At 43.7% G+C, this 144,179-nt stretch overlaps 1 protein-coding gene across 1 annotated transcript; it reads left to right on the top strand.

Moving 5' to 3' along the window:
* Nucleotides 1-52,414: 52,414 nt before the first annotated feature.
* On the top strand, nt 52,415-128,230 carry LOC147466164 (zinc finger CCCH domain-containing protein 17-like). The gene is made up of 9 exons (XM_086524505.1): nt 52,415-53,144; nt 53,290-53,385; nt 126,229-126,318; nt 126,410-126,511; nt 126,586-126,732; nt 126,819-126,938; nt 127,007-127,087; nt 127,334-127,431; nt 127,510-128,230. The coding sequence occupies exons 1-9, from the start codon at nt 52,719-52,721 to the stop codon at nt 127,634-127,636; spliced, it is 1,287 nt and encodes a 428-aa protein (XP_086380631.1). The 5' UTR covers nt 52,415-52,718; the 3' UTR covers nt 127,637-128,230.
* Nucleotides 128,231-144,179: the final 15,949 nt, after the last annotated feature.

Below are 144,179 nucleotides of genomic sequence, written 5' to 3'. Positions count from 1 at the left end.
ATCTGTCCTGAGAAAAAAGCCTTTGTGTTTTTTATTTGAGACATACTTGCACTTTGAACTAGCTGATGATCTCTTCTACAAAGTCATGGAGCTCAAACAGATTTCCATTTTGATAAGAAAATTTTGTGAATCTGAGCTAGAAATATGAGTTTTCTAGCTCAAGTTCTGAGCAAAATATTGACCTATTGTCAATCTGACCTAAACTGAGGAACCTACTTCTCTCTCTCTTTAAGCTTACAGAAAGTTCTTGTGGCATTCAGCCCCTTACCACCTTCATACATAAGCTCTATGTGCCAAGCTCACAATGCATCCATAGCCATGGAAGCTCTAAGATTCGATCCATTTTGCTGATGTGAAGGTTGCTGAAAAGAAGGAAATGATGGGAGAGGAGTAGCACCACAACCTTTGTCTTGATACCACTTGAGAGTGCACGATGCCTGCATGCATGGTGCAGGAAGGGGAAGAGGAGAGACACTCTGTGTATCAAGCTCTATCTGCTTATTCTTTGTATATAAAATAATAAGGTAGGTTAGTGCAGTTAGTGGGGGTTCGGAGACTGAACACCAGACGGCCTGGGACAAAGGCACATCCACCTTTAACCCCAACAAGGAACCCTGATACAAATTGAAAGTCAGAAAGAGGTCAAAGATTCAAGGAATCAAGAATTTTCTAGATCATATCCAACAAGGTAGAGGAAACCAAAGGTAAAAGGAAACTAAAGCTCTCTAAACTTGAGCACACCCAAGAGGAGAACCTTACCAGGTCAATCCACTTGACCAAGCTGGCTAAAGCCTAGAGAAGAACTACCAAAGGAGTAGCTCAACCAGGATGACAAAGAGGGAACCATGGAGTCATACAAAGGATTACCCCACTGCAAAGGACCAGTTGGAAAGAGCCCTAAGCCCATCCACCCTAAAGAAAGAAAAAAGAAGAAAACATATAGCTATGTCATGGAGCATGGTGCCAAAGTGCAAATGAAAGAAGCAGAGCAACATGAGAATATGTCATTGTCGACATGCCAAATGAATCTACTAAAGCTGTTTCAAAGAAGCCAAGTCTAGAAAATGAACAACAAAAAGCAGATGAAGGAGCAAAGTTTCCAACTTCAATGTCAAATGTTCAACAAATGCAAGATCAAGAGAAGAACAAGGATAAGAAAGAAGATTGATTGTCTCCTACGGCAATCAAATTCAGCATATGTGGAGAAATAGGACTCAAGATCACATGTTTAGTTGTGTAGATCCTTATGCAACAAAGAATCTAATGTCTTATTCAAGAAACCAACCTTACTCAAGTGTATTCCCTAGTTGTGCTAATTATCATATTGGGTATGCTAACTAGCTTACCCAGACCCTAAGCCAGTATAGAATATAAGGTTTGCAAACTAGCATACTATATGCTAACTAGCATGCCAATTATGCTAATTAGATCACAAAGCATAAAGCCAAACTATTGGCTCGCTAATGCTGCCATCTCCCCTCCCCCTGTGCGTGCACTTGCACACCCTCTCTCTCGCCATCGCTCTCTCCCCCCCCCCCCCCCCCCATCCTCCCCGTGATGCCCTGTCCTGCACCTTGCACCTCAACCCGCCCGCCCCTGCCTCGCGTTCCCGCTTGCATCCCCCCCCCCCCCTTCTTAGCTCGCAAGAGTTTGTCTTTTCAGCCTTCTGACGTTTCACATCACCTTCGTCTTTCTTGACTTAGCAGCAGACACAGAATGCCGGCTTCTATTCCACCTTAGAGGGACTCCACTAAAGCCCCCTCACCCAACATCGCGGAGCCGACCCTTCGACTTGCTCTTTCGCGAGAAGAGTAAGCGAGCTTCATGGCCGAAGTGGAGTGCTTGCAAGCCACTTTGGTTATCTGTAAGATCATTGGCACTCGAGCCAGGCGAGGCGAGGTTCAGGATTTACTACAAGCCTGTCTTCTCTTTGATGTGGGCAAGATCACTGATGTCCAGATCCTCAGGAGATGGTACTACCAAGTAGAGTTCAAGTTTGCAGATATGACAGCCAAGGTGATTTCAATGAGCCCACTCGACATCCGAGCAGCTCGAGCTTACTTCCGACATTGGCATTTTGACCTTACTACAAATGTACTCAAGGAGGAGGCAGACTTGTTGATTTCTGTATGTTTCCCAGGCCTGAGGCGAGAGTACCTCCCTCTCCTCCCCAGGATTGGTTCCATGTTCGAGAAAGTTCTAGAGTCTCCGTGCACTGCACCTTCAATTGTGACCAAGGCCGTAGGTTTACCTACTGTGCGAATTCTTGTTTGTGACACACAGTCCCTCCCCAAGGTGGTACTGCTACCTTGGGTGAGTGGGGGATGGATCAGATAGAGTGTTTGGAGTATTTGGGTCTCCCAAATTTTCCGCGAGGTGTTCTCTTGGTAGTGCTTTTGTTACGAACCGTGTGGCTCAAGAGGGACAGCCCCACCTGAGGCCGCCTTTTTTGGTGCAGACTTCTCCCTTTGCAGCAGTCCCTAGAGGTTTGACTAGCTTCGACATTCACATGCACTGGGACTTCTTCGACTATAGCTTCACTCGGTTTTTGGGTGACTCTGCTCCTGACCTGGAGGAGGCTAGCTTTCGAGTCCACGTCCTCTTTCTTGCAGCTAGAGGCATTGAGGTTCTGGACACAGTGGTGGGGTTCTCCTTTCTGTTGTGTGGTAGGGATCTCACAGAGTGGACCCAGCACATAGTCCTTGACTCTGCAGCATTCTATCTTTATGAGGACACCTGGCCTTCTCTCGTTCGGATCATAGAGTGGGAGGAGTGAATCTATCTTAGATCGCTCCTACACTAGTGACCACTTTTGTGACTTGGGTGGGTTAGTTTGCATTCTGTCTGGGACTTTCTTTTTTGGACCATGCACTAGTGATCCTCACAGTGGCAGATACACAGAGGAGGGGGAGCATGATGCTTCTCATCCTTGAGAGGGTATTTCTGGACTCTGTGCTCAGAGAGAGAGTAGTGTCTCTTTGGAAAGAGGGATTAGACTTGCAGGACTCTCCTGGTGAGAGAGTGGCCTTTGGACTTTCTCAGCTTAGTCGGCTATTTCTCACAGAGTCAGCCCGCTTGGCTGCAGCGAGAGAGGAGGAGGAGCATCTCCGACAAGGTGTTGCTTCCCTTCTGAGGATGCAAGAGAAACATCCAGATAGTCCTTGGTTGGAGGAGCAGCTATAGCAAGCTTTCCAGGAGCTTGCTAACACAGAGGAGAGGCGTCAGGAGTTTGCTTTTCATCAACAAGCATCTCAGTGGACCCATGTATATGACAGAGTGACAGGGGCTTTCTTTGAGACAGTGGGGCCCCGCGGCAAGCACATGCCAAGGTCAACCAGTTGAGGAGGCCTGACAGATCAATTGCTTCAGAGCTAGAGGATATGTGTGTTATTGCCACAAACTTTTAACATGACCTTCTATCAGTAGAGTCATGGTAGAGCCTCAATCAAAGCGTTAGGATGCATGTAGAGAGCAGGTGTGGGCACAGATGCCTTGTCTTGTGACTAAGGAGATGTGTTAGAGTCTTGAGCTACCTTTACAGCTAGAGGAGCTCCACATGGCCCTCATTGCACTTCCCCGCGGTAATTGTCCAGGTGAGGATGGTCTGACTCCCAGCTTTTTCTTAGAGTACTAGGACGTGCTTGGCTCATATCTTTGCAGTGCTTTTTAGTACATCCTACACACATGAGGGATGCTTGAAAGCATGAGTGAGGGCCTGATCTACCTTATTCCCAAGGAGGGTGGCTCCTTGGATGAGATTCGACAATGCCCATCACCATCCTAAACTCAGCCTGCAAAATTCTTACCAAAGCTCTAAGTTTGAGGATTTAGTCACTTCTTGAGAGCATCACACATGGGACACAGACATGTTTTGTCAAGGAGTGCAGTATCCTTGACAACATCTTTACTTTCTGGGAGGCGTCTACCCTCGTGCACCTTTGTGGTGAGGATTTGGTGATACTTCTTCTAGATTTTGAGAAGGCCTACAATAGAGTTGACTGGGACTTTTTGGAGGGCACTCTACGTAGGATGGGCTTTTTAGATGCCTAGATCAGAGGTGTGTGAGCTCTCTGCAGACGGGCACATAGTCAGGTACTTTTGTCAGGTGGTAGAGGTGATTGTTTCATGCTCACACGTTTGGTCAAACAGGGCTGCCCTCTTGCCCCCTTCCTCTTTCTTTTCTATGCTGAGGCCATGAGCAGGTTTTTGGTTTCACAGCAAGTTGGTCTACGTGGCTTAGCGCTCCCTATTCGGGAAGATGAGCTACTGGATGTTGAGTTTGCTGATGACTCAGCCTTGGAGGGCTAGGAGGCCAACCTTCACAGGTGTGAGCAGGCTCTTGAGACCTTTTGTTGTGCATCAGGCGCATTGTTCAACTGGAGAAAGACAGTGGCTTTCTTTGTTAGTACTGCTCCTATGCCTGATTGGGTGCCAGGTGAGGGTTTCAGATGGATTCCCCCAAGGACTGTAGTTTGGTACTTGGGTTGTTAGGTTGGCTTGGATTTGTCTCCGGAGCAGCAGATTGCTCCCCTCCTCCTATCCATCAATAGGAAGTTGTTACATTGGAGCTCTACACGATTTTCTTTGGCAGGGAGAGTTGTAGTGGCCAACCAGGTGTTGTTGGCTACTATGTGGTACATCACTTCTTGTTGGATCTTTTTGAGTTCCTGCATAGCCAGGTAGAGAGGCTGATTGGGAATTCCTTTGGTCAAGACGTGACACCCAGATAGCCCGGGCCAAAGTGGCCAGGCAGGTCATCACTCTTCCTTGTTCTTAGGGAGGGTTGGGGATCATCGACCCAGCACTCTAGAGTAGAGCCCTTCTTGGGAAGTTTGTTGTCAGAGGACTACTTCCAGGGGAGGAACCTTGGAAGGAGTTTTTCCTTCAGCGGCTTAGTGCTAGAGTGCCTCACGCTAGAGGCCCCTGGCGACCCTCGAATAGATGGATTTTGATAGAGATGTGCAGAGTTGGTCTGAGCAGGAGACTGGAGGACCGTTTTTCTGTGAGTCTGCTCCGTTCCTGGGTGTAGCTACGGAGAGGCTTGGAGCAGCATCAACCTACTTGCATGGAGGAGCACCAGAGACAGGCCTTGGTTTGGAACCCCATGGCTAGCATCAGAGAAGCCACTCGGTTGGTAGTAGGCCTCATGTTTCTTGGGGTCCCACGGTAGAGGGTCCAGCACGCACTTTAGGTGACTGACTACAATTTTCAGGATTGTGAGAGGAGCTTCACAGCATCAAGCTCCAGGTCTTGAGAGGGGTGCAGAGCATGTGTCAGGACATCACAGAGGTAGTACACCAGCTGAGTGGCTCACACCTCTTGAGTCAGCAGCACCCAAATGGATGGGAGTCTTCACACGACTGGAGGTTCTCATTGCACTACGGGCTTGCTCGGAGACAATCCCCTCCCTATTCTTTGAGCTACAGGGTGTGGGTCGTTTACATCATGTTTCAGTAGAGTTCCCAACGGGGGGAGAGTGTTGTTTTCAGAGGATCCGTATTGTGGGCATCTATGGGAGGACTCGTGTCATAGATCCTGACCCAGCAGCTCTTGAGACTGGCCACTAGAGGCTATGGGCTTGGGAGTGTTGTCCACTAGCACGAGTGCAGTGGGACCCTGGGTAGTGGTTTTGGAGGGACCCTTTCTCCTCAGTCGAGACCACCCAGGTGTCCCTTTCTTTTAGTAGACTTTGTCTGGGACATCACATACTGGCAGCACAGAGAGAGGCTCGTCCTGCTGCAGCACCTCATTGGTAGGAGGAGGGTCTCACATCTGAGTTGTTGTCAGCTTTTTGGGCAAGGTTGAGGGACTCAAGACACCCACGGCAAGTCGCTTTGTTCTAGTGGCTAGTTGTAAATCGGGCTACAACAGTTGGGAGATGGCTTGTACATAGTGGTCTCTCAGCAGCATGTGCAGCTTGCAACCATCCTGTGGAGAGTCAATGCCATTGTCTTTGGGATTGTCCTTTGGCACAGCAAGTTTGGCTTCGTGTCCTTCGGCTTATGCGAGCTCTTTCCACTGCATGACAGTACACTTGGGGGCATCTCCTTGATCCATTCTCATGGGCCCGACGCTTCATTTGAGTTGTCCTCCACCAACGAGATGATAGTGATGTAGGGAGGCCGACCTACACCCTAGCCTGCTACAGAGATTACTCCATAGGAGTGGTGCAGTGAGAGAGAGGAGTGTTGGGAGCTCATTTGTGGCCTGACACTCTTGTTCATTTGGCGGGCCTGCTGCTTTTGCATCTTTGAGGCTCACCCCGTACCACCAGCAAAGACTGTTTGGGATCTTTGGCTAGAGCTAGTCAACACTCTTAGAGGACAGTTCGAGAGACTCTAGGGCATCTCCATCCACATCGGGGAGCATAGAGAGGCTTTCCTTTGGCTCTGGCGCCCTGGGCCTTTCTTCACCATCGTTCAGGGTGTGATGAGATGGCACTACCGTCCACCTATGTGGCTTTTCCCTCCTCTCATCTTTGATTTAACCTCATTGTACATATGTTGTTTTTTTCATTGGGAGAGGCTCCCCCCTTATGATTGTTGTATCCCTCTCTAAAAGAGATGGTTGTAGCCCTATGGGCAGTTTCATAAACTAATAGAAGGATCTTTTTCTTCGGAAAAAAAATTATGCTAATTAGAATATTGGGTATGCTAACTATCATACTTTTTATGTTCGTATAATAGCATATTGTATGCTAACTACCATACCAAGTATGCTAATTAGCATACAATTAGCATATTGGGTACGTTAAATAGTAGGTATGCTAAATAGCATGCATGTTGTGCTAGTTAGCTTCCTCATACCCTAAGCAAGCACAAATTATAAGGTTTGCAAACTAGCATACCAAGTATGCGAATAAGAATACTCAGTATGACAAAGAAGCTATACAAATGGATGATAGCGTTAAGTGGGAGCAAGCTATGCAATCAAAATACAATTTGATTGTGGCTAATGAGACATGGGATTTGGATGAACTACCACAGGGAAAACATGCTTTACCTTCTTGCAAGTGGGTATATAAGAAGAAGTATACTTCAAAAGATCTCGAGCCTAGGTACAAGGCTCGTCTAGTCGCCAAGGGCTTCAAGCAGCAAAAAGGTGTGGATTTTGACAAGATTTTTACTCTAGTCAAGACGACTACACTTCGCACCGTGCTTGGCTTGGTTGTTATCAAAAACATGGAGCTTGTCCAAATGGACATGAAAACAGCATTTCTTCACAGGGATCTAGATGAAGATGTCTACATGAAACAGCCAGAGGGTTTTGTATGTGAAACTCCAAAGCCAACAAGGGCAGAATTGGTTTTTAGACTTAAAAAGGCACTCTATGGCCTCAAGCAAGGTTCAAGGCAATGGTACCAAAAGTTAGACAAATTCATGCAATCTCAGGGTTACATAAGGAGTCGAGAGGATCATTCCTTATACACAAGGAAGTTGAACGATGGTTCTTTAATCATCTTGATCTTGTCTGTAGATGATATGCTCATCACAGGGAAATAAATTGATGAGATCAATCAGTTGAAAGAGATGCTAAGCACTCAATTTTCCACAGAAGACTTGGGAAATGCCAATCACTTTCTTGGTATGCACATCAAGAGAGATAGGCAACGTGGAATTCTTGAATTGTCTCAAGAAAAGTACGTCCATAAGGTCTTGCAATGTTATTGAGTACCTCAATGCAAGCATACTTAAAACTTAGCAAGGAATATTCTCCCAAGACATATGTTGAGAAAGAGGAAATGGAAAAAGTGCCATATTCTTCAGCAGTTTTGGCAGTTTGATGTACGCTATGTTAGCCACAAGACCAGACATTGCACATGCAGTGGGAGTGGTTAATAGGTACATGTCAAACCCTAGCAAGAAACATTGGGAAGCAGTGAAGAAAATCCTTAGATATCAGAAGGCTACAACTAGCAAGTGTTTACGCTTGGAGAACAACGATGCATCTATTGTGAGTTACACGAATGTAGATAATGTGGGTTGCGTGGACAATAGAAGATCCACATTTGGCTATGTGTTCATGTTTGTTGGAGCGGCTATCTCTTGGAGATCATGTCTTTAAGACTGCATGTCTTCATCTATCATTGAGGCACAGTATGTTGCTATGCCTGACACCAATAAGGAAGCCACATGGTTAGCTCATCTAGTGGGAGATTTAGGCATTCACAAGGATCCATTACTGCATTGTGATAGTCAAAGTGCCATTGCTTTGGCAAAAAATCCAATGTTTCACTCAAAGTCAAAAAATATAGAGATCAGATACCATGTCATACAAGCTGTACTAGTTGGCAAGCACATTGAGCTTATCAAGGTTCACACTAATGACAACCCCGCATATGCTCTCATAAAGAGCCTAGCCTCGGAGCGGTTTACACACTGCATAGACCTTGTGGGTGTAGGATGAATCCTGATGGTGCTTGATCAACTTTGTATAGACTAACTATATTGATGCCACTATTGGCCACCCTGACCTTCAAGTGGGAGGTTGTTGGGGTGTAGGCCATGTGGACATGGGAACCACCCCATATTTACATTTTCTCTCTAATGAATATAGGGAGAGAAAGTGAGAGTTGACCTGAACTCTCACTTCCTACTCCACTAACCCAAGTATGTGTGTGTTCTCATCTTGTTCCCCCTTTCTCTCCTTCCGCCTTTTGCACTCACAACATGGGAACCTCAATCCCCACACATACCCAATATATCATACAACTACTATGCTCAGTATGTTAGTTAGCATACCCTGTATGCTAGTTACCATACCCAATATTCTAGTTAGCATACCTAGTATACATGCAAGCAGCCTTGTTAGCGCAGCAAATATGCTAGTTAATATGTGCAATATGCTAACTAGCGTACCTAGTATGCTATGTAGCATACTACTACTATGCTAACTATGCTAGTTAGTATACCCAATGTACCTGCAAGCATGCTTAGTTAGTAGACCTAATATGCTAGCTATTATGTGCAATATGCTAACTAGATTATCTAGTATGCTACGTAGGATCTTACTACTATGACTAGTGTGCTAATTAGCATACCCAGTATACCTTCAAGCATGCTTAGTTAGCACACCAAATATGTTAGTTAGTATGTGAAATATGCTAACGAGCATACCAAGTATGTTATGTAGCATACTACTATCTCTAGTATGCTAGTTAGCATACCTAGTATACTTACAAGCAACCTTAGTTATCACAAGAAATATGCTAGTTAGTATGTGCAATATGCTAACTAGCATACTCAGTATGCTATGTAACATACTAAAACTATGCTTGTTAGAATACCTTGTATTCCTGCAAGAAAGCTTAGCTAACTAACCAAATATGCTAGTTAGTATGTGCAATATGCTATCTAGCATACCCAGTATGCTATGTAGCTGCTAACTACTATACTCAATATGCTAATTAGAGTGCCTAATATTCATAGTTAGCATACCCAGTATACTTGCAAGCATGCTTAGTTAGCACTCCAAATATGCTAGTATGTGCAATATGTTTACCATACCCAGCATGCTATGTAGGATACTACTAATATGCTCAGTATGCTAGTTAGCATACCATGTGCTAGTTAACCTTACGATTTATGATTATCCTACCAGATCTTGGTGTGATTGGATGCCCTTGCACTGCAATCTTGCACAATCGTTTTGTTGGTATCCTCTGGTAGCAGGTGGAAGCCCTACATTCATTCCCAAGGGAGCATGCAGCTACAAAGCATAGAAGGTGGTAGCTATGTTCATAGGGTAGCTTGACCATTGCAAAGATTTCCTATACCTCAAGTGGCATACCACAGCTAGTACACTGGTCCTTCCCAGCATTGTCATGCACTTCTCTATCCGTCATGAATCTAGAAATAGCCATATTACATAGGGCAATGGGAAAAAAGGGGCCTTTTATCCTGGATTGCATATTCACGAGCATTTGCAGTTGACTTTCATAGGCCTTCACTTGGCTTCCTTGACCTCCACCTCAATCTACAAAACCAAGACAAAAAGAGCATGGTAAGTACATAGGTTAGTTGTGCACATGTATCAAACATCATTTGCAAGTACAAAAATTGTGGACACTTACTAGATGACAGGTTATGTCAATGTCACTATCAATGGGTGTCCTCATTTTGAGGAAACCCCAAATCATTGAGTGTCTCTTTAATTGTTTCTATTTTCACCTCGAGACTACTATGTGATAAAGTGTGCAAATCATTGCCAGTATCTCGTACCTTCTGTCTTATTGCTCGTGACAGCAAGACTGACCTTCACATTGTCTCTTGTAATACCCTTACAACTTCCAGCTATTGTAGTGCATTTTTGAGATCCTCTTTAACATTCTGCAGTTGTGTTCTCAGATGAAGGACAATAGCCTTCACGCATTGCAAATCCTCCAAGTCAAAACAGGAAAGGCTTTCAGCCTCCTGGTGAGTGCTGTGAGCCGAGAGGGTTGTGGCCTTGGCCAATTTTGCAATGCTCATACATACTTGGACCGAGTTTTCCTCGCACATATCAATAGATTCATCCTATTTTGAAACTTGATGTTGGGAATTGTACATCATCCACTTGTTCACATGGCCCTCATAGTAGCCCTTCTCTCAAAGATCCTGCAAATACTGCACAACAAACTCAGCCCAATTGAAGTTCATGGTTTGCAATCACACAGGGCAGGGCTGAATTCTTTATAACAAACCCCTTTGCAAACGTGGACTTTTTCTCCATGTTGGTTGGATCCTTTTGTTATACCTTATAGTGAAACTGCATCACATGCTCGTACATATCACTGTGAATGTAGCTGCATTTAATGTGGTATTCGCTGGGGTGCTTCGACTGTCTAAACACATTGAACCATTACTCATCACTCACCTCACCAATTTGGGATCCGAACCAGTCATGGATGGCCATAAGCAGCATTAAAATCGTCCCCTATGGTACAAAATTTCTCCTATAGTGGGATCTTCACCTTGGGAGCTTTCCATTGGACTGCACACATGTAATAGGAAAATTAGTAAAAACCAAAAGGTTACTTGATCAAGAGAGTAGAATCTGACAAAATACATTCCAACTACATATGTAATGCCCCTCTCTCACTCTTGCTATAAATGGAAAATCCATTGCTCATTGGGGAGCCAATGCCGGACTGCATGCTAGGGACACTGAAGAGAGGAACACACACATGGAAAAGGGAGCACAGAGAGAGAGAGAGAGAGAGAATAGCTAAGTTGCTCCTCTCTTTCCTGCATGCATGAACTGTGACATTGGTGCTCCCTGGGGTTCGGACAGCTTCACTCTTTTGTGAGGTGGAAGAGTAGTAGTAGATTTGACCGTGCTCTGTTTCCTGGTTGGTGGATGGTCAGATGAGTTGTTGGACGTCTTAGGTTGGTATTCCAAGCTCTTTGACTCTCTTGAAGTCTGTTGAGCAGAGACTGATGGTTACCTGGCAGAGCCCCCACATCTCTTGCATGTGGCCCCCACGCCCCACTTCCCTGCTTTCTTCATGACTATAGCTCGACAGTATAACATCCCCGACAAAACTCTTCGAGAATGTAAAATAATGAAAGTTTCACTAAATGTCCCACCACTCAACCTTTCATGATTGTGCCCCACTCAATCTAAACACACAATTTGTATACTCATTTTAAATATTGTTCTTATGGTTACAATACGTGTTTGTTGGCACATTCTAACTAGCACAAAAAGAGTAACCCGTTAACATGCTTATATCCACTGGCAATTATCAAGCAGATAGATTTAACACAGTAATTGCACATTGTATAATCACTTAGAGCCCAGTCTAGGTACCTATAAATATGACCCATTACTTCATTTTGGGGCTTTTATCTAAAGTTTTAACTTGAAGTCTATATATCTGATCTAATCTAACTACTCTGAGTCTCCAACTTGGCATAGCTGTCAAAACTGACAAACTCATTACAAGATGTTAGGCATGTGGTATGCAAGATGTGCACGTTTGTCGCACATGTCAATGCAAGGGACTTGCCGATACACTATGTGCAAGCCACAAATGGCTCCAAGCATGCAACTAGCCTAAACCAGTAAGCTCAAGGATGGCGATGGTGTGTCACTCACCGCTCTACGCTTGCTGTCGTGGAGGATTCCTCGCCACGAAGAAGAAGGAGTCGTCGCTGCGCCGCGCTCAACCACTTCACCGTTGTCGTGCCGTCGTCAAATGCTCTCTCTCTCTCTCTCTCTCTCTCTCTCTCTCTCTCTCTCTCTCTCTCTCTCTCTCTCTCTCTCTCTCATGCATGCACACACACACAAGGAGATGAAGAAGAAGAAGATGGAGATGGAGCAAGAGCACTCGTCAATTGCACAAATAAAAGAATAAGTGAATTTTAGGTTTAGTTGACTTTTATATGAGCAAGCCCCATTCACACTTGGGTGCTCATGCTTAGCCAACTAATCCCTTGAATGTCCAGTTAGAGTGCACCTCTCATCGGCGATCACTCTTACCCTTTTCCTATTGGACCGACAAGCTCGGTACCTGACTCTACCAAATAAATAATACGGCGTCAATGCAAGGGACTTGCCGATACATTGTGTGCGAGCCACAAATGGCTCCAAGCATGCAACTAGCCTAAACTAGTAAGCTCAAGGATGGAAATGGTGTGTCACTCACAGCTCTACGCTTGCTCTCGTGAAGGATTCCTCCCCGCGAAGAAGAAGGAGCCGCCGTTGCGCCACGCTCAACCGCTTCGCCGCCGCCGTGCCATCGTCGTCGATGCTTGATCACTCTCTCTCTCTCTCTCTCTCTCTCTCTCTCTCTCTCTCTCTCTCTCTCTCTCTCTCTCTCTCTCTCTCTCTCTCTCTCTCTCTCTCTCTCTCTCACGCATACACACACACACACAAGGAGATGAAGACGAAGAAGATGGAGATGGAACAAGAGTACTCTTCAATTGCACAAATGAGAGAATGAGTGAATTTTAGGTTTAGTTGACTTTTATATGAGCTCGGCCCATTCACACTTGGGCGCCCATGCTTAGCCAACTAATCCCTTGAATGTTCCACTTAGAGTGCGCCTCTCATCGGCTCTCATCGGCGATCACTCTTACCCTTTTCCTATTGGACCGACAAGCCCGGTACCTGACTCTACCAAATAAATAATATGGAATCCGTTGTAGGTGATACGAATGTGCGTGAGGGTTAACATGGCCCCCTTCCTGATGTAGATTCCGTCCTCGAAAGCTATTGAGTTGAAGCTCGTTTGTCGAGGTGGAAGAGCATTTGAGATGAATGTCCTTAGCCTTCTTCAATCACTGCAAAATCAAACAAGATTGGCACAGTAATTGCATTCTCATATACAATTAAAAATCATATACATTTGTAGATAGACAAATTGATTGGTAACAAAAATTTAAACCATTTGTCAGCAATAAACATTAAATTGTAATATAATCAAACGTATAAACAGTTGGGAAGGTAAAAAACTAAACAAGTTCGGGGTCGCTAATTTAACGATCGAAAGGCACTAAAGATCGACTATTAATACCATGGGTAAGCTTCTCAATTTTCTCTGGACAAGAAACACCTGTTTGTGTTGATAATCGAGCTTGATTTGAAGAGTGAACGACAGAAAGATCCCATGAAGGTCCAAATCCTAACAATAGCAACATGTTCCTATACACACTATGAAACATAAGAATACCTCTAGGAGACACATCAATGGAAAAAAAAACTTTGCTAATCACTAAATTATAAAACAGAAACACTCCTGTTGTACTAATCTTACATACCCTCCATCAGTCGAGTGATGAGGATCAAAGGTGTTTTATGACATACGTTTCTTTTCCAGTGTACCGGATGTGAATGTGTAGGTCTGGGTCAATGTTTTGACTTTTATTGTGCATACTCCTTTGCTAATTGCTCTTGCTCTTTATTATTTTTGTTTTTTGTGAGTATAAGGATTTCTATATACATTCCCTAAGATTGGGAGATTGAGAGGTCAGGGAAAGAAGGGTAAGAGGGAAATAATTCAATAGGCTGACGTGAATGAAGACTTCCCCCCTTCCTTGGGTAGGTCATACTGTTTGACATGTGCTCGTCACCCTTTGAAATCAATTGTTCCAGTTGGTAATAGGTGAGGATTTTTTTCAATAGTTTTCTACTACCTTAGGTGCCTCATCGAGTTGCAAAGGTGGTAAGGCACTCTCCCAGGATCGAACTTGACGTGGTTCATCATGTGATTCTTGAACACTAGGAGGTGTGGATTCCTTTGTAGCTTTATGGAGGTCCACTATTGTAGGTGGAGGTTGTGGAGAAGCTTTTACCTCTATGGATGCATTACATGAGGAGCTAGAAGCTTCATGGGACTCCCCCTTCCTGAGCTAGGTGGAACAAATCGTTCTTTCTTCGGTACCCAAACTAGCTCTGGAGCGGGTGTGTAGCATCCTATGATTTTTTTCTTTCCACGATCGTCAATTCGTTTTGGAGCTGCATAATTGGGCTCACATAGGTCAGGTGACAAGTAAGAACACAATCTACGTTTTGGCACCCAGATTTGATCATTTCATTGATAGTAGCCTTGGGCTTCCAATAGTCGTTTAGAAATCCAACGCAACCTTCCTTTACATTTCTCGGGTCGGGTGGACGTTTCTTACAAGGTTTCTGTTTTTTAGCATCAGCGATGGTCGCTACAGAAGCTTTAGGAACCCACTTGTATGTTTTCTTTGTTATATTAGGATGTGTCTTGTCAGAAGCTATATGCATTGCTTCTAGCATATTTAAGGGTACGAGTGGTGGCATTCCATCCCCCTCAGGTACTACCCAGGTCGTCCCCCTGTTTCCCCAAGTGTCTATGGTTGCTGCTAGGTGGACCCAATCCACATTGTCCGACTCAATCATCCAAGGTAGTACATCCATATAAGGAGAATCTTCCCCAACATCAGTGTCCGCTTTATGCGTGTAACAATACTGCAATGGGGCCTAGTGAACTGTGGTGTCAGATCTATGATCAATTATAAACCTGTTTCCTAGGGGATGTGCTCGAGTAGTTACAAGATCCACTCGAATGACAGAATCTTGGAAGTGCAGGTAGACATGGTTTTTAGACCAGTCATGCACCATTTTTGCTTCCCTATGAAAGGACGTCCTAAGATCATCTCAGATGCCATAGTGTGCTTGGAGAAATCCATAACAATGAAGGTAACTCTTATTTTATGTTTAAAGACCTTGATCTTGAGATCTTCTTGCATCCCAATAGGTTTAACAATAGACCCATTGGCCATCTTCACTACTATGGTTGTGGTCGCAAGGTGAGGTCTTCCCATAGTTTCCCAGCAATGTTTAGTCACAATGCTAACCCCAGCACCACCATCAAGGATTGCCTTCACAATTAGTCCCTTGGTAGTGATTGGTATGGTTGCATTGGATTCATTGCCCTCAAAGTATTGTCCCAACTTGCTAACAGGTATTTCTATAACAAGGTTCTCATCTAGGTTGGGTTGTGGATCTAAGTGTTCCTCCTCTATTGGCATCTCCCCAGCTCCATCCATTTGTGCAAATTGTGGTAGCCCAAACTTCAGTTTTTCATTGAGGAAAGCTCGAAGAGCTGAGACTAGCTCAGGGTCTTTATATAATTTGGACATGATGGTGGTTCTAACTTCTGAAGACATGAAATCCATCAATTTGGAAATGTTTAATGGCACCTTTTGGGCTTCAGTCCCTTGACGTGGGGAAGATGGGATCTCCATTTCTTTAATAGGATCAGGTAGTCCCTTTGTAAACATTCTTTCCATCAAGAAGTGAGTACGCCCACTTTCCCATGAATTTAAGTCACTTTCTTCTTGGATGACACTAGGTATGGCTAAGGGCCTATGGACTTGGTGAGGTTGTTGTTGCGTAGAAAACACGGTGTCTATAATCTGGATCTTCCTATGTGCTAGCTCTAAATCCTTTTGGGTATCTTCTACCAAACTCCTTAATTGCTTGACTCGCTCGATCTCCTTTGTAGGGTTTGGATAAGTTCCTATTTTCTTTTTTAATTCTGGCCATTGTTGCTCATGAAGATCTTCCTTGTTGGTTTCCATGGTTTCACCTGAATCAGAATCCTCTTCAACGTCGTTCATATATGCGGGGTTGTCACCAATCCCTATGTTGGTCTTCGAACTGGGGTCTGACTTCACTGCTTTTTGCAATCTCTTCCTTCGTGTTTTCTTATTTTTCAGAGATTGGGCAATTGATGCCATGTCTCTTTCCTCAAGAATATAATTTGTTTTTGGAGCATCGACCGTGTGAGTACATTTACTGGTACCACATGCGTACCTTGTGATGGCTCCTCGATAACCTCAATCAAGTTTAATGGCGTGATCTTCGGTGCATTTGGATTATTTGGACATTGGGCAATCAAATGATCTATGCCACATCAATTACACATGAGTATCGGCATTGTAGACGTGCTCGCTTGATTGGTTTACATTAGTGTGGCGTTCTTTTGTAGACTAATAGGACACTCGGCCACACAATGTGGACCTCCACACTCATAGCATTGAAGAGGTGGTCTGTTAGTAGTGTAATTGATATTTTGGCCTCTTGCAGCAAGAGCAGCTACTTGATAGGCAGGTTGACTTGTCCCCAATATTCCTCCATGTAATATTGTGAACTTTCTTCAAGCGCATCCATCCCATAGGCAATATTAGGATCTATATCTTCCTCACAGCCTTCCAAACAAGCAATAGATGACTCACAACCCACTAATTCACCGAAGTGATTCTCGGATGTGGTGGTTGCGGTCCTAGCACTGGAGGTGGTAAGGGTGTTGTTTGAACAACATTTTGGGCCATGGGAACCATGTGTTGTGTTGTTTGTTCAAGAGGTGGGGCCGGCATCAATGCAGGCACTCGAGGTGTGTCTGTCCATGCTAAGGTTGGTCTATTGGCCATCGCGCTTAAATACTATGCAATCCTTAGCTTGATGACCATACCTCCACAGGCATTGCAATTCCCATTGAATTTTACTATTAAAGTAGGGCATTCATTGGTACTATGCGGTCCATAGCATACTGAGCACCATTGTTGCTCCTTTCTTGGATACATATGATTGTTTTTTGGAGCACGATTGTCTCTAAGACTCTCTTGAATGGCCTTGGTGAGATCTGCTAAAGTCATCTCAGATATCTTTGGCTCCTTAGCAATAGGCTTTAGGGTCATTGGTTGATGCCCCGATGCTTGCGAGCTAGTGATTTAGGCTCAACAGACATTCTTTCTCCTTGAATCATTAAATTATCCTCCAATTGGATCGCATTGGTGGTGACTGCTTCCCAAGTGGTGATACCTCTAATGACTAGGCCATTGTAGATATCCTCATGTTGTAATCCCTAATGAATCTATCAAGAAATTTCTTATTATTGAACCGCTCATTTGGATTACAACGAGAATTCAGATGCTTCAAGCGACTAATAAAGTATCTCAACGACTCTCCTTCCTCTTGTTGGGCTTTCTGGAGCTGAGAGGCTACACCCCAAAGCACTCCCTCTCATATGTATTCTTTCAAGGACAGTCTCCTAAGAGTAGGGTAATTTGTTTTTTCTTCCACCCTTAGGGTTCTATACCAATCCCCAGCCTTTCCACTTAAGGTTAAGCTTAAAGCGTTACTCTTCTGCAAGTCATTGTGTTCTCCTAGAGAATCGCATATTTGTTCAAACACTTCGATATGTTTTCTCACATCCCCGTCTCCACTAAATTTTTCTGTGAGATTGGCTATTTGTATTGCCTTACTTCTAGGTTCTCTAGCAGGCTGTTACGCATATTCTCAGCAATATATCGACCGATAGCTTGAGCAAATGTTGCCAAGTCACCTAATTGAGCAGGCACCGTGGGTGAAGGCGCTCCAGAGACTACATGTGGAGTAGGTATTGGCATTGGGCTTGGCGCATAGGAAGCCCTTGGGTTCCACGTTTGGTACAGTGTTGTGCCATGTGGCAGCCCAAAGTTTATATGGGTGGCCCTGGGCATAGCAAACATCGGATGTGACATGCTAATGCTAGCCGGTATGGTCCCATGGAAATAAGAGCTTGGGTGTTGTGGTTGTGGAGCATAGGTTGTTGAAACAATGGGAGGGATAGGAACTACATGAGTACGAGGACCCATGGGTGTATACGATTGGTACACACTTGTAGGTTATGTTGCAGGCATTGAGCTACCATGTAGTGGTGCTTTACTAACAAATGAGGTCCATGGCGTCTTTCTTGGAATGCCCATCATTGGGGTAGGCATGGTATCCATGGCGTCATCAAGGGAAAGATGAGCTAGAATTGGAAAGGTAAAGCTATCACTAGTGGGCTCAGACTGCACTGAGACCCCTGGCGAAACAACATATGGAGGATCCATTGGACTTATCGAGGGAGTCTCCATTTGCGATAAGGCTGGTTTGTTTAGTCTTCCCTGTATCCAAGAATCTCATGAGACCCGTTGAAGGCATGTGGATCCCCTTGTTTTGTCTCTCTAGCTCAATGACTCTATGGATGACCTCACAAACTCTTTGTTGTTGATCCTCCACACTAGTAGCACCCGTTGTGGATTGTAGGACATCTAACCAACCCACGTGATAGGTGTGCCCTGTGTATAGTTCGGTTAGAGTCTTCCTTTGTAGTTCGTACTCCCAGTTCTCATTTAAGAACGCTCCATCTAGGCTTGAGGTGCTAGGGGTGTCCTTTGAGCTAGATGCAATGTTGCTCTCTATGGGTTGACCCTTAGTGGTCGCTAATTTAGGAGCACTTGATTGCTCTCCTAGCAAAGATACTGACATATGGGCTTTCTCTTTTAACTCTCTTCGTTGCTCCCCCTTGCATAAGCTCTCAATTTCCTTTTCCCTAGCCGCGATGATATATCACTCAACCTCTTGCACTTCGGCAAGGCTTCTACCATCAGGTGATATAACCTCGGAGGGAAAAAACTCTGAAGAGTCAGGGGGTGCAGTGAATGGAGTATTCACATGCACACTCTCTAAGAGCATAGGGTCTACGTTGGTCATGAATGGCGAATTTACTTCTCCGCCCCCCTCATTTACATCGTTAGCTCCATGTTCGAAGCGAGTGGCTCTACTAAAGGTTTTCTTCAAGCGGCTAAGCACGCTCGGCCCGGACCGTGGACCCATGGCATGCATGTCTTGGCTTGAGCTATCGGGATTAGGCATTGGGAAACCCTCCATGACGTCATAGTCAGAGGAAGAGTCACTAGCCGCTATGTTTGGGTCTTGGTTGTACTACCTTGGGTCCCCGCCGAGGGCCCGGAACCTAAGGTAGGTGGATATTGAGAACTCGCGTAAGTCGAAATTCTCTCTAGTTTCTCAGCCTCTAGCCCACGACCAGAGCATAGATGCATGTGCCTTTGGCACCCTACAAGCGTCGGCGAATAACCTCGAAGGTTAACCGCTTACTTTTTTAGGCATCCGTTTTCACTCGTTTTTTGATGTTTTTTAATGATCGGTTTTCTGATTAAAGTGTGTGATAGCTCGAAACGAGTGTATCACTCAGAGGGTCGTGGTGTGCTTTATAGCACAACGCATGTCACCTAAAGCTCCATTGGTCCTCAAAAAGGTCGATTTTAAGCTACATGCGAGGCTAAAATACGTAATTTTAAAGGGCGACTGAGGCTTGAGCTTGAGCGTGAGCTTGGGCTTGGGTCTGGGGGATATTCTCAATCCCGGTCCTACCTTTAAATTTATTTATTTTTAATTTATTTCTTTTTTGGGATAAGGTCGCTGCGGTTGCGTTGTGCGCGCGAGTACACACACACCTAACCTACCTACTTACAACTAATACAACTACTGTTGCACACTAACACACTACTACAATAACTCATTAGCTCTAACAGATCTACTTACTACTTACTGTACTTTACACAGAACTAGTATTATGGATCTACTACCTTAATCCTAACACCTTATCACAGAAAAATACAGTACCTTTCAATTCCTTATTAACAAAACAATACACAGCAGCAAAACAAACTCCTTCTCAACACACACACCTTCCTTCTCTACCTTTTCTACAATTGAAATTGCACCACAAAGAAGCACAGAGTGCCATTCAAGCTTAGTGTGTGGCATTTCCCCGGCAGCGGCGCCAAAAATGTGTGCGTCTGTCGCACATGTCAATGCAACGGACTTGCCGATACACTGTGTGTGAGCCACAAATGGCTCCAAGCATGCAACTAGCCTAAACTAGTAAGCTCAAGGATGGCGATCGTGTGTCACTCACCGCTCTACGCTTGTTGTCACGGAGGATTCCTCGCCGCGAAGAAGAAGGAGCTGTCGTTGCACCGCGCTCAATCGCTTCGGTGCCGCCGTGCCGTCATCGCAATGCTCTCTCTCTCTCTCTCTCTCTCTCTCTCTCTCTCTCTCTCTCTCTCTCTCTCTCTCTCTCTCTCTCTCTCTCTCTCTCTCTCACACACACACACACACACACACACACACACACGCGCGCGCATACACACACACAAGGAGATGAAGAAGAAGAAGATGGAGATGGAGCAAGAGCACTCTTCAATTGCACAAATGAGAGAACTAGTGAATTTTAGGTTTAGTTGACTTTTATATGAGCTCTCCCCATTCACACTTGGGCACCCATGCTTAGCCAACTAATCCCTTGAACGTTCCAGTTAGAGTGCACCTCTCATCGGCGATCACTCTTACCCTTTTCCTATTGGACCGACAAGCTCGGTACTTGACTCTACCAAATAAATAATACGGCATCCGTCGTAGGTGACAGGAATGTGCGTGAGGGTTAACACAAGATCACTTTGACCACGACTATCCACAAAGAAGGCACAAAGCAATTAAGTTAGGACTAGAGCAAGAATGTGGATGGGCCCAAAAGGTAAGTTGTTATGTGGCATATGATGTGCACAATGTGTGTAGATTCCCAAAATTCCCCGTGTTGATCTCACAAACATCTCTAAAGACTTCCTTTTTTGTCGCTCTTCATAGGAAGATTTGTTCTCGGTCAAAAGAAGATGATAAAGCTAGAATTTTAGATGGTGTTTTGGGCTCTCAAGATGAAATGGGAGACGCAAGTGCCTCTATGTTGTAATAATTTGGTGAATTTTTTTGTCTAAAACACTTATAATGTAGACCTTTATGGTTAAAAATAACAAACTATGCAAAATTTAAAGCAATCTGTGCATAATTGGTACAAGAGTATTTGTCAGAAATTTAGAAATTTGAAGTGTATTTTGGGTATTTCCACAAATTTCAAGGGTATGTTGATGATTTTCCCATGTATTAATTGTGGTGATAAGCTATGGTATATGGATGTGAGTGCATCAAATCATGTGACTAGCCATGATGAAGTCTTAGGGGCATGCAAACTAGTGCATCCTACTATGCATTCAGGGAATGTTACATTGACACATGGGAACGTGAAGTATCTAGATGATGTATTCCATGTGCCTAATATTCCATGTGTCTATTGGACAAGCGGTTTGAGCAAGGTTTGCCATTTGATTTCAGCTAGTATGGTTTATATGTAGAGAAATACAAGAAGAAGAGAAAGGCCCATTGCATAAGGAATGAAAGTGGACAAAACGATTACTCTTGATACGAATGTTCATGAGATTAATGTTGCCATGTTTGCGCAAGGTTTGGGAATTGATGCACCTATGGATATTTGGCATAATCGTATTGGGCATGTATGTGAATAGGCTTAAAACAATATAGTCAATAGCTTTTTATAGGGTTTTTAGTGTTTGTGGCTGAAATTCCAAATCTGACAATTGATCTTAAGGTAGGGATAAAAAAACATACAAGATTTTGTTTATTGTCAACAACACGTGTTCCTATGATGGTTTTGGCATGTTCAATAGGGACATAATTGCACAGGGCGTCTCGTGCAAATTTTGCATTGAGTGGTTGCTACAGTGCCTCATAGAACTTCTTAAGTTTGGCATGCTAATACTATTGCTTCTCTGTCTCTATAAGTTGTGGCATGGAGATAAGGCAGGGTGTGATTTGGCTTAGGACGGTGGAGATGTCAATGGTTGCTTTATTAGCTACCATAATCATGTGTAGCAAGAAGAGTGCTACAATGGCGTGTAGGGTGTTGCAGAAATAGGTGAGCAAGGTTGCAAAAGGTACTCTATGTGCACAATGATGGAGGATTTAGCGTGCTTGTAGAGGGCTAGAGAAAGAGTGCAAAACAATAGAATGGTAAAAGTTAGCTAAGCACAATGGAACAAGGTAATGTTACTGTTGCAATGAGAATGAGTAGAACGATAATGATAGTAAGTAATGGGCATGAAAAGATTTTATTGTATGTGCTCTTTTGCATGTTTTTTGAGGTTGATTAGACCATTGATGTGGCTCTCCCTCTGTGCCTTGATTTTGATGTTTATGTGGTACTTCCATTCTTTGTTGTGAGCATCCTTCCTCCTACTTTATGATGATTTGCTGCTCCATGTAATGATTGCATTTTTGCTACCTGGCATACTAATTGTGAGTTGGCACAATTTCCTACCACATATTGCACTGCCAATTCCATTTTCAAATTTGGCTTCTTGTATTTCATGTTCCCCTAGGCCAAGAGCACCGGATCTCCCTTTTGAACTCCCTTCTTGATGCCTTGAACAAGATGTTTCTTATCTTTGCTTTGCTTGACCTGTTGACACCAGAGTGCAAACTTCCTTACCTTTTCCTCTCAAGTCAAGAAATATAGCCTCTCTCTGACTGTGTGGGTGCATATTCAACAGTGGCCCTAAGACTTGGAAAATAGAGCTCAAATGGCACAATGTCTTCCTAGAGATAAACTAACTTGAATGGTGTTTGTTGTGTGGTGATCTTGAAAGTTGTCCTAACAAATAGGTATCCCAAGAAGTCCTTTCGTTTCGCACCATGGTGGTGAGAATATGCTTCAGGGTCTTGCTAGCATTCTCAATCTGACCATTGCTTCCATGACCATCAATGTTTAACCAAGAATTTGTTCATCAACAACTTCACCACCTCATTGATGAATTCTATGTCATATCAGTAACTAGTTCCAAAGGTTAGTCATACCTATGCTCATCTTCTCACAAAAGGTTTTAATCAAAAGGTATTCTACCAGATACTACCCCCATTTACGTATCACCACGATTTGAAATAGTGTGTCATTGTTTACATTCCTCAACAAATTTATGGACATTTGTCTGCAAGGATGGCCAATACACACCCAACCATTTGAGCCATTTAACATTCTAACTTTTGCAAAATGCAGACCTGTTATTGTCTTATGATCTTGGCTCAATAGAAGCTTTGTTCTTGAGGTTCTATACATAGTTGCAATAGTCAATCAGGACTCTTTCTATTGAATCTCCATGCTAAAAACTTGTACAAATTAGATTGCTCAATAATCCTAGAGTTCAAAGGATTGGAATCTTTGTATCAAATTGAACTATCGTCATGAGAGTCACAAGTTTTTAGACTACTTTGGTATCCTTTCCACATAGAAGAAATAGGCATTTGGTAGATCATCACCTAGCCAATGATGCTACACACATAAGTTGAGTTATGTGTGAGTCCACCAAATTGGCTCCAATAATGCCTACAAATGTACTCAGAATCAAAGAAATTGAAACTTGACTAAAATGAAAAACCAAGACTAGCATGCAATTGAAGCCCCTATTGGGGCCAATATCAATGTGCAAGCTCCAAATGTTAGCTCAATTACTAGAAATTTAGTGTGTAAGTTAGTCAAAATTAGGGATATAAGAGAGAGGTTAATAAGAAAGAAGAGTATATAAGCAAGGAATTAGGTCAAGCACACACACAAGGATCTACGGAGTCAAGCATGCATTGATCAAGCATAGAAGCAACTAGTATACACACTAACTAAACCATTCAATTCCATGCACACTACTATCGAAGCAAGTCACACATGAAAATGCTTATGGCAAGAGTGATTAAAGGGAAAAATTGTAAAGATTAACCATTGATTAGTGAATGAAATCAAGCTAATCACATGCACCCACAAACAACTATGTAAGTAGTGAAGAGAGGGTCGTAATTATTTGGCAAGCGATTTCTAGCAAGCATTTTTTGAAAAATTTTGAGTTTTACTTCTCTCTCCTCTTAAGCTTAACAACTCTCTCTAGAATGACATTCCGCATTTACTTTGAGTGTTTTGGATGAATGTGTATCACAAATGCTAGTACTACAAATAAAAAGTTTCCCTATACTAGATTTATATTATTTAGACCACGATCCTACTATATTTCATGCATGACAAAATGCCTTTAAACACACCTCTTTATATCTTTAATCGTCCCCATCTTCAACCTTTTTTATTGGAATTTATCCTTGATAAGGAACTTGGAGCCTAGTCCATAAGCTCAAGGTGAGCATCATGGTGTCAATTTTTATCCAAGAGGGAGGAATTGGGAAACGATTGGACATGGGGTTTGGGTATTAAGTGGTAAAAGAAAGTTGCACAAAGCTCCAAGGCTAATTATTATGCCAAATACAATATGAGGATACACTTCTATAAGTATAAATGTTCAGCCTTCAAAGGGCGAATTCTCAATCACCACATTTTCAAACTTAAAGGAAAATTTTATCTTGGGAAAATCTCCAAAACTTGTACCCCTAGAACTCTAAAAGTCTCAAGATTGAAGGCAAAGGAGATGCTATAATTGAGATTACCTAAATTAAGAATGTTCCTACTCAACTAAATTAAGAATGTTCTTACTATCAGCAAATGAATGGCAATTAAATAGAGAAGAACTAAATTAAGGATGTTACTACTCAACCAACCACAAAAAAGGAAGCTAAAGCTGAAACCCTACTATCATAAGGAAAGACAATCAAAGATATAACCCAAATAACATGATTCACCACAAAGCCAAAGATTGCTAAGGGTGAAGTAAATCAAGGAGAGATATACACATGAGCTTTTCAAAACTAGTAAGCCATACCTTCACAAAGGCCAAACATCAAGCTACAAACAGTGCAAAGATGCATATGAATGTTCAACATGAGTACAAGTTCCACGAACGCTTTAAAACGACTACAATTTATAGGAACCGTGCTTAACATTGCCAGATTCGATAGTCAAGTTCAAGATGATGTCACTTGGTATCTGGACATTGTTGGAAATACCTAGTATAGGTTCAACACTTGTGTTGAGTGTCACATATAAAAGCTAGTTTCCTGAGTGCACAAGAAGTACCCAACGCCTTTTTAGATCTTGACCACCAGTTGTTCAAAGAAGGGACTCAATGTCATGGCTACTAGAGACTTGCAAGAAGAGCTTGTTTTGGATAGGAACTAGATGTAGAAGCACTATGGTGGCCTTAAATATAAATTTAAGCAAGAATTACTAATGAAAGATGATCCTCTCAAGGAGAGAAAATGAGCTAATATCCTCTAGAGTTGGACAAAATTCAACCTCATTAGTGGACCTCCAATCTAAATATCCTTTACTAAGAGCTTAAAAGAGAAATAAAGCCAAGAAAGCATGTATTCGAAGCAATTATCTTCAGAAAGTGATCCAGCATCCAAAGGTAGCAAGACTAAACAAGCACATAGATTGCATGTCTATCCCTACATCCTACATGAGTAAGGCTACTATGAAGGTTAAAGACAATTAAAAGTACCAAAATTGGACATTACAACCTATATAATAATTCTAAGGGCCAACATGGGTAAAGCAAAGTCAACCTAAAAGAAGGGAGTAGCAAAAAAAGATATTTACCTTCTAGAACCTCACAACATGAAGCAAAAATGGATCCAAAAATGCCAGGAAACACATTAATACGGATTCATAAGTCTTCAAACAAAAAAAAGGCAAGGTTCAGTCAAGAGACATCGAGTAAGTCTAATATTCACACCAAAGGCTCCTATACAAAGGCCTCTTTGAAGAGTCAAGAAAATTGTGGATTATTCCAATTCTCACAAGGACAAGGCCATGAGACATGTGACTAAACCAAAGAAAATAAGAAGGTATGAAAAAGAAACCTCTCATACAAGTTTGGTCTTTCAACAACCCTCTCTTCAAGGATTCAAGCTTACAATTGAAGACATATTTGTGGTGAGCTCAATATTATAAGTAAAGTTGCTAGTTTGCAAAAAATACTCTTTGGTATAGTCTAAGTTGGGAAGTTGAGCCACTAATTGAGCAAAGATTTAGAGCAAATACAACCTTCATCACTGAATGGGGAGCATTCATGTATCTAGTAATGCCATTCAGATTGTGCAATGCTCTAGCTACGTTTCAATGCTTAATAATGGAGATTTCCAATGAGTTCCTACACAAGTGTCTGGCTATTTTAGAGAATGACTTTACAATCTTTTCAACAGAGGAAATGCATCTCCTATTTTTGGAAATGGACTTTGAGAGAGGCATGGAAAAGAGGATTGTCTATCTAGGCCAAGCTACCGTCTACTAAGTTTGGCATAGCTAGCTAAACCACATGAGCCAAAAGGGAATGAAAACATTAGCATGTTTTGGTTACTTGCTTGCCCTAAGTTATTCCAAATTTTTCTATGTGTAAGCATTGCATCTATGAAAACAAAGTGGAACACCTCATCACCATTCAATAGGAAGTGTTTGTAGCCACTAGAATTTGTTCATATAGTGATGATTGCAATCCAAGTCTTTAGAGAGAGCTTCTATTTTGTGACTTTCATATGTGATTTCAGTAGGAAGATGTGGGTTTATCCTTTGCATCTCATAGCATCAAGTCTTCTCTACTTTCCAAAAATTCTTAGCATTGATAGAGAATCAATCTAGCAACAATACCAAAAGCTTGAGCACTGATAATGTTGGAGAGCACGTCTCCAAAGAGTTTGAGAATTTATAAAGCAGGAGAGATATTAAGAGGTAGCTTACTACTCCTTACACATCCAATCAGAATGGAGTTCTAGAAAGGATGAATTGAATGATTAAGGCAATGATATGGATGCGCACCTCAACTATATGAAAATTGAGGAAATTGGGGATTTCCAACATTTAGCTCAGTCTAGGAAACCACATTCAAAACAAACAAAGAGGTGCTTTTGATCGCATGGATCTCAGAGCACGGTTAAGAGAAAAGATAGGGAGTCATCCATAACAAATCGGCTCCCTATCGCCCACAAGCAAATGGACAAGTTGAGCATACAAATAAAATTCTTAGCTTGGTATTGACTAAAGTGGTTAGTTCAGGACGGACTAATTGGGAAATGAATCTCCATGCCGCTCTATGGGCTTATTGAGTTTCATTCAAGACAGCTTTAAATGCTACACCCTTTAACTTTGTTTATGGTCTTGATGCCATACTGCTAATAGAATTTCTAGTGCCGACACTAAGGGTAGCTAAGGATCTTGAGTGGACTGGATATGAATTGTCAGAGAGGCTTGAAGATTTAGAAAAGCTTGCTGAGCAAAGGCTAACAGCTGTAGCTCACATCTATGCACAAAAGCGGAAACAATAACAGTTTTTTAATTCCCCTTCTAGTTACAAAAATCTTCAAAGCGGGCGACTTAGTTTTAGTCTATTCCCTTAAGCAACACATTCCCAAGTTTAAGAAAAAGGAGAACGGACCGCTTATCATTGAAGACGTATCTCCAAGTGGAGCAGCTAAGTTGTCCACCCTAGATGGTGAACCAATGGCTAATTGGATTAGTGGATGCCGTTTAAAGAAGTAAAATTTGCCACTAACCAATGAATTGCTAGAAAGGATGTATGCAGCAAAGCAAAGAAAGATGAAACGATAGCAGGTCATTGATGAAGCCCAAGAGGAAGCTCGGCTTCGAGTACTCAAAAGGAAAGCTGCTCACAAAAATCAACAAATACCTATTCCCATCAACACTCTGGAACTAGATGAACAACTATGGGAAGTACAAAAGGATGCAGTTGAAGGAGTACGAGCGGAAGTGCGACGGGAGAGAGAGTGCGAGAAGAAGAGCACGACGATATGGTGAACTCGCTCTACTGTAATGTGTAGAGCATAGTGAGTTCTTATTAGGTTTTTACAAAAAAATATGTGTACATACCTGGCGGCCGGCCCACTTACCTGGGCGACCACATTGAGCTTTATACCCCAACAACCTCCCACTTAAAGTCCAATGTGGTACTTTAAGTGTGAGAGAAGCTACTATACAAGCTAATATACAAGAGATGTAGAGAAGTGATGTACTACCCTACACCTAACTGCTTGCGAAAATTCGCAAGGCTCTCTGAGGGAAGTCCTTTTGTAAGTAGATCAGCATGATTTTCTATGGTGTGAACTTTGACAAGCTGAAGTTGCTTATCCTCGAGCATTTCCCTGATGAAATGATACTTCACATCCACATGCTTTGTCTTTGAGTGATAAACTGGATTGCAAGCCAATTGTATAGCACTTTGACTATCACAATATAATACAGGCATCTCTTCTTTGATTCACAAATCTGTTACTAGTCGATTAAGCCAAATTGATTCTTTGCATGCCTCTGATGCTGCAACATATTCAGCCTCTGTAGTAGACTGAGTAACACAATCTTGTAATCTAGAACGCTATGATACTGCTCCACCAGCCAATGTAAAGACATACCCTGACGTAGACCTTCGGTTGTCTAAGTCACCTGCATAATCTGAGTCTGTAAAACCCTTTACACTTAGCTCCTGACTCCCATAGCATATACGCATACTCTTTGTAGCTTTCAGGTATCTCAATATTCCTTTCACTGCCTCCCAATGTTTCTTGCCTGGGTTTGACATGTATCGACTTACTATTCCCACTGCAAATGCAATGTCTGGGCGAGTAGCAATCATTGCATACATCAAACTACCCACTGCAGACGCATATGGAATCTTATCCATTTCAGCCTGTTCTTCCTCAGACACAAGACAATCTTGTTTGCTAAGTTTCACATATGGTGGCAATGGAACACTCAGTGCCTTTCCCTTCTCCATATTGAAACATTGCAAAACCTTTTCAATATACTCTGTTTGAGATAACCAAATCAACTTCTTTGATCTGTCTCTCTCAATGCGCATACCAAGTATATGACTTGCCTCACCCATGTCTTTCATGTCAAACGATTTTGCCATCTTTGACTTCAAGCTGAAATTTCTTCCAAGTGCTTGCCAGCAATCAACATGTCATCCACATACAAAATAAGGATCAGCCAACTGCCATCCTTAGCCTTCTTTGTATATAGACAGTGATCGAACTCACTACGTTTGTAGCCTTGAGAAAGCATAAACTTGTGGAATTTATGGTACCATGCCCTCGGTGATTGTTTTAAGCCATAAAGACTCTTTAACAACTGGCATACCCAATCTTCCTTGCCTTTCTCAACAAACCCTTCTGGCTGCTGCATGTAAATTTCCACATCTAAATCACCATGCAAGAACGTTGTCTTGACATCCATTTGGTGCAACACCAAATCTAATATGGCAACCAGTGCAAGAAAGCATCTCAATGTAGTCATCTTGACCACCGGAGAGAAGACTTCATCAAAGTCAATGCCTTGTTCTTGCTTAAAGCCCTTGGCAACAAGCCTTGCTTTGTACTTTGGATGACTATCATGAGCGGTGATCTTATACTTGTAAACCCATTTACAGGGTAGAGCCTTTTTGCCTCGTGGTAATTTAACTAGCTTCCATGTCTGGTTTTTATGCAGAGCTGTCATCTCTGACTGCATGGCCAATTGCCAATTCCCGGAGTCCTTCATTTGCACTGCTTCCTTGTAACAAGAAGGCTCATTGCAATCAGTCAACATGACATAATTCATAGATGGAACAAACCTATCAGGAGGTTGCGTCACACGTCCAGATCTACGCACAATAGGTGGCTCAGGCTCAGCCACAACCTGTGGTTCCACTCTATTTTGTCCTTGCTCCTCTTGAGCCCTGACATTTTGTCTTGCACGTGCAGGTCCATCTTCTTGGAAGACAACTCTTCTAATCTCCTCAACCCTCTCTGGTTTAGAATGATATTTGGATTCATTAAAGTGAACATCATTGCTGCGGACAACCTTTCTGGATTCGGGATCCCAAAGTTTGTACCCCATCTCACCATAATTACCATAGCCTAGAAAGATGCACTTTCTACTCTTTGGCTCAAGTTTGTTCCTAAATTCCTTTGAAACGTGAGTATATGCCTCACAGCCAAAGACTCTGAGATGCTTGTATGAGGGCATTTTGCCTGACCATACCATCTCTGGCACTGAATCCTTCTACAAAACCTTGCTAGGAGATCTATTTACAAGATGAACAGCTGTTGATACAGCTTTAGCCCAAAACCCATTTGGTAGCTGTGCATTAGACAACATATTTCTGACCTTCTCTTGTATGGTCCTATTCATCCTCTCAGCAACACCATTTTGAGGAGGATTGTAAGGAGCAGTAAGTTCACGTTTTATACCTTTTGACTCACAAAAGTCCTGAAAGGCCTTTGAAACATACTCTCCACCATTGTCAGTGCTTAAGCATTTAAGCTTCTTGCCACTCTGATTCTCCACAAGTGTCACAAACGTTTTGAAAACACTAAACGCTTCATCCTTGTGCTTGAGAAAGTAAACCCATACTTTCCTCGAGTAATCATCTATAAATGTCATAAAGTAAGAAGCTCCCCCTAGAGATAGGTTAGGCATAGGTCCACACAAATCACTATGAACAAGTGCCAACTGTGTATCTCTTCTACTGCTTCTATGCTTATGTGGCTGCTGTGTTTGCTTACCATACAGACAATGTTCACAGAATTCAAAATCATTAAATGAAAAGCCAGGCAAATAACCAGAACGAGACAAGATTTCCATTCCCTTCTTGGACATATGTCCTAACCGGCTATGCCACAAAGAAACGCTCGGCTGCTCGGTTACATTGATTACATTTTTAGAGACATTTGATACATAAATCATGTAAAGTCCTCCAGACTTTACTCCATGTGCTACTATCATAGAACCCGTGGATATCTTCCACATGTTCTGTCCAAAAGTGGTGACGTAGCCAGCATCATCAAGTAAACCTGTGCTGATCAAGCTCTTTGTAATTGCGGGAACATGTCTCACATTCTTCAGCGTGAAAGAAGAGCCATTCTGAAACTTCAATTGAACATCTCCAACACCTAAGATCTCACATGTCTGCCCATTGCCTAGCCGAACATGATCTTTAGTGGTCACATAAGAAGTAAACCACTCCTTGTTTGGAGACACATGAAGTGATGCCCCTGAGTCTATAATCCAGTCACTCAGTGCATTTCCATCAGATGCTGTAAGAAGAGCTGAGTCCATTGTATTCTTCAAGAAGTAGATGTCTCCTGACACTAGACTGTCATCCTCTGCAACAGTGTTTGTCACATTTATTTCTTGAATCTTCACTGAGGACTTGTTCTTCTCACCATGGTCTTCAGCTTTCTCTTTGCCTTTTTCTGCTTTCCATTCTCTGCAGTCTCTTTTCATGTGACCCTTCTTGCCACAATGGTAGCATTCTATGTCACTCTTGCCTTTAGCACTGCGGGACTTGCTACGAGACTGATTCCTCTTTCCACCTTTGTACTTTTCTTTGGGCCTTCCCCTGACAACTAAGGCTGTTCCTTTGCCTTTGTCCATTGTCTTTCTATTGGTTTCTTCAGTAAGCAGACTTCCTTCTACACCTGCTATGTTCAAACCATCTGGAGGTGCAGAATTACTCAAAGTTGTGCAAAAAGTGTCCCAACTTTCCGGCAATGTGATCAACAGGAACATAGCTCTAACAGGTTCATCAAACTTGACACCTTGAGCTGACAACTGACTATAGATTGTGTTGAATTCATTCAGATGATTGGACATAGGTGTCCCTTCTTTCATCTTCAAGTCAACAAGCTTCTTAATCCAGTATACCTGTGAAGCTGCACTCTGCTTCTCATAAAGATCACTTAGCTTTAACCATGCTTGATAAGCCGAAATCTCGTCTGCTACATTGAAGTAAACGCTTTCTGCCAAAGTCATCATAATGGTAGAAAGTGCCAATTCATCCATTTCGATCCATTCATCTCCGTCCATATCTTCTGGTTTTATCTCCTTGAGCTTTATAGGTTTGATCTGCTTCTTTTGTACCAACACGTGCCAAATCTGTTTCTTTCCAATGGGAAATTGGTTCCATCCAGCTTCTTGATATTGTAAAGAGCAATGTCCTGTGATCCAGCCATAGCTACGCTTCACAGTAGTTTACTTTTCTGGGAGAAATTCGGCAGAGTTTCCCCTGTAAACTGACCTCTGAACCAATATCAACCTGTCAAATGAACCAAGAAAGCTTCAGATTCTGCAGAAATTTTGGCAGAGTCTCCTTTGTAAAATGGCTCTGGTGTACTAAAAACATACCAAAAACAGCTCAAAAAACACTGTCTCTCTGACACTGTAAGCTGCGGGTAAACCTGTCCTGCACCTGTACTGTCTCTCACTGTCCTGTCACTGTCCTATAAGCATAGACTGCGACAATGCCTCAACGGCAGTAAAGCAAAGATGCAATCCCAACTGTCTAACTCACAGTCAATACATCCTAGCTGCCTATCTAAGTGTGCTTGAGGGATCGCTCCAAGACCTATATCACCGAAAGGATCTCAACATTCGAGAATCCCCCAACTCAATAAAACCTCACTAGACCCTCAACAAAGGCTGCAGTAAATCTGACAGTACATAGACTTCCCACAAAGTCATATATCCACAAATTTCCCACTGTATGCTGTAACCGCTGCGGCGGTTGTTTGCTGTGTGACTCACAGCCAGCAAACCCTCAACAGACATACATCATCTCTGACAATACATCCCATGTGGAAGTACTTGCAATGTCAGGATAAAATCTGGAATATCAAGCAGCAAACACAAGCTACCTGATGAACTAGTGGATGTCGCCTACGGACTGTGTGTAGATGCGCCCGTGTCGTATGTGACACGCCTCCAAGAACTGTGAGCCGTCCTTCGATGTGTAGACAGCCACAAATCAACACTCTGGGAGTGTCGATATCCTCAGCACCTGCAGTCGTAGGCCGAAAACCCCAAATTTGCAGAGTCGGATCTGCACCCGTCGAGACCACGTAGTCGAAAATGGCATGTGCAGACCTTTGTCGAAGCCGAACGGTGACCGAGATGACCTCAGAATGAAATTCTGAGCACACCCAGCCCTTCGCTCTTTCCCACGAGATTTGGGGCTGTGTCTTCGCCTGTCGAATTTCACTCCAATCTGAGCTGGTGACTCTAGCCTCCTGCAATGCTGCCCCGAGCCTCGATCTGAGCTCTGATACCAGTTGAAGAAGTACGAGCGGAAGTGCGACGCGAGAGAGAGTGCGAGAAGAAGAGCACGACGATATGGTGAACTCGCTCTACTGTAATGTGTAGAGCATAGTGAGTTCTTATTAGGTTTTTACAAAAGAATATGTGTACATACCTGGCGGCCGGCCCACTTACCTGGGCGACCACATTGGGCTTTATACCCCAACAGCAATGTCAATGGATGATGAATGGTTAGATGGAATGGACCTTCGCATCAAAGCACAATTGAACAATCATATCATAAATGCATTGGTTGATACAGGAGCTCGAGTAAATGCAGTCAATTATTCCACATACAAGAAAGCAACGAATCAGTCTTTGACATCACGAATATTGAATATTAAAGGATGCAACAAGAACCCAATACCGACACTGGGAGTAATCAACTTAAATGTGGTAGTACATGGATGTTCATGCCCTCATTAGTTTGTATGCTTACCAGATGAACAAATGAACGAAACAATGATTCTTGGAATCTCATGGATGCGGACGTACAAGGCAGTACCAGATTGGGATACCAATCAACTCAAGATATCACCTAAAGGCGGACAACTCATTGTTCCAATTGCAGCAAGCAAAGAAGAATGGAAAAGAGATTACCAGCAGAATAGACCACGAAGCAATCAATCTTTTTCATCCTCTATACAAGCAAATGCTACAAGTAGCATGCAAGGAGTCAGGCATATTTGGGTACCAAAAGTACAACTCAAGGACAAGCCGTTTCAAATTTGGGTGCCCAAAACATCATCTACTGCATCAAAGAAGGTTCCAAGGCTCAAAACACAAAGAAGAGCCTCTTTGAGCAGGGAACCTAAAACAAGATGGATTTGGAGGAAAAAGGAGCAAAATCAATTTTTTCGTCTCTTGGTTGAGCTAGTATACACCCAATGGCAAAATTGGAAGCATCTACATGTACGTGGAATATCTTATTCCAATATGGTGCTTTCAATATTGGGGCTGAAGTGAGAGCTTGCTTGAGCTTCATGAAGGATTCTTCACACTCATCAGTCCATTCAAAGAGTGTAATCAAGCTGTACATGGGTTTAGCAATTATAGCGTACATGTAAATGAATCGTCTGTAATATCCACAATTTCCCTTGAAATCTTGAACCCTTTTGATTGTTGACGGTCTAGGCAATTCAGCAAAAGCAAGCACCAAGAGCATGATGTGAAAGAATATATTTTTTTCCAAAAATCTTGGTTTGAGAAAAAGTGCTTCTGATGCACATTCGTATGTGCCAAGGAAGAATGATATGTATGTCATTGTTATCTTGTATGTAGAAGACTTGATTCTTGCAAGTGATCATAAATATTACATTGGTTGGACTCAAAAGCGTTTAAGATTACATTTGAGATGACAAAGTTGGGGTTGCTACACTATTGCTTTCAAATTGAGGTCTCGCTGACTTCAAATGGCATCTTCAGTTCTCAACAAAAGTATGCAACTAGAACCCTAAATCCATTTGGGATGATGGATTACAAGCTTATGAGCACTTCTATGGAAGTCAATACTAAACTCTCCACAAATGCTCTTCACCCTTAGTGGACATCAACTAGTTTAAGAAGCTTATTGTAAGCTTGACTTTCTTGTGGTAAGCTAGGTCACAAATTTTCTTTTAGTAGTTGGAGTGTTAAGAAGGTTCTTCAACAAACCTTAAAGTCTACATGTCCTACATGTTCTAAATTTCATCAAATGTGTTGGGTATAGGCTTGTGGCATCATACCCATGTCTAACCCTACACACAAACTTAGTAACCTCATTTATTCTCACGTATATACACAAACAAATGCAACATACACATCTCCTTGTGTGTTTTCCCCCATCTTGGTTGTGTGGTCTCTCCTCTTCTTCTTCCCCTTCTCGATGCATGTATGAGCACAATGCACCCCTTTAACTGATATTAGACCACCTAGATGCATTATTGACATTGCCCCCCTCCCCTCTCATGCAACGGTCTCAAGCAACCTTATAAGATCAAAGGATAGTTGTAGATCTGCAGGGAACATGTAAAGTTTGGCTTTGGTAAAGCATACGAACATAGCAAATATGAGCATTGTGTAAAGATTTGGGAGAGATTGCATATCTCAAAATGTAGGGAAGATCAAAGCTTTTGGAGCACCATTCTTTGTTTTTGGAGAGATTGAAGCATTGCAAAATTATAAGAAAACTACAGTGCTAAAAGCGCTAAGGATTCATTAACGCAAAAGTGGAGATTGAATTTAATGCAACTTGTTTTTTTTTATCATAACACTAGAAATCTGCAATCGAGCAGTTTTTTGGAGCAAGTTGAAAACAGGGGGCTAACACACGTAGTGCAAATTTTTTAGTGCCATTTGATTAGCATTGGCAAGAGGAGCTTGACGCTTTTTATTACACAAACACACTCTCGGTTCCCATGACACAGCTACTCTTCTACCTAGCATGAGAGCATGACAGTGAGAGAGTGGGAGATTACAATGAGCACTCTTGTAGTGGGAGCACACTTTCCTCTCTCATCATGGTCTCTTGAGAGACCAGAATCTTGAGCGCATCGCTCAGAGACAGAATTATTTGCATTGATGATATAGATGGCAAGCGTTACTGGTCCAACTTAGGGCTATACTTTGATTGAGGCGTAGTTTTTGACATCAACATAATAAAGGAGTCTACATTCTTACAAGGATACTCAATTTATGTAGTTTAGCATGTTAGCACATACATGTATTTGTGCTCTCTACATGCTTTGGGAGCAGAATTGTATCGCCATGTGCATATCTTGGCTTGATGTATATACTTGTGGTTTATACTTGAGATTCTTGATCTTGATCACTCCAACTATTCGCTTCTATAAACACATGGATTACAGGTTTGTTGGGGATACAAGTATAAGGTTTTAACAAGCACTTTTGGTAGCATCTTTTGTCAACAGTTTCACTGCAAGAGGTTATGCATTGACAAATGCATATTTTTAAAGCACTTAGAGTGCCATTGAGAGCAAGTATCCCCACAAGAACTCACTCTACTACTTTCGTCAATTTTTGGTGCATGTTTGTGCACGATTTATCTCATGTACATTGAGTTGTAGACAGTGTCTATTGTACATCATGTGAAGCCATTTTTTGGATGTCCCGATTATTTTTGAGACTCAATCCAAAAGATAGCCCTTTTTGAGACTGGGCTATAATCATGTCTGCTTAAGCTCTTCGAGCTTCACATGAAAAAAGGTGACACAATTTCGAGCACTTGAATGCATTCAATGTATTTTTCAATCAATTGACATCATAGGAACTCGAGTTTGACAACAAAGTACGATCTATCTTCTTGTTGTCTCTCTACCCTCTTCGTGGGACATATTTTGCATAGCTATAAGTAACTTTGCACCTGAGGAAAGTTACTTATAGCTATATTTTGCATAGCTATAAGTAACTTTGCACCTAAGGAAAAATTTGCTTGTGATATCTTAGTTTCCAATCTACTGAGTGAAGAGATTTGTAGGAAGTCTATGAAGCTTGCAAAGCAAGGTGATGTATATATTTCCAATGCCAAAGGATAGAGAGGTCACGTTCATAATTGTGCCAAAAGCAAGGATTGCAGGAACTCTTGTAGCAAATCTAGAGGTTATTTGCACAATGTTGAGTGCTATCGTTGCCACAAGAAACGGCATTTAAAGAAAGATGGTGATGCATAGCAAAGAGACAGGAGATAGAAAGAAATCTAACAATGATAGCAAGGGAAAAGCTAAGTTTGAGGAGCTCAATGTGCTTAAGTCTCCTAACATTTTTGATGTGCTTGATGTCCAAACTTCCCTAGAAGTTCTAGTCTTTACAGCAGATCTTAGTCCAGATGTAGTAGATCTTAGTCTATCTTGTTGTGTAAGAGTTGAGCTACCATCTACTGAGTTTGGCATAGCTAGCTAGACCACATGAGCCAAAAGGGAATGAAAACATTAGCACGTTTTGGTTAATTTCTTGTATTAAGTTATTTCAAATTTTTCTATGTATGGCAAACAAAGTTGGAACAACTCATCGCCATTGAATAGGAAGTGTTTGTAGCCACTAGAACTTGTTCATATAGTGATTATTGCAATCCAAGTCTTAAGAGAGAGCTAGTAGTGTAGTGCCAGTTGTCGGGTTGCTGTAAGTGCCCATTAGTGAGTTTTTTGAAGAGTCACTTGTATATAAGTAAAACTTGTGAAAAAACATAAAAAATTCAGCCAAAGTTTAGAAATTTGCAAGTTTTGGGTTGTTCTGGATTCTCCATGCTTTCTGATGCAGTTTTTTGTCCTCAACTAGCCTTCTCTACATGTAGTCGTATTGGGGCAACTCTCAATCCACATTGATTTTGCATATAGTGGCATGTAGAATCAACTTTTATCATCTTCAAAATTATGACAATCATTTTTCAAGCTTTCTTCCAAGCTTTAAAGTGCCCCAATTGGAGTAATGCTCTTCGAATTACGACTAGTTCTCTACAGGGTTGTGGCTTAGGTAGCTTAGTGGAAAATTGTGTGCAGATGGGTTGGGATGCCATGTATCTATGAATTGTGAAATGGTTTTGCTCCTATGTTCTATGGTCCTTTGGGTGGTCATATGCTTGTAAACTCCCAAGGGAGCATACATCTTTTGTGAGGGTTTATTGAGAGGCTTTTTTGGTATACTTTTGGTGTTGAGGTTGAAGTTTGAACGCTTGTGGGCTATATAGCTATAGAGGTGTTCCCATTTTTCTTTTTCCCAACAGTGTTTTGGTGCCCATCACTAAGGAATTGCTTCAAGTTAACTTCAGTTTACAGGTTTTGGAAGACATGGCATTTGGTTTCCCAGAGTTTAATGGAAAAGCAAATGAAAGTGACAAAGGATTCATTGAGAAAATGGACTTTGCTTGCCTTCTTGCTCACAAGCAAGACCCAGCGTTGGTGCTACAAATCTTCTACTTCTGTTTGAAGGGAGATGCTAGAGAGTGTTTTTAAGGCTACAAAAAAGAGTTACAATCAACTCAACCTCCTCAAGTTATGACCTTTGAAATGGTAAGGCATGATTTCATTACACATTTTTATCATGTGGAAGACCCACAAAAGGTATGGCAGTCTATCTAAAGCTTAGTGCAGGGTGAGCCAAACCATTGAGGGTTTTGTGGAGGAATTCAATGCATTATGGACAAAGTGGTGTACATCTTTGGGGGATGAAATTCCTCCACCTATGTTAAAGAAGGACACGTTTCTCGTAAGCTTGAGAAGAGGCCTACCCTTGAAGGTGGAGCTCAAGCAACCAAAGACATTTGAAGAGGCGGTTAACATTGCAAAGAATAAAGAGTGGAGTTTAGAGAATTTTAATTAATTTGGAATCAATGTAGAGCCAGTGGTTGAAGGGAAAGCTATAGAGCATCCAAGAGTCCTCACTAGGGAGCCAAGTCATGATTAACAAGATTCTCAAGATATGAATGCTTTTTGCAAGGAGATGCAAGAGGTGGTAGGTCTTATGAAGAATATCATAGTGCATATGATGGGAGGTGGAAGAGGTCAAAGCTATGGATATGATCGTGGGGCTATGGAAGCAATGAGGGGTTTGTAGGGCGTAGAGGAAGCGGCATGGCTAGAAAAGGGAGTATGTTTCAATGTTACAAATTGTGGTGAATGGGGTCATAAATCCCTCAATGTGACAAACCAAAGAAAATGGGTGGTGATATGTTTCCTCTTCCTTCATGAATTCCTTCTCAAGCTTAAGATTATGGTATCGAGATCAAGGGGGAAGTAGGGCCAAGTGGTTTGACAACTGAAGAGAAGGCCAAAACAAATGTAGTAAGTAAAATCTGTTTGGAGAAGAACAACAATGATTTAGGAGCTATGGTCATTCTTGTAGGTAAAACGGCTGCAAGAGATCACGGGGTGACTGATGCAAGTCCCAACCATAAAAGAGGGAAACAAGTTGAAATAGGTACATGTAAAGAGAAGAAGAAAAGAAAATTCAAGCAACATTACAATGCATCCGATTTTCCTTTGGGAGAAGGGCAACCAAATTATAGTTTAAGGGCTGATTTGGTGAGCAAAAATCCGATGTTACCTTTGGGAAACTCATGGAGATGTGTCCTAAGTTAAAGAGGCAATGGAAGTATGTGGTCAACCCTATGAAGAAGGAGCCTGCTAAGGGGGTCTGTGAGAGTCATGTCTTTGAATGAGCTACCTGATATATGCCCTATTGTGGATGCATGGAATAAGAGGAAGTGCATTGAAGAGGCGTATATTGATGGAGGTGCACAAGTATGCGTTATCACTCAAGATTCTGTATCAAAGTTGGGACTCAACATGGTGAAGAATTCAAGTTTTCATATAAAGCTTTCAAATCAATAAATGGTGAAGTGTTTGGGAGTTATCAAGAAATTGGTGGTGGATGTATTTGATTTTAAAGCACTATTCAATTTTCATGTTATGCCCGCAAGCATTGGTGCATTCCCTCTCATCCTTGGAAGACCATGGTTATAGGAACCAAAGCTATACAAAATTGGGGGAAATATAAGGAGTGGTAAAAAGAGGTTTGACATGGCTAGAAAGCAATCTTTGGATGCTGATTTTGATGAGCAAGATGATGAGAAAGAGTATTCAAGTGAATAAGAAGACAGTGGGGTGATGGCAGTGAAGTGGCAGATAGTAGTGATAGTGATGTGGATGTTTATTCCTTATTTCTTGAAGAAGAGCATGATGAGAAACAAAGATTTCTTTGCCTTATGGAGAATGCGGATAATCTCTGGTCCTTATAAGAAAATTTAAGAGCTCATGCAACCCAAGGTTCAACCTAACTTCAAGCAGGAGCTGATTCAAAGCATGATCTTTCAGGATTTGACTAGTCAGGAGAAGGGTGAGTGTCTTACCATGATATAATAGTTTCCCAAGTTATTCATCACTTCTTATGAGAAAATTAGAGGCTTAAAAGGAGAGGAAATCCACATTCAAATTAAGGAAGGAGCTCAGCCCGTGCACAAAAGCTAAGGAGAATGGGACATGTACAACTTAATGCTTTAAAGGAAAAGGTAGACAAACTTCTCAAAGCAGGTTTTATATGTCATGTGAGTACTATGGAATCGGTGAGTCTTATTGATGTCACACCCGAGAAGGATGGAAAGTGGAGAATTTGTGTTGATTTTAAGCCTCTCAAACATAGCAATAAAGAGAGATCCATACCCTCTTCCTTTCATAGATGACATACTTGATTCTATTGCAGGGCATGAGAGGTACATTGTAGGTGATGGATTCTCTGAATATTTTTAGCTCACCTTGGATTTAGAAGATTGAGAGAAGACCACATTTATTACACCATGGGGATGATTTTGTTATTGTGTGCTTCCTTTTAGTATTATGAATGGTTGTGCTTGGTACCAAAAGAGCGTCAATAAGGTGTTCTCTCCCTTTCTTGGCAAGTTTGTGAAGGACCTTATTAATGACTTTTCTGTTCATATCTCTAAAAAGGATCATTGTGCAAAGCTCGCGATGGAATTGAATCAATATGATGAAAGTGGAGGTCAACTCAACCCAAAGAAGTGTCATCTTGCTCAATCAAGAGTGAAGTTTTTGGGGCATATGATCTGTGAGAATGGGATTGAAGCAAATCCTGACAAAGTGAAGGCTTTGGTGCTCCTCCCATCACCTAAGGATACAAAGAAAATTTCTACCTTTATTCAAAAGGTGAAGTATATGTCAAGGTTCACTTCTTTGTCCTCTCAACTTCTTTATTTTCTACAACAAGTAGCAAGGTTAGGATCCTCTACAATGGATAAATGAATGTGAAGAGTTTTTCTGGTATCAAAGAGGTTTTTGGCTCTTTCTTGATATGCAAGCTCTTGATTGGGATGAGGAGTTTTATATGAATCGATCTATAGGTGAGGATGCTATTGGGGCTATGCTTCTTCAACAAGGTAACAACTCCCACTACATGAAACCTATGTATTGTGCTAGTGAAACTAGAGGTGGAAAGAGATTATACAGAATTGGATCTCATTATTGTGAGTGTAATTTATGCATGAAGAAGGTTTAGGCACTACCTTCTTCCCAAACCTTTCACATTTCTCACTAGCTCCGCTCTTCTACCTCAATTGGTGAGTAGCCCTACTTTATCAAAGAGACTCATGAAGTGGATTGTGGAGCTACAAGAATTCCAATTCTCTTTTCTTGTTGAGGAGATTACAAGGGCTACACTTACTGATTTGCTTACCTATAAATAAAGCCCTCTTCTTATCAATGAGGATGCCGTGAAGAAAGCAACACATAGAAGCTCCTAACATAGACAATGCCTATATTGTTTCTTGATGGCTCGTACAGGAAAGCTCACGGTGAAGCTTCTAGAGGTGTTGTAATTTACGATCCTCAAGGTGCTTTGGTAACCAAAAGGAGTTTAAAACTTACCGCACAAGCAACAATGAAGCTGAGTATGCTACTTTGGAGAAGGGGCTACACCTTTGCCTTGAGCTTGGCAGCCATCACATGAGGGTAAGAGGTGATGCACTTTTGGTGGTTAAGTAAGTACTTGGGGTGTGGCAAAGTAAGAATCCAAGGCTTACAAAAATGTGTTTTCAAACCTAGAATCTAGTTAAGCGTTTTGAAGCTTGGAGTTTAAGGCATGTGGACAGGTCTCAGAAGAAAGAAGCACATGGTGCAGTGCAAGCTTCACTTGGCCAATAGTATGTGATACGGGCTGATTATCCTCTTTATTTGGGAAGGGAAGATTTGGAGAAGGAAGAAGAGTTCTACAAACAGGTATGCTTCCATCAGAGTTGGAGAAATCAAAAAAGTATACCTTCCTTTGTCGTGCCAAAAGGTATGTGTTGCTTGGTGATGCCTTGTATATGAAAGGGGCTGATTTTGTGATGAGAAGGGTGCCATGGAAACAAGAAATTTACAAAATTTTAGAGAAGAATCATGAGGGTTCTTGTGGTGGTCATTTTGCGTCAAAGGTCACTTCACATAAAATCTTGCAAGAGGAATATATGTGGCTAAGCATCCAACGTGATGTTCATCATTGGTGCAAGTATTGTAAAGAATTCCAAAGCATGGAAAATAGGGTTCTCAAATAAAAATAAGAGGCACCATTGTGGATTATGATGTGCTTGAGAAGTGGGGTATTGATGCAATGGGTCCTTTACCTATGACAGCTAGAGGCAAATGCTACATACTTACCATTGGTGACTATCTATCTAGGTGGGCCAAAGCCAAAGCTGTTAAGCAAATTACAAGCAAAGATGTTTCCCAATTTGTATATGAATATATTTGCTGCAAATTTGGCATGCCATTGGAGCTACTTTCTGATAAAGGTCTAGGTTTCAAGGGAGAATTGGTGGATTATCATTGTGAGAAGCTTCATGTATGTTGCAGGTTTACTACTCCCTATTATCTCCAGGGTAATGGTGTGAATGAGAGATTCAATGGAGAGCTCATAAGGATGCTTACAAAGACGACAGGAAATAATGTGAAGACTTGGGTTTTAGAGCTACCTTGTGCTCTATGGGCCTACAGGACCGCCATCAAAACAGGTACTCCTTCCACCTAGTTTTTGGCAAAGAGGCTTTGCTTCCTATTGAAGTGGAGATACTAGATTTGAGGCTAATGTTAAAGCTTGAACATGACCCTCATGATGCTCTCAAAGAGAGGTTTTTGTATTTTCAATGTGCACAATCGGACAGGTTGCTTGCTTTTGCATTATGAACAGGTATTGAAGAGCAATCAGGCAAAAGCAAATGAGAAGGTGAAAAACAAAGGCATCAAGAAGGGTAACATGGTTCTTTGTTACAATAGAAATCATGTTGAGCTGAAGAACATTGACAAAGATGAGTGGGGAGAATACTTCCCACGAACCTTGAAGGATGCAGCACAAAAGTGGTATTACCACTATCTAGCCTGCAAGCTCAGAATATATAGCAAGTTGGTCAAAGCTTTTTGTTTAGAATATATTGATAGCAACGGTGATGAGTACATTCTATGTGAGCTGGATAAAATCAAGCACGGGAAGCTTTCAGTCACGAGCTATGTAGAGAAGATCAAAGAACTGACTAGACAATTGAATGAGCCTCTCTTGAAGAAAAGAAGGTGTGCATGGTTCCTCAATGGTTTCAAAAGTAAAAAGCTTAGGGAACATGAAGTTCAAGTGCTGACTAAGAACTTCACCAATCTAGTTCAAACAGCACTAAAGGTAAGAGCAGTAGGCAAAGAAAGAAAGGGGACATAAGATCAAAATGGACTCTAGTGACAGTGAAACATCAATTGAGGAATCAAAGTCTAGCTCCAACACTAGTTTAGTGACTCATATGATCGGGTCAAAGGGAAGATGAAAGGGTCTAGGACAAGAAATATTGAGGCAATGTTGAAGAAAATTGTCAAAATGTCTAAGACTAGACCCTCAGTTGGAAAACTAGAGACCTGGTGTTCAAAGTGTCGATCCAAGGATCACACGTCTGATGAATGTTATCAATGTACATATTGTAAGGCAAATGGCCATGTTTGGAACAATTTCAAGATAAGGATACCTCACTTCAAGAAGGGAAAAGATCTATATATGATTGCATTGACAAACTTGGAGGTGGCGAAGACAACTGGAGCATTTGGTTCTAGAGAGAACGAGGCCACTACCAGTAGTGGGCCTGGAAGAGGACAATATCAAGGGGCTAATGACCAAGGGCAAGGTAGAGCTAATTTTGGACAGAGAAATTTCAGATGCTACACTTGTGGGAAGTACGGTCATTTTGCAACCCAATATTCAAATAGTGTGAAGCCAAAAGGAGCTGAACCAAAGCTAGTGGAACGAGTCCTAGTGCGAGTCATTACCAAAGACAAGGAAGTGGTGATTGAGGAACTATCAGATGAGCCAACCAAGGAAACGAAGCAGATTGAAGAGGCTCAAAGATGGGAACAACATCGTGCTTCCTAGAAGGCGAAGGTGGTCGATGCATGGCAAGAGCAAAGAACTCTAGGAGCCAAGATTACGGAGGATCTAGCTAAGAATATGCTGGAGTAGCCTGAGTGCTTTGAGACCAGAACCATCCAGAGGTTGTCGCCACAGTCTTTAATAGCTCAAGAAGATATGCCTATCAAAGTGCCTAGTAAGGAAGAGGTCGGTAAGGGAATGAATAGCTTGATAACAACATCAATGGAAAGCTCGGATGAGTCGGTAAGAGAATCAATGGAAACCATGGTAGAGGAAGTACAGAAAGTCAGAACAGACTTGGTTGGGCTAAAAACACAGATCTGGGATGGAAAATAAGCAAGGGCAATCTGAATCCTCACCCAAGGGTCGGTCGGCCACCAGGCATAAGAGGCCAACTGAGTGGCACTGCGAGGATAGTCAACTGGAAAAACGGTCTTCTAATTTAGATAGGAGTTCTACAAAATTTATGTCGAGGTATGCGAGCGAATTCAGAACCTCACAATTGAATTAAATAATATCATACAAACTTCATCAAAAGCTACAAAGTCTATAAAAAAGAAGAGAAAGCAAGTAGTAGAAGTAATGGTAATGGACTTATTTACCATCGAAGACAATGAGCTGTCAGTCATCCAAGTTGATTACAAGATCAAAAAGCAATGGGAAGCTCTTCTAGGAGTGATACTAGATGGCGGGGTAGGAGTGAATATCCTAGGAGAGCATGTTTGACAAAAACTTCATATCCAAGACCTGAATCTAGCACCTTTTAGGATACGAATGGCTAATCAAAGAGTGGTCCAAATAATTGGTTTAGTTGAAAATTTGCATATATGATTGGGAAAAGAAAACTTTGAAATCGGATTTCTAGTGATAGACATACCAGGTGCATATGCGATGTTATTGGCCTTGGATTAGAAGTGTTGGAGCCATTTATGACTATGCGAGTTGGATACTAACCATTCAAGGGCCCAATCGTGTTACCATATACATGTGGCAGTGATGTGTGTGAACACATTAGGATCGCCAGGGCATTTTTTCCCTCTTTAGGAGGGTTTTTCCCCCGTGCATTGTATATACGCCCATCACTCTAGGGCTATCTATCTTTCCATTGCATACTAAGAAACACACTCTCTATTGTGTGCCTTGAGCTTCCTTCGTCTTCTCCAAGCCGTGTGCATTTCTCTGCAACCCTAATTCCAACAATTGGTATCAGAGCAGGTCACGTCCTCCCGGGCTTAGTCGCCAGCTGCTCCAGCACACGCCTGCTCACTTTCTCCGATTTCAGTGAGCTTTGGCGAGCATTCGCAGGTCAACAAATATTTTGGGCAGACTCGTAGAGCTCGGCCTGCTCAGAATTTTGATTTGGGCTCATTTCGGCCTTCGTTTCCACTACAAGCAGTACTGCACAGGCTATTTCGTCATTTTGTGCAAAATTTCTATTAGTGTCGTTTTCTGCATAACAGGTGCCTTATAGTCTTCTACGGTTTGTGCTATATAGCACAGGTTGTTCCCGCTCCGTTTCTCCTATTTTCGGGCAGTTTTCACATCAGGTGCAGCATTTACCATGTCTGACAACAACAACACAAATGTGTTCAAGATGTTTGCTGCTGCTGAGGACAGGTTGGATGGGGACAATTACCCTATGCGGGCTTATATGATGCAACATGTTCTTGTGTCAAAGGGCTTCTAGAACATTGTGCAGGGCATTGATGTACGTCCTGGTTCTGAGGATGTAGGCGATGTTGAGGATGTTGCAGGTCTTGCTGCAAGGATTGCTGCTATTAGAGTTGTTTTGCCTACGGTAGAACAAGCTCATTGGGATGTAAAGGATGCGCAGGCTAGAGGTATGCCAAAATGGCTGGTGCACACTTTGCGTGATAGTAAATCGGATGCACCTTTGTCTAGTCGTACTCGTTCAGGCTCTCGCCATGCATCTTATGCATCAGATTGTTATGCTTTGGCTGTGTCTAGCTTACATCATGTTGAGGAGCCTCTGTCTTTTGATGAAGCACAGAATTCAAAAAATTGGATAGCTGCCATGCAATCAGAATATGATGCACTTATAGAAAATGACACATGGACTTTATGTGATTTGCCTCCTGGAAAAAAGGCCATTGGTACGAAGTGGGTTTACAAGTTGAAACGCAAGCCGGATGGTGAGATCGATCGCCATAAGGCTCAACTTGTTGCAAAGGGTTATGCACAACAAAAAGGCATAGATTATGAAGAGACTTTTGCTCCCACTTGTCGTATGACTACTGTGCGTTTTCTATGTGCATTGGCAGCTCATTTTGGTTGGGATGTACATCAATCAGACATTGTTACTGCTTTCTTGAATGGTGACATATTTGAGGAAGTTTATGTAACACTGCCTCGCGGTTTTGTCATAAAAGGACAAGAGGACAAAGTGTGCAAATGTAACAAGGCTTTGTATGGGTTGAAGCAATCTCCTCGTGCTTGGTATGAGAAAGCTGACACTCATTTGGTCAAACAAGGCTTTCGTAACAGTCCAACAAAAAGCACATTGTATGTAAAGCGTGAGGGTGATGTACTTCTCATTGTGGTTCTTTATGTTGATGATTTGCTGATCATTGGACCAAATGAGAGACATATTGCTGAATTTAAGGCTGATTTGAATGCTACTTTCGAGATGAAAGATTTGGGGCTGTTGCATCATTACTTCGGTATACAGTTTAGGCAGTGTGATGGTGGTATTGCCTTGTGTCAGAAAAGTTACATAGAGACATTGCTATGTAAGTTTGGACTTGAGGATTGCAAACCTATTGCCACTCCCATGGAAATAGGTTTGAAGTTGAGTCTACATGATGCTGGAAATCCTGCTGATGTCCCTCTTTACCAAACTGCTATTGGCTGCCTCATTTATGTATGCAACACAAGGTCGGATATTCAGTTTGCAGTCTCACAGGTCAACAAATTTATGCATAGCCCAGGGTCTAAGCATTGGTAGGCTGTCAAGAGGATTTTCCGCTACCTTAGTGGCACTTTACATCTTGGCTTGTTTTATCCCAAGGGGGGATCATTGCCGCCAGACTTACATGCTTTTTCAGACTCAGATCGGGCTGGTTGTTTTGACACGCGAGTGTCCACAAGTGGTTTTTGTTTCATGCTTGGCAGTTCATGTATATCATGGTTGAGCAAGAAGCAACCTACTGTGGCCACTTCAAGTTGTGAGGCTGAGTACAGGGCAGTCTTCACAGCTACGGTTGAGTGTGTATGGCTCAGACGCCTTATGGCTGATTTGGGTGTTGGACAGGACACTGCCAACACTATCTACACTGATAGTCAGAGCGCATTGGCAGTTGCGAGGAACCCAGTTTTTCATGCTCACACAAAGCATATTGAGGTGCATTACCACTATGTAAGGGAGAGGCTCTCAACAGGAGAGATCAGCTTGGCTTATGTGCCAACAAAGGACAACCTTGCAGATCTTTGCACAAAGGCATTGTCTCGTGAGAAGCTTGAAGCTTTCCGCAAAGCTTTGGGCTTACTCCCCTTTGTGGACTAATCCTGTCCTCAGGGCATGGAACTTCCCTTTACTCATGTGCTAGCTCTCGTTCACCGCATCACTCCAGGGGGGATTTGTTACCATTTGTTACCATAAACATGTGGTAGTGATGTGTGTGAACACATTAGGACCGCCGGGGCATTTTTCCCTCTTTAGGAGGTTTTTTTCCCCGTGCATTGTATATACGCCCATCACTCTAGGGCTATCTATCTTTCCATTGCATACTAAGAAACACACTCTCTATTGTGTGCCTTGAGCTTCCTTCGTCTTCTCCAAGCTGTGTGCGTTTCTCTGCAACCCTAATTCCAACAAATTGGAGGATCCAAGTAAAGATTGATAATACTAGGAGCTGGAAAAAAAGGCCATGAGACCAAAACAAGTCAGCAAAAATATATGGAGCAAAGAAGTTCAAGTGTATGCTCACATCTATGGAAATATTTCCCATAGCAGAGATTGACTTGAATGCGGTACTAATGGCGAGGGCTGATAGGCGACAATTATCTTGAACATTTTACTGAGTCCAATCCAGGTGAGAGGCCAATAGCACTAGATGAGAGAAAACAAGATTTGTCAGCCCAAGATAAGGAGGACTACAAATCAGAAGTGGGTCATGATCAAACAGATGTAGAGAACCCTAATTGGGGTGTTGAGCAGGTAGAGATGGAACCACGACTAGCTGAGTCAGGGAGCTCATTCAATGAATATGCAGTAGATATTTGGATTGATAAGGAAGCTAAGTCATTGGAAAAACAAAAAGGAGGTGGACCACTACAAGACAAGCAAGAAATAGAAGAGTGGAATCTTGGTTTGGATGAGAACCCAGAATTGTTAAAATCAATAAGCATTTGAAACCAAAAATTAAGGAAAAAGCCAAGCAATTACTTTAGAAATACAAACATGTGTTTTCTTGGGAGAACACGGACCTAAAAAGATGTCGATCCAAAGGTGTGCTAGCACAGGCTACCACTTAAGCCAGATGCGAGACCAGCTAGGCTATAGTGATACAGAATGAATCCTAATTACGCTAAGAAGGTCAAGGAGGAGATTGACAACCTAATGTAGGCGGGATTCATAATAGAGGTAGCAAGTAGTGACTGGCTAGTCCCAATAATGGTTGTACCCAAGAAGAGTGGGAAGTTGAGCATGTGTTTTGACTATAAAAAGCTGAATTCCCAAACAATCAAGGACCCATTCTCACTCCCATTCATAGATATAATGCTAGATAAAATAGCAAGACACAAAATGTATAGATTCATGGATGGCTATAGTGGCTATAATCAGTTGAGAATTGCACCAAAGGACAGAGCAAAGACAACCTTCGTCACTAAATGGGGAGCTCCCCATTCATGTACCTAAAAATGAAATTCGGACTGTGCAATGCTTAAGCTGCCTTTCAATGATGTATAATGGAGATTTTCAATGAGTCTCTACACAAGTTTTTGGCTATTTTGGAAAATGCCTTTACAATCTTTTTAAAAGAGGGAATGCATCTCCTATTTTGGAAATGGTCTTTGAGAGATGCAAGGAAAAGAGGATTTGTCTAAACCCAATTATGTCATTCTTCATGGTGTGGAAGGGACAACTTCTAGGACATATTTGTGTTTAGAATGGAATTCAAATAGTGGAATTTAAAGTCAAGTCTGTTGAGTAAGCTTGAACACCAACAAATGTATTTGAACTTAGTTCGTTCCTATGGTATATCATTTTTATTGCCAATTCATTCATATGTTTGCAACAAAGGCTCTTCCATTGTAGGAACTCACCCGGAAGGGAGTGAAGTTCATTTGGACCTAGGACTATGAGGCAAGTTTCGAGTGCTTGAAGGAGGTGATCTGCACAAGAAGCCAATCCTTCGTCAACCAGACTGGGAAGTAATCTTTCATGTATATGCAAATGCGTCTAGAATGGCGATGTGAGCAATATTGGCCTAGCCTGATAAGAAGATAGACTACCTAGTCTACTTTGCTAGTCGCAAGTTTAATTCATCTTAACAAGGATACTCAACAATCGAAACAATTGCACTTGGAATGGTTTTGAGTGCAACAAAATTCAAACACTATTTGCGAGGCAATTTTTTTGATTCTATGTTTATCATCAGGCTCTCCTATTTTTTATTAGCAAAGTGATTATTTAGGGTACAATAATCAAATGGGTGATGTTCCTAGTGGAGTTTGAGTTTAAGATATTCCACAAGCCAAACAAGACTCACTGTGGTGCAGTTTTTTATCAAGAAGTATAGAAGGCATCTTACACACATTGATGGGGGATGATCGAGTGGATATTGAGTTGTTTCAAAATACGACAGCGGATGGGCCGTATCTAGAGTGACAGGATGTGTACGATTTCCTTCAGTTTTGGGGATTTCCATAGGAATGGTCCAAGACAAATAAAGAGACACTAATAATTAAGAGTCTAAAGGTTACCATCAACAGAGAGACATTATACAGATTAGGAATTGATGGGGTGCTTCGATGGTGTGTGCCTATGCAAGGAAGGATGTACATCATAATTGAAGCTCATAGTGGGAGTAATGATGTGTAGAGAGAGAAGAGTGCTACAATGGCGTGTAGGGTGTTGCACAAATAGGTAAGCGAGGTTGCAAAAGGTACTTTATGTGCGCAATGATGGAGGATTTATAGTGTGCTTGTAGAGGGGAAGAGTAAGAGTGCAAAAAAATAGAATGGCAACAAATACGTAAGCACGAGAGGATAGGGTAATGTTACTATTGCAATGAGAATGAGTAGAACGGTAATGATAGTGAGTAATGGGCATGAAAAGCTTTTATTGCATGCATTGTCTTGCATGTTTTTTGAGGTTGATTGGACCATTGATGCGACTCTCCCTTTGTGCCTTGATTTCGACGTTGACGTGGTACTTTTCTTCTTTGTTGTGAGAATCCTTCCTCGTACTTTGTGATGATTTATTGCTTCATGTGATGATTGCATTTTTGCTGCTTGGCATACAACTTTGTGAGTTGGCACAATTTCTTACTACATATGGCAATGCCCCTTCCATTTTCAAATTTGGCTTCTTGTATTTCATGTTCCCCTAGGCCAAGAGCATCGGATCTCCCTTTTGAACTCCCTTCTTGATGCCTTGAACAAGATGTTTCTTATCTTTGCTTTGCTTGACATGTTGATGCCAGAGTGCATACTTCCTCACCTTTTCCTCTAGAGTCAAAAAATCTAGCCTCTCTCTGAGTGTGTGGGTGTTGCCCAACTCATATTCAATAGTGGCCCTAAGACTTGGAAAATAGAATTTAAATGGCACATTGTATTCCCAGAGATATATTGACTTGAATGGTGTTTGTGAGTGGTGATGTTGAAAGTTGTCGTAACAAATAGATATCCCAAGAAGTCCTTTTTTTTGCACCATGGTAGTGAGAATATGCTTCAAGGTCTTGCTAGAACCCTCAATTTGACCATTTCTTCCAGGACCATTAATACTTGATCAAGAATTTGTTCATCAACAACTTCACCACTTCATTGATGAATTCTATGCCATTATAACTAGTTCCAAAGGATAGTCATACCTCGTTATGTTCTCATGGATGAACTTGGTCATTCGGCAAGTGGCCATGTCCGGTAATGCCTTAGCATCCACCCACTTTGTAACATAGTTGGTTGCCACCACAATATATCCATTTTTGCCTTTGTGGTCTTGAAAGGGCCCATAAAGTGGAGTCCCCATTTCATGAAGGGTTCCAACAGTGCTATTGAATGTAGTGGCATCAAGTCCTTTGCTATCAACCTTTCCAATTGTTGACATAGATCACTTTGCTTGGCCAACTTCTTGGCATCTCAAAACATTGTGTCCCGCCACAAATCTACTTGTCAATCTTCAATCCTATGATATTTCTAAAAAGTGACCTCTTGTGTCTCTTTCATGAGCTCCTGCCAATATGCCTACCCTCTTTGGTTCATACACACACCTTCCCAATACACCATCCTTGCCCAACATGTATAAAACCTCATGATATGGACTGAAAAGCCAAAGCCTTCCGCTTTACAAAAGTCCATCATGTGGGACACTTGAGTGTCTTCAAGGAATACACAATGTTGTTCCACGTAGTCTGTTGTGATAAGCAAAAGACAAGCTTACATCAGGAACTGATCCTCAATGCCCTATAAATCTTCTTCTTGAGCTGAGATTGCTCGTGAAAGAAGATATACTCCAAAGTGATTCTTCCAGGGATCAAATTAAACTCTTAGACGAGAAGCATCCATCATGTAGCACTCTTCCTTTTATCTAAACCTTATTAATAACAAAGAGTAATACTTGATGATCTATAAAGAAAATGAACTTATTACCCAATAGATAATGGTAAAATTTCTCTAGTAGAAAGGCGTAGCGATAGCAAGGAGACGACACAATGCATGATAATTCAAATTAGTCTTCTTTTAAAGTTGAAGGCTTAGGGATAGCAAGGAGAGGACACAATGCATGTCAACTCAAATAAGTCTTCTTTTAAAGTTGATGGCTCTATCTTGCACCCCATGTGTTTTCTCTTTCCTCCCATGTCATTCATCTCTCTCTCTCTCTCTCTCTCGCTCAATCTCTCTCCTAAAGGTAAGTAATGCTTTAACCAGAGGTGAATAGTGCTTTAACCAATCATCTTCAATGAATTAGGTTGACTTTGTAAAAAAAATGATAAATTAGGAGCAATCCACGTGGATCAATATCTATCAAGTCTCTCTCTCTCTCTCTCTCTCTCTCTCTCTCCTCTTCTCAAAAACTAGGTCTTGTGTTCAATAGTCGTAGATTGGTTCTACGTCCAAATTTTATTATTATCGTGTTTCTCTCTCTAGAAGGTAAAAAACGCTGCGTTCAATCACCTTATTATATACAAGTAGGGTTGATTCCTGCAGCATCGCCATCGCGAGTCTGTCTCACCTCGTCCTCAACCTCGTCCATTGCCAAAGCAGCTGTTTTTTACTTCATAACTGGACGCAGTCAGTATTGTTCCGATAGGAGAGTTCATGCAGCTCTGTCTGCTGTATATCCGTCAAACGCGTCCGCTCTCTTCCTCTGTTTCCGAGCCCTAAGGAAGCTTCTTCTCAAGCACAGGGAAGCTATACGCAGGAACAAGCAGGCTGGAGTAGGAGGCCTTCTGAAAGGCCTGACATGGAGGTGGATGGAACTTCATCTCGGCCCAATACGAACAAAAGAAGCTTTGTTCGGCCTGCAGTGTGCACATATTACATGGAAGGCAGATGTAATCGCAATCCCTGCAATTTTCTTCATCCAGACGATCCCTCTGCAGTAGCTAGTCACACAGGTGCTTTCAATGGTAAGCGTCCCAATTTTACCCCTGATGATTCCAGTTTCCAAGGAGGGACCAACAGGCGTAATGTTTGGGGAAGGCTTCGGGGCAGCAAAGCTGGAAAAGTGTCTGCTTTAGGTGAAGCTCGGCATGGCAAGCCACGGGATAAGCTCTGCCACTTTTTCCTTCGTGGTAATTGCAACAAAGGAGATCAGTGCAATTTTGTGCATTCATACACCAATTCTGACGAAATCAGCTTCATGACGCAACTCTCGGGCCATGGAAAGGTTGCCCATTACCCTGCTTCATCAGCAAATAGTCATTGTAATATGGACGGTCTTATTTGCTGTTAGCATCTTCACTTGCTATGATCTTTTAAATGCGATTCGACATTCCTTCAAAGCAATGAATCAGCCTGGTGACGTGTGACAGGCAGTGAGAGCTATTGCGCTTCCGGCAGGATCCAACAAGCTTTATACTGGAGGGCAGGATGGAACGATACGGGTGTGGGATTGTGACACAGGGCAGGTATTTACAGTTTTTCGGGTTTTCATTGCATCCTTTTCCACAATCTCCTCGAGATTTGTTATCTTCTTATGTCTGGTTGCTCAATTATTTCAAGCTCAGTTGTGTTTAAGAAAGGTAAAGAGACATGTACTTAAGGGTAACTTGGGAAGGACATCAAGGCTTGCATGATTGAAAGCCAATAACTCTTTGACAAAATCGTATGGGTTTATTTGACACACGTAAGCAATAAGGTCCTCAAGTCATAGGTGCGTGTAAAGTTGTAAGTAGACAAACCAAGGAATGTGCACAAGCAATAAGGTGCCTTAAGTCATAGGTTTTCGTGAGTAGAGAATCAAAGGAGATTTTATTGACCTCATGAATCAAACTAATCAAGCGATCAGCATGGGCTTGAGGACAATACATTGCCTTGTCTTGAGGTCGACAATAGTAGTCCATGACAAGCAACGTTCTCCATGGGCATTTGGGTGCGGTGAGTTGCAATCTAATCTAATTTTGCTCTTTTGGTTCAATGTTACGAGCTCAGTAGAAGATGTGTTATAAGCTTGCAATTGCATGTCTGTCAAAGTTATAGCGTCTCAAGTGAATAGCCCAATGTGATCTCATTATTTATTTGGCTTTAGGTAATTATTTTACTTATTTGTCAAAGTTTTGGGTAGGGCAATTTGCTGTGGGGGCTCGTTTATAAGAAACATCCAGCCCCCATTGTATTATCATCTATTTCATCCCTCTCTCTTTCTCTCTCGTGTATTCCCTTCTCATTGTACGCTTCCGCATCATGGACTTCGACATGGTATCAGAGCATTTGTGGGAGAATAGCACCCGTTGAGAAGAGGATTGGAAGTTGACGGTAGCTCTTGGAGTCTGTCACAAACTGATGACATGGCAGTGCTCGGACACAAACACACATGCTGACTGCTGACGTGGCAGTACAGATAGACTGTACGGACGCCCGCTTTATGCACTAATAGACTGACATGGCAGTTGTACGGAAATCCAACTTTTTCATTGACAGGCTTGGCAGGTGGTACGGATAGGCCTGCTTTTTGCGCTGACAGCTGTACGAAAATTTCGTAAATTACGCTGACTGCTTTTACTGTAGATTTTTGATACAGTTGCTTTTGGGAACTATTGCTTTTGAATTTGAAGCTTTTGGGGCTCTGCTTTTAGCACCCCTTGTAAACCTTTATAAGTGGCCTTAGGGGCTCGTCCGCGGGCTCTTTGTACTTTGCACACAGATTAATATAAAAATAAATACCGAAAGGGGCGTCAGTCTTCGAGGCCAGTACCTCTTGACACGGAACTACGCCGGGCAGTGTCGTCTTTTGTAGATTGTTTTGAAGTGAATCTCTGCTGTGTCCACTCCCAGCCTTCATGCATCGTGCATCGGGCGCGCTTCCGTCTTCATCGCTCTATCTTACAGGGCATACGTCATCATTGCAGAGCTCGGCCCACACTCATTCGACCACTATCGGCACTCTCATTGACTGATCACTGGAGCTACGGAGATCTAGATGGCCACGATTGAGGAGAGGGGCTACACAGCATCGACGGAGATTAGAGCAGAGGATTCGAGCCACTCTCTCGATATCCAGTGTCACAAGGCGGGCACCACGTGCCAATAGAAAAGAACAGACTGAACAGACTTTTAGCACTTAAATAACAACTGAATTGAGAGAGAGAGAGACGACACGTGACACGGAGTGGTGGAATTCCACCCCAGAGAGTATTGGCCCCAAACCTTGGCGCCCCTTTCGATATTTCATTATATTACTGCTGATTCGCAAAGTACAACAGCCGGGGAGCACTTGCTCTGCAATCTGCGCGCTAAAAAGTGCCAGAGAGGGTCCCCAAGGCTCATATTTAAAGGCCCAAAGCCTAAAAGCATCAAATATGAAAAGTTGACCCCAAAAATTCACTTTCCTAAAATTTCGGGATTTCCCTAAAAATCCGCTGCGAATTCCGGAACGTCCGTACAGGTGCCACATCATCATATTTTGATATGCAAAGTCTTTTGAGCGTGTTTTGCTTTATTTTTAATGCCTTTATGTCACTTGGGGCCCCATCGGACGGGGTCCCGATAAGTTGGTAGGACTTCTTCTTCTGTTACTTGTTCTTCTTAGGGTTTCTAGAATTAGGGTTGGCAGGGTTTAGGGTTAGGGTTTTCAGAATTAGGATTTGCAAGTTTTAGGGTTAGGGTTTCTAGAATTAGGGTTTCAACAATTAGGGTTTCTGGCAGAAATTAGGGTTAGGGTTTTTTGCTCTCGGGCAGCCACGCCATCTGTAAGTTGGCTCCATTCTTTAGGCTTTGACACGTCAGCAGTTTGTTACATCTCCCCTTCTTGAAAGAGAGTAATCGTCCGCGATTATAACATATCTACAAAACAACTCAAGTTAGCTAAAAAATTTCCGAGGGACATTCCGAGGGACAATCAGTTTGCTCTTTTTATTAAGGAGTTAGCTTCTCCTTTCGGCTGTTTTGATCAAGGAGTTAGCTTCTCCTTTCTGCTGTTTTGATCAAGGAGTTAGCTTCTCCTTTCTGCTCTTTTGATCAAGGAGTTAGCTTCTCCTTTCGTCCAGATCGGAACTCTTGATATTCCGGCGTAGTAAAATTAGCTATCACACCCAGACCGTACTGATCTTCCACGGGTGTCTTGATGCACTAAAATTACATACCTAGGCAATCTCATCCAACTAGGAATATTTAGTAATTGGCACATCACAATGCAACACAAATGCTTACATATGCATGTTACAAGACACAACAAACGCCGCCGCTGAGCACTCCCCCGAGACAAATGGTCTGCAGTATGAAGCTACTCAACTACTACCTCGTCACTCCCCCCCGCAAATAACCTAAGAAGGTTCGGGCCATGAGCTCAGAGGACTGCACAACCAAACGCTCCCTAGACCGCAGTCTGCGTCGCTTGGAGGTTCAAGCATACAACCAAACGCTCCCCAGGCATCGGCCTGCGTCGTTCGGAGGTTTTCTAGCATACAACGAAACGCTCCCCAGGCATCGGCCTGCGTCGTCTCGAGGTTTTCAAACATACAACGAAACGCTCCCCAGGCATCGGCCTGCGTCGTCTCGAGGTTCAAACAATACCAAAACAGTATTTCTCACTTCTCCACCCGGGAGTAAAATCACCAATCATTGAAACCAGTATTAACCCAGAGTCAAACAATTCAAATCGGCATCAAAACAGGTTCAAAACAGATACCATCCATTTCAAACAAATTCCAAACAGGATCACCAAACAAGATCAAACAGAACTTAAACTTAAAAAGCAATCTCGACATCAGTCGAGCTCGAAAAGTTGATTGACTTCCCATCCTCAAACCTGCATAAAAAATTAGGGCCAGGTTTCTTCCATAGGGTCGTAGCCGAGCACAGCATGGTCCGTTAGCTCTTGGACAGACAATGTTGCTTTGGCGGCGATGGTAGTCCTAAGATAGCAATCGCACTAAACCTCCAAGGTCATCTGCTCGTGAAGAGACATCTTCTGAGAGATGTCGAGAAATTTCAAGGTATAATCTGCTAGGGTTTCCATGGCAAGTATCTCAGGATACCCCACTTTGCCAGAAGTTGCACTTCGAAGGAAGATGTCAGAAACCATATAACTTCGGGCAAAAATTTTCTTGAAAGCTTGCCAAGTACTTGGAGTATGCTGCTTGGTAGCTGTAAACATCTACATCTGCATGGCACTGCTTCTGAGAAAAATAGCGACTTGAAACAAATCTGGATCCTTCTCTTCCAAGTGATCTTAATTGGCTTATGCCCTGTAAGACATGAGCGGTGAAGACGGAAGCGCGCTCGATGCGCGATGAAGTATGGGTGGGAGTGGCTAATAAGTCCGGTAAAATTCCAATAGCTCTGTTTGCTCTTTTGTAGGACCGGTATGCTTTCAGAAAAGCACACACCTGATACTCTGATACCACTGTCACAAGGTGGGCACCACGTGCCAATAGAAAAGAACAGACTAAACAGACTTTTAGCACTTCAATAACAACTGAACTGAGAGAGAGAGAGAGAGAGAGAGAGAGAGAGAGAGAGAGAGAGAGAGAGAGAGAGAGAGAGAGAGAGAGAGAGAGAGAGACGACACGTGACACGGTGTGGCGGAATTCCACCCCAGAGAGTATTGGCCCCAAACCTTGGCGCCCCTTTCGGTATTTCTTTATATTACTGCTGATTCGCAAAGTACAACAACCGGGGAGCACCTGCTCTACAATCTACGTGCTAAAAAGTGCCAGAGAGGGCCCCCAAGGCTCATATATAAAGGCCCAAAGCCTAAAAGCATCAAATATGAAAAGCTGACCCCAAAAATTCACTTTTCTAAATTTCCCTAAAAATCTGCCGCGAATTCCGGAACGTCCGTACAGGTGCCAAATCATCATATTTTGGTATGCAAAGTCTTTTGAGGGTGTTCTGCTTTATTTTTAATGTCTTTATGCCACTTGGGGCCCCATCGGACAGGGTCCCCATAAGTTGGTAGGACTTCTTCTTCTTAGGGTTTCTAGAATTAGGGTTGGCAGGTTTTAGGGTTAGGGTTTCCAGAATTAGGGTTTGCAAGTTTTAGGGTTAGGGTTTCCAAAATTAGGAATTCAGCAATTAGGGTTTTTGGCACAAATTAGGGTTAGGGTTTTCTGCTCTCGGGCAGCCACGTCATCTGTAAGTTGGCTCCATTCTATAGGCTTTGACACGTCAGCAGTTTGTTACATCCAAAGTGCAGATGAGGATGGGTTCTAGTAGTAGTATCTAGTTCTTTTGTACCCAGATATGGTATTAGATGCACCATTTTGTAACAGATTGGTCTCATAGGTCTTTGGCCTTTTGAAGACGTAATATAGCATTTCATTTCATTTCTCTCTCTCTCTCTCTCTCTCTCTCTCTCTCTCTCACACACACACACACACACACACACACACACACACACACACCCAGGCTACACATTATATCATGATGTGGCGTTTCTAACCTCGTTTTCGTTTTGAACTGATGAGTGTTTCCATTTCATGCACAAGAGCCGTTTCAGTTTCCTGGTAACTATGCCCTAACCCCTTCTGGGCCACTTGACAATAATCTGCAAGTTGATAAACTTCTTTTGTCTCTTTTGCTATGGTTTAGGCCCCTTCCGCTTGGTCTCGTCCTCTAGGCCATGCAACGTCATCAATTTATGACATACCACCCCTCTTGAAAGAATTGTGATCGCCCTCGATTATGCTTGCAAAACACACATAGGACAAAAACTAGTTCAGCAGATACTGACTCTAAGTACTGTTGTACTAGACCACGTATATTTAACACTTACATGAAGACGCCATTCACATCACATTCACATCGCTATCCCTGTCGAGATCTTAGATGAGAGTCCTGATCATTGTAACTTATTTAGCAATCACATCTGGACCGCACTGAAGTTTTTATGGATGTCTTGATCTACTAAATCTTGTTACTATCACATCCACATCACCCCTCAGGTGAGCAAGACAAAATGATGTAGTTATTTCGCCTTCAGCACACTCAAACCACACACATAAGAGAGCACATGTCACCAGCGTGTGACTACTATCTATCCTTTTTGTTGATTTCCTTCTTATTATCTATTTACTTTCACTTTTTGGAAACACCCCTCGGGAAATCTAACTGCCCTGCATTGCATAGCTAGTGTGGAACTGTCCAGAGGGAGTCCAGGCCTGAGGGCAAGAGAGCACTAAGGTTGGACAAGGACTATGGTTAGCCAAGTGGGGTCATTGACTAGCCAAAGTGGAATCCTTTGCTACAGAGGCTACATTTCAGTTCTGGATGTGGCCCCATTGTACAAAGACGGATGACCTAGAAAGATACAAGGGCAGCATCTCCTAAAATTTAGGGAACTGCTATTTTGGGACCTGAAAATGTGTTGACGTCATTACCTCCGGAATGACAAAGGGAACATTTTCTTGCCCTGCTGCAAAGTCAATTGACGCACCAGTTGAGATATTTTTAGCCGGGAATGCCCAAAGTCGGAAAATGTGCCATGTGGCACTCTGTGAGCATTTTGCTACTCCTGGCCAGAGAGGGGGCGCCTAAAATGAGAGAGGAGGCTGATTTTCAGAATTTGTCACAAGTTAAGAGCTATGGAGTGCTTGCTTTCCCTCTTATGCACAGTGCGGTGCCAGGAGTGATGCCCTACACTCTACGCACTGCCCTCTCTCTCCCCTTTGGCAGTATGTTATGCCCCACTAGTGAGCTTTTCATTTGACCAATGTACATTGTGTGGGTTCATGCGCGATTGCCGAGGCAAGAGCCTCTTGCACAGGTACTGGATTAGCTAGCGGCTAATCCCCCGCGGGTACAGGTGAATTCGGAGAGGTTTCACGCCAGAAATCTCGTCCGATTCAAAGGGCAAGTAGCCCTACAGGTGCGGGAGCTCGAGGACTTGCTACGGATGCGACCGGCACGCGAAACGGAGCCCGAAACAGTAAATTACAGCCTGCTGTGTATTTTTGCAGGTTTAGGGTTTTGGCCCTAAATGGACCCTAATACCCCCAGGAGGTTCGGGGACGCAAGGGGACCGCTGTACAGGTGATCTGGCGCATTTTCGGGGCTGAAAACAGAGAATTCAGCGTGCTGCAGATTCTCGCCAGGTTTTGTAAAGTGCTTGTATGCGTCGGGAAGGTCAGTCAATGCGTGGGAATACTGACTGTGAAGTGTCCTAGTACAGTTATGTTGTCGAAATCAGGCCGGAACAGTGGAAATTCAGCCGAGTTTGTGCGGGGCAGCTTGTAGGGAACCACAACGTTTATTCCCTCTTTTGAACAATAAAGAAATACCGAAAGGGGCGCCTAAGTTAGGGGCCAATCTGGTGTCGATCTACTCATACAGGTGCAATCTAGCAACCTGTATCCCTCTCCCCTTTGTTGTGTCTTGAAAGTACAGGTAAAATAGACGACTAATAATGGGTGAAAGCTAAATCAAGGTTTGAAGTAAAGTCTACCGCCCTTTTTGGATTGAACAGGCCGGTTTCATGGTTCCATCGACGGGATTAAATCACTTTTTCCCATACAAGTGAGCCTGGGTCAGATTGGGCTTGAAGACACAGGGGATCATAGACCAGACACAGGAAATTGCAATTATGGCTGACAGACCAGATGTTGTGACTGAAGAGGTTTCCTCTATACAGGGTCAACAGACACATGAAGTGGGTGAGTCCTCAAGACCACCACAGACGGATGATGATATATTCAGGACCCAGTTGGCTACTGCTATGGCTATGTTCACACAAGTAATGCAGAACCCGAGGTTTTTAGCCTTTCTGCAACCTCCTGTTCCGTCTCAGCAAGTTGGGTCACTGGATCATATTCAAAAGCCTGTTAAGGCTCGAGTACAGGTGATTCATACCGCACAGTCAATGGAAACACCTGTACACTTGACGGAGAACATGCAGTCTCCACAACCTGTGCCTAAGGTGCAAGAACAGGTGGCTGAGATGCCAGTATTTCAAGCTGTACCAGTTCAGCCCGCCACCTTTCAGCAGCCTATAGTTGGTTCTAATGGGCAGGGAAGCAACCTACAGGCTATGCAACAGGTCTTCCCACCACCTTTAGTACACCCTGGCTATTTTGGAGGTGGATCGGTATTCCAGAGCATGGCTGGTCATGCACCTGGAAATCAGTTTTACACGCCAGGAACAGTGTTCGGGAGTGCTCAAACGATGATGCCTAACCCCATGTATGGTGTCACGGGCATGCTACCAGGGTTTCAGAGCACTCAGGGCCAATTTGGGATGCCACAAGCAAATTTTGGTATGGCTGGAATTACAAATCAGCAGCCAAATATGGCATTTCCAGGTCTAGTTAATAGCAGCCAAGGAACACAGATGAACCCTAATAGTGTTCCCATGTTTCAGTCACTTCCATATGACAATTTGACGCCACTGGAGAGGCCAACTCTGTACAAAGAAGGTGGCAAAGGTGTGTCATTCACGACCTTTACAGGGTTTGATGATAGGAAGAAGGCTCTCTCATTCCTCCAGCAGTTTGACAAGGCCTATGCAGGGGGAAACTTTACAGAGGCTTCAAAGGTCCGCAAGGCAGCCACTTTCTTGACAGGGAATGCGGGACAATGGTGGACAACTTTATTGCTTCAAAGGCAAGCTCCGTCCACATGGATTTACTTCAAGCAGATTTTTGCAGCAGCATGGTTATCTGATGACTTTGAAGCAGATGGCATGACAGAATGGCACCAGCTTAATGCTGCTAGTTGCAAGAATCTGGATGATTACAATCGGAAGTTTTGGAAAGCTCTACTTCCAGTAACTTCCTATAGGTTTGTGCCATTGATAGAATAGATTGAAAAATACTGTTGTGGCCTACCTAAAGGATTGAGAAAGTACTGTACGAAGACAAAAGTCACTACCTTGACGCAGCTCATCGAGGTAGCAAACACTGGCAATGGTTTGCTTAAGGGAGAAGATTGTGAATTTAACACTGGCGTCAAGGCAGGATCAGGCAAGAACAATTCAGCCAAGAAGCACGTTCCCAATGAGGCTCCTAAAGGGACTCAGGAGTCAGCCAACACAGGAAAAGATAAAGCTACGGTTGAATTAGAAAAGGGACCAGCAAAGAAATGGAAAAGACGTTTTCCTCGCAAGTCAGAAGAGCAAAAGAAGGTCCTGAGGACAGAGAACAAATGCTTTATATGTGAGCAGCCTGGCCACATTGCTTACAACTGTCCTACAAAGAAAAGGCCAGCTGATTCTGAAGACAAGGAGGACAGGAAAGGAAAGAAGCCCATGGTTGGTCTAGTGCCAGATATGGTGGGCGACAAGCCAAATTCAGATGCAAGTGAGATTTGCAGAGCATGGGGAAAGGTTAGAGATCAAACAGTGGTTATTTTCTTTGACCCAGGTGCGAAAGCCAACTTCATTTCCCCAGAATTGGCTTCAAAATTGGGAATCAGACCTGAAGAGATGGGGTATACAGCAGAGGCAGGTTTGGCATGTCCTGGCCATACAGAGGTTGTGACACCCATCATTGGAAAATTGCGCCTACATATCGAGTCCTATGTAGATGCTGAAGAATTTTACATCATGCCACTGGACGGATGTGATGTGTTGCTAGGTATTCCTTGGTTGTTTCATGTACAGGGAATCATGGATGCCTACAACAAAAAGATCACTGTACAGAGCAGGGGAAAGACTCACAATCTGGATGTAAAGCTTAAAGGGGAGTCTATTCCTACTGTATCAGCTTCTGCTATTACTTCTGTAATGAAAAAGCATCTTTCTGCGTACTTGGTTTTTGCACGTGAAGTGTCAGATTGTGATGAATCAAATTTATCTCTGCTAGATAAAGAAAGGTCAATGTTTTTACAACAATATAGTGATTGTTTTTCCGATTCATTACCGTCTCAATTACCGCCAGAGAGACCCGAGGACCATGCGATAGATTTGGTGCCAGGCAGTAGCCCACCAAATAAGCCTCCGTACAGGGTTAGTGTGGCTCAACAGAAAGAGATAATGGGCCAAGTACAGGAGCTGTTAGAAAAGGGGCTGATTCAGCCCAGTTCATCTCCATTCTGTTCTCCAGTGTTGTTGGTGCAGAAAAAGGATGGCTCATGGCGCATGTGCATCGACTACCGTGCACTAAACAAGAATACCATCAAGAATAGGTTCCCTATACCTAGAATTGATGATATTATGGACAAATTAGAAGGAGCAGCTATGTTTAGCAGGATAGATCTAAAAAGTGGGTACCATCAGATCCGCATTAGATCAGAGGATGTGCACAAGACTGCTTTTAGAACAACGTTTGGCCTTTACGAATTTTTAGTGATGCCCTTTGGTCTCACAAATGCTCCTGCTACGTTCAATAGGATGATGGACAGAATTTTCCGTCCACACCAGCAGTTTGTTGGTACATTCTTTGATGACATGATAGTCTACGCAAAGAATGAAGAGGAGCATAAGCATCACTTGGCCATTGTGTTCGAAGAGCTATGCAGTCATAGGTTGCTCATCAATGCAAAGAAGAGTGAATTTTTTTATGGAAGAGATTCATTTTCTGGGACACATTGTCTCAAAGGATGGTGTCAGAATGGATCCTGCAAAAGTTGAAGCGATCAAGTCATGGCCAGATTTGAAGACGGTGCACGATGTCCGAAGTTTCTTGGGACTATGCTCCTACTACAGAAGGTTTATCCGAAATTTCGCTGAGATTGCTTCACCTTTACATGCTCTTCAAAAGAAGGCGGTCACTTTTAGATGGACACAGAAAGAGATTTCAGCTTTTAATCTCTTAAAGGAAAAGATGACTTCAGATCCAGTCATTGTGTTGCCAGATCTTAGGAAGTCATTTGTGGTCCAGTGCGACGCGTGTGGTAGTAGCATTGGTGCAGTGCTAATGCAAGATGGCAGGGTAGTATCCTATGAGAGCAGAATTTTGCAAGGGCCAGAGATGACCATGCAGGTCTATGAGAAAGAGTTACTGGCTGTGATTCATGCGCTCTTAAGTTGGAAACACTACCTGCTAGGTGCAGATTTTGTTGTCCAAATGGACCATCAGACCTTGCGATACTTCTTGACACAAACAAAGTTATTTGAGAAGCATATGCGATGGGCAAATATTTTGTCCATGTTCCATTTTCAGATTGTGCATGTGGAAGGCAAGAAGAACGTTGTGGTTGATGCCTTGTCAAGGAAGCCACAAATTTCAGCTGTGTCAATTCCTTATCATCATGAACTTGATGATATGAGAGAACAATATGCAAATGATGAAGATTTTGCAAGGGTCTTCGAGCAGCTAATGGATGGACAACGTCATGAACACTATCTTCTTAAAGACGGGTTCAGATGATGCATGGCAGATTGTGTGTCACAAAGCCATTGCGACGCAAAGTTATGGAAGAGAGTCATGTCCCACCGTATGCAGGGCATCGTGGTATCGATGCTACAGTTAAAGCGGTTGAGACATTCTTCTACTGGCCTACATTGAGAAGAGATGTAGATGCCTTTGTGCGAGAGTGCCTAATTTGTCAGAAGGTCAAGTTTGACAGGCAAAAGGCTCCAGGGTTATTGCAACCACTACCTATTCCAGATAAACCATGGGAAAGTATTGCTATGGATTTTATCTTTGATCTTTCGAGAACGTAGACAGGAAACGAGGGTATTTGGACTATTATTTGCAGATTCAGCAAGCAGGCTCATTTTATTCCTGTCAGGAAGAAGATAAAGCCAGATCAGATGGCACGCTTGTTTATGAGCAATATTTTCAAGTATCATGGCATGCCACAGTCGATTGTTAGCGACCGTGATCCACGCATGACAAGTTTGTTCTGTAGAGGCTTGTTTGAGAATATGGGCACCACGCTCAAATTCTCTTCGTCATTTCATCCTCAAACAGATGGGCAGTCAGTAGAGGCAAATTCTACTGTCCTAGATCTGCTGAAGTGTTATGTGTCAGAGCATAAAGGAAAGTGGGAGCAGTATTTGCCATTGGTGGAGTATGCATACAATAATACAGTGCATACATCAACTGGCAAGGCACCCTTTGAGATAGTTGAAGGTGGCAAGAAAGTTCCTCCCATACTGCATACAAAGGACAAGATATTTGAAGCAGATAAGTATGTTCAGGACATGGATGAAATGTACAAGAAGGTCAAAGTGGCCTTAGAAAAGACTTAGGCAAAGCAAAAGAAAGCAGCTGATCGTCACTGTCGTGAAGTGGTATATTCACTTGGTGATTGGGTGCTCTTACTCTTTGAAAAGGCAAGATTAAAGAAGATGAAGGGCAAGGAAAGACCGTTTCCAAAGCTCAGCATGCGTTATTATGGCCCTTTTCAAGTGTGCGACATAATCAATGATGTTGCATATAGGCTGAAATTGCCCGACAGTTGGAAGATTCACAATGCATTTCATGTGAGTCTTCTCAGACCCTATGTGGGTGATGTGCCAGAAGATATGCCAGTTGAAGATCAGTCGGAAGTCGAGGAACTTGACGAGATCTTGGTCCCCGAACAGATTTTGGCACACAAAGAAAGGAAAGTGAAAGGCAAGGTTGCTAGGCGTTACTTGGTAAAGTTCAGAAACTATCCACCAATGGATGCTAAGTGGATGGAAGAAGGTGAACTTGCAGAGTCACCAACTGTGTTATCACTTTACCTTGAAGCCTTCGATTTGCAACCTACCTTGACCCCTTGAGTTTCAGAGCTACATGGATTGTCAGTGTGACAATGGCTTTTGAAACAAATGATGTACATGGTATTTAAAGTGAGCTCAAATGAAATACCTGTCACATGAATGTTAGAGCTGTTCAGATTGTCAGTTTGGCAATTGCTCAATGCCAGAGTGCGAAGCTACCACTATGTCATTGGGACAGGGTTCACACGCAGGCAATACATGAGTCGACGAGGTGTTGAATACACCAGGGTTGACAATGAGCATGTATGTGTCGTACATGTGTCGACAGGTGTTGAATACATCAATGTTGACTGTGATCATGTACGACATAGATGCAAACGAGGACGTTTGAGATTTCAAGAGGGGGGTATGTCACCAGCGTGTGACTACTATCTATCCTTTTTGTTGATTTCTTTCTTATTATCTATTTACTTTCACTTTTTGGAAACACCCCTCGGGAAATCTAACTGCCCTGCATTGCATAGCTAGTGTGGAACTGTCCAGAGGGAGTCCAGGCCTGAGGACAAGAGAGCACTAAGGTTGGACAAGGACTATGGTTAGCCAAGTGGGGTCATTGACTAGCCAAAGTGGAACCCTTTGCTACAGAGGCTACATTTCAGTTCTGGATGTGGCCCCATTGTACAAAGAGGGTCGGATGACCTAGAAAGATACAAGGGCAGCATCTCCTAAAATTTAGGGAACTGCTATTTTGGGACCTGAAAATGTGTTGACGTCATTACCTCCGGAATGACAAAGGGAACATTTTCTTGCTCTGCTGCAAAGTCAATTGACGCACCAGTTGAGATATTTTTAGCCGGGAATGCCCAAAGTCGGAAAATGTGCCATGTGGCACTCTGTGAGCATTCTGCTACTCCTGGCCAGAGAGGGGGCGCCTAAAATGAGAGAGGAGGCTGATTTTCAGAATTTGTCACAGGTTAAGAGCTATGGAGTGCTTGCTTTCCCTCTTATGCAGGGCATCACTCCTGGCACAGTGCGGTGCCAGGAGTGATGCCCTGCACGCTACGCACTGCCCTCTCTCTCCCCTTTGGCAGTATGTTATGCCCCACTAGTGGGCTTTTCATTTGACCAATGTACAGATGTGTGGGTTCATGCGCGATTACCGAGGCAAGAGCCTCTTGCACAGGTACTGGATTAGCTAGTTGCTAATCCCCCGCAGGTACAGGTGAATTCGGAGAGGTTTCACGCCAGAAATCTCGTCCGATTCAAAGGGCAAGTAGCCCTACAGGTGCACGAGCTCGAGGACTTGCTACGGATGCGACCGGCACGCGAAACGGAGCCCGAAACAGTAAATTACAGCCTGCTGTGTATTTTTGCAGGTTTAGGGTTTTGGCCCTAAACGGACCCTAATACCCCCAGGAAGTTCGGGGACGCAAGGGGACCGCTGTACAGGTGATCTGGCGCATTTTTGGGGCTGAAAACAGAGAATTCAGCGTGCTGCAGATTCTCGCCAGGTTTTGTAAAGTGCCCGTATGCGTCGGGAAGGTCAGTCAATGCGTGGGAATACTGACTGTGAAGTGTCCTAGTACAGTTATGTTGCGGAAATCAGGCCGGAACAGTAGAAATTCAGCCGAGTTTGTGCGGGGCAGCTTGTAGGGAACCACAACGTTTATTCCCTCTTTTGAACAATAAAGAAATACCGAAAGGGGCGCCTAAGTTAGGGGCCAATCTGGTGTCGGTCTACTCATACAGGTGCAATCTAGCAGCCTGTATCCCTCTCCCCTTTGTTGTGTCTTGAAAGTACAGGTAAAATAGACGACTAATAATGGGTGAAAGCTAAATCAAGGTTTGAAGTAATGTCTACCGCCCTTTGTAGATTGAACAGGCCGGTTTCAGCACATGTAACAAATTCATTTTAGGAACCCCATGTAAAAGTACTTCTTTACATAAAGTCATTCAACAAAATTCTGTCAGCCCGTTAGTATCCTTGAAATCTCAAAGGAAATCAGCAACTTTATTTCTCGAGGTAACCCGTGACAAAAGGAGCGGAGTAACTCCCCTCTTGTGTAGTCCTTATCGCACAAGATTCAACCTGCTGATTGATTGATAACTCTTGGAAAAGTCCATGATAAACCAAAAGCTTCAAGGTAAAGCTCTAGTATGTGAAGTATTTGCGAAGTCCTCCTCCTCCATCCACTTGGCATCAAGAGTCGGATAATTCGTGAACTTGGCCAAATACCGTCGTGTCAGCTTACCTTTCACTTTTCTTTCCTTGTGAGTCAGGACGTGTTCAATGAATGAGGATCTCCTTTGTCTCTTCCACTTTGGGCTGCTCATTTGGCTCCCTGTCTATTGACACTTCACCTTCGAAAGGTCTCAATAGACTCACATGAAATGCATTGTGGATCTTCCAAGTATCTAGTAACTTCAGGCTCAAGGATACATCTTTCTCGTTTCTTATATCTGGAAAGGTCCATTGTATTGCATACGTAACTTTGGAAAAATCCTCTCCTTACCCTTCCGTTTCCGTAGACGTGCCTTTTCAAATTGGAGTAGCACCCAATCATCTTCCTTGAGTTGCAAGTCACGTCGATGCTTGTCTGCTGGCTTCTTATGCCGTGCTTGAGACTTCTCTAAAGCCTCCCGTACCTTGGCAAAAGAAGTGTCTAGATCTTCTGTGTATTGATTTTCTTCAAAAATCTTCTCTTTGGTGCTCATAATGGGTGGAACCTTCTTGACACCCTCGTAATCTCAAATGGTGCCTTTTTCGTAGGCGTATGAACTGTGTTATTGTAGGCAAACTCCACGAAGAGCAAATACTTCTCCCATTGAGCATAATCTCAAATGGTTACTTCCCCGTACACGTATGAACTGTCATTGTAGGACTCCACCAAGGGCAAATACTTCTCCCATTGAGTCTTCTGATAAGAGATGTATGACTTTAACAAGTCCAAGATCACTGAATTGGCTAGCCCATCTGTCTGTGGATGAAATGAGGACGAGAATTTAATCCTTCTACCTATATTCACCCAGATTGCCCTCCAAAACAAACTCGTGAAACGGGGAACTGTGTCTGCAACTATAGATTGAGACATACCATGTAATCTGAAAATTTGTGAGACAAACAGCTTAGCCAAATGGTCGGCCTTAATTGTCTTCTTGACCGGAATAATGTAAGGTGCAGCGGAATTGAAATGGTGAAGATATAGGTTTTACACTTCCACAAATCTTTTACTTCTATTTGTCACAAAGTGATGATGTGGCATGACGTAAAGGACGGACTCTGGACAAAGAGGGGGTCAGAGCTCTACTAAAAGATGCAAAAGAAGTTGTATTGACTTGAATAACCAATCCGAGAGGCCAAAAATGGAAGGATATCCATTTTATAAGTTGTGCAAACTTATGGGGTCTTGTCCGCCGATGGGGCCAACAGGACAAAAGGCTAAAAGAGGCGTGGAAGGGTTGACGATGTGGCGATTGTACGGACTCTCGATTTCCATTGATGATGTGGCAAGCCGTATGGATCTTTGCGATTTGCGCTGTTGACGTGACACCTATACGGATTTTCGCAAATCGTGTTGGCTCTCCCTAACGCTAGTTTTTGAGCCAAGATACTTTTAGACTTGAAGCTTTTCATATGTATCGGTTTTGGAATGCCTAGGGCCTATAAATTGAGTGCTAGGGCCTCAGTCTCAGGCAGATAAGCTTGAGAGTGCTGCTAAGGCGAGGACCCTCGGACATCGTACTTTGTGAAGCATTAATGATAAAGAAATATTGAAAGCCAGTCTTTGGGGGCATTCTCTCTGGGTGCGGACGTGTCGTTCACTTTTTTCAGTTTGCTTACGTGTGTTGTGGTAGATTCCTAGCTTGGAGTGTCTGTCTGTCTCAGTGGTGTCAGAGCACAATCGATTCTTCTCCTACGAAGGATCCGATCCCTTTACTCAAACACACATGGATTCAGTTGACGAATCCCGCCGGGAGGAAACTATGGTACCCGAATGAAACGAAAGCACGGAGTGGATCTCTCGGCTACATGGACCGCCTACAGTGTAACAAACTTGGACACGCCAAGTCTAGAATGTGTCGCGGCACGAGAGAGATTTACTTAAAAACACTTCACATAATTAAATTACAGTTCAATTTTGAGTCGACACAGCCCGGCGTAGTTCCGTGCCCAGAGAGATTTGCCCCAAAGACTGTCACCCCTTTTGGTATTTCTTTTTGTATCGACAAATTGAGCAAGTACAATTGCCCTGGGCTCTCCTCTGCTCACTGGCTTGTCAGGTCTTTGTGTGAGCGAGAGAGAGCCTAGGGTCTTATTTAAAGGTCCTTGGCCTTGGAAAAGCAGTTTACATGAAAAGCTTCAGTCCAAAAAGCATCTTGTGCCAAAAGCTACTGCCCAAAACAGCCAGCACAATTCGTGGAATTCCGTACACCTGCCACGTCATTAGCGCAAATCGTGGGCGTCCGTACAAGCAGCCACATCAGCAACACTTATGCATTATTTTAATGTCTTTGGCCCCTCGACAATTGCCCATAAGTTGGAACATTTTTTATTAGTTGGTCATGCCACGTCAGCAGTTTGTGACATACTCCCCTCTTGAAAGAATGGCAATCGCCCTCGATTACGCTTGCAAAACATACAAAGGCCACAAATGTAACAAACTTGGACACTCCCAAGTCAAGATTCTATCGTGACACAGCAGAGATTCACTTCAAAACAATTCACAGTTTACAATTCATTCGACACGGCCCGACGGAGTTCCGTGCCTAGAGATATTGGCCCCAAAGACTGGCAATCCCTTTCGGTATTGCTTTTTGTATTAATTTGAGTTCAAAGTACAAGGGAGTGGGAGGGTTCTCACTCTCAGACTCTGCGTCCAGATGCCTTGAGGAGTGGGAGCCCTACCCGCTTATTTATTTGTTTACAAGGTTGCCAAAAGCAGAGCCCCAAAAGCTTCCCTTTTAAAAGCTCTTAAAATAAAGCAAGCTCTCAAAAGCTTCTAAAAGAAAACATTGCGTAGAGAAAAAACTGCACTTTCGTACGATTGCAGTACACTGCCATGTTAGCCTGCTTTTCACATTTTGCACCGCAAATTGTGGAGGTCCGTACGGTGATGCCATGTCAGCATGACAACGGGATTTCCGGGTTCTGCCGCCAGCCAGTGTGTATATGTGTGTGCGCGCGCTACTCACTGGCCACGTGCGCTACTCACTGGCCACGTCATTGGTTTGTGACATACCCCACTCTTGAAAGCATTGTAATCGCCCTCGATTATGCTTGTAAAACAGACACATGCCATAAACTGTCTTAGCAGACACGGACTGTTAGTACTGACGCACTAGGAACACACATCTAGCACATGTACGAAACGATAGTCACATCACAGGACATCATAGGACATCACATGACAAATCACATTCAAAAGTTTATTGGATCTCAGACCATGATTAATCGGCAACGTATTTAGCAATCGCATTCAGATCCACTTGGGACCTTATAGATGCCCGATTAACTAATCCTTATTGCAATCACGTCTATCGAGATCTTTTAGACCAAAATGCTGCAGACATTTCGTCTATCAGTTCTTGCACCTAGACAAGTCAAGAACAAATCAATATCATATTATCGGAAATTCCAATTCATAAAGTCATACAACAGAATACTGTCAATTCACAATATCTTCGAAACTCAAAAGAGACATGAGTGACTTTAGTATCAAAAATCGGTGCAATCCGTTGACAAAGGAGTGGAGCGACTCCCCTCTTGTGTATACCCACTGCACCAAATTCTGCCCAACTGAGTTCGGGGTTCAATTTTGGAATAGACTATGCTAAACCAAATGCTTCAAGGTAAAGGTTCACAATCTGAGGAGTATCTGCCAGGTCCTCCTGCTCCATCCACTTCGCATCCAATGCGGGATAGTTCTTGAATTTAACCAAGAACCGCCTTATCATTTTACCTTTTACCTTTCGTTCTTTATGTGCCAAAATCTGTTCTGGAACGAGTATCTCCTCGTTTTCCTCCACTTTGGTTGCTCATCAGGCTCCCCATCATCGGGCACATCGCCTTTAAAAGGCTTCAGGAAACTCACATGAAAAAAGCATTGTGAATCCTCCAAGTATCGGGCAGCTTCAGTTGAAAGCATACGTCATTTATCTTTTCGCAAATCTGGAAAGGTCCATAGTATCTCATGCTAAGCATTGGAAAAAGCCGCTCCTTTCCCTTCTTCTTTCTCAGGCGTGCCTTCTCAAAATGTAAGAGCACCCAATCGTTCTCCTTTAATTTCAAATTGCGACGATGTCGATTTGCTGCCGTTTTGTGTCTTCCTTGAGATTTTTGCAAAGCCTCTGTCACAAACTGCTGACGTGTTAAAGCCCTGAAGAAGGGAGTCAACTTGCAGATGTCGGCTGAGGGGCCTAAACCCTAAGAAGAGCAAGTAACAAAAGAAGTCCTACCAACTTATGGGAACCCCGTCCGATGGGGCCCCAAGTGACATAAAGATTAAAATAAAGCATGACCCGCAGCTCATGACGTGGTAGTTTTCGAAAATTGCACTGACATGATGATGTGGCAAGTTGTACGGATTTTCGCGTTTTGCGTTGGTTGATGACGTGGCAGCTGTACGGATTTTCGTAAATTACGCTGGTAGCTTTTGGCATTGCTTTTTGGACCAGAAGCTTTTGAGTTTGAAGGCTTTTCATGTAAGTGCTTTTCAAGCTAAGGGCCTTTAAATATGAGGTTAGGGCTTATTCTCTAGCATGCTTCCTGGAGAAGGTGCAGAGTCTGGAGTAACGGCTTGTACTGTGTTGATGCAATATAAAGAAATACCGAAAGGGGCGCCAAGGTTTGGGGCCAATACTCTCTGGGGTGGAATTCCGCCACTCCGTGTCGCGTGTCGTCTCTCTCTCTCTCTCTCTCTCTCTCTCTCTCTTTCAGTTCAGTTGTTATTGAAGTGCTAAAAGTTTGTTTAGTCTGTTCTTTTCTATTGTCACGTGGTGCCCGTCTTGTGACACCCGATCTTTCACTTTGCCCTAAGTGTGGCAAAGTTTTGCACTTTCGTTCATTTGATTCGGTTCTGGCCCCACGCAATGTGGTACCAGTTTTGTTTTCATCTGCTTTTTCTGCCACGTTCCTTTGCTGCGCTAGAACTCTATGGCCTGTCTTTAGTTTGTTCTTGCTCGCCCTTATGGGGCACTTTGTGGAGATGTGTCCAATTTCCCTGCAACCAAAACACTTCCCCTCTTTGAGATAGATTTCCCTTTCTCTAAGAGTCAATCGGGGACGTGTATCTTTCTTTTCTTTGTCCTAGGAACTCTTTCTCTTTCTACTTTCATTGTTAGAAGTCTGTTGGGTTCTCTAACTCAAGATCTCATCGATGGGGTAAGTCAAATTTCCCGAATGTATTGCAAAACCCCGTTTCGCATGACCCATAATTCTTGAATAGATTTGACTTTTGTTCCAGGCAGTAGTCTCGGATCTGTGTAGGGAGTTTGCAGCAAAACCGCTCAATCTGTTTCTTAAAAGAGACCTTCTTAAATGAAGAGGTTGGTAGAATAGAGTTTCAAAACCTCTTGCAATAAGTGTCCAAAGAATCTTCCTTGGTCATTCGAAGATGATTCCAAGCGGTTCGTATATCTCGTTCGTACTCCTGAGTCAGCCAAGAAGAAATAAAGAGCCTTTTGAATTTCAACCATTTAACTAGAGCTTCCTTTCTCGGAAGAAGAATGGACTACCATGTTCGAGCATTTCCTTTGAAGAAAGATGTAGCCCTCCTAATCTTGGCGTGCTCTGAGTAATGCCCTCCAGAAAAAGCTATGTCAAACTGCTGAATGAAGGCCAAAGCCCTCAGAGCACTCGGAACCCAGAAAAGAATTCAAATTTAATCGACTGTCCACCTTCTTTAAATTCTTTTGTTTTCTTGCTCTTGTCTTCGAGGAAGTCATATTGGTTGGCTCTGTAGAAGTGCTTCTTCTTAAGAGTGCTTGTCCATGTCTTTCTGCGAGTACAGGTTCCGTTTTTCTGCACTCGTCTGTCTTTTTGGCTTTCCTCCCTATCTGAGAGGAGAAGCAATGGCCACACGCCATCTCGAGTAAACCTTATCAATCGGGTAATTCTTCAGGTGTTTTGCCAACCTCGGGTCCTTGGAGTACTTAATCAATCTGTTCACACATATGCCAATCTGCAGTTGACGTTTGTACTCCTTTTTGGCAAACTTGTCTGAAAAAAATTTGCCCAAATCTTCATTCTTTTCTTCGGTTCTCGTGCCGGATTTTCAACTTTGCTTTGTCTTTCCACCGAGAGGTGTCATTTCTGTCAGATTCTTCACGAGAACCCATGTGTAATCTGAGATTCTTTATGGCTTTATGCCCCGTAAGACAGAGCGATGAAGACGGGAGCGCGCACGATGCGCGATATATGAAGAGTGGGAGTTGCTATTGAAAAAGGATCGGATCCTCCGTAGAAGAAGAATCTTTTTGTGCTCTGATACCACTGTAACAAACTTGGACACCCCAAGTTAAGATTCTACCACGACACAACAGAGATTCACTTCAAAACAGTTCACAAAGACGACATGGCCCGGCGTAGTTGCGTGCCCAAAGGTATTGGCCCCAAAGACTGGTGCCCCTTTCGGTATTTCTTTTTATATTAGTCTGTGTTCAAAGTACAAGAGAGTAGGCAGGCGCTCACTCTCAGACTCTGCGTCCAGATGCTCTGAGTAAGTGAGTGCCCAATCCACTTATTTATTGGTACAAGGGATGCCCAAAAGCAGAGCCCCAAATGCATGTAACTTAAAAGCTTCTCACTCAAAAATAGAGAGCCCAAAAACAGCAAGCGCGATCTGCGGAAATCCGTACAGCAGCGTTGTCAGCGCAAATCACGGAAATCCGTATACTTTGCCACGTCAGCAACCAACGTAAATTTCGGCGTCCGTACGGCTGGGCAATGTGCTCTTTTTAATTTGCTTTATGTCCTGAGGGTCCCCTCGTCACTTGACCATAAGTTGGGACAACGTCTAGGGTTGCCACATCACCAGTTTGTGACAGGGTCCATCTGTACTCCTTCTGCTAAGACGATGTGTCTCAAGAAATGTATCTATAGTAAGAAAAACTCACTCTTTTTGGCATTGACAACCAATCTATGCTTGCGTAATGCTTGAAAGACCTTAGCAGGTGGTGTCCGTGCTTTGCTTCATTCTTGGAGAAAACTATAATGTCGTCAAAGAAAGTGCCAACAAAAGACCAATACTCTCGAAAAATCCTATCCATCATAAATGTTGCTGGAGCATTTGTAAGTCGAAAAGGCATCACCAAAAATTCTTATAAACCAAAGCTTGTCTGAAAGGCTATCTTGTAGACATCTTCCAGACGATTTTGATATGATGATATCCGCTTTTCAATCAATCCTGCTGAAACAAGAGGATCCTTGAAGTGTGTCAAGAATATCATCGATCCTTGGAATAGGGAATCTGTTCTTGATGGTGATTTTATTTAGAGCTCTGTAATCAATGCACATTCTCCAAGATCCGTCTTTCTTTAGTACTAACAAAACTGGAGAACAGTAAGGTGATGTACTAGGCTTAGATAAGACCCTTTTCTAGAGACTAGAAGTTCTTTCACTTGGTTCATGATTTCTTCATTCTGGGCTCGGCTAACACAATAAGGTGGCCGGTTCGGTGGTGTGCTTCCAGAAATCAATTCAATGGTGTGGTCCTCAGGACGAGGTGAAGGTAACTCGGTTGGTAGGCCTTTTGAAAAACAGTCAGCATATGTGTCCATAAATTCTTGTCGTTCTTTATCCAATTCAGACATATTGGTGCCATATTCATCATTCAATTCTTTTAAGTAGATCGAGTAAACAAAAAGATTGGATTTCATTAATTTTGAAATGGCCGAAGCCGATACAATAGGGACGGACACGCCCTTCAATTTTACATCAAGTACAATTTTCCTGTCCTTCTCATTTGTCAAAGTCGCTTTCTTGGCCCGTTAGTCAACCAAGGCGTTGTTCTTGTGATACCAAGGGATTCCTAGGAGGACGTCACACCCTTTTTAACGGCACGATGTAAAAGTCCTTGTGCCCTAAATACCTCTGACAATGCAAACGGAGTTTTCTAATGACAAGTGTAATGGCAACATCTCGTTCGGGCGCCGCTAGAACTGCCTCCGCTTGTGGCCTCATCCTGCCGGGCGTAATTTCAAGTCGAGCCACCAATTCAGGTGAAATGAAGTTGGTCTTGGCTCCTCCATCAAAGAAGATGAGGGCTTCCTGATCTTTTACTTTGCCCCATGCGCGACAAAGTTATGTGCTTACGTCCATCTGACTCGGGTCGGTCCCCATACAATCTGGTACCAATCATGCTTTCATCTTGCCTTTTTTGCCACACTCTTCTGCTTGCCTTTCTTGAGATTGTCCTCGCTATACCTTTTTAGGGCACCTCGCAGAGATGTGTCCTTGTTCTCTGTAGTCAAAAACACTTCCTCTCTTTGAGATATTCAGTTCTCTGTTCCTCGGTCAATCGGGGTTGTGCGTCCTTTTTTTGGAACTCCCTCTTTCTTCTATTGTCATTGGTTGAACTCTGTTCGGTCCTTGGTGTCGAAACTTCATTAGCGGGGAACTAAGGTTACTCGAATGTATCGAGAATCCTTGCTTAGCATGTCCCATAAATTGTTGTATGGACATAGACGACTGCTTAAGGCTGTAATCTTGGATTTCTTTGGGAAGTCCACAACAAAATTGCTCGATTTGCTCCTTGAAAGTGACCTTCTTAAAAGAAGAGGTCGGTAGGACTCCCAAAATCTTTCACAATAAGCATCAAAGTGTCACCCTTGGTCATCCGAAGATGGTTCCAAGCGGTTCTTACATCTCGTTCGTACTCTTGAGTCAACCAAGAAGAAATAAAGAGCTGTTTGAACTTTAACCACTTGGTCGGGGCTTCTCTCCTCACAAGAAGAGTGGACCACCACGTTCGTGCATTTTCTTTCAAGAATGATGCTGCCCTTGTCACAAAGTGATGACGTGGCGGACAACAGAAACCCTAATTTCAGCCATAAACCGTAAAATTCCTGCAAACCCTAATTTCTGCCAGAAACCCTAATTTCCGAAAATCGCGGAGGTGTTATTTATTTATTTTTTTTTTTTTTTGGAAATTTTAAGCGACGCAAATCTCTGCTTTTTCCTATGATTTGGGAGAAAGAGAGAGAAAAAGAGAACTTGCTTTTTTTATTGGCTCTCATTGAGAGAGAGAGAATCTGCTTTTGCTTTCAAGCTTTTGGGGCTTTGCTTTTGGGCATCCCTTGTAACCTTTAAATTAGTGGTGAGGGCCTCACTTCTCAGAGCATCTGGACTCAGAGTCTGAGAGTGAAACCCTAGCCACTCTCTTGTACTTTGAATTGATTAATATAAAAAGAAATACCGAAAGGGGCGCCAGTCTTTGGGGCCAATATCTCTAGGCACGGAACTCCGCCGGGCTACTGCAAATCTATTGTGATCTGTGAATTGTTTTGAAGTGGTTATTTGGTGCTGTCGCGATTGATTTTTGACTTGGAGTGTCCAAGTCTGTTACAGTGGTATCAGAGCACGGCCGATTTCTCTTCTACGGGAAATCCGATCCTCGAATTTTTTTTTCCGCGGCACCTATGGCTTTAGGCAATGATCAGTCGACTCCCTCTGCATCTGGAGATGCGGGCTGGGATCACAACGAAGATTCAGACAGAGAGTATGGCCCGTCTCGGCCTACTCAGGCGGAGCAAATGTCGTCAATTGATTGGCGATGCAACAAAGGTGATGCTCAATTTTGCCAAGCACCCGAAGATGGCAAAATATATGAACCAGACCTCTTTGCAAGAGGTACAGATGGAGTGGGAAAGAACCACAACACCACTCCCGAAACTCCTAGGATCGATGATATACTCGACAGGTTAAAGGGATCCTCGTGCTTTAGCAGGATTGACTTGAAGAGTGGATATCATTAGATCAGGATAGCGCTAGGTGATGTCTACAAGACAGCTTTTCGGACGACTTTGGGTTATTTGAGTTTTTGGTGATGCCTTTTGGCTTAACCAATGCTCCTGCGACATTTAACCGGATGATGGACAGGATTTTTCGAGAGTACAGGCTATTTGTTGGCACTTTCTTTGATGACATCATTGTTTTCTCCAAGAATGAGGCAGAACACAGAGATCATCTGCTTCAAGTCTTTCAGGCATTACGAGATCACACGTTAGTGATTAATGCAAAGAAAAGTGAATTTTTCCTACCAGAGATACACTTTTTGCGATACATTGTGTCAGCAGCAGAGCAGGAGTGCAAATGGACCTGGCCAAGATAGAGACTATCTGTGATTGGTCCGATTTGAGGAATGTCCATGAAGTTAGAAGCTTCTTGGGATTGTGTTCGTACTACAGGCGGTTCATACGAAAGTTTGCAGAGGTTGCTTCCCCTTTGCATACCTTGACACAGAAAGGAGTATCTTTTTCGTGGGGACCCACAGAGGTGACTGCCTTTCGGACATTGAAAGAGAAATTGACTACGGGACCTATTTTGACTTTGACGGACTTGCAGAAGTCATTTGAAGTATATTGTGATGCTTGTGGTCGTAGTCTGGGTGCGGTCTTGATGCAAGAAGGCCATGTCATAGCTTACGAGAGCCGTTTGTTCTCTAGGCCGGAGATGATAGCACAGATCTATGAGAAAGAGCTTTTGGCGGTTATCCATGCTCTTACTTAGTGGCGGCATTACCTACTCGGAGCGGATTTTACTGTCTTTACAGACCATCAGAGTTTGCGCTACTTCTTGTCACAGAAGCAGCTTTCGGAAAAGCAGATGCGGTGGGCGAACATCTTGTCATAGTTTCACTTCCAGATTGTCCATGAGCAAGGACAGAAGAATGTGGTGGCAGATGGTTTGTCTCGGAAACCATTGGTTCTGGCTGTTTCCGCGATACATCATAGCAGCTTCGAGGATATGGTCGATCAGTATGCCACAGATACAGATTTTGCAGTTACACAGCAGTTGAGGGAAAAGGTTATGACTGAATGCCACTGTCCACCTTTTACGGGTCACCGCGGCATTGCTACCATCATGAAAGGGGTAGAGAGATACTTCTTTTGGCCGTGACTCAAAAAGGACGTGGAAGAGTTATGCGCAGTATGCCAGAAGGTCAAGTTTGACAAGCATAAAGCACATGGATTGTTAAAGCCTTTACCCATACCCACCCTCCCCTGGAAAAGTATTGAAATGGATTTCATTTTTGATCTCCCGAGAACACAGAATTATTACTATGATTTTCCGATTACATGGCACGTCTGAGACGATTATCTCCGACAGAAACCCCAGATTTATGAGTTTGTTTTGGAAGGCAATTTGGGAGAACATTGGCACGCAGTTGCAGTTCTCGTCATCGGTCCACTTGCAGACTGACGGGCAATTTGGGATTGCCAATTGAGTGATTTTAGATTTATTAAAGTCTTGTATCTCGGATCAGAAGACTCAATGGGAAAAGAACTTACCTTTGGTGGAATTTGCCTACAATAACACGATGCACTCTTCGACGGGGAAGACGCCATGTGAGATTGTTGAAAGTGCTGCGAAGGTTCCATCCTTCCTGAGCACGAAAGATTAGATATTTAAAGCGGATGAATATTCGCGAGATTTGGATACGGCTTTTGCCAAGGTTCGCGAGACTTTGCAGGAGTCTCAAGAACGACAGAAAAAGGCAGTGGATCGCCACCGTCGCGACTTGAAATTGAAGGAGGATGATTGGGTGCTCTTACTTTTGAGAAGGCACGCCTACCAAAGAAAAAGGGAAAGGAGAGGCTTTTTCCAAAGCTTAGTATGCAATACTACGGACCTTTCCAGATCACTGACAAGATAAATGATGTCTCCTTCCGATTGAAACTGCCAGATACTTGGAGGATTCATAATGCATTGCATGTGAGTCTCTTGAACCCTGTTAAGGGTGATGTGTCTGATGATGGGGAGCCTGATGAGCAACCCGAAGTGGAAGAAAACGAGGAGATCCTTGTTCCTGAACAGATTTTGGCACATAACGATACAAAGAAAGGTAAAGTCCGAAGGCAGTTCTTCGTTAAGTTCAAGAACTTTCCTGCATTTGATGCGAAGTGGATGGAGGAGGAGGACCTAGCAGATACTCCTCGGATTGTGAAACATTACGTCGATGTTTTGGTTTAGCATAGTCTACTCCAAACGGAACCTAGAATTTAGCTTGGCCGGAGATCTAGTGTCACCAGGAGGTGTATTTTTCCTATTGCCTTCCGTAAATAAGTATTAGATATATTTATTTTATTTTTACTTGTTTGCCCCAAAACCCTTGAAAAGGTGCAAGTGGACATTGCATGGCCAGTGTGAAACGGCTGCAGCCAAATGGGTTTCTCACATTGGGGATCTAGGTCGGTCAGAGAGAGATTGCCCGGGTTAGTTAGCACTGAATTCTGATGAGTATGGAAGCTCGTGTGCGCCAAACTGGAACTTGGGCCACTCGTCAAGTCACTACAACTTTATAAGTTGAAAGGGGCCAGTAAATTAACCCACATTGTAGATGGTGGTCAAATGGTAGTCTTCAATGATGGTGAGGAGACCGATAGGGACGCCATGGAAGCATCTCCTAAAATTTAGGGAACTGCTATTTTTGACCAGAAAATGTGTTCGCGTCATTAGCTCTGGAATGACAAGAGAAACATTTTATTGCTCTGCTGCCAAGTCAACTGACGCACCAGTTGAGATATTTTTAGCAGGGAAAGCCCAAACTCGGAAACTGGGCGACGTGTCAGCCTGTGAGCGATTCTGCCACTCTGGGAGGCAAAAACGAGCTGCATATCAACAAAGGGGGTGCCGTTTTCAGCCTCAGGTGGATTGTAGCAAGTACAGAAGCTATGGAATGCTTACCTTGCCCTCTATGCACAGTATGGTGACGGGAGTGATGCCCCGCACGCTACATACTGCTCTCTTTCTCATTTGACCTATGTACAGTTCTGGGGGTTTATGCACGTTTGCCAAGGCAAGAGCCTTCTGAACAGGAACCGGATTAGCTAATTGCTAATCCCCCACAGGTACGCACAGTTCCATCACGAAAGATTGCGAGTTTGGAGAGTTTTCTCGCGTGAAAACTCGTCCAATTCACAGGGGAACTGTCCCATTGCGTGCGGGAGCCCTTGGGACACGCGTAGGCGTGTTCGCTCCGCTAAAAACGATCCGAAACAGGGAATTACAGCCTGCTGTGTTTTTCTGCAGGTTTAGGGTTTCGCACCTAAACTGCAAGGGAACATCGGGGGAGCCTCGTGAGAGCCTTGGGATGCATGTACAAGCTTTTGGGCTCCTGGCAGTGAAAAACAGAGAATTACAGCCCGCTGAATTTCTGTGACAGCTCACCAGAAAGCTTCCAGATATCGAGGGAATCCGTCCTAGACAGGTGTTTTTGACCTACAGGGGTTTTTGCGCCGTTATGCTGTCGAAATCCGGTCGAAAACCTGCGTTTTCAGCCCTCGCCAGGTTTGGACAGCTTTGTGAAAGCTTGTGCTAAGTGGTCGGATCGTCTACCTTAATTTGAATAAAGAAATACCGAAAGGGGCGCCAGTCTTTGGGGCCTACAGGGTGTCGGTCTTGTGTGCGCAGTGACATTCTAGTCGCTGGATGCAACTGTGTTCTCTTCCATTCTCAGTGCTCTGTGTAAAGTTAACAGGTAATTGAAATAGTACCGCCCTCTACGTTGTACGGGCCGGTTATATGGTTCCATCGACGGGATAGTCACTTTTTCTTCAAAAAGTGCAGCTTGGATTGTTGTGGGTGAAAGCAACACAGAGCTTGTCGATATGGCAGAGAAGAGAGACCAAGTACCTGAAGAGGGATCTTCCTCACATGGCACAGAGAAAATTCCTTCAACTCTTCAAGAAGAGGATAGGTTGTTTAGAACTCAACTACGTTGTTGCATGGACATGTTTCAGCAGTTGGCTAACAACCCAAGGATGCAGGAATTCTTACAGGCTCCGACACAGGGTTTTCAGCCTCCTACACAGGGCATGACTGAGCTGTTGCAGGAAAAGGAGATTTCCAATGCGCAGAGGACTCATGATGCTCGAGGGAAAGCCCATGTGGTTGAGCAACTAGCGGTGTCCAATGATCCAAAGCAACTTGCTTTAGCTGGACAGGAACCGTTTGTGAATGGTCAAGGGAGCAATGAACAGGCTATGCGTCAGACCCTTCCATTACCTAATACTTATCTTGGTTATTTTGGAGGTGGTTCAGTGTTTCAAGCTATGGCTGGACCTTCCACAGGTTATATGCCAGGGAATGTGTTCGGGACAATGCAAACAGGCATGGGTAACCCTATGTACGCGAACATGGGTGTCCAACCTGGTTTTCAGGGTGCCTATGGCGAGTTTCGAGTGCCTGGAACACAATTTGGTATGGCTGGTTTTTTGCAGCCATACGTACAAAATGCAGATATGACAGTGAACACAGTTGATGCGAGTGCTGGAATGAACACTCATGGAGCACCACTGCTACAGGCACCTGTTTATGATAATGTGGCTCCTTTGAGTCAGCCTGAGGATTACAAGGAAGGTGGGCAGGGAGTGAAGTTTGAAACTTTCAGAGGAACTGAGGACCAATTGAAGGCTTTGACCTTCATATAGCAGTTCGATGCAGCTTATGCTGGAGGCAACTTCACGGAATCTTCAAAGATACGCAAGGCTGCCACTTTCTTGAAAGGGAATGCGCTTCAATAGTGGACCGCATTGTTGAACCAAGGTCAAGCCCCAACAACGTGGGTCCAATTCACTTTTTGCGCCTGCATGGTTGACAAACACTTTTGAAGTGGATGTAATGACGGAATGGCACGAGTTGAATGCTAAACAGTGTGCGGATCTGGAAGAGTACAATAAACGGTTTTGGGCCGCGTTGCCAGTCACCTCTTACAGGTTTGTGCCTTTGTCAGAACAAATTGAGAAGTACTGTTGCGGATTGCCCAAGAAAATCAGGGACTACTGCACAAAGACTACTGTCATGAATATGTTTCAATTGATAGAGAATGCAAGAGCGGCCAACAATCTGTCGAAGGGAGATTCCGATGGATTTAATAGCCACAAGAAAGGGGCCCAGGGCAAACAGTTGTCAGCCAAGGGCAATGTTGCAGCAAAGCCTTCTGAGTCTCCTGCAAAGAAGCCCTCCACTGAAGAAGTTGATACGTCCAAGATGCAGTCTAAATCTTCTTCGGAACGAGGACAAGGACAAAAAAGGCATTTTTCTGGCAAAACTTTTCAAGAAAGGAAAGCTCTTAGGGAGGCCAAGAAATGCTACATTTGTGAACAGGAAGGACACTTTGCAAATGAGTGCCCACAGAAGAAGTCACAGGATAAGGATGACAAGTTAGACCATAAAGGGAAGAAGCCAAAGCCGAGTGCAGGACTTGTTCCAGATTTGGTTGGAGATCAGCCAAACACAGATGCCACGGAGCTGTGCAGAGCTTAGGGCAAAGTTAGAGACCAGACAGTGCTGGTTTTCTTTGATCCAGGAGCCCGTGCAAATTTCATATCACCAGAATTGGCATCAAAGTTGGGCATTCGTGCAGAGGAGATGGGTATGACAGGCGAAGCAGGTTTGGCATGCCCAGGACATTCAGAGCCTGTTACCCCCATTTTGGGAAAGCTTCGTCTGCACATTCAGAGCTATGTGGACGCGGAAGAATTTCATATTATGCCGCTTGTGGGCTGTGATGTGTTATTGGGTATCCCATGGTGTTACAGGTTGCATGCTATGGTGGATACTTACAACAAAAAGATGACCCTTGTACATAGAGGAAAGACTCATGTCCTTGATGTAAAGCTTAAAGGCGAGTCTGGTTCAGTTGTTTCTGCTTCTGCTATTTCATCTGTAATAAAGAATCATCTTTCTGCGTACTTGATCTTTGCAAAAGAAGTACCTCAAGTTGTATCGAATTTGTCTACCTTAGATAAAGACAGGTCAACTTTTTTGAGTGGTTTCAGTGATTGTTTTTCGGACTCTTTGCCAGGGGAGTTACCTCCTGAGAGACCTGAGGATCATACTATAGATCTTGTGCCAGGTTCTAGTCCACCGAATAGACCACCATACAGGGTTAGTGCAGCCTAGCAGAAAGAGATTATGGGTCAGGTCAACGAGCTTTTAGAGAAGGGGCTGATTCAGCCCAGTTCATCCCCTTTCTGTTCGCGTGTACTCTTAGTGCAGAAGAAGGATGGTTCATGGCGCATGTGCATTGACTATCGCGCCTTGAATAAGAATACTATCAAGAACAGGTTCCCCATACCGAGGATAGATGACATTCTTGATCGGCTTGAGGGAGCGTCATTGTTTACAAGAATAGACCTAAAGAGCGGGTATCATCAGATACGCATTAGACCAGAAGATGTCCATAAGACTGCGTTCAGGACAACATTTGGTCTCTATGAGTTTCTTGTCATGCCATTTGGTCTCACAAATGCTCCTGCCACATTTAATAGAATGATGGACATAATTTTTAGACCACATAGAAACTTCGTGGGTACCTTCTTTGATGACATGATTGTCTACTCAAAGTCTGAAGAGGATTATAGGGATCACTTGACCGCAGTTTTCAATGAGCTACGCAAGAATAGGCTACTTATCAATGCGAAGAAAAGTGAGTTCTTTTTACAAGAAATTCACTTCCTTGGGCACATTGTTTCAAAGGATGGGGTATGCATGGATCCCGCTAAAGTGGAAGCAATTAGGTCATGGCCAGACTTGAAGTTCATACATGACATTCGAAGCTTTCTAGGCTTATGTTCCTATTACAGGAGGTTCATCCGAAATTTTGCTGAGATTGCTTCTCCACTCCATGCACTGCAAGGAAAAGGAGTTACTTTCAAGTGGACAGCCAAGGAAATTTTAGCGTTCAAACACTTGAAAGAGAAGCTGACTTCAGATCCGGTAATTATTTTGCCAGATCTTTCTAAACCTTTTGTGGTTGAATGTGATGCGTGTGGCCATAGTCTCGGTGCAGTTTTAATGCAGAATGGCCGAGTAGTCGCATATGAAAGCATAATTCTTTTGAAGATTGAAAGGAACTTGCAAGTCTATGAGAAAGAATTGCTGGCAGTAATTCATGCTCTCACTAGTTGGAAACACTATTTGCTAGGGGCTGATTTTGTTGTCCAAACGGATCATCAAACCTTGCGATATTTTCTTACACAGACGAAGTTGTCTGAGAAGCACATGCGATGGGCAAACATCTTGTCAATGTTCCATTTTCAGATTGTGCATGTGCAAGGGAAAAAGAACGTGGTGGCTGATGCGTTGTCACGAAAGCCCCAAATTTCAGCAGTGTCAATTCCGTACCATTGTGAACTAGACGAAATGAAGACACAATATGCTGAAGATTCAGATTTTGCAAGGATCTATGACCAGCTTGTTGATGGGCAACATCATGAGCACTATATGCTTAAGAATGACTTTCTCATGATGCATGGAAAGTTATGCGTTATTAAACAGTTACGGCCAAAGATTTTGATGGAAAGTCATGCTCCACCTTATGCTGGGCATCGTGGAATTGATGCGACAGTGATGCGACAGTGAAAGGGGTTGAGGCATTCTTCTATTGGCCAGCTTTGCGTCAAGATGTTGACACATTTGTAAGATCATGCTTAGTATGCCAAAAAGTCAAATTTGATAGACAAAAGCAACCGAGATTGTTGCAGCCATTGCCGATCCCTAATAGGCCATGGGAAAGTATAGCAATGGACATTATCTTTGTTCTTCCAAGGACGCAAACAGGAAATGATGGGATTTGGACTATCATTTGTAGGTTCAGTAAGCAGGCCCATTTCATTCCTGTTAGGAAGAAGATAAAGCCACAACACATGGTCAAGATATTCATGAGCAATATCTTTAAATATCATGGGATGCCTCAGTCAATTGTCAGTGACAGGGATCCACGTATGACGAGTCTTTTCTGGAAGGCATTGTTTGAGAACATGGGCACTACGCTCAAGTTGTCTTCTTCGTTTCATCCGCAAACTGATGGACAGTCAGAAGAGGCAAATTCTACTGTCTTGGACCTACTCAAATGTTATGTCTCAGAGCACAAGGCAACTTGGGAACACCATCTCCCATTGGTTGAATATGCTTACAATAACACTGTGCATACATCAACAGGTAAGGCACCATTTGAGATAGTGGAAGGAGGAAAGAAAGTCCCACCCATTTTGCAAACTAAGGACAAGATATTTGAGGCGGACAAGTATGTGCAAGATATGGATGAAACATACAGGAAGATAAAGATTGCTCTTGAGAAGACTCGGGCTAAGCAAAAGAAAACTGCTGATCGTCACCGTCGTGAACTTGTATTTTCACTCGGTGATTGGGTACTTTTGCGCTTTGAAAAGGCCAGGTTAAGGAAAAGGAAAGGCAAGGAACGCTTGTTTCCTAAGCTCAGTATGCGATATTATGGTCCTTTTCAGATTTCAGAAAAGATGAGCGATGTAGCTTACAGGTTAAAGCTACCAGAAGGCTGGAAAATACATAATGGTTTTCATGTCAGCCTTCTAAGGCCCTTTGTTGGTGATGTGCCAGAGAATATGCTTGATGAGGAACAACCCGAAGTGGAAGAATTGGATGAAATCCTTGTTCCTGAACAGATATTGGCACATAAAGAAAGAAAGGTTAGAGGAAAGGTTGCAAGACGCTATTTGGTGAAGTTCAAGAACTATCCATCATTAGATGCCAAATGGATGGAAGAGTCTGAATTGCTTGATTCACCTCAGCTATTGCAATTGTATCTTGAAGCCTTTCAAATGGAACCCACAGTGACTTGATGCAACCTTTTTGGAGCAAGGCAAGAGCATGGTTCATGATGCTCAAGAGAGTAGTTAAGCAATTGTATCTACTCTTTCCATACAGAATTTAGCTAGAGAAGTTTGTGCTCAAGAGTACACTAGAAGACTTCTATGCTTGATATATGTGTCGTAGCCAGGTTGGTGGGATTGTTTAATCCTCCAACGCTACATTTCCGGAAGCATGTATATCTTGGATTCCCATCATAGAATATATATGATATCAGGAGATATCTGCATGTATTATTGGCATGCAAGCGAGGTCGCTTGCAGTATTTCAAGGGTGGGGTGTGTCACCGGGAGGTGTATTTTTCCTGTTGCCTTTCGTAAATAAGTATTAGATATATTTATTTTATTTTTACTTGTTTGTCCCAAAACCCTTGAAAAGGTGCAAGTGGACATTGCATGGCCAGTGTGAAACGGCTGCAGCCAAATGGGTTTCTCACATCGGGGATCTAGGTCGGTCAGACAGGGACTGCCCGGGCCAGTTATTAGCACTGAATTCTGATGAGTATGGAAGCTCGTGTGTGCCAAACTGGAATTTGGGCCACTCGTCAAGTCACTACAACTTTATAAGTTGAAAGGGGCCAGTAAATTAACCCACATTGTAGATGGTGGTCAAATGGTAGTCTTCAATGATGGTGAGGAGACCGATAGGGACGCCATGGAAGCATCTCCTAAAATTTAGGGAACTGCTATTTTTGACCAGAAAATGTGTTCACGTCATTAGCTCTGGAATGACAAGAGAAACATTTTATTGCTCTGCTGCCAAGTCAACTGACGCACCAGTTGAGATATTTTTAGCAGGGAAAGCCCAAACTCGGAAACTGGGCGACGTGTCAGCCTGTGAGCGATTCTGCCACTCTGGGAGGCAAAAACGAGCTGCATATCAACAAAGGGGGCACCGTTTACAGCCTCAGGTGGACTGTAGCAGGTACAGAAGCTATGGAATGCTTACCTTGCCCTCTATGCACAGTATGGTGACGGGAGTGATGCCCCGCACGCTACATACTGCTCTCTTTCTCATTTGACCTATGTACAGTTCTGGGGGTTTATGCGCGTTTGCCAAGGCAAGAGCCTTCTGAACAGGAACCGGATTAGCTAATTGCTAATCCCCCATAGGTACGCACAATTCCATCACGAAAGATTGCGAGTTTGGAGAGTTTTCTCGCGTGAAAACTCGTCCAATTCACAGGGGAACTGTCCCATTGCGTGCGGGAGCCCTTGGGACACGCGTAGGCGTGTTCGCTCCGCTAAAAACGATCCGAAACAGGGAATTACAGCCTGCTGTGTTTTTCTGCAGGTTTAGGGTTTCGCACCTAAACTGCAAGGGAACATCGGGGGAACCTCGTGAGAGCCTTGGGATGCATGTACAAGCTTTTGGGCTCCCGGCAGTGAAAAACAGAGAATTACAGCCCGCTGAATTTCTGTGACAGCTCACCAGAAAGCTTCCAGATATCGAGGGAATCCGTCCTAGACAGGTGTTTTTGACCTATAGGGGTTTTTGCGCCGTTATGCTGTCGAAATCCGGTCGAAAACCTGCGTTTTCAGCCCTCGCCAGGTTTGGACAGCTTTGTGAAAGCTTGTGCTAAGTGGTCGGATCGTCTACCTTAATTTGAATAAAGAAATACCGAAAGGGGCGCGAGTCTTTGGGGCCTACAGGGTGTCGGTCTTGTGTGCGCAGTGACATTCTAGTCGCTGGATGCAACTGTGTTCTCTTCCCTTCTCAGTGCTCTGTGTAAAGTTAATAGGTAATTGAAATAGTACCGCCCTCTACGTTGTACGGGCCGGGGTATATCTGGTGCAGTGGGATGCACAAGAGGGGAGTCACTCCGCTCCCTTATCAACAGATGCCTTGATTTTGATACTAAAGTCACTGATGTCTCTTTGAGCTTCAGGGATAATGAGAGCTGACTGTATTCTGTTGGATGACTTTATGAAATGGAATTCCTGATAATGATACTGATTTGTTCTTGACTACTTGTGAGTGCAGGAACTGATAGCCAAAATGACTGCAGCATTTTGGTCTGATTGATCTCGAATAGACATGGTTGCAATAGGGGTTAGTCAATCGGACATCGATGAGGTCTCGATTGGACCTAGATGTGATTGCTAGCTACATTGCCGACAAATCATGGTCTAAGATCCGAATGAATGTTGAATGTCATGTGATGTCGTGTGATGTGACTGTCGATTTTGTACATGTGCTAGATGTGTGTTCTTAGTACGTAGGTACTAAAAGTCAGTGTCTGCTAAGACGGTTCATGGCTTTTGTCGGTTTTGCAGGCGTAATCGCGGTCGATTACAATGTTTTCAAGAGGGGGGTATGTCACAAAGTGATGACGTGGTGGACAGCAGAAACCCTAATTTCTGCCAAAAACCCTAATTTTCGAAAATCGCGGAGGTGTTATTTTATTTTATTTTATTATTATATTTTTTTTTTCGGGAAATTTTAAACGACGGAAATCTCTTCTTTTTTCTATGATTTGGGAGAAAGAGAGCGAAAAAGAGAACTTGCTTTTTTATTGGCTCTCATTGAGAGAGAGAGAGAGAATCTGCTTTTGCTTTCAAGCTTTTGGGGCTCTGCTTTTGGGCATCCCTTGTAACCTTTAAATTAGTGGTGAGGGCCTCACTTCTCAGAGCATTTGGACGCAGAGTCTGAGAGTGAAACCCTAGCCACTCTCTTGTACTTTGAACGGATTAATACAAAAAGAAATACCGAAAGGGGCGCTAGTCTTTGGGGCCAATATTTCTAGGCACGGAACTACGCCGGGCCAGTGCAAATCTATTGTGATCTGTGAATTGTTTTGAAGTGGTTATTTGGTGCTGTCGCGATTGATTTTTGACTTGGAGTGTCCAAGTCTGTTACAGCCCTCCTGATCTCGGAGTACTCTGAGTAATGCCCTCCAGAGAATGCTATATCAAACTGTTGAATAAAAGCTAAAGCGTTAGGGGACATCTTGAAATCCGGAAAAGGATTCAAATTTTACTGATTGTCCACCTTCCTTAAACTGCTTGGTCTTTTTGCCCTTGTCTTCGAGAAAATCATATTGGTTGGCTCTATAAAATGTTTCTTCTTTGTCTTTGCATAAAACATGTGATCATCGGAGTCCAAACTGTCAGAGGAGGATGACTCCTCAGTAGAACTGTCAGAAATGGTTCGGGATCTGCTCTTCTTTGTCTTCTTCTTGTTCTTTCCAAAGTTTTGATTCTTGCTTTGCTTCTTGCCCTTTCTATCTTCCTTGCTCGAGTCGGAAGAGGAAGCGCTATCCGAACTGCTAGAAGAAGAAGAAGAAGAATTGGGTAATCTTCGAAACTTACATGCTTCTTTTGTTTTCGTGCGTTTGCAAAAGAAGATTGATTGCCCAAGTAAGCGGGGTAGTGAGTCCCTTTGTTGTGCTTCTTCAATTGTTTTTTCGTTGGCTTCTTCGCTTCTAGAAGTTGATTGATTCGGTTTTCGATGATATCATGAAGTTCTTCTTGAGTAAATATCCTTGGGGTAGGAGGTTGCTTGAGGGTCCGTTTTATGGGTAACTCAATGGCTTTCTGCCAATGAGGATGCATCTATCCATGGGGTGCCGGGTCAAAAATTTGGCATATTGTACTCCGTAGGCCGAGGTGGCCCGTACTCGTGCTCTGCTAATCCACCCGAATTCTTCGTACTGCCTGCCGTTCCCGAGGTGGCAAGTGGAGGAGTCTAATTCTTGCTTGAGTCCATGTGTGCCGCGAGAAAAGGGATCGGATTTCCCGATAGAAGAAAAATTGATTGAGCTCTGATACCACTATAACAAACTTGGACACCCCAAGTCTGGAATCTGTCATGACATGAGAGAGATTTACTTAAAACACTTCACATAATTAAATCATAGTTCAATTGAGTCGACACTGCCCGGCATAGTTCCATGCCCAGAGAATTGACCCCAAAGACTGGCGCCCCTTTCGATATTTCTTTTTGTATTAACAAATTGAGCAAGTTCTGCTCACCGGCTCGTTAGCTCTCTATGTGAGCCAGAGAGAGCCTAGGGTCTTATTTAAGGGCCCTTGGCCTTGGAAAAGCAGTTTACATGAAAAGATTCAGTCCAAAAAGCATCTAGTGCCAAAATCTGCCGCCCAAACAACCAGCATAATTCACGGAATTCCGTACACCTGCCACGTCAGCAGCGCATATCGTGGGAGTCTGTACAGCTAGCCACGTCAGCAACACTTACACATTAATGCCTTTGTGTCCCTTTGGCCCCTCGAAAATTGCCCATAAGTTGGAACAACTTAGTATTAGTTGGTCATGCCACGTCAGCAGTCTGTGACATACTCACGCGTCGGACGAACCACCCGACCATAGCTACCATTCGGCAACGCCCCAGCGTCCGAGGACGTAGATGTGCACGTGTAAGGCCGAGCGTCCCATATCACCCGGCCTCACCTCCTCGAGGTGACCTCGCGCACTCCTAGCCTCACGGGCTAACCACTGGCACTCTGCCAGTGGGGTCAATATTTACAAATGAGGCCTTGGACTCCCTTTTATAATAACGGCCGGCCACAGTGGCCGGTTCACACTACGTCCGCCCGGATATTGGACACCCATCGCGACGGCGTCTAGGTTAGGTCCTCTTTCCTATGAGCGGGACATAACATACTTGCCCCCTAAAGAACCATTGATGTCCTCATCAATGAAGTGGGGATACTGAGCTTTCAAAGCTCTAACCGATTCCCAAGTAGCAAACCTTTCAAATCGACCCTTCCATCTACTTAGACACTCGTCATGTCATAAGCTTTTTGGCGCGAATGACGGGTACGATGATCTAAAACAGCCTTTGGTTCTCGAGGAATATACTGAGTTTGCATATCTTGCCATGCATTTTCCTCGATAGGCATAACCACGTCGGTGTTGCCTAATTTTTCTTTAAGGCAGCTGACATGAAACACTGGATGTACACTAACATCTGAAGGAAGAGCTAATTTATAGGCAACTTGGCCAATTTTCTTTGTGATCAAGAATGGACCACAATATTTAGCTGAAAGCTTATAATGCTTTCCAGTTCGCCTAGTGTTGGAATCCTTGGGTATCTTCAGATAGACCCATTGTCCCACATCTAGAGTCCTTGGAGATCTCTTTTGATTAGCATAAGTAGTAACTCGATCACGAGTTGTCCTTAGCCAATTCGAGCATTTCTTGCATGTCAAGAAATCACGAGCTTGGCAATCCTTGACTTTCTTTAAGCCAATAGTAATTGGGGAATTAGGCTCAAATCCATACATCAACATGAATGGGCTAAATCCAGTAGTGGAGTGCTTGCTTCTATTGTAGGCAAATTCTAATTGTGGAAGATACCTTTCCCAATGAGACTTCGGGTAAGATACGTAAGCTCTCAGTACGTCCTCTAATGTCTGACTCATTCTCTCAGTTGTTCGTCAGACTCGGTCAGAAGACGACATACTCAACTTCGTCTGAAGATGAGCAAACACATCTCGCCAAAATCGCCCAATGAACTTAGTATCTCGATCACCGACAATATCCTCTGGCAGACCATACAACTTGTAAAGCTGATCGACAAATAAAACCGTCAACTCATGGCTTTTTACTATCGATTTGTGGTATAAATTTTGCCATTTTTGTAAGTCTATCGACCACAACCCAAATGGCGTCATTGCCCCTACTAGTATTTGGCAAACCAACGATAAAGTCCATGGAAATACTTTGCCACTTTGCATCTATAGCAGGCCCGCTTTCCTAAGGCGCTCTGCCTTATTGACATGACACTGAGTGCATCTCTTCACATAGCTCTCTATGTAAGAGCGCATTCTGGCCAATAGAAATATCGCTTGATCAATGCAAAAGTTCTTTGGATGCCTGGGTGCCTAACGCTAGGAACATCGTGGCATTCGAACAAAATCCTTTGTCGAACCTCATCGATTCCGGCACACAGGCCTTTCTATTTCTCAACAATAGTCCACCTCTAATGGAATATTGTCGCTGTCTCGTCTCTCTAGCACGACTCACTTGGGTCTCTGGACCACCCAAGCCTGTACACGAGTCATACCCCGCTTCGACCTCGTTCCATATCTAGCCAAAATAGCTATCGGAACGACATAGCACTCGGGGGGGGGAGAGAGAGAGAGAGAGAGAGAGAGAGAGAGAGAGAGAGAGAGAGAGAGAGAGAGAGAGAGAGAGAGAGAGAGAGAGAGAGAGAGAGAGAGAGAGATTGATTCCAGCCATAGACAAGGCAAGTCTGGCTGAGTGCATCGGCAACTCGATTGTTGTTTTTTGTAACGGATCTCAAAGTCAAATCTTGCATAAGCTCAACCCATTTGGCCTTCCGGCCTCTTAGATGACCCTGATCACAAAAATAGCGCAAAGAGTGATGGTTTGTCCATGCAACAAACGTAGAGCCATACAAGTAGTGTCGCCACTTCCTCAAGACGTGGACTACAACGTAAAGCTCCTTCTCATACGTTGGATAATGCATCTCAGCATCAGAAAGTTTCTTACTTTCAAACGTAATAGGACGTCCATCCTGGTATAACACCGCACCAATGGCATAATCAGTAGCAACCGTTTCAACCTGACAACCTGGCATAATCACTAGCATCCGCCAATGTGTGTCCCATCATGATAGTGCGATAATTCCCAAGCTCCATAGGGTCTCCAGACTTGAAGATAGATACAATAATAGATAAACTCCAAGTATCAGGCAGGCCCTCACACATGGCACGATTGAACATCACTACTAGAAGCTCACGAGCAGATCCTTGTCATGTATAAAATGCTCAGGCACTACGCCATTATGATCATATGCTCTCTTAATCCTCATCCTATCAATGGCCTTCTTTACCATCTCGGCAATGAAAAAAGCACATGTGTGTGGGCATGGCTCGGGGGTTTGGGAAGAGGTGGCTGTCAAGGAACTGTGTACAGAGATGATGCATATTGGCCCCAGGCCTCTGTAGCAGTAATGGCAGGAGGGGGGGAGTGCTCATGAAAGAGTCGCCATGCCTCACGTAAGTCCTGAGCTGTGATATAGATCCTGCTCTAGTCGAGCCAAAAAACCCTCTTCGTCTGCCACACTAGGCGTCGAAAGGCAATCCGAGAACGTCTGTGAGTAGTTTCCTCCAAAAGTACCTTCCTCTGAAGTCTGGCTCTCGTCTCGCGGCACTCCTCATTGTACCAACTGTTCTGGGGCATGCTCCTAGAACGTCGCCTTTGCTCTGGTTGAGTGTGTGGGTATGCCTCTGCGGCTGCATCATGCAAAGTTTGTGTCAATATAATAGTAAGCTCCTCGAGAGGTCCCCATGGCTCCTTAGTGCACATGTGTCTATAGATCCCATCTATGTAGACAGAGTCTGTCTCCCGTGTAAAGGTGCAGCGAGTAGGGGCTGCTACCCGTGGCATGTGTAATACACTAAACTGGAAAGAGATGGTCATCGACACAAGGGCATGATCTACCGCCAGACAACAAGTCTGGGTCCAACTGTGAGGTTTTGTATATTAGAGATAAAGCTCGGTTGTGCCATGACATAATCCACTGTGTTGGCTCCATGTCTGTGTGGAAAGCATGTAAAACCTCCCGTAGCGGGAAATCTCTGTAAGCCATTTAAAATGGCCAATCCATGTGCAGTCCCCATGTCTATCAAGTGTCGTCCATACTCAGTATGCTCCACATCCTGTGATAATCTAGATAGGCCCATCTGTCACGAGGACGTGGCAACTGCTAACCTTAGTTGTTGGTTTCTTTCCAATGATTTTTGTTTTATTTTTGAGACCCTCTTTTTGAAGTTGCAAATGGTCGGACATTGTATGGCCAATGCGAACGGTAGTTTCACCCGCAGACGGGAAGTTGGTCGACACTGGAATTCGTATAGTAAGGGGATGTCTAGGCTCAATTCACCATCATGTACGTCCCCCCGTCGCACTTAGCAAGTTGGTGGATGCTAGGAAGTGAACTCAATAAAGGCGTAAAGTCAAGGTGGGATCACCAAAGGAAAATACCCGACAGTTGGGCCACATTGCATTTTTGGATGCGGTCCCAATGGGGATAGATGGTGAGAAGACCAGTGAGAGCCCAACGGAAGCATCTCCTAAAAATTAGGGAACTGCTATTTTGGGCCATGAAATGTATTCGCGTCATTACCTTCGAAATGATAAGGGGAACATTTTACAACTCTGCCGCAAAGTCAATTGGGCAACCAGTCGGGAGATTTTTAGGCGGCAACCTCGAAACGGAAAAATGCTTGTAATCGTGTGAAGTGGCACATTTTAATGCACTTTCCTCATGCATGAAGAGGTAGCGCTGAATTTATAGCTGGGAGGCTCATTTTGTAGTTTCGTGTCACAGGTTAAGAGCTATGGAGTTCTTCCTTTCCACTCTAGGTACAGTGTGGTGCTAGGAGTGATGACCTGCACACTACACACTGCTCTCTCTCTCTCTCTCTCTCTCCCCTACGTGCAGTTATGTGATGCCCCACAAGAGGGCTCTTCATTTGACTGATGCACAATTGTGTAGGTTCATGCGCGATTGCCGACTAGCTAATCCAGTACCTGCAGGTACAAGTGATTTCGGAGAGGTCTCACGTGAGAAATCTCGTCCGATTCAAAGGGCAAGTAGCCCTACAGGTGCGGGGAGCTCGAGGACTTGCTACGGATGCGACCGGCTCCTGAAACGGAGCCCAAAACAGGGAGTTTCTGCCTGCTGTGTATTCTTGCAGGTTTAGGGTTTTGGCCCTAAATGGTCCCTAATACCCCCAAGAGGTCCGAGGACGCGAGGGGACCGATGTAGAGGTGATCTTGCACATTTTGGGGGCAGAAAACAGAGAATTCAGCGTGTTGCAGATTCTCACCAGGTTTTGCAAAGTGTCCGTATGCGTCGGAAAGTCATCTATTGCGTGGGGATACTGTCTGTGAAGTGTCCTAGTGCAACTATGCTTCCGTAATCGGGTCAGAACAGTGGATTTCAGCCTGGATTATGTGAGAGCTCGTAGGAGGTTTTACTCCCTTTGGTAATATATAAAGAAATACCGAAAGGGGCGCAAATTTTGGGGCCTACAGGTTGCCGGCGTCTGCTCGGAGCATTCTAGCTTCCGAGCCCGTGTGTGCTTAATTGTTAATTCGCGTCGCACGTTTCCTTTGTTGGTTCTCTGTGTGTGTGTCTAAAGTAAAGAATTTTGGGTGAAAGCCAAAGTCCACCGCCCTATGGGCCGGTTTCATGGTTTCGTTGCCAGGACATCAATCACTTTTTCCTCAAAGAGTGAGCCTCGGTTGTTTTGGGCAAAGACACAGTGCAGGAACGCGGGATTACACTATGGCCGACAAAGGGAAGGGCATTATGGAAGAGGGTTCTCGGGACATCGATCACTTTTTCCTCAAAGAGTGAGCCTCGGTTGTTTTGGGTAAAGACAGAGTGCAGGAATGCGGGATTACAGTATGGCCGACAAAGGGAAGGGCATTATGGAAGAGGGTTCCTCTTCGAAGGACAGTCAGGAAACTCCTATGGTCTTCGAGATTGCCGAGAGTTCACGACCACGCCAAACTGTACCTCCTTTTGATGTGAATGTCCCTCCAATAGTATAGGGCTTTATGACTGGGCAACTTGAGGATGATGCGTTTAGGACTCAGTTAGTTGCCGCGGTGAATGTCTTTTCGCAACTGGTGTAGAACCCAAGGTTTATGGAGTTCTTGCAAGCGCCACCAGTGCTTCAGCAAAATAGGCAACCTACACCGCGTACGGAGCTTGTTGAGGCTCAAGCCCAAGTACTTCATGCGACTCAACAGGATAAAGAACACTCGCATGTTGCGGAGTCAGGTTCCTCTCGTCCTTGAACAGGTGGTTAGGACGCCTATTCCACAGGTTATGCCAGTTCAGCCCACCACCTTTCAGAGCCCGCATACTGTCTTGAATGGACAGGGATCTGGTTACAAGGCAATGTACCTAGTTTTTCCACCACCCACGGCAAGGTAGTTAGCTACGTAGTGTTCGGTAAAAATTGGGTACGTAAGGTACGTAGTACAGAATGGATTGAGTTTTTAGGTACATCCTGGGTATTTCGGGGGTGGATTTGTGTTCCAGAGTATGGCTGGTTATGCGCCTGGAAGTCAGCGGTACATGCCAAGAACAGTGTTTGGGGGTATGCAAGGCATGATGCCAAACCCCATGTATGGTAGCATCGGCATGCAGCAAGGTTTTCAGTGTAACCAGGGCCAGTTTGGGGTGCCACAGGGTCATTTTGGCATGGCTGGTTTTTCTGGACAGCAGCCAGATATGGCACCTCTGACGCAAAATGTTAATGGCCAAGATGTGTCGATGATGCCTACTACAGTGCCCATGTTGCAGACCATTCCTTATGACAATCTAGGGGCACTGGAAAAGCCAAAAGCTTACAAAGAAGGTGGTGCAACTGTAAAGTTCAGCACTTTCAATGGCTTCGAGGATAAAGCAAAGGCTCTCACTTCCAGTGCTTCTCTCTCTATCTGCTCTGTCAATGGCACAAATCTGTAGGTCACTGAGAAGCGCTTTACAAAACCTCCGATTGTACTCCAGCAAGCTCTTGCACGTAGCCGAAGTAGTGGTGCCAATATGTCATGACGTCGGCTTCAAATTCATTTGACAGTCAAGCAGATGCAAACATTTGCTTGAAGTAGACCCAAGTGGGGGGTGCCTGTCCTTGCATTAACAATGTCGTCCACCATGTAAGCGCATTGTCCTTAAGAAAGTGGTAGCTTTCCTGACCTTAGCGCCTCTGTAAAATTCCCTCCTGCATAAGCTGTATCAAACTGCTCGAGGCGCTTGCAAAGAAACTGAAAAGGAAGCCTTTTGTGCGCAAGTCGCTCGAGGAAAAGAAGGTCCTAATGGCTTAAAATAAATGCTTTATATACGAGCAGCCAATTGTCCACAAAGGAAAAGACCAGCTGACTCAAATGATAAAGAGGACCAAAAAGGCAAGAAGCCTAAACCCACAGTAGGTTTGGTGCCAGATATGGGGGGTGATAGGCCTAGTACAGATGCCAGTGAGTTATGTAGGGCATGGGGTAAAGTTAGGGATCAGACGGCACTCATCTTCTTTGATCCAGGTGCCAAAGCAAACGTTATTTCACACAGAGTTAGCTATGAAGCTGGGCATCAGAGCTGAAGAGATGGAGTACACAACACAGGCATGGTTGGCATGTCCTGGCCACTCAGAGTGTGTTACTCCCATTATTGGGAAGCTGCGTCTGCATATTCATCATATGTAGACGAGTTCTATATCATGCCATTGGAAGGGTGCGATGCGCTACTTGGAATTCCGTGGATCTTCAGAGTTGATGGCGTGCTGGATGCCTTTGGCAATACAATCACCCTTCATCATAGGGGCAAAACTCATGTTTTGGATGTAAAGCTCAAAGGGGAGTCTGTCCCTATTGTATCTGCTTATGCTATCACTTCTATAATAAAGAATCATCTTTCTCTGTACTTGATTTTTGCATGTGATGTCTCCGATAATTGTCAGTCAGATTTATCCGTGTTAGATAAAGAAAGGTCAGCATTTTTGCAAAAGTTTAGTGACTGTTTTTCTGATTCATTACCGTCACAATTGCCGCCAGAGAGACCTAAGGATCATCGGATACATTTGGTGCCAGGGTGTAGCCCACCAAATAGACCTCCCTACAGGGTTAGTGCGGCGCAGCAGAAAGAGATTATGGGCCGGGTTGAGGAGTTATTAGAGAAGGGGCTGATTTAGCCTAGTTCTTCACCCTTTTACTCCCTATTGCTCCTAGTGCAGAAGATAGATGACTCATGGCGCATGTCTATTGATTACCTTGCGTTGAACAAGAATACCATCAAGAATAGGTTTCCTATTCATAGAATTGATGATATTCTCGACCGTTTAGAGGGTGCTGCAATTTTCAGCAGGATAGACCTTAAGAGTGGGTACCATCAGATTCGTATAAGGCCAGAGGATGTGCACAAGACTGCGTTTAGAACGACATTTGGTCTTTATGAGTTTCTAGTGATGTCGTTTGGTCTAACAAATGCCCTTGCCACGTTCAATAGAATGATGGACCGGATTCTTCGCTCGCATCAACAGTTTGTTGGAACATTCTTTGATGACATGATAGTCTATTTGAAGAGTGAAGAGGAGCATAGGTGTCACTTGACCATTGTGTTCGAAGAGCTGCGCAGTCATCACAGGCTACTTGTCAATCCTAATGAAAAGTGAATTTGTCCCGGAAGAGATCCACTTTCTTTGTCACAAAACGGGCACCACGTGCCAATAGAAAAGAGCAGACTGAACAGACTTTAAGCACTTCAATAACAAATGAACTGATACCCGTGCTCGAGTTCGCTGGTCCACGATTATTCGTCCTAGGTCAGAGGGAGGCCTTGGCATTATTGATCCAGAGTTACAGAGCCGCGCCCTTCTTACCAAGCTTATTGTTCGGGGTCTTTTTCCCAGACAAGAACCTTGGAAGATGCTTCTTCAGGCCGCTCTTTGCGCAGTGACTCCACGACTCGGCACTAGAGATGGTCATACTTGGCAGACAGGGTATTGTTTTCTCTTTACTGATGCCCCCTTGTCCACCGCCTCCCTCTCACCCTTCATTTGATCGCTCCTTCAGATTTGGGTTTCCATGCGACGGGCTATCATACGCTCACCTCCCTCATGTCGTGAGGAGATTGAGCGCCAACCTCTCATTTGGAATGCTGCAGTTCTTGATTCTTCGGTTGATCCACCCCGTCAGCTTGGAGAGAGGACTCACATTGATTGGGCTGCCTGGGACACTGGCCCTGCTGCCTCTATGCGGTTGTTTCATGAGACACGTATGCTGGATGCTGATTTTGTGGCAGAACATTATGACATTGGTCGTGGGGTGACAGACAGACTGCTTGAGATTGATTCCGCCGTTCCTTCACAGTGGGATGTAGTCATGAGAGGCACGGTTCAGATGCCTCCCCATTGTGGCTGGGAAGGCCTCTTTGCTCAGAGCACTCTCTTATTAGCTCGTTTAGACACCATGCTATTCACAGTTGATACTGACCAGTCTCAGGGGATTCATGCTAGATTGACATATGATGCCACCTCTCCGCACCTTGCCCTTCGCGGAGCTCGATGGGAGGCCATCAAAGTAGTTGGCTCCTGCGGGAAGCGTCGTGTTGACCCCCGTTTCGCTTCCGTTGATGGTGCACTTTGGAGGCTTTGGGTGTGGGAGGGTCATGCCCTATCTCAGCTTTATTGGGACCCAGGCGAGTGGCATTGGCCTCACTCTGACCCCACTGGTGCACCTGTATCCTTCTTTGAGTACACTGTCAGGATTGGACAGTTAGCATTGATGAGACAGCAGCCAGAGCAGCCCACTCGTATGCGTTTTTGGTTACATTCAGGCCTCTCCCATGCCTATCTGTAGTAGTTTTGGTCCGCCATATGGGATTTACATGCGGCTCGTCGTATTTCTTTTTTCATGTGGATGATTGCACATGCGGGACTTCCAGTTGGGACTTGGCTAGCTACTATGGGTCATGATCCGTTATGTACTCGCTGTCCTTTGCGACTACTTGAGTCACGTGCACACTGTCTTTGGTCATGCTCAGCTTCCCGTGTAGTGTTTGCTTTCTACTTAGCAGAGCAGGTGTTCAACATGGATTTCTTACTTGGGGATTTGTCTCATGGTTGATGCCGATGCCCGGCCCCCATCTTTTCTACGAGGGCTCAGACACAGATCCAGCCTTTATGCTCACCTCAGCTGGCTATCGATGAGGGACTTTGGCTATGCTACCACAGATTGCTTGGCAGGGGGATTCTTAGACACGTGATGAAGTTTTTTTAGTCATCACTAGTATTACACTATGGAATGTTTGGAGAGCTCGTTGTCTCCACATTCAAGTGCGGCTCCACAGCTCCTTCAGGATACCCTCACTGCCATTTGGTTGGACATCGTTCACACCCTGATTTGGCAGTGAGATTCTTCCTCAGGTACATCTCGAGCAGCCGAGGCTCGCCGATTTGTCTTCCTTCGGCGTTGGGCACGATCCCCACTCTTCTTCACACTTACAGGTGGCCAGATTACGTGGCATTATGCCCCTCCTCGGTGGTTTCTCCTCCACTCGTCACACCGACCACCATGAGATTGTTCTAGTCGAGTTGTCACTATAGTGGCTCTCCTCCTTACATTCAGCTTGTACACCCCACGTGATAGGCTATTTTGGCATCCGCTGGGGATTATATTGTACTCAGTAATATACAGCCCTGACTTTTCCCCCCCCCAAAAAAAAAAAAAACAAATGAACTGAGAGAGAGAGAGAGAGAGAGAGAGAGAGAGAGAGAGAGAGAGAGAGAGAGAGAGAGAGAGAGAGAGAGAGAGAGAGAGAGAGAGAGAGAGAGAGAGAGAGAGAGAGAGAGAGAGAGAGAGAGAGAGAGAGAGAGGAGCAACCGTGCGCGCGTGACCCTGCTGCTGCAATCTTGCGCGCGAACCCTGCTGCAGCCGCAATCCTGCGTGCGAACCCTGCTGCAGCCTGTCACCTCAAGTTCTTGCGCGCGCCATGCTGCCTGCAGCCCCACGCGTCTTGGTCTCCGAGTCGCTGCAGCCCTTTCCTCAACCCCTAACTTCTCGAAACCCTAATCTTTGCAAACCCTAATTTCTTGAAACCCTAATTCCCTGAAAACCCTAATTCTTCGAAACCCTAACACTCTGCCAACCCCACCTGTTTCAAACCTTCCCGTGTGCATCGTTCTAATATCTGCAAGGGAAGGAGAGAACGAGAGAGAGAGTGAAAGAGTTCAAGCTTCGCTTTGGGTCTTGCTTTTCCGTTTACCAGTCTCGCCCATTCTTCATGGCGGCTTTGCCGGTCTTGAGTGCCACACACGGCGCTCCATCATCAATTGCCTATCGCGTGGATTGTACTGGTGACCTGTTGACACGCATTGACTCCAAAATTCAACACTTGGCACAGCATGCCTTGGTTGGCCGGATGATTGGACAGTCTCCACCTCGCTCTTCTATACGTGATTGGTGTCAGACTGCACTGGGCACTACTCAGGGACGGGTCTCGGAACTTACATTACTTGGCAGAGGCATATTCATGGTACGTCTTTCAAATCCCGCCACTGCCTCAACTCTCCTAGCTCGCTCTTCGATACTCTCTGATCGCAGAATGATATACTTGACGAGGTGGTATCCAGAGTTCACTACTGAGGAGTTTGACAGTCGACATCTTATTCCCCGATTCCCTCTGATGCTTTCCTTCCCGGATATGCCTCTCCATTTTATTTATGAGCATCTCCTTCAGATGATTGTTGCTCATTTTGGCAGAGTAGTTCCAGGATCCTGCATCTTCTCATCTGGTCCACCTCGCATTCAGGTCTTGGTGTTTGGGGATACTACATTGCCAGATACAGTTACTGTGGCTATGCGTGATCGAGACTACTCTTGCCGAATGGTAGTCACTGGCCGCCCAGGACAATGTTTACGTTGTCACGAGATGGGACACTTGGCACGCGATTGCCCCACTCAGCCACTCCATCGGCGACAACAACAGACAGCTCGTGGCACCCACACTCAGCCACGTGGTCAGCCACAGCCGGTTCCTACTACTACTACTCGAGCACCTCAGCAGCCTAAGGGTGCTCCCAGAGCTTCACCCGTCCATGTTCCTCCCTCTGCTTCAGTTCCTACTGAGACTGCATGGCAGACGGTAGGTCGTAACCATTCCTTCCGTCCTCGTCAGCAACCCACCCCGCAAGCAACCCCCATTGTTACCTCTCCTGCTCCCTCTCAAGTTACTGCCACTCCCTTACCCCCAACTTCTCCTCGCCATTCTTCTTCCTCAGCCCAGGATCACTTACCTCTGCTACCAGCTCCTCCTTCACTTGTCTTTCCCCTGCCTTCTCCTTCCCCTATTCCCGAGGTCCCTATTCCCATGCAGGTGGATCCTTCACCGTTGCTCCCTCTTCCTTTTCCTCCTCTCCCTCTCGCCCTTACTCCCCCCCCTCCACCTTCTGGTCCACCCCCTCCCTCAGCCGCCCATACTTATGTCCCACGTAGTTTTCTCAGCTCTTGCCCTCTTTCGTGGGGCAGTCAAGGAGCTGAAATGTGCGGTGACTCAGAAGGACCATTGCGGGTGCAGCTCTACCTTATGCACCACAAGCCAGGTTGTGTTCCCTCTTTAATAGGCAGTCGCTCTCAGCCTACCCATTCCTTTTTCCTTCCATTCCATGCAGCTCAGGAATGGACCGAGGATCAGGTTCTGCATTTTGTGCATGCACAAACTATGGCTCAACTTAATTTATGGTTGACTACTTCCGCTCCAGATGTATTGTCTCCACACTTCCCTTCCTGTATTGGTGCAATGGAATGGAGTGATGTTTATGCTTGCTATTCATTGCCTATGATCATTCATGTATCCTCAGATGTGGTGCTTCCTATGTCTATGCGCATTTGGGGTGTTAAAGCTGCAGCATCGGTCATGCAATGTAAACAAGCTGAGGTCCGCAGTTGGTGCAATGAGACGCCATATTTTAGAGAGGGCTTGCGGGTTGCTTTCCTCCCGCCAGAAGCTCATCCCTTGGATGGCCCAGCTGCCTCCAAGAAGATGCGCAGTTAGTCAGATGCTTTACCAATTCTTCCATGCAGACTATGGATTTACATGTAGTTTCTTGGAATACTAATGGTTTACATACTTCTCGGGTAAGAGGTTCACGCAAGCTTTTACTTCGCAAAGATTTACATGCTCATGTAGTAGGCACTGTGGATATATTACTAGTACAGGAGCATAAGATTGCCACTCCCTTTGGTAATCTCATGCCCTCGGGCGCTCACACTTTTTGGGAGCATGCTCTAGGCATTCATGGACAGAGTTGCGGTGTATGCATTTCAGTAGGGCCACGATACTTGGCATCAATTCAGCAGCATGGCACCCTTGTCGTTGGCAGAGCAGTCTATGTTTCTATCCGGATTCGGGACTCTACCATTGGCTTTATGTCAGTATATGCACCCACTAATCCTCGGGAGAGAGCTACTTTTTGGTCGTCCTTGGTTGCTGCTCTACCTTCTGTGGACTCTTGGGTTGTTGGAGGCGATTTCAACAACGTCGAGAGCGACTCTGATTGGCGATCGCTCACTCCTCCAGTTCTATCATCCATTTCTCCAGATGAGCAGCCAGCTTGGGATCGATTTCTTCTAGCTATTCAAGGTGTTGACGCCTGGCACATACCCTCTTTTGGTCATCACCCTGCTACACTTCATTACTCCTGGGGGTTTCAAAGACAACAGGGAAGACTATTAGAGCGACTTGATCATTTTTACATTGGCCCTTCGGCAGCAGCTCTAGGTGGATTTTCTACTATTTGGCGAAGGACCAGCCTCTCAGATCATTTTCCCATCTCATTGTTTATCTCTTTCACTAGATCCGCTGCACAGAGACGAGGCTGCCGCATCCCTGGCAGTGTTCTCACCATTGAAGTTTTGCAGTAGCAGATTCGCGACTTGTGGTCCACGGGTGCTTCTTATTGTGGTCCCCCTGGAGAGTTCCTTGCCCATTGCATTACTCAGTCTAGTATTTACTTCCGTGATCAGACTGCTAGTATTCATCGTCAGTTGAGAGTACGTGAGTGTGACCTCCACATTCCTCTTGGTTCCACACAACGCTTGCTTGAGGAGTGGCCTCAGGATGCTTATCTCGCTGCTAGACAGACAGAACTCACACAGGAAATTCGTAGCGTACAGGAGGCTAGGTCTGAGTTCACTCATCATGCTTCAGTATCTCATTGGATAGCTAAAGCTGATCGAATGAATAAGGACTTCTTCACTGCGCATAAAGAGCGCCCTCCTGGCACCGCCCTCAGGACTTTGTGCGATGCTCAAGGAACACTTCATATGCATCCTGATGTTATTCTTGATATGTCTGCAGATTATTTTGAGGCATTGTTCACTGCTGATGTATGCACTACTTAGGTTTTACTTGCCCGTGAGCAGATCTGGTAGCACACTCGCCATCGTTTTACAGACACTATGCCAGAGATCTTGTTGGCCCCATTCACACTTGCAGAGCTTCATGATGCTATCGAGAGTCTAGATCCATCTTCCTGTCCAGGCGAGGACGGCCTCACTAGAGCTTTCTTTTTAACCTATTGGGATGTATTGCATATACCACTGCTTCGTGGTTGTCAGGATATCTTTTCATCAGGTTATATGCATCCAGATCTTTGTTCAGGTCTCATATCTCTTATTCCGAAAGGGGGTGACACCACTCAACTTCGCCAGTGGAGACCTATTACTCTACTCCCTTCGGTCTATAAAATATTAGCGTTACTGATCAGCCATCGCTTGCGACCGTTCTTACCAGATATTATTCACACTTCTCAGACAGGCTTTGTTATGGATCGATGCATACTGGATATTATCTTCACTTTTTATGAGGCAGTAGAGTGGGCCAGATCATCTTCTGAACCTCTCGCTTTTTTCATCCTTGACTTCGAGAAAGCATACGATTGTGTTGAGTGGGAGTTTCTCGAAGGATCATTGGCCAGGATGGGTTTCCCTTTGAGATGGATCTCAGGCATTTCCGCTCTCTTCAGAACTGCCAGCAGTGCTATTACTATTGGTGGTCGTGTCAGTCGCAATTTTGAGCTCTCTCGATCTGTCCGTCAAGGATGCCCTTTAGCAGCATATCTGTATCTGTTTGTGGGAGAGACTATGTTAGAATTTCTTCGTGCTGAGAGTCATGCATTTCGTGGCTTGACCATGCCAATACCTTCAGCTCCGGACCTTATCGATTAGGAGTTTGCTGATGACGCTATGCTGATGTTGCGCTATTTGCTAGTAGCTCTTGATGCCATGTGGGGAGCCCTGGAGGTTTTTTGCATTGCCAGTGGTGCACGCATTAACTGGCATAAATCCTATGGGTTATTGGTTGGCAGTGATGACATACCTACTTGGGGGGTAACTGATGGTTTCACATGGCTACAGCCATGTCAAACATGCAGATATCTGGGCTTTCAGGTTGGATTTGACGTTTCCTCACAGTAGCAGTTTGCACCTGTGCTACAGTCTATTTGCAGGAAGCTTTGTCATTGGTCTTCACGTCATCTGTCGTTGGCTGGCCGTGCATTGGTCGCCAACCAGGTCATTCTGGCTACAGTATGGTATATGGCCTCCTGTTGGATGCTACATTCTGGTGTGATAGCTCAGCTACGCAGACTTGTGCGGAACTTTTTATGGAGTGGCACAGATGGGACTACTGATACTCGTGCTCGAGTTCGCTGGTCCACGATTATTCGTCCTAGATGAGAGGGGGGCCTTGGCATTATTGATCCAGAATTACAGAGCCGCGCCCTTCTTACCAAGCTTATTGTTCGGGGTCTTTTTCCCGGCCAAGAACCTTGGAAGATGCTTCTTCAGGCCGCTCTTTCCACAGCGACTCCGCGCCTCGGCACTAGAGATGGCCATACTTGGCAAACAGGGTATCGTTTTCTCTTTACGGATGCCCCCTTGTGCACTAGCACTCTCTCACCCTTCCTTCGATCGCTCCTTCAGATTTGGGTATCCATGCGACGCGCTATCAAACGCTCACCTCCCTCATGCCGTGAGGAGATTGAGCGCCAGCCTCTCATTCGGAATGATGCAGTTCTTGATTCTTCGGTTAATCCACCCCGTCAGCTTGGAGAGAGGACTCACATTGACTGGGCTGCTTGGGACACTGGCCCTGCTGTCTCTATGCGGTTTTTTCATGAGACACGTATGCTCGATGCAGATTTTGTGGCAGAACATTATGACATTGGTCGCGGGGTAACAGACAGACTGCTTGAGATTGGCTCTGCCATTCCTTCACACTGGGACGCAGTCATGCGAGGCACAGTTCAGATGCCTCCACATTGTGGCTGGGAAGGCCTCTTTTCTCAGAGCACTCTCTTATTAGTTCGTTTCGACACTATGCTGTTCACAGTTGATACTGACTACTCTTCGGAGATGCATGCTAGGCTGACATATGCTACTACTTCTTCGCGCCTTGTCTACCCTGATGCTCGCTGGGAGGCCATACGAGTAGTTGGCTCCCGCGGGAAGCGCCGTTGTGTTGACCCCCGTTTCACTTCCGCTGATGCTGCACTTTGGAGGCTTTGGGTGTGGGAGGGTCGTGCCCTATCTCAGCTTTATTGGGACCAAGGAGAGTGGCATTGGCCTCACTCTAACCCCACCGACGCACATGTATCATTCTTTGAGTATACAGTCAGAATTGGAAGATTCGCATTGATGAGACAGCACCCAAAGCAGCCCACTCGTATGCGTTTCTTTTTACATTCAGGTCTCTCACATGCCTATCTACGGCAATTTTGGTCAGCCATCTGGGATTTACATGTGGCTCGTCGTATTTCCTTTTTCCTCTGGATGACTGCACATGCAAGACTTCCAGTTGGGACTTGGTTAGCTTCTATGGGTCAGGATCCGTTATGTACTCGTTGTTCTTTGCGTCTACCTGAGTCACCTGCGCACTGCCTTTGGTCATGCTCGTCTTCTCATGCAGTTTGGCTAGCAGTTTGCTTTTTACTTAGCAGAGCTCGTGTTCAGCATGGATTTCTCACTTTGGGATTTGTTTCCTGGTTGATGCCGATGCCCGGACCGCATCTTTTCTACAAGGGCTCAGACACAGATCCAGCTCTTATGCTTACCACAACTCGTTACCGACGAGGGACTTTGGCTATGTTACCACAGATTTCTTGGCAGGGGGATCCTCAGACACGTGATGAAATCTTCTCAGTCATCACTAGCATTGCACTCTGGAATGTTTGGAGAGCTCGTTGTCTTCATATTCTCAGTGCGGCACCTCAGCTCCTTTCGGATATCCTCACTGCCATTTGGCTGGACATCATTCACACCCTCATTTGGCAGTGGGATTCTTCCTCAGGTACATCTAGAGCAGCCGAGGCTCCTCGATTTGATTTCCTTCGGCGTTGGGCAAGATCTCCACTCTTATTCACACTTACAGGTGGACAGATTACATGGCATTATGCGCCTCCTCAGTGGTTCCTCCTTCACTCATCATACAGACCACCATGAGATTATTCTAGTTGAGTTGTCACTATAGTGGCTCTCAACCTTACATTCAGCTTGTACACCCCACGTGATAGGCTATTTTGGCATCCGCTGGGGATTATCTTGTACTCAGTAATATACAGCCCTCATTTTTCCCAAAAAAAAGAGAGAGAGAGAGAGAGAGAGAGAGAGAGAGAGAGAGAGAGAGAGAGAGAGAGAGAGAGAGAGAGAGAGAGAGAGAGAGAGAGAGAGAGAGAGAGAGAGAGAGAGAGACGACACGCGACACGGAGTGGTGGTGTCACAAACTGCTGACGTGTCAAAGCCTAAAGAATGGAGCCAACTTGCAAATGTTGGCCGAGGGGCTTAAACCCTAAGAAGAACAAGTAGCAGAAGAAGAAGAAGTCCTACCAACTTATGGGGACCTTGTCCGATGGGGCCCCAAGTGACAAAGGGTTAAAATAAAGCAAGACCTGCGCACACACACAAAAACTGATGACGTGGCAGAATTTCGAAAATTGCGCTGACATGATGACGTGGTAGGCTGCACGGATTTCCGCATTTTGTGCTGGCTGATGACGTGGCAAGCTGTACGGATTTCTGTGATTTACGCTGGCAGCTTTTTGGCTTTGCTTTTGGACCAGATGCTTTTAAGTTTGAAGGCTTTTTACTGTAAACTGCTTTTTAGGCCAAGGGCCTTTAAATATGAGGTTAGGGCTCATTCTCTAGCATGCTTCCTGGAGAAGGTGCAGAGTCTGGAGTACCGGCTTGTACTGTGTTGATGCAACATAAAGAAATACCAAAAGGGGCGCCAAGGTTTGGGGCCAATACTCTCTGGGGTGGAATTCCGCCACTCTGTGTCGCGTGTCGTCTCGCTCTCTCTCTCTCTCTCTCTCTCTCAGTTTTGCTTTTATTGAAGTGCTAAAAGTTTGTTCAGTCTGTTCTTTTCTATTGGCACATGGTGCCTGTCCTGTGACAGTGGTATCAGAGCATCAGACGTGTGCTTTTTTGAAAGCATATCGGTCTGACAAAAGAGCAGACAAAGCTTTTTGGAATTTTATTTTGAGTTATCTTCGCCCTCCAACCCGGACTTATTAGCCAAAATACTAGTTTGATAAAAGAGCAGACAGAGCTTTTTGGAATTTTATTTGAGTTATCTTCGTCCTCCAACCCGGACTTATTAGCCACTCCCACCCTTACTTCATGCGCATCGGGCGCGCTCCCGTCTTCATCGCAGTGTCTTACAGGGCATAAGCCATAAAGAACCCAATACTTGGAATTCATGGATTCAGCAGAATATTTGCAGTTTCTGCTCAATGAGCTTCACGACATTCTTTCACTGCATCCTGAGCAGAATCTTCCGATGCTGCAAAGTTTTCAACAATTTTTGAACTACATGTTACCCCCTCTGATGCTCCAAGTGGTACCTCCTCCTCCGGCACCAGAAAGTACGAGAGCTTCCAACCTGCAACCTTCTCAGCCGTCTGTTCCAATCGGGGGAATCTTCAGGAATACGGTGCAGCCATCTGACCTTGATCCTGTGCAACCTCCTTTGCCACCTCCATTGCCCCCACCTCCAGCACCACCGCCACCAGGCTACAATGGTTGGAGCCCATATGGATACCCTTATTGTCCATACCCGAGATATGAACCCAAGAATTTCAAAGATGGTGGCACGACAGTCAAATTTTTCACTTTTTTCCGGATGAAAGATTGCAAGAAAGCATTGCAGTTCCGACAGCAATTCGACAACATCTATGCTTTGGGGAACTATACAAAAGAATGCAAGATTTCTCGAGCAGCGGGATTTCTTAAAGATAATGCTATGCAATGGTGGAGTTAAATTGCGACACAACAACATACTCCAAGGACCTGGCAAGCTTTCAAGACAGTTTTTGCACGTAGTTACGTGACTTCGATGTTTGAAGTCCGAATTTTGGCAGAGTGCGGCAACTTGAAAATGCTTGCCACCGAAACCATGGACGAATATAACCAAAGGTTTCTCGACGTGTACCTTCCGGTGTCGTCCCCTTGGAGGCCGAGTGCGAGCGATACACCATTGGACTACCATCACCGTTGCAAGAATATTGTCTATCCAAGCAAGTCTCTACCATGCAAGAACTTATGGACCATGCCGCGGTCGGCTACAAACTAATGAAGGGAAAGCTAGAGTTTACCACAGAAGAATCTCCGGCGGCTAACCACAACTCTCAGCAACAACGAACAAATTCTCGAGAGTCTCGTGAAAATCAACCGCAAAGGCCTCGTTTGACGCCTCAACAACGAAACACCTTATTACAAGAAGGCCGATGCTTGGATGCTTTCAAACAGGGCATAATCATTCTAATTGTCCCAAACGCACTAATAGACCAGAGGAGCCGATGCCTGCACCAACGGTCGACAGAACCCCAGCGCCACCTCCTGCTAAGAGAGCTAGACCCGCTATTGGACTAGTTCCTGATATTTATTTATGGCATACGCCTTGAGAGTACAAATGAATTGTGTCGAGCATATGGCAAAGTCAATGGCTTGAAAGCCCTTATTTTCTTTGATCCCGGAGCTACAGAGAACTTCATCCATCCAGGATTCTTAAAGCAAATGCACTTTGATTATGATGTAGAGGGTGGAGAAATTGAACCTGAGCTAGCTACGGGGCAAATTCAGAAAGTGGTACCGCTCATTGGTGCTCTTCCAGTGACTATTCAAGGTTATCATGGAAAAGCTGATTTCCACATCATGAAGTTGGGCAATTGTGACGTTCTATTAGGCATGCCTTGGCATGACAAGAATGATGCGACTCTCCATGTTTGGTATCGAACCATCACCGTGATGCAGAAGGGCAAGCCAATCGTCTTCAAAGTTCGGTTGTTCGGACGAAACCCTGAATGAACTCTCTAATTGTTTTATAGTTAGATACTTTTGAACTTTGTTTGAGAAAGTATTGTTTGAAACTTTGTTTGAAATGGATGGTATCTCTGGTTTTAATAGTGGTTTCATTGATTGGTGATTTTACTCCCGGGTGGAGAAGCGAGAAATACTGTTTTGGTATTGTTTGAACCTTGGAACGACGCAGGCCGATGCCTGGGGAGCGTTTCGTTGTATGCTAGAAAACCTCCAAACGACGCAGGCCGATGCCTAGGGAGCGTTTGATTGTATACTTGTAAAGTAATTGTTGTTGTGACTCCCGGCCCGGACCTAGATGGTTATGCGGCAGGAGTATTAAGAAGTATGAGTAGTGGTTACTCTTAGCACCTCCAAACGACGCAAGCTGCAATGTGGGGGGCGTTTGGTTGTAAAAGGCCTCTATATCTCCTGGCTCGGACCTTTTTAGGTTATGCGGGAGGAGTGATGAGGGAGTCGTTGAATAACTCCCGGCTCGGACCTTGTTAGGTTATGCGGGAGGAGTTCTCATCGGCGACTTTATGTTTCTATGTCTTGTAACATGCATATGTGAGCATTTGTGTTGCATTGTGATGTGCCAATTATTGAATATTGCTAATTGGATGAGATTGCCTCGGTGAGTAATTGTAGTGCGTCAAGACACCCGGGAAGATCAGTACGGTCTGGGTGTGATGGCTAATTTTACTACGCCGGAATATCAAGAGTTCCGATTTGCACGAAAGGAGAAGCTAACTCCTTGATCAAAACAATCGAAAGGAGAAGCTAACTCCTGGATCAAAAGAGTAGAAAGGAGAAGCCAACTCCTTAATAAAATTAGCAAAATGATTGTCCCTTGGAATGTCCCTCGGAAATTTTTGAGCTAACTTAAGTTGTTTTGCAGATATGCCGTAATCGCGGACGATTACTCTCTTTCAAGAAGGGGAGATGTCACAAACTGCTTACTTGTCAAAGCCTAAAGAATGGAGCCAACTTGCAAATGCTGGCCGAGGGGCCTAAACCCTAAGAAGAACAAGTAGCAGAAGAAGAAGAAGTCCTACCAACTTATGGGGACCCCGTCCGATGGGGCCCCAAGTGACAAAGGATTAAAATAAAGCAGGACCTGCGTGCACACATAGAAACTGATGACGTGGCAGATTTTCAAAAATTGCGCTGACATGATGACGTGGCAGGCTGGACGGATTTTCGCGTTTTGTGCTGGCTGATGACGTGGAAGCTGTACGGATTTCCGTGATTTACGTTGACAGCTTTTTGGCTTTGCTTTTGGACCAGATGCTTTTAAGTTTGAAGGCTTTTTATTGTAAACTGCTTTTTAGGCCAAGTGTCTTTAAATATGAGGTTAGGGCTCATTCTTTGGCATGCTTCTTGGAGAAGGTGCAGAGTCTGGAGTACCGGCTTGTACTGTGTTGATGCAACATAAAGAAATACCAAAAGGGGCTTCAAGGTTTGGGGCCAATAGTATCTGGGGTGGAATTCTACCTGTCAGTTCTGCTTTTATTGAAGTGCTAAAAGTCTGTTTAGTCTGTTCTTTTCTATTGGCACGTGGTGCCTATCTTGTGACAGGCGGAATTCCACCCCAGAGAGTATTGGCCCCAAACCTTGGCGCCCCTTTCGGTGTTTGTTTATATTGTATCAACACAGTACAAGCCGGTACTCTAGACTCTGCACCTTCTCTAGGAAGCATGCCCGAGAACGAGCCCATGGCCTCATATTTAAAGGCCCTAAGTCCCAAAAGCAGTTTACAGTAAAAAGCCTGCAAACTCAAAAGCATGTGGTCCAAAAGCAAAGCCAAAAGCTGCCAGCATAAATCACGAAATTCCGTACAGCAGTCAGTGCAAAACGCGGAAATCTGTACGGTCTACCACGTCATTATGTCAGCGCAATTTCCGAAATTTCCGTACAGTTGCCACGTCATCAGTTGCTTCGCCAGCCTTTTCTGTGTGTGTGTGTGTGTGTGTGTGTGTGTGTGTGGGTCCTGCTTTATTTTAATCCTTTGTCACTTGGGGCCCCATCGGACGGGGTCCCCATACGTTGGTAGGACTTCTTCTTTTGTTACTTGTTCTTCTTAGGATTTAGGCCCTTGTCCGACATCTGCAAGTTGGCTCCCTTCTTCATGGCTTTGACACGTCAGTAGTTTGTGACATCTCCCCTTCTTGAAAGAGAGTAATCGTCCGCGATTACAACATATCTGCAAAACAACTCAAGTTAGCTCAAAAATTTCTAAGGGTCATTCCGAGGGACAATCAGTTTGCTCTTTTTGTTAAGGAGTTAGCTTCTCCTTTTGTCCAAATCGGAACTCTTGATATTCCGGCGTAGTAAAATTAGCCATCACACCCAGACTGTACTGATCTTCCACGGGTGTCTTGATGCACTAAAATTACATACCCAGGCAATCTCATCCAATTAGGAATATTCAATGGTTGGCACATCATAATGCAACACAAATTCTCACATATGCATGTTTCAAGACATAGAAACATAAAGCTGCGATGAACACACCTCCGGAATAACCTAACAAGGTCCGGGCTGGGAGACATCCAACGACTCCCTCATCACTTCTCTTGCATAACCTAAAAAGGTCCGGGCTGGGAGATATAGAGGCCTTATACAACCAAACGTCCCCCAGACTGCAGCCTGCGTCGTTTGGAGGTGTTGAGAGTAACCGCTGCTCAGACTTCTTAATACTCCTGCCACATAACCATCCAGGTCCGGGCCGGGAATCACAACAATACTCCCCCTATAAATAACCACAAGGGTCTGGGCCATGAGTAAAAACAACACTTTTCAATCATTCAATACTCCCTCCGCAAATAACCACAAGGGTCCGGGCCATGAGTATGAACAAGCATTCTCAAACATCATTTCTCACTACTCCACCCAGGAGTAAAATCACCAATCATTGAAACCAATATCAAAACCATAGTCAAACAATTCAAATTGGCACCAAGACAGGTTCAAAACAGATACCATCCATTTCAAACAAATTCCAAACAAGATTATCAAACAAGCTCTCAAACAGATTTCAAACTTAAAAAGCAATCTCGACATCAGTCGAGCTCGAAAAGTTGAATGACTTTCCATCCTGAAACCTGCACCAAAAAATTATGGTTAGGTTCATTCCATAGGGTCGTAGCCGACCACACCATGGTCCATCAGCTCTTGGACAGACAATGTTCCTTTGGCGGTAATGGTAGTCCCAAGACAGCAATCGCATCGGACCTCCAAGGTCATTTGCTCGTGAAGAGACATCTACTGGGAGATGTCGAGAAATTTCAAGTTATAATCTGCTAGGGTTTCCATGGCAAGCATTTCAGGATACCCCACTCTGCAAGAAGTTTCACTCCAAAGGAAGATGTCAGAAACCATATAATTTCGGGCAAAATTTTCTTGAAAGCTTGCCAAGTCCTTGGAAGTGTGCTTCTTGGTAGCTATAGACATCAACATCTGCATGGCACTGCTTTTGAGAAAAATAGTGACTTGAAACAAATCTTGGATCCTTCTCTTGCAAGTGATCTTAATGGCTTATGCCCTGTAAGACATGAGCGGTGAAGAGGGGAGCACGCCCGATGCGCGATGTAGTAACGGTGGGAGTGGCTAGTAAAAATTCCAATGAACTTTGAAAGTGCGATCTTGCTCTGTTTGCTCTTTGGTAGGACCGATATGCTTTCAGAAAAGCACACGCCTGATGCTCTGATACCACTGTCACAAAACGGGCACCATGTGCCAATAGAAAAGAACAGACTGAATAGCACTTCAATAACAACGAGAGAGAGAGAGAGAGAGAGAGAGAGAGAGAGAGAGAGAGAGAGAGAGAGAGAGAGAGAGACGCGTCACGAAATCCCCCTAGAGAGTATTGGCCCCAAATCTTGGCGTCCCTTTCGGTATTTCTTTATATTGGATCAACACAGTACAAGCCGGTACTCCAGACTCTGCACCTTCTCGAGGAAGCATGCCCGAGAATGAGCCCATCGCCTCATATTTAAAGGACCTAGGCCCCAAAAGCAGTTTACAGTAAAAAGCGTGCAAACTCAAAAGCATCTGGTCCAAAAGCAAAGCCAAAAAGTTGCCAGCGTAAATGACGGAATTCCGTGCAGCAGTCAACGCAAAACGCAAAAATCCGTATAGTGTGCCACGTCATCATGTCAGCGCAATTTTCAGAATTTTCGTACAACTGTCACGTCATCAGCTGCTCCGCCAGCCTTTTCTGTGTGTGTGTGTGTGTGTGTGTGTGTGTGTGTGTGTGTGTGTGTGTGGGTCTTGCTTTATTTTAATCCTTTATGTCATTTGGGGCCCCATCGAACGGGGTCCCCATACGTTGGTAGGACTTCTTCTTTTGTCACTTGTTCTTCTTAGGGTTTAGGCCCCTCGGCCGACATCTGCAAGTTGGCTCCCTTCTTCAGGGCTTTGACACGTCAGCAGTTTGTGACATTCTTGGCCACATAGTCTCGAAGGATGGTGTCACAATGGATCTCGTAAAGATCGAAGCTAGTAAGACATGCCCAGACTTGAAGACTATGCACGATGTTAGAAGCTTCTTGGGATTGCCTAATATAGAAGGTTTATAAGGAATTTTGCAAAGATAGCATCACCTCTTCACGCTTTGCAAAAGAAAGAGGTCACTTTCAGATGGACCCAAAAATAGATTACAGCTTCTAGTCTCTTAAAGGAAAAGTTGACTTCATATCCCGTATTTGTTTGCCAGATTTCAAGAAGTCATTTGTGGTCCAGTGTGACGCGTGTGGCAGTAGCATCGGAGCAATGCTAATGCAAGATGGACGGGTAATAGCTTATGAAAGCCGAATTTTGCAAGGGCCAGAGAAGACCATGCAAGTCTATGAGAAAGAGCTCTTGGTCACGATTCATGCGCTTTCTAGTTGGAAGCACTACCTTTTAGGTGCTAATTTTGTTCTCCAGACAGACCATCAGACCTTGCGATACTTCTTGACACAATCAAAGTTATCCGAAAAGCATATAGATTACAGCTTCTAGTCTCTTAAAGGAAAAGTTGACTTCATATCCCGTATTTGTTTGCCAGATTTCAAGAAGTCATTTGTGGTCCAGTGTGACGCGTGTGGCAGTAGCATCGGAGCAATGCTAATGCAAGATGGACGGGTAATAGCTTATGAAAGCCGAATTTTGCAAGGGCCAGAGAAGACCATGCAAGTCTATGAGAAAGAGCTCTTGGTCACGATTCATGGGCTTTCTAGTTGGAAGCACTACCTTTTAGGTGCTAATTTTGTTCTCCAGACAGACCATCAGACCTTGCGATACTTCTTGACACAATCAAAGTTATCCGAAAAGCATATAGATTACAGCTTCTAGTCTCTTAAAGGAAAAGTTGACTTCATATCCCGTATTTGTTTGCCAGATTTCAAGAAGTCATTTGTGGTCCAGTGTGACGCGTGTGGCAGTAGCATCGGAACAATGCTAATGCAAGATGGACGGGTAATAGCTTATGAAAGCCGAATTTTGCAAGGGCCAGAGAAGACCATGCAAGTCTATGAGAAAGAGCTCTTGGTCACGATTCATGCGCTTTCTAGTTGGAAGCACTACCTTTTAGGTGCTAATTTTGTTCTCCAGACAGACCATCAGACCTTGCGATACTTCTTGACACAATCAAAGTTATCCGAAAAGCATATGCGATGGGCAAACATTCTTTCTATGTTCCACTTCCAGATTATGGCAAGAAGAATGTTGTGGCTGATGTGTAATCAAGGAAGCCACAAATTTCAGCTTTGTCAATTCCTTATCATCATGAGTTAGATGACATGAAGGAACAATATGCTACTGGTGAAGATTTTGCAAGGATCTTTGAACAGTTACAAGAGGGGCAACATCATGAGCATTATCTCCTCAGAGATGGTTTTACGATGATGCATGGCAGACTTTGTGTCACTAGGCCATTGCAACATAAGGTCATGGAAGAGAGTCGTGTCCCACCGTATGCAGGGTATCGTGGTATTGATGCGACAGTTAAAGCGGTAGAGACATTCTTCTATTGGCCAACCTTGAGGAGAGATGTGGATGCCTTTGTGCGAGCATGCATAGTTTGCCAAAAGGTCAAGTTTGACAGGCAAAAGGCACCAGGGTTGTTACAACCACTGCCGATTCCGGATAAGCCATGGGAAATCATTGCTATGGACTTTATCTTTGATCTTCCAAGAACGCCAACAGGGAATGATGGTATATGGACCATTATCTGCAGGTTCAGCAAGCAGGCCCATTTTATCCCTGTTAGGAAGAAGATAAAATCTGATCAGATGGCACGCTTGTTCATGTACAATGTGTTTTAAGTACCATGGTATGCCACAATCGATTATCAGTGATCGTGATCCTCGTATGACCCGTTTGTTCTGGAGAGGATTGTTTGAGAACTTGGGAACTGCGCTCAAGTTCTCGTCTTCGTTTCATCCACAAACTGATGGACAGTCAGAAGAGGCTAATTCTACTGTCTTAGATCTGCCGAAATGTTGTGTGTCAGATAATAAGGGCAAGGGGGAACAGCATTTGCCTATGCTTGAGTATGCGTACAATAATACGGTGCATTCGTCGATTGGCAAAACACTTTTTGAGATTGTTGAAGGCGGCAAAAAAGTTCCTCTCATTTTGCATACGAAGGACAAGATCTTTGAGGCATATCGATATGTTGAAAACATGGATGAAATGTACAAGACAATTAAAGTTGCCTTGGAGAAGGTTCAAACAAAGCAGAAAAAGGCTGCTGATCGTCACCCTTGTGAATTGTTGTTATCACCTGGTGATTGGGTTCTGTTAAGGTTCGAGAAGGCAAGGTTAAAGAAGATGAAGGGCAAGGAACGGTTGTTTCCTAAGCTCAGCATGCGTTAATATGGGCCTTTTAAGTGCTTGACAAGATCAATGATGTGGCTTACATGCTGATATTGCCTGATGCGTGGAAGATTCATAATGCGTTCCATGTGAGTCTTCTAAGACCGTTCGTGGGTGATGTGCCAGAAGATATGCCAAATGAGGATCAGCTAGAAGTTGAGGAACTTGATGAGATCCTTGTACCTGAGCAAGTTTTGGCACATAAGGACAGGAAAGTTAAAGGACAGGTTGCAAGACGCTACTTGGTGAAGTTCAAGAACTATCCGCGTATGGATGCAAAGTGGATGGAAGAGCATGAACTGTCAGAGTCACGAAATGTATTGCAGCTTTACCTTGAAGCTTTTGGGTTACAACCTACCTATGCCCCAACCCAACGTGTGCAAAGAAGGGGTAATGATAGGGCTAGCACATCAAATGTACATATGAATTTAGTGTAATAGATGGAAATGACAAAAGTACGAAGGTCTCATTAAGTCATTTGTATCTATGTGTGACAACGTTTCTTGCGGATTTATGCGATGATAAAAGAGTGCTAACAACACAAGATCATAAGTGGCGTGTATTTATGTTATGCAATCGAGGACGTTTGCGATTTCAAGATGGAGGTATGTCACGAGGACGTGGCAACTGCTAACCTTAGTTGTTGGTTTCTTTCCAATGATTTTTGTTTTATTTTTGAGACCCTCTTTTTGAAGTTGCAAATGGTCGGACATTGTATGGCCAATGTGAACGGTAGTTTCACCCGTAGACGGGAAGTTGGTCGGCACTGGAATTCGTATAGTAAGGGGATGTCTAGGCTCAATTCAAGATCATGTAGGTCCCCCTCCCACTTAGCAAGTTGGTGGATACTAGGAAGTGAACTCAATAAAGGCATAAAGTAAAGGTGGGATCACCAAAGGAAAATACCCGACAGTTGGGCCACATTGCATTTTTGGATGCGGTCCCAATGGGGATAGATGGTCAGAAGACCAGTGGGAGCCCAACGGAAGCATCTCCTAAAAATTAGGGAACTGCTATTTTGGGCCATGAAATGTATTCGCATCATTACCTTCGAAATGACAAGGGGAACATTTTACAACTCTGTTGCAAAGTCAATTGGGTAACCAGTCGGGAGATTTTTAGGCGGCAACCCCGAAACAGGAAAATGCTTGTAATCGTGCCAAGTGGTGCACTTTCCTCATGCATGAAGAGGTAGCGCTGAATTTATAGATGGGAGGCTCATTTTGTAGTTTCGTGTTCACAGGTTAAGAGCTAGGGAGTGCTTCCTTTCCACTCTATGTACAATGTGGTGCTAGGAGTGACACACTTCACACTCCACTCTCTCTCTCTCCCCTACGTGCAGTTATGTGATGCCCCACAAGAGGGCTCTTCATTTGATTGATGTACAGTTGTGTGGGTTCATGCGCGATTGCCGAGGCAAGAGCCTCTTGCACAGGTTAGCTAGTTGCTAATCTCCTGCAGGTACATGTGAATTCGGAGATGTCTCACGTGAGAAATCTTGTCCGATTCAAAGGGCAAGTAGCTCTACAGGTGCGGGAGCTTGAGGACTTTGCTACGGATACGACTGGCTCGTGAAATGGAGCTCAAAACAGGGAATTACAGCCTGCTGTGTATTTTTACAGGTTTAGGGTTTCGGCCCTAAACGGTCCTTAATACCCCCAGGAGGTCCGGGGACGCGAGGGGACCGCTGTAGAGGGTATTTGGCGCATTTTCGGGGCAGAAAACAGGGAATTCAGCGTGCTACAGATTGTCGCTAGGTTTTGCAAAGTGTCCGTATGCGTCGGGAAAGTCATCTATTGTGTGGGAATACTGTCTGTGAAGCGTCCTAGTACAGTTATGTTGCCAAAACTGGGCCAAAACAGGTGGATTTGAGCCTGGATTATGCGGGACAGCTCGTAGGAAATTAAAGGTTTTATTCCCTCTGTTAATATATAAAGAAATATTGAAAGGGGTGCCACTTTTGGGGCCTACAGGTTGTCAGCGTCTGCTCGGAGCATTCTAGCTTCCGAGCCGTGTGTGTGTGCTTAAGTGTTAATTCCTGTCGCAGGTTTCCTTTGCATGTTCTCTCTGTGTGTGTCTAAAGTAAAGAATTTTGGGTGTTTAAAGCCAAAGTCCACTGCCCTACGGGCTTGTTTCACCCATCTCTGTAGTATCCAGCTCCCTCAGCATCTCCTCTGAAGTATCATAAAATATCGTCTGGTGATGGGCAGTCCTAGCATTAAAGTACCCCAGGATGATGATGTCTCCATCCCTAGAGAACTCCCGTATGTCATCATTCAAAATAGAAAAGGGGGACTGTCCTCTAGGTGTGGCATATACCGATGTACTCAAGAGGAAAGTAGAAAATAGCAATATAGAGATATCTGCCTGTCTCTGCCCTCAATCTCACCCACATGTACCTAGCTTGCTCATCCCTACGAGCTATACGTACCAATGGCTGCAACTCTTCTCTGAATAAAACTGCCACTCCCCTTAAGCCCCATCCTCTGTGCTCTGATCAAGTCTCCTGTCTGCAAGCTGTCTCCCATTTGTATTCGTTGCCATGTGGCATAGACTGCCCAGGGGCCTGATGTGTATCAGAGTAAAAGATGATGTCCCTACGAGTGAAACTATCCTCAAAAGCACCCACTTTAAGGTGTAGGGATCCATCATAGTTCCAAGTAGCAACTTTGAGTGTGGTCCCATAGGTCTTGCATCGTCATGCAGAGCGTCGCTCCAATATCACCACTCTTCCATCCCGATAAAAAACAATCTTTCCTTTTTCCCTTGCCGCCCTAATATCCGGCATTACCTCCTGCATTTGAGCAATTTGCGAGAGGGTGAGGTCACCTCCGAGAAAGATGCCCGTCTTCCTAAGAGTTGGTCTCTTCTTCAAAAAGTCCTCCGCTTCCATGGAGGAGAAATGAAGGATAAGTGCCCTTTCCTTTGAGGTTTCCCCATTGTTGCCATTTTTCTTATTGCCTACTCTCCAAGCTCTTGTATGCGTCGGCTCGTTAACCCCCATCCATCATAGTCATGAGTTCTTTTACCTCTTCATCCACATTATCTTTGTCTTCAAGGCCACAAATTCTCACATGTAAGGCACACACATGTCGTCTTTGTTCCCCTTCTAGTGTCAAGTTAATAATGGTAGGTGTGGGCGTTGTTTCCTTGCCTTTCCCTTTCTTGGCAACCTCGATCCATTTCTTGGCCTCGTCTGCTTTCTGTTGAGCCTTTGTGATGACATCCACCCAAGAAGTCGTCATTTCTTTGTGTTGCTCCTCCCCCTCCTTGATGGCCCGCGCTTGCTCTTTACTCATGTCGAGTCCTTCAATTACTGAGGGTTGGAGTTCTCCTTCTTCAAGTGTGTTTCATGATTGCACCTCTGCAAGCTCCTTCTCGAGTAGTGCAATCTCCGCATCTTGGGCAGTCACACGACTTTCAAGTGTGTTATTCTTGCTTTCCTGAGCCGACGCGCGTTCTTCGAGCATCTTTATTGTGCCTAGGAGGTTGCGGTTAATTTTGGTGATGGTCTCGCACATCTTTTCTTTGCATTTTTGAATGGTATGCTCCAAAGGGTTGTCCTTGTCAACTTGCTTCTTCATGTTCGAGAAGCACAGTGGTAGAGGGAGAGAGACAGATCGAAAAAAGGATAGAGAAGACCACACTATGTAGACACTTGTTTTCACATTATGTATACATGTATATTGCGCTCCCACATCACACATACATGCTTATGCCACACCCATCTACATTCTCTGCAATTCTAACATTACTGAAAACCTGGAAATTGCATGCCCCTCTTGAGATTACTCAAACTTTGAAAATTTTCTGCACTAGCAAGGTGGTCTGAGGGAGAGCGAGGGGTGGGCAGCAGGGCTGAGGGTGGCGCAACAAGCAGGGCTGAGAGGGGCATGAGGGGAGGCAGGGCAGGACGTAGGCAGTCCAGCGTGCAGGCAGGGCAGACGAGAGAGAGAAAATGAAATGAAATGAAATGTTATATTAACGTCTTCAAAAGGCCATAATGACCTATGAGACCCGAAAGTTACAAAGTGGTGGATCTGATACAAAGTCAGAGTAACAAAATAACCTAACAACAGTACAAAACAAAGATATATACTATGGGGTCCTAAGTTGATCGATGTGAACCAAGCAAAAGACTAAGCAAAAAATGGGCGGCTTGTTGGGATAGCTGAATCACAAGAGATCTAGCATCGGTCGTTGGCGAATCTCATCAATTTCCTCCATGGTTAGTAGTCTAACCGGGCGTCGTGCATGCTTGGCCAGCATGCTCCGAATTTTCTGTCGTAGCCTCCGTCGATGCTGTGTAGTTCTTCGCAGTCGCGGGCACCTGGATTTCCCCAGTTCAATCTCTCGGTCAATCAGTGTGCCTCTGGTGTGAGACGAGGGGGAGCTCTGCTGTGGGAGTGGCTCTTGCGGCTGTCCCGTGTCTGCTCTCAAGAAGTCTGTGATCCGTCTTTCAGACTGGCTAGCCTCGCCATTCATCAGGCTATCTCTGTGTTTGCGCAGGTCGAGCGAGAACAAACCCAGACATCTCTGATCTTCGTATCCCATGACTCTTGAGAGTGGTCCAAAACCTTCTCTGAACAAGCAATGGAAGCGGCCTCGTATCTCGTAGCAGACGGGGCAACGACATGTATAGTGTAGCTCTGTCTCAGGTTCCATGTTACACAAGGGGCACGTCCTGTCCTCTGCTGGTACTCCGCTGTATCTCCCAGTCTCCATCCGCAAAACTGGTGAGAAGATGTGCGTAACTGGCCAATAGCACATCGTATCCCATGAGACAAGTGGGTATCCATGTATCTGGGTCTCGCCACAAAACCATCTTCCGTAAGCTGGAGAAGGTGGTCTTTGTAGAAAGCCATCTTCGTGCCCAATTCCTGTGCTGGTTGTATCCATGTCCTTATGGTGTCTAGCTGGGTCAGGTCTTGGCGTATGAGCTTGGTGATCTTTGATTGTGTAAGGGTGAGAGATGGTGCATCCAATGAGTAATGGAATGGTGGCAGCCGGTCTATGCTGAACCCATGTGCCTGAAACCATGATGTCATCTCCCCATACCAGCATGTTGTATCTCCTTGTATGGCTAACTGTCGAGAGGATTCAAGTGCTATGCGAGCATATCTGTCTCTAGGAAGTTCCCATGTGCGGTTTATGAAGGAGACTAATCTGGTGAGCGCCTCCACCACAAGTGGGGGGGACGCTAGCTCTGCTCGGATAATGGCCCGTGGTACTGATGCCTTGGCTCTAATGAGCCGCGAGATCGTAGAGACGAGAGGTTTCTCCATGTTCCCCCATCCGTCTGAGCGACCCGTCCTCCCGTGGTGATCCAGTGAAGGTCCCCATATCTCGGTTCCATAGAGCAATGCTGAAGCCACCAAGGTGTCAAAGAGCCAGAGCTTCGTTCGGGGCTCCTGAAACTGAACCTGCGAACACATCCTCTCCAATCTACCCAATGCTGCGTGGGCTCTAGTAAGTCTGGTTTCTGCTTCTCTTCTGAGTGAGAATGTAGGTCCGCTAAAAACCACTCCAAGGTAAGTGTAAGCGTCTGTGTACTCCACCGTCTCCTGGCCATATGTGAGTGTAGGTGTTGACCTCCTGATCCACTGTGGGGTGGTATTAAACACCATAACCTTGGTTTTACCCAGGTTGACAGACAAACCACTTTCGTGGGCAAACGTATGCAGAGCATCCAATTGACGTTGCATTCCCTCTGGGGATTCGGAGATCAACACTATGTCATCAGCATATAACAAAAGTGGAATCCATGTCCCTGCCAACTGAGCACCTTTATCCCCATCGCTGTCAATGTAGTCAGAAATCTCATCCACATACATACCGAAAAGAGTGGGAGAGAGCGGGCAGCCTTGCTTCACCCCAATAGTGGAGTGAACCGGTGTAGAAAGTCCCTCCGGGGTGCGTACATGCCCTACTACTGATCTGTACAATGCCATGATCCCTCAAATGAGTTCTGTGGGTACTCCCATTTCCTGTAATCTACGCATCAGTCTAGCTTTGGGTACCGTGTCGAAAGCTTTGCGGAAGTCCACAAAGCTACAATAGATCCGTCTCCCATGAGATCTGCTTTCCTCGATGATGGCCCTGTAGAGAAGCCTCTCCTGAATCTTGCCTGCCCAGTTGCACGTATTCCTTCCCTCTCTGCCCATCTACTCAGCTGTTGCTCAAGAATGGATGCATACAACCGTGCCAGTGTGTGCCCAATCATAATAGTGCGATAATTCCCAGGCTCCATGGGGTCTCCTGATTTGAAGATAGGTACGATTGTAGATAGGCTCCAAGTGTCCGGTAGGCCCTCACACATGGCACGGTTAAACATAACTGCTAGAAGCTTTGCTAGTAGGTCTTTGGCATGCATGAAATGCTCAGCTACTAGGCCCTCATGATCATATGCTCTCCCAGTCTTCATCCTATCAATGGCATTCTTCACCATCTCGGCAGTGAAAAAGACACATGTGTGTGGGCATGGGTCGGGGGGGTTGGGGAAGGGTGGCTGTCTAGGTACTGTGTACAAAGATGATGCGTACTGACCCCAGGTCTCTGTGGAGGAAATAGCAGGGGGGGGGGGACTGCTCATGAAAAAGCCGCCACGCTTCACGCGAGTCTTGACTCAAGAATAGCTGATATAGATCCTGCTCGAGTCTAGCCAAGAAAGCCCTCTTCTTTCGCCGCACCAGGCGTCGGAAGTCCATCTGTGACTTTCTGTGAGTGATGCCCCCCAACAGCACTTCCCTCTGAAGTCTAGCTCTAGTCTGGCGGCACTCCTCATCGTACCAGCTGTTCTGAGGCATGCTCCTAAATCGGCGGCTCTGCTGAGGCTGGGTGTGTGGGTATGCTTCAGCTGCCGCCTCATGTAATGTCTGTGTCAGTATAGTAGTTAGCTTCTCCAGAGGTCGCCCCGGGTCCTCAGTGCATAAGCGTCTGTAGATTCCGTCCATGTATACCGAGTCCGTCTCCCTTGTGAATGTGTAGCGAGTAGGGGTTGCTACTCGTGGCCCGTGTGCTGCACTGAAATGGAAGGAGATGGTCATTGACACCAGAGCATGATCCACCGCCACCCCGACCGGTCTGGGCCCAACTGTGAGATCCTCGATACTAGAGATGAGATTCGGTTGTGCCATGACATAGTCCACCGTGCTAGCCCCATGTCTGTGTGGGAAGCATGTAAAACCTCCCGTACCAGGAAATCTCTGTAGGCCATTCAAGATGGCCAATCCATGTGCAGTGCCCATGTCTATCAGGTGTCGCCCATACTCAGTATATTCCATATCGTGTGATAGTCTGGAAAGGCCCGTCTTTGCCACATCTATCTCTCTTAACATCTCCTCTGAAGTATCATAAAACACTGCCTGGTGATGGGCAGTCCTAGCATTGAAGTCCCCGAGGATGATAATGTCACCGTCCCTAGAGAACTCCCATATGTCATCATCCAAAATAGAGAAAGGGGATTGTCCTCTGGGTGGTGCATAAATTGATGTACTCGGGGGAAAGCAACAAATAGCTAGATAGAGGTATCTGCCTGTCTCTGCTTTCAGTCTCACCCACATGTACCTAGCCTGCTCGTCCCTGCGGGCTATATGTATCTGTGGCTGCAGATCCTCTCTAAATAACACTGCCACTCCTCCGGAGCCCCGCCCTCTGTGCTCTGAGCGTGTCTCCTGTCTGTAGGCTGTCTCCCACCTATATCCACTGATGTGAGGCATGGATTGCCCAGGGGCCTGGTGTGTCTCAGAGTAGAAGATGATGTCTCTTCCAGTAAAGCTATCCTCAAAAGCACCCACATCAAGACGCATAGATCCGTTGGAGTTCCAGGCAGCTACTTTGAGTGTCGTCCCATAAGTCTCTCACCGTCATGTGGAGCGTCGCTCGAGTATTACCACTTTTCCGTCTCGGTAAAAAGCGGTCTTGCCTTTTCCCGTTGCCACTCTAATCTCCGGCATTACTTCCTGCATATGAGCGATCTGCGAGAGGGTGAGATCGTCCCCAAGAAAGATGCCAGACTCTTTAAGAGTTGGTCTTTTCTTCAAGAATGACTTCTTTGCTTCCATGGAGGGAAAACGGAGGATGAGTGCTCTTTCTTTTGAGGTTTCTCCACTGTCTCCATTTTTCTTTATGTTGCCCACTCTCCATGCCCTTGTGTGTGTCGGCTCATGAATCCCCATCAAGACTGTGAGTTCTTTTACTTCTTCGTCCACATTGCCTTTGTCTTTAAGACCGCAATTTCTCACATGTAAAGCGCGCACCCTTCTCCTCTGCTCCTCCTCTAGTGTCTGGTTAATGATGGTGTTGGGTGTGGACGTGGGCGTTATCTCCTTGTCTTTCCTTTCTTGGCAACCTTGATCCATTTCTCGGCTTCGTCCGCCTTCTGTTGGGTTTTGGTAAGAACATCCACCCAGGAAGTCGTCATTTCTTTGTGCTGTTCTTCTCCTTCTTTGATGGCCCGTACTTGTTCCTTGATCATGTTGATTTCTTCAATTACTGAGGGTTGCAGTTCGCCCTCTTCCAGTGTGTTTCTTACGGGTTTCGGCGAGTTCTTTCTTGAGTGACGTGATCTCTTCCTCTTGGGTCGTCACTCGGTCTTCTAGCATGCTTATCTTGTTCTCTTGGATCAGCACACGTCCTTCGAGAATGTTTATTGTGCCCCAGAGATTGCGGTTCATCTTGGTGATGGTCTCCGTCATTTCCTCTTTGCATTTTCTCCGTCCTACGTGTGAAAGAAAAAACGAGGGGGGGGGGGGGGGGGGGGGGGGATTATTACACGTAGGAGAGGGGGGGGGAGACATACTACGCGTAGGAGATGGGGGGGCTAGGGCAACGGGCGCGGGGGGGTGCACAGCAGGGTGCCACAGGTGCAGTGAGCGGGGGGGGGGGGGGGGCAGGGCGACGTGCGCGCGAGGGCGGGCGCGATGGTGCAGCGGGGCAGGGGGGGCAGTGAGGCGGGGGGGTGGGCCAGGGTGCAAGTCAGGCAGCAGCAGCACAGCAGCTCAAGGGGCAGCGCAAGCAGCAGCAGCAGCACAGCAGCGCGAGGGGCAGCGCGAGCCAGGCAGCAGCGCGCGCGAGCGAGCAGCAGAGAGAGAGAGAGAGAGAGAGGAGAGAGAGAGAGAGAGAGAGGAGAGAGAGAGAGAGAGAGAGTTTTTGCAGTGTGCTCATGTTCTCCCTATGGGAGGGGACGTCGGATGCCTACTCGCTGAAGCAGGGTGGCTTTTTGTAGGCCTTCCTAATGAGCTCCAGGTGTGAGGCATTATTATTATATTATTTCTTTTTGTTTGGTTTTTACTCCAGAGTTTGAGCTGAGCTATATCCTCAAACCCATGTTCTGCAGGCTTTGAATCTTCAGACTGGTGCAGAACAACGGCTGACTGGGCCGGTTGGACAAGTGCATGCTCTTGCTATCTACAATGATACAATAATTGCTGGTGCTCAGGTTTGCTCTACTATTCGTATAAAAAAGTGGTCGAAAAAGTGTACTGTGGAGACTGAAGGATACTGCATCAACAGGATGGAAACATTCTAGCGTGGAAGTTCAACTCTGTAGTGAACATGTTTCAGCCTGTGGCTGCGTTACCTGGTCACACGGGAGCCGTTGTTACACTAGAGGCATCGGAAGGAAAGCTCTACTCAGGGTCAATGGATTTTACTATCAGGGTATAGCATCTATATTTATCAGGCCGGATGATTCTGTGCATATAATTGTTTTAATTGTCTTCTGGGTGCCATTATTTTGCTTGCAGGTCTGGGACCTGAGTACTGCTGTTTGCATACAGACATTGCAAGGACATTCTAATGTTGTAATGGGGCTTCTTTCTTGGAACCAGTATCTATTATCTGGCTCGCTCGATGGAACTGTGAAAGTAAGTTTTGCCCTTCAGGTATTTCAAACAACTACTGTTAGTAAATACTAATTGGGTATGGCCTTTAGGTTTGGGCTGCGAGCCAAAGCGGGAGTTATGATCTGCAGTATACTTATCCGAAAGACACTGGCAGCAATGAAGATATGGATGTAAGTTAATTGATTCGATTTTTTGTTGGCAGGATTAATGAGCTTTTCAAACTGATGCTATTCAATTAACGGTATAATAAAATTTTTAAGTAAACTTAAGTCTCCAGTATCTTCCTGGTATATGGCTCTTGAGCTTTACGGATGGGGCAGGAATGTGAGTGATAGCAGTGATCAGCCTATTTTTAGCAGTCTCTAGCTGAATTAAAAACTTCAACTGCTGGAATGATTGATAGTTTTTTTTACCAGGGTGTGCTGGCTTTCTGCGGATTTGTTGATAGTCAAAACAAAAACATATTAATCTGTGCTTTGAACGATAATACCGTACATCTCCTGGAACTTCCATCGTATGTCTCTCATCTATGCCGCCTTTCTATCCTAAATCAAAAACTAAAGATGACAAGTTTATGTTTTCAAATCAACAGTTTTACAGATAGGGGTGTTCTGTATTCAAAGGACGAGGTTCGGGCACTCCAAGTAGGCCCTGGTGGATTAGTGTTTTCTGGTGATGGTTCGGGCTCTGTGAAAGTTTGGAAGTGGGCACCGTCCTAAAGCATATTGAAGCAGAAGATTGAAGCACACCAGTAAGGAAAGGAAACACTTTTCTTGATATCGGATCCAATATAAATCATTTGGGGTCCAAATGATCCCCGGAATATCTGGACAACGTGAGAAGATGCGTGCGTTCATTCAATCAAGCACCCTGTATCATTCTAAGCACAAGTAAGAGAAGTGCGGAGCTGCGTCAAGGCAACAGCAGAGGCAACTAATCATAAATAAGCAGAGAAGTCATCTTCAGGCTGCAGGGAGACTACTGACAGATAGTTTGGCATCGTCATGTGCGGACGTGTTGTGATTGAGTGTATATTGGTGTCCAAGGTTTTCTCGACTTAGGTGTTCTGTAGACTGCTTGAAAGCAAATAGCTACTGAGGGAGGAAAGAGTGACATTTGCAACCCTCTTTTTCAATGAGGGGACTTCACATTCCTTGGGACTTCAGTGCCAAATATGTCATGGTGTAAGGAGCTGAAAAGCGTAATTGGCATTTGGCTTCATTTAGTTGAAAAGCGGATATTTCCTGTGATTTTGATTATGATGTAGGAAAGCTTGTGTGTGATGGATTAGGTCTTGATTTTGACTTCGAGTACATTTTAAGCTCAAAGGTGTACAACCTGGCCGCGAGCGGTCACATTTTTTGAAGTTTGCTGCAGGCATTTTGTCGAGTTATACATGGAGACCGCATTCAAGATCTGAGTCTCTCTTCAGCTGATCTTTGTTAATGAATTGTGGTGCTTGGATTCAACAAGCACCGTGAACTACCCATTTACAAGAGTCTCATCGGTTAATTTTGTTGCTTGGGATTCCAAGCCTCTCTCTTATGGTACACCACCACTGGTTTTTTCCCTCATTCTGAACCAAAGAATGTCTACGCCTTGTATAGAACTCATTGTAGAATCCCACGTTTATTTATTCAAAGGAGCCCTATTGCCAAGTGGCCAAATAATTGTGCAATGCCAAAATTCCTTTGCCAGTAATTTTTGTGGTACACAAGCACAAAGCTCGACATAAATAAAATACCCACCCTGAAGGACTGCTTGTTAATATGCACTTAAATATTGCTAAAATGCTGGAGGCACAACACTTCTTGCACACATTGTCAGAAACAGCGAAGTCACATACAAGTTTGTAGTAGAGTTTGCATGCACTCCTGCATATAATACACTCATATAATAAGCACTTCTGCCAACATGACTTTGAGCTACATGTGCATAAGAAATAGCCATTTGAGTAAAAGAATCACCAACTTCTAGAATACACAATCAAGTTTTGTAAGAAAAAACTTACGTATTTGTGGCGCTTTCAAAAACATATTGTCAGTAGAGAGGTCTTTCCTCACCTTGTGTAGATAATTTTCCACCTGATCATCAGACATTATACGAAATGATTCTCTCTCTATATTAAGCACAAAGAAAAAACATTATGGGGAGTAAAAATTCACATCAAGAAGAGAAATTTCATCACTTATTAGTGGAAGAAACCGTCTACAGAGTTCAACGCTCAAAGATCTATACGACTCCTTGTGACACGCTTTGAATAGTAGTATAGGAAGGAATACATGTTGACATGTATCGTAAAGAAGAATATGAAAGAGCATATAGGTTCTTCAAAATAGATCCCCCGTAGTTTGTAGATCCAAATCCAAAATTCATGCCATTGTTCTTGTATTTCTAGGTGCTTTCATAATGTATTTTCTGTTGTTGGTTATGTTAGAGGTAGTATCAAGGTCTTAGAGTTGTAACATTGGTATCAAAGCTCACGCTTCTTTTCCTATGGAAAACATAATCTATGAGACTTCACCATCACAAAAGCAAGAGATTTAAAGATCCATTCAAAGGTTCTAAACCAGTAAATCCCTAGCAACATTACTAGATGTGAAGGTCTTGTAGTGTAGGGGCTAACTACACATGTAGCGTTTTGATGAAAGTGTTATAGTATGTGGATAGTTAACCTAGCTAGGGCATGGAAACACTCATTGACAAGTAGTGCGCTAATCAATGACAAGAAGAAGAGGTGAACTCTTTATGAGGTGCTCCATGGAAATGGGCGAGCAAAGCCATAGATCGGCACTCTCTAACCCACACCCCCTCACTTCTACTAGCTCAATCCTATACACACACAACACAATGGTGCATGAGTCCAGCAAACCACTACTCTACACATAAGCGCGCACACAAACATGGATCGAATGAGTCAAACATGCACTAGTCAAGCATAGCAACACATATGAATCAAGCCATCCAAGTTCATTCATAGTACTAATCTCTAATCAACCATACATGAAAATGCTAAGAACAAGGGAAAAATTAGGAGAGAAAGTTGGAGAGATTAACCATTAATAAGTGAGCATTACATCAATTAGCATAGTCACATGAGAAGGGTGAATCTCAAGGACTCCATAGCCATAGCCACAATCGTGAGTTAACTCTCACATCAATGAGAGTCTATATATATAGCATTGTTCTAACTTTGCATATGTAAAGTTTCACTTATGCATTTTTTAGGTGCCCATTCCCTTCGGGTTCCACACTAACTATATCTACTACATAAGCACACTAACTAACATCCTCATTGAACTTGGAGCTCTTGATGAGCTCATATCGAGAAGGCCATTTTGAGAGATCTTGATTGAGTCTATGTTTATAATTTGAGAAGGTTAAAACTGCTTTGAGAAGGCTAAAACTGCTGGCATTAGAGAAGGCCATTCTATTGGCTGCACTATGAGAAGGCCGCCTTATTGGCAAGCTGATATATCATGGTTTTATTTAGATTTATTTTAAGCTTCTGTAATACCAAAATCCCTATGGGGGGTCATTCTACCCTCAATAATCTCTCTCTCTCTCTCTCTCTCTCTCTCTCTCTCTCTCTCTCTCTCTCTCTCTGTGTGTGTGTCATTTATTTATAATCAACAAAAGAAGTTTTAATTTCATTGAATAATTAGCAATGATAGGAAGAAAATTGTAAGAAGGGGATATAATTTCTTTTATCTCTCGGTATATCAAGGTACACTTTAGAAGTTGTATCGTTCCTCTCTCTTCAACTCAGGAGGCTATCCAAGAGATATGTCACTAGCTGGGGACAAAATTGGTTACGTGACATGCCAAATGTGTGCATGTGCATATGACAATGAAATTTGGTAAGTTTTCCACTTTCTATTCTAAGTATGACTATGAGATTTGGTAAGTTTTTCTTTTTTTGTTTCTTAGAAAAGTGTATCCTTGAAAATTTAAAAATACACACTTGTGCCTTATTTTCCCGAGTCTTCTAGCCAACAATATGAATTACTATATTATAACGATGTGACTCTAAGATTCTTTCATGTACTCAAAATGATAGGCTCAAAATGATAACTTGATTAGAAATAAATTAACTTATTAACGTTTACAAATGAGATGCTTAAGTAGTAGCAGAACATGGCTAAGTGCACCTCTCAAGGGTCACAAAGCACCTTTCCCAAGGGTCAAGGGGCAACTCTCTAAAATTCAAGAGTGAATCTATAGAATGTGAGAAAGCTGGGATGGCATTTGAGCTCTTGTGCAACTCACCTGCCATGCTAAGAGTGTGTGTGTGTAGGCTCAAAATGATAACTTGATTAGAAATAAATTAACTTATTAATGTTTACAAATGAGATGCTTAAGTAGTAGCAGAACATGGCTAAGTGCACCTCTCAAGGGTCACAAAGCACCTTTCCCAAGGGTCAAGGGGCAACTCTCTAAAATTCAAGAGTGAATCTATAGAATGTGAGAAAGCTGGGATTGCATTTGAGCTCTTGTGCAACTCACCTGCCATGTGTGCTAGGCCATGTGCCCTCACATGCTCATAGGGTGCCTAGACTGCTTACTGTACAAGAGGTCATGCCAATAGAAGTTGAGAGGTCTAGGCCAAAGGCCATAATACCAACAATCCTTCCCTTGGACTTTGGACTATACTGAAGAAAGCTAGATCGAGACTCAAGGCCACACAAAGTGCGTAATCACACAGACTAGAAACGAATCTTGTGTGACATGGTGTCACAAATACTAAAGAATCCTTCCCTCAAACAAATAAGGTGGAACATAATCCATATCTACAATACATTAGGATATTCACAAAATTGATTGAGGGCAGCACAGACATGTAGACAATTTTCCTTCTCTTGATCCAAGTTTCGTCTTTGTCCTCTACAAGGTTGACTTTGCCTTTTCCTCACTGCTACTACTACTACTTGGGCATTTGATGGTGGATTCCCTTTGATGCCACAATTGCTACAAAACTTGTTTTTATAACAATCTTTAGAGAAATGCCATGATTTGCCGCATTTATAACACTTTTTATTCTTGGTCCTAGTTGATGAAGATACAATCCTAGATGAGGATGCAATGTAAGCTCCTCCATTGGATGAAGCCTTCTTTGTTTTTTTATTTTCTTCTTCAATTAAAGTATTGATGACTTATTGCAATCTGGGTGTTGGTTCCTTTTGTTCCAACATTGTGATTATGTTGTGAAAATTTTTTGCGACAACACTTAAGAGCACAACCTTATCTTCCTTAGGAATTTGACACTCAATGTAAGTTAATTGATTGATGATACTCATAAACTAACTCACAAGGCTTGAAATATCATCTCCTTCAAGCATTGTGAGTTTGTAAAGGTTCCTTTTAAGGCTTATCTTGCTCATTTTTTTCTTCGCACCAAAATTTTCCTTTAAGATGGTCCATCTTGGATAGCCATGATGCAACCATCAGTGAAGTGCACATGATAATCATGCATCACGACAACCCTTTGCAAAAACAACCATAGGTTGAGGTCCCAATTACACAAGCCAAGACTCAAATGAAATCTTTCATTCAACTCTACACATCTATGGCATTAGTTCATGTTAAACAAGGTCTAATACTGCAACAATATCTTTGCTCACCAATTATCTTACTAGTCTCACTGAAGAGGATAGAGAAGTTAATTTCCATGCATGAACTATGCATGGACCGCTGTAAGTAAAACTCTTTCAAAGAGAAGTATGCACATGTTTGTAAGAGCTTCGTATGTTTTTGTGAAGCTTCCTCAAGAGGAGTATAACAAGGAAGAAAAAGATGCTTCTTCAATGAGATGGCTCTATAAGTTGATGTTTATGACCTAAGAAGGTTGAAACTATTGGCTTAATTAGAGAAGGTCATTACATTTGCATGATGAAAAGGCCACCTTATTCGCAAGTTGATGTATCATAATTGTATTTATCTTAAAGTTTTCGTAACACCAAAATCCCTATGGGAGGGTCGGCCGTTCCGACCCTCAATATCCTCTCTCTCTCTCTCTCTCTCTCTCTCTCTCTCTTTTTGCATCTATGCTACAACCACAATCTCTCTTTGTTTAGAACTTTGGCGGTAATTTGTTAGCTCCTCTTGTGCCAATTAATATTCCCCTATTCCAAATTGTTAGCAGCAAGCTAACTCAGATACCATTTTTCAGAGCTTTCATTGTAAAAACATTTATTAGTTTGATGAATCGGAAATATTGTAACTCCTATTTTTCGGATAAACTTTGTAATTGATGAGCCGGAGCTACAAGCTTCCAGACTGTATCAACTTGTCTTTAGTTAGAGCTCCCAAATTATTAGTTTTGACCACCAAAAACCTTGGCTTTAAAGGTATAAAAGCCAATTTTGTAAAGTTTATTATTAAATTTTGGACAATAGAAACACAGCGTGAGCTAACGACTCTCTCCTTCTCGCGCTTCCTACTCCCTCCCCGGTTGTCACATTGCAGTCGCGTCTGTTGCGTTGCAATTGCAGGTAAGAGCTCTACGCATTGACGTAAGCATTTCACAGTATTTCGTAGCTTTTGGCATCACTGAACCTCATAAGTAGGAATTTACGCTTTAAAATCAAAAACTAAGTATAGGTTGGGTATTGGGACATCATTGCTAAGCATTTAGATGCATTCTGGGTCGAAAACGACTATGTCAAAAACTCTGTTGTTAATAATTACGATTTTTACACTTGACCTAAAGTGAGATTTGAGACCATAAGCATGTGTGCTTAGGTCTTATAAACATGTCCTAGAAGTTTTGTAACATTTGGATATCATTTGATACTGTAACGGATGTGATTTGTTTGCTGATGAGCGATTAGCTTTTGGTGATTTCTGCCATTTGAGTGTAGCCTGAGTTAGGTGCGAGTTGTTTGTTGTTTTCTTGCTATGTCTGCAATAAGATAGGAGTGAGGTTAGACACCCGTCCCACATTTGGCGCCATTGCCAGGGATCGAAGAGACCTAAACTACGAAAAAACACGAGCGTCTTGTGAAGTTATCCTTTAACTTCCTCTATGATCTCCTAGAGTAGAAACCTTCTTTCTAAAACCGCATAGCTTAAGATTGTCGTCTTTTGCTGTGTAGAGGTAGCTTGGAAGTAAGTCGTACTTGTTAAGTACCTTTAGGATTGTAGAATTGTAGAATTAGATTAGGATTTTGAGAATGATTGATGGACAAGACAATTCTTAAGATCAAGACTCAAAAAACCATAAAATTTGTGGACACTTTCCACAACCCCATTGCAGTAGAACCTAGGAATAAGTAAGTAGAATCCGAGGTGGATTTCAAAACATTGCTCTCTCCAAAAGAATCAATTGTGAGTTGTTATGTGAAGTTACAGAATTTCAGGTCTACGGTTAGAAATAGCACCAAAAGACTGCCAACCACTCAATCCGACTGGAAAGTTTGCTTTAAAAGTTGTATGAACTAGTGGGTAAGCTCAAGGACACATTGAGGTAAAAATTTCAAGAGTTTGAAAAAACTCAGATTATTTACTTTTTCTTGACATTTTAGGCCAAATTAAGTTTTGACATGACTCAAGGCTTAAAATAGCTCATGAAAAGACTGTCCAGTGAAAAAGTTCAAAAAAGTGCTCATTTCAGGATTAAAGTAAATAATCATGATTATTTACTTATGGCTCAAAAGTGACCAAGGTTGATACCAGAGACTCTATGCATGTGTGCAAATAATTTTTGTGAAGGACCATAGAATTTGGATCACCAAACTGACCAAAAACTGGGGGATCACCAAACTGACCAAAAACTGGGTAAAACTAAAGTCTATACTGACTTTCGGGAACTTGAGTGTAAATTGGAAATTTTTTTGTTCAAACTCAATGAAACTTGATTCATAGGCTTATATTGATGTGATAGACACGTGTACATGTTCAGTTGACCAAAAAGATGCAAAATTTTATCAGAAGTAAATAATCATGATTATTTTATTTTTTGTCCCATTTTTAACTTTTTTTACTAAATCGGCATATCACTAGCTTTAGATGTTGTATTAAGCCCACAAACCAAATTTGGTAAGATTTGGATCATTGGATTGAAAATTGTGGCCAAATTTGCAAAGTCGGTCTGCAGATACAAAATTGATGACCATTTGAACAAAAATTATCCAAACTTGATGAAACTCGGCTAGGGAGCTTAAGTTAAGCTGCTTAACAGATCTGTGTCAAGATTGTGTCAAAAATTTACAAAAAATAGTAGGAGTAAATAATCGCGATTATTTACATCTGCTACAAAAATTGATATTTTTGCACATTTGAGTATACCACAAGGTCAAGCATATCAAATACACCACACAAATCAAATTTTGTGAAATTTGGATCACAAAAGTGAGACTTAAGCCAGATTCTTGAAAATTGAGTTTGCGGACACGAAACAGTTGATAACTTGAACAAATTTTGTCCAAACTTAGTTAAACTTGTCCAGGGACCTTAACAGGTTGTATACTTGGCAAATCAAGCCAAAAAGTACAAAAATTTGAGAAAAATAAATAATCAAGATTATTTACTACTGCTACACAGGGACACCAGTTTTGACTTTTGAACTTGTACAGTGTTAGACCAACATAATACAAGGCCACCGGGCAATTTTGGATTCAACCGGATCCAAATTGGTACATGTTCACTCAGTTTCCAGGTTTCAGATCACTCCTTTGGCTTTCTGTAAAAGTGAAATCTGAAAGTCTCAATTGCTAACTCACTTAGCTCGATTTGAAGTGATACACATAGACCAGTCACAATAGTTAGCAAAAACTATACAGTCTTTGTGAAAGAATAGCTAACTTGATCAAAATTGATACAAGAATCAGGTTGCAGACAATTATATCAAAGCTTGACAGAAGTGCAATCAAGTAAAGTAGAAGAAATTGACAACAAGTCAATCTGACGGTAAGTACTCTATCCAGAGCTTCACAAGTCTATATGAACCTTAGATCCGGTTGTACACTAGGAAACGAAGACATATTTGGAGAGACCGCTAGTAGAGTATCCATTGAAGAGAGTGTTAATCAAGGCAAGCACTTGGACACTATCTTCGAAGAAGCCTCAGACACTTTTCAGAATCAACATCTGAAATGTCTTTCTATTCGACTCATTCAAAAACCGGAACTACAGTGCGCAATACACATATACTCTCTTTTTATTAAACTAATTGCCATGGAGCTCAGGTTTACGTGGATCCTAGTGAAGAGTATGTTATTTGCATTGATGACTATGATATTGAGTTTGAAGAGGAAATCACGGTAAACAAACAAGGAAAAATGTACATGGATAGAAACGGAACTCAATATTTACAAGTTGAAAACCCTGACGTGATAGACAAATGGGGATTAGAGGTAAATACCATAATTCTAGATATGGCATCAAAAGAAGGACCACCGATTTTAGAATTCGAGGGATACGATCAAGTTAATTTGAAGCCTTTGAAACAGCTTAGTACGAATAATCCTATGATCAGAGTCTATTGTTGGGAGGATAGAAACGTCAAAGATCTCCTATGGACTTCTCATGCCAAATCAAGACAGCTAACACCCATGCAAATCAATTATATCTTCAAAATCAAAGATAAGGGTTCAACAGATCTACCAACCTACCTGTTTAGGGATTGTTATAACAATAACTTTGTTATGATGACTCTTGAAGAGGTGGAACAAACCAAATACCAAGGGTACTCCATAAAGGATTGGATATTGGGCCAAGGACCAGAAACTATTTCAAGAGATGACCTCCACGAGAGATCTTTTGAGAGTAATGCTGAAAAACCAGAAACCACCTCATTATGAAGAAAATCGGGTGACACTAAAGCCATTCAAGTGCTACATGAGTCACTATTTCCAATAGGCTGGTTTGAAGGACTCGAAACAAGACCAACTGCGAGGAGACCTAGAGGTGAACCAAATAGACCTGTCAAACCAGCTGATTTTCAGAAATGGGTTAGAAAATACAGTGGATCTGGGGATCCATACAATCACTTAGCAAGCTTTAAACAAGTGCTAAGGACAGAACGCATATTTGACTTCCATACTCAATTCGAGGGATTTGGAATGACATTAGAAGGAAAAGCACTGACATGGTTCCAAAACATTCCATCAAGGTCAATCATGGACTTGAATACATTAGCTCAAGGATTTGTAGCTGCTTGTTCCAAAATGGAAATCAAACACAATATGGTAGCTTAAATCTATAGCTTTAAACAGAAACAAGGTGAGTCTGTTAGGGATTGTGCAACTAGAATGAATCAATACATTGCAAGATGCCCAGAGCTAGAGATACCTGTAGAAGAAAGACTAGTATCTTTGTTTCTAGAGAGACTGCTAAACAAAGAACTTCATGCTATACTACGTAGTAAGAAGCATACGACCCTAGAAGAGTGTGTGTCAGATGCTATTGACATATGAGACAATTGTGATATTTTCAATGAAGAAGATGTTCCTAAGGATAACCAAAGCAAGAAAACTGCATCCACCAAACCAGCACAAGTGGGAACGACTGCTGCTGCAGCACCGCTTTCAGCCATAGAAGACATGCTCAAAAGAATAAATGACATGATACATGCAAAAAGCACCTATGAGGGGACCGGGGCAAGGGATACCTCAACAAGGACAACCGATTAGGCCGCAGAAATGGTGTGCAATTGAGGGTAAATGGACCAACCATGAGACAATGAGTGCTATTACCGACCAAAGTATGATGGGAATATTCAGTACGTGCCTATGAGGCCACAAGGACAACCCATGTACAGATATCAGCCTAATATGGCCTCAGCTCAAAGACCACCCATGGGTATGGAAAGACCTCAACCCGTCTTGGGTCAACAATCTCCATACTCGGGACATAATGCAGTGCTTGTAAAGTACATGCATTCAGAGGGAGTCATAGATGAACAAGCACTAGTGCATGTTACACCCTACTGAGCCTAGTCTATCTACAGTAATGATAAAAGGATATTGGTATAATTCACATCCACCACCAATGGAAGAACCTATGACTTATACTACACCAGAGCTTGCACCAATGTACCATGATTAAGCCAAGAACTCAAAAGTGTCATAATTGTGGTGCAGATGATCACTGGAAAAATGAATGCCCAGAGCCTGACAAGAACCTCAAGCTAGTTGAAGCTTATTGCATACAATGTTGCAAAAAGGAAGGACACTTCCCTGAAGATTGTCCAAAAAATCCTTTAAACAAGGATAAAACAGTAGTGAACATAGTTCAAGTGATACCTAGTAGCTCATCTGAGAGTGAACCAATTGTTCCAATCAAGGTAATCACTAGAGCCCAGGCTAAGAAAAAGAAACATAACTCTTCTGATGATTCGGAAAATACAAAAATTTCCTCTCAAAAGACGAAGAGAAGTAGAAACAAAAGGTATGAGATGAGAAAACAGAAACAAAGGGCTGAAATCGAGGAGAAAGCAAAGAAGCTATTCCGGGAAAAGGTGAAAGAAATTGGTAGCGAAATCAAAGAAACCACCGTTAAATCTGGAGGATCAATTTTGGTTGACAAAAATTTTGAGCCAATTAATGCAACCTTGGAAGCTTACCTAGCGGGACTTAAAGCAGGCCAAAACACGGAAAACAAATGGAAAAACTATCCTTCTCGAGATATGGAAGCAGCTAAGCTTGAAGCTTATCAAAATTTGGTAAGAATTACTCAAGAGATGCTGAAAAACAAAAATCCAAGCTCGAGAGTATGGTAAAACCTGAGGAGCTTGTGGTAGGAACCAGTAAAGAAAAATCTGAAGTGGTGGTAGAATCCCACCTTGAACCAAAAGAGCCAGAACTTATAGTACCGGACAACGAAGATGCCTTAGACGGAATTCCATTCGTAGAAGAAGACTGGCCAAGACATTTTGGAAAAAAGTTAGAGAGATTAATGATGGGAGTCTAACTTTGAAGTCAGCTCCTATAGAGGAAGTTTGGTTAGACAACCAACCTCCTGATATGGACATGGATGTACAATCCTTGTATGGGGATTTCGGTTTTGAAGCTTTAGGAATGTCTACCCCATTGACTTTGAAAACATTACTCTCTTACTTGGGAGATAACGAAGATGAATCCATAGTGTGTAAAACCACTCAAATAAAGAGAGCGGAACAAGTAGACAACATCCATTCAATCATGTCTACACCCATCAAATGCACTCTTATCTTTATCTATTGAAAATCAGGCCATATTTATGGAATGATCTACAGAAAACTCTAGAAAAGGTGGGGATAACAGGGCTAATCGCAAAAAATTTGGAAAAATTGAAACACGAATTGGATAACAAAGAGATAAGATCTGTCCCAATGAATAAAGTCGAAGAATACTACAAAGGGAAAGAAGGAAACACAACCCTTCCAGTGAGATATAATGATATAGAAACCATGGCAATACTGGATAGTGGGGCAGAGATAGCCATAGCCACGAAAGCAGTATGGGAATCATGGGGACAACCAACCCATTAGACAAGCTTGAATGAAATTGCAATTGGCTGATGGACACATTGAAAGACCCTTAGGACTGCTTGAAAAAGTGATAGTTAATTCCTATGGGATTGAATATCAACACACTTTTGCCATAGTAGACTTTGGAAAGAAACTCAATTATGAAATCATCTTGGGAAGACCTTTCATGCGACAACTACAACTCATTCAAGATTGGGGAAACAATTATTTGTACTTGAAGCAAGTGAGATCAATAACAAGGGCTAATCTAAAAGATCACACTTATAGAGATGTCATGAAGATGCCCATACAAGAGTTCGTTTCAGTCTCTTTGGCTGAAACTAAGCTCCCATCTTGGTTGAACAAAGACACACCTATTTGGATGTGCGGAGCCTCAAAAAATGGGAGCTTAAAACGAGAAGACTATATCTTAGAAAGGGATTGCACAGATGAAGCTATGTACATGAACCCTTTCCGGAGCATTTGTTTGTGTCGTTTGAGTGGACTCAAATTTTAGCGACAATGGATGTATGTGTAAATACGTCTATGCCTACTCAATTTTGCAATGAGGACGACTATGCCATAATTCGCATACAAATGATCTCACCCTTCACATTGAAGAAAAAATTAACGAATCCAAGGACTTGATGACATGCTCAACAAGTCTTTTCAAACCTCTATCATGATGCAACAAATGAGTTAGAAGAACATTCAGCTCCCTCAGAGGATTAGGGGTCAGAAAAAGAACTTGTGAGAGCTAAAGTACTCATGAAAGGAGGAAAGAAAAGTTTTTTGATTTTCCAAACCAAAAACCGAGCAGACAGAAATGGTATAGAAGAAAAAGAGACACGAGAAACTTGAGAGCTAGACCTATGCCATCAGTCTCCAGTAGAACACAATTCCTGATGCAGATAGATGCACATGATTGTGTCAAGGACAAAAATCAACGGTAGATATCTTTTAAACAAAAAACAAGATGCAAACTGTAAAACCAATGAAGCAATGGAGAGTTAAGTCTCAAAACACTCCACCACAACATTTCATCGAAGAAAAACCAAGATATCAATGGCGAGTTAAAGCTCAACAATCGTCATTGATATGCAACTCAGGAAATCAGCGTGCCAAAGCATCCTGACGGTACAATAAAGTAAAGAGTACACAAGCTACAAGACTTTTCCTTTGGGAAACAGCAGAAAAAAACCTTGACATCAGAAACCCTTGAGTTAATTACTCAAGACCCAACTCTTGCACAACATAATGGTTTGAATTACATTGATCTTCATGATAGAGCCAATCAAGGCTATGCATAGACACGATTGTCCAACCCATGCGCACAGTCGTCTCGGAGTACGCCATCTAGGAGGGGTGGAAGGGAACTAAGTAATTAAGGGCAATGTTTGAAGAGGGAGAAAAAAGTTGGATGTTAACGTGTGATTTTTTGCAAAATTACCTAATAATGCCCTTGCAAAATCATCAACAAGGGAAATTTAACTAATAACATCTCCCGATGAGTGTAAATAGTGTATATACTATCAAAAAATAAAAAATTTGTGTTATTTTCATCATATTTTCTTGATATTTGGACTTGAAAATGGAGAAATCCACCAAAAAACAATAAAACAGTGTTTTTTAATGGATTTTCTTAATTATTGATTTTTCACTTTGCTTTTTTAGCGCATTTTATTATTTTCTTTGATTTTTCTCAATAAACACGTCAAAAATTAATAATAAATAGCAAATGAGCTCAGTTGGAGAAACTGAAGATACGCTGATGATCGGAAGGAAAGGCGAACAACCACTAAAAATTTCAATCGAATCGACAGATGAAAGCGAGAAGCTTAAATTAGGCTGGCAAGGCCTACTTTCGCAAATTTTTGCAGAATGATCTAACGGAATTTGATTGAAGAAATTTTCGAGTGTAACATAGATTTCACGGCCTAGTAGGACTAAGAGGGGAATTTGGGGAAAAATAGTTTGGGAAGTCCGAGTATAGATATCCAAAGTGGCTTAAAATCACCTCATTTCTACTAGTCACTCTTGGAGGAGAGAGCTGTATGACTTCTTCGCGCGCGATTTCTAGAGTCTACAGTCGTCCATTTACAGTGCCGTCTCACACGAGACATGAGGGGTAAGTTCTAAACTTATCAATGAACAATTCTATATGGCCGGGTATCAAGTCTAGAATCAGGAAAAAACCCTAGAAACCCAGCAATGCACGAAGTCCTACGACACAAAATTGACCATAACGGCCTGTCAAAGCTGAACCAAATTGGTGAGCCGTAGCATGCCCCTATATAATAGAACACTTTCATATCACCAGATGACCATTTGGTAGGGGTCGGGGGGGTCCCAAGTAAATATTCTAGGTTTTTGTCATATGCCAGAATTGGATTCTGACTCCATAGGCAGCTTATAGACGGGTCTATACACAAGGTACCTAGATGGTTTCATGAAAACAGTAAAGGCAAGCTCTTGAATAGCAGAAAACAGCTTGAAGGCTACAAAGCATGAAATTTGACATACGAAGTCAAAACTGACTCCAAATGGGCCAAAACTGGATGACAAGTCCATAGCTTTAAAAGTGACTAACCAACTCCAGATGCCATCTAGTCACAAAAATTGATGATTTCAAAGTTGATCAGAGCACAAAGTAATACCGATACAACCGAACTTTACCAACTTCATTTTAGGACTTGTTTTAGATGTATTAAATATGTTTAGGTCATCAAATTGTCAATTCTTGCAAAAAAAAAGTGACTGTTGAAAATAATCACGATTATTTACTTTTGTGCTTGTTTGGCTTGAAATTGATCTCTTCACTTCACCTATCACTTGTACACATCTACTACATACCACATGTCAAGTATGAGCCAAAATGATCAAGAAAAACTCTTAATTTCTAGAAAAACGCACCAAAGTCTTTTCAATCCATTTTTTTGAGTTATTTGTCACATTTTTTGATCAAAATCACCCCATATCTCACACACAGACTCTACATCATGCCTAGAACCAAGTTGCAACAAAAAATGTACAATTTGATTTAAAAAATTAATAATCACAATTATTTATTTTTTGTCAAAATGGGTGCAATTTGCAATTTTGACCTTATGGGACCAAAGAACATGATGTCCCAAGTCCACTAATCAAGTTTGAGCAAGTTTGGATCTCAAAAACTCAAAATCTCTTTATATCTAATGTTTCAGAGTCTAAAAGCCTAAATCTGGCACCATTTCCACCCAATGCACTCAAAGGAGCCCAGAGTACCTAAATGCCATATGTTTCAAGCCTGTGTTGTCAAAAATGCAAAAAGTTGGAAAAATCCCCAGCTATAAATAATCGCGATTATTTACTTTTGTTGCAATTTTTGCCTGAACTGTATGATTTTAATCTCTACATGTTTTTATGCATCTATACATGCTCCAAAATTAATTTGAAGCAAAATGGACATCATTTGTCAGCAATTCCAAATCAGGGTATTTCAGAGCGGAATTCGTAGAATTTTCTAACTTTGACACTGTATTCACGTAATAGGAGCAATGCAAGCGGTCGAGAAGGCAAAGAAAAGGGTGTCCTAGAAAGGAAAGCTGCAAGAGTTGCCACCGTACCAATTAGATCCAAGCTCAATGAAGACAGCAGAGGCAACTTACTTGTCTAAAGAACAGCTTGAAGAAAACAACACAATGGTTTTCACTGGCAGATTCAAGAGCGAAGAAGGACACCAGGTAGGATTGCAAATGCTACCGAAGGAGATTTCTAATGTAACGGCAAAGCCAGACACCAAGGAAGCCAACAGAAGGCTAGGCCTAAGAGATTTCTACGACTAGGAACCATGCGGCGTGGATTTTCAGAATGCATATGAATTACTATCCATGATCAAAGAAAATGGGTTAGCCCAAATCACGGATCAACAAGGGCAAAAGGTAGAAGTGGTAATCACTAAAGAGATAGTGGTCGAGGCAATGAAGCTGCCAAAAGAAGGTATGACTATGCCGGCCAGAGATAGAAAGACAACAGGTACTTTTACCAAAGATACTACTGTTGCCACCTTTTCTGATCTCATCCAAAGGCAAGTGAAGGAACCAGCTCGCCTCTACCATCAACATTTCCACTTCCTATCAAAGAGACCACCATGGTACACAACTCCAAACCATGCAGTTGTGACTACTTTCACTCAAGTATTGAAGTCGACAGGCAATAGATCATGCCCAAGATGTGCTTACAACACTGAAGGGCACAAAGAAAGAGGGAAAGATCACATATCTGGGCGCTCCAAAAGTGCTAACGAGACTAGCATATAATGCTATTGGAATGGCTGACAATTTGCCACCAGCCCCAAATCAAAACACTTGGACCGTGTCCGCTCAACCTTCTACAAGAACCACTCGATCAACAAAGAGAGTGTACAAGTCAGATGAGGAATTTGCAAAAAGTTCCCATGAAGCCCATAGTAGTAAAAGCTCTGACAACAAAGAAATAAGGGCAAGGATTGAATAAATGAAAAAGAAAGCAGTAGCAACTCACCAAGAGGAACCGCAACAAGAGAAGGCTAGGTTTGAAAGAGAAAAGCAGACATAAGAAAGGAGCCGCCAAGCTGCAGGTGAAGACCCTGAAAGATGGAGTCCAAGAGATATAAAGGGACTAAGAACCAAGAACACTGCAAGGAAAGGACCAGAGGATCCCAAAGATTTCCTTGAGCGGATGTACGCGGAAGCTGAAGCTCTAAAACTGAAGGAAGCTCAAAAGAAAGCCAAGGAAGAAGCGGTTGAGCAACAGAGACAAGTGAAAGCTACTAAACAAAGTGAGTCCCATCATGA

The sequence above is a fragment of the Adiantum capillus-veneris genome, chromosome 1 (genome assembly GCF_014529385.1).
Source record: "Adiantum capillus-veneris isolate H3 chromosome 1, ASM1452938v2, whole genome shotgun sequence".
Taxonomy (NCBI): Eukaryota; Viridiplantae; Streptophyta; class Polypodiopsida; order Polypodiales; family Pteridaceae; genus Adiantum; species Adiantum capillus-veneris.
Note: the sequence above shows the minus strand (reverse complement) of the source record. Positions and strands in the feature narration are given on the sequence as shown.

Excerpts from the sequence above, each read along its gene's own strand:
- LOC147466164 (XM_086524505.1), top strand. The coding sequence starts at position 52,719 with ATGGAGGTGGATGGAACTTCATCTCGGCCCAATACGAACAAAAGAAGC. Across the intron at positions 126,319-126,409 it reads GCCTTCCTAATGAGCTCCAG|GCTTTGAATCTTCAGACTGG; the intron begins GTGTGAGGCATT and ends CATGTTCTGCAG. Across the intron at positions 126,939-127,006 it reads CGCTCGATGGAACTGTGAAA|GTTTGGGCTGCGAGCCAAAG; the intron begins GTAAGTTTTGCC and ends TATGGCCTTTAG.